Source organism: Manis pentadactyla, chromosome 14 (genome assembly GCF_030020395.1).
Source record: "Manis pentadactyla isolate mManPen7 chromosome 14, mManPen7.hap1, whole genome shotgun sequence".
Classification (NCBI taxonomy): Eukaryota; Metazoa; Chordata; class Mammalia; order Pholidota; family Manidae; genus Manis; species Manis pentadactyla.
Window position 1 is genome coordinate 38,146,508 of NC_080032.1, and position 142,578 is coordinate 38,289,085.

A 142,578-nucleotide genomic window follows, 5' to 3' on the forward strand; every position below is an offset into this window, starting at 1 on the left:
ATGTCCTTCCCCAGGGAAGGTTTGAAGAGTAACTGAACTAGTTATTTGGTTGCTACTGATTCAGACTCTAAGCTGAGAAGTTGTCCAAATCTACTGAGGAGAGGGTAGGAGCAGAGCTTGGGCAGAGGAAAAGGGGGAAGGGGGACACATGCGGAGGCTCTAGGAGTGACAGCCGTGTGGGTCTCTGGAGCAGGATCCCCTGCCTATTGCTCCCAGGCAGGAACCTGAGGATACAGTGGTTTTTAAGGGAGTAGCCCAGGGTCCCCCAGGAAGCTAATCTAGACCTCTGGCCACAATGACCTCTCAGGAATGATACCAAGTCACCAGCAAGGCAAGGAACTAGGGGTGAGACAGACCCCAACAAACCCAGCACATGGGATGAAGGGCATCTCAGGGGGCATCAGGCTTCACTGAGAACGGAGAACCAGAACTCTCTTCTACCCCTTGTTCTCACTGCATGAACCCTGGAACAACAAATGGTAAAACCTCAGGAGTTAGTTCCTGTTTTATGGACAAGACTGTACATACTGTAAAGTACTGGTGCTCCTTTTACAGCATCATTCTCCTGTCACTCCTCCCACTGCCAGGTGGAGGATCATGTCCCCTGGTTTGAATCTGAGTGACTTGGAACTGCTTGGTTCAGTAGCATTGGAAGAGGGCAGGAGAGGCAAGGCCACCCTGCCCAGGTTGTAGGGAGGCTGGGGCACTACACCCACGTGGGCAGATGGGGTGAGGAGGGGGCAGAAGTCAAACTCTCATCAGGAATTTCTGCAAAAACCAGGCATTTTCAGCTCCAGGCTCTTTCACACCCACAGGTATCACTGATTAGGACATCCCAGTGTCATTCAATTTATTTGTACATGTCTGTCTCCTTAGCTGGATCGTGGATTTCTAAAGGCCAAGATGAGCCCTTACTTCCTCCTTCAACAAAAATTACTGAATAACCGTTGTGTGCTCCACTTTGTGCTGGATGCTGGGATAAGATGCCCAGTAACACAGAGGTCTTGCTTTCAAGGCATGAGCAGAGCTGGAGTACTACGCCACTCTGCATTCCACTTGTGTCTGTTGGATAAAGGAAATAAGTTTGGAGATAAACTTGGAGGAGAAGACAGTTTGTATTGATAGGCACCTGGGTTCAAACTGTGTAACGAAAATTATTTCCATTTCTGTAACTGCAAAGTGGAGAAAATAATACCTCCCCCTCCCCATTGTGGGTTTGCTAGGATGATGAACATATATATATGAAATGACATAAAATGACACTAATTAATCTGGATCTAATGTTCCAGCAGAGTTTCAGTGTACATATGCACATCAAAAAAAGTAATGACTTATATGTTGCATTAATAGCATTTAATGTTTCCTATGTGTTTTTACTTTTTCTCTCATTTTTCTCCAGTTTTCTAATGTAGAACAGGGAAGAGATCTCAGATTGGGCAAAAGAGCAAGAGATGAAAGTCATGGAATGGCAGAAGGTGGAGCTGGACCAGAACCCCACTTCCTGTGGCCCAGAGCCCTGGAGCCCTGTATTTACTCCATGGCCATGCTGGGCCCCTCGCAGATAAGGGGCGGGCTGCCTGCAGTTATAGATTAACATGGCTCATTCTCACAGAGTCCATTTTACCCAAAGAAGTGGGGAACAGTGCATCTTTAAAAATTACAACACAGCTTCATTTTCGAGTAGAATGCAGACAATAAGAACAACAAAGACTTATGTGCCCCAGTCTCTGTTCTAAAACCACTTTTACAACAATAACTTTATGTTTACAGCAATTCTTACTACTCTCCTGGGCAGGTTTTATCATTAACTCCATCTTACATATTAAGTAGCCAACAGAATGGTTAAGAGGCTTGTACAAAGTCTCACAGCTAGTCCTGGCAGAGTTGGGATTTGAACCCAGCGGGGCTGGCTCTAGAGGTCCCAATTTTAACAATTTTGTTAAGTATGTTTTGACAAAGCATGAAATTCTGAAGGCATTTTATATTTTTTTGATGACCCTATGGCATCAGGACTATAGTTATTCTGCCGTTTTGGAAGACCCGTGGAGGCACAGGCTGCAAGCAGAAGTAATTTTAAGGATCAAGTGTTTGTGTGTGTGTGTGTGTGTGTGTGTGTGTAGCAAATATTTCACAGTGTGTGCAATTTTAGTTTAATTAGAATAGGAAGACTATTAACAAGTTATTTTTAAATGCACCAAAGATCAAGAGGTGTATTAGAATGAAATTACACTGTATGAGTCTGATTGGCAGGTCATGTAATGTGGGAAAGTTCACAAATCTTGCTTTTATCAGCACAGTTTGCAAAATAAACCTGCAAGCCATGGCCCCAAACCCATAGTCTGCAGCTATAATTATTCAAGGGGAAAAAAAACTAATTGGAAATGTGATAAGCAGTGATTAGGCAGCCCATGTCAAGAGGAAAATGAACAAAAATGAGCTGATGCCAAATGCAGTGACTTTTGTGAAAAAGGATGGACACACTTGTTTCCATGAAAGGTTTCCTGTCTGCCACCTAGGGAAGGCAGCTCTCTCAGGACGGCCCCATTGGTTTGTCATTTGCATACAGAGCTTAATACAAAACCCACCACCACAGAACAGAAACTCTTGGGTACAAAGAGCAGCTGCGTTCAAAAGCTGCTGACTGGGGCAGGGGACTGCATTCCGGCTGAGGAAACTTGCAGACGTATTGCCAACTAGGAATGCTCCTGAGCTTGCAGTAAGAAAACTGAGATAACCCTGGCAAAACGGGGCCTGCAAGAGGAGTCAGCAGCTCTTGGCGCCTGTTCTGGCTGCAGCTCTTGGCCTGGAGCCCAGAGTACGTGTGCCTTTGAGGAATGACTCTCTCCCTGGGCTCCCTGGTGGCCGCCCCCTCCCCACTAGTGCGAACTGCATCTTCCTCTTGTGTGTTTAGGGTAACGAATCAGACCCTCTGGCTTTTCAGTCTCCACCTTTGCTAACTCCAGCTTGGCTTGTGCTCAAGGTTGGGGTGTGGGCTCTGGAGTCTGACTGCTTCAGGTCAAATCCTGGCCCAAAGGTTGCTCATCGTGGGGCTCTGAGCAACACCCCGCCCTCTGCGTCAGCTCCTTCATCTCTAATATGGAATTAAGATGACCTCGTAGGTTTGTGGTGAAGATAAAGAAGATAAAACCCCAATAATAGCATTTGCTGCTTACTGAGTCCTCAATAAATGTGAGCGATTAGTAGGGATTAATATTTGTGGAAGCCCAGGCTTAATGCGTTAGTTTTTCCCAATGTGTGTTAAAGACAGACCACTTAGCTCGTGTGGGTGAAGTTGGCACAACTGGAAATCATTGAGGCCTCATTGCACATATCAGGCCATGATGTGCACACACATTCATCTACCTTTAGGTTGTTTTCTTGCAAGAATTTAGACAATGCTTTTCATGTGGGCAGGAGAAGAAAAAGCATTTTCCTGGACCCCATGGAGTCAACAGACCCCAGGGGGAGATGAGAACAGATCACACTGCATGGGTGGAGGAGGGCATTCACTGGGTTCAGCTCCCCCCAGCTGGGCAAGCCAGTTCCCTTCCTTCGAGATGATGGGAGTAGAGAAGGGAAGCAAGTATGATTCCCAGTCATTCCAAATTCCACTTCCAGGATGACTTGGTGTGGCACCCGGACCACCTCTGTGAGACCCTAGGTTTCTTCCTTGCATTCTCTGAGTGTGGTTTCTCGTCTGTAAGATGCATATCTACCTCACATGGGCCTGGGGGAGGCTTAAATCTGATGACCCAGCCACTACTCAGTGAATCGGAGCTCTCCTCAGAGGGCTGATACTCACGCGGGAGGGGGCCTTCCCTGCTCTGGGCCCATAGTGTGTCCAGTTCTCCTCTGGGTTGTTAATGCTTCCAAGGATTTACCTCAAAAATCTGCCTTGGCAAAGGCAGCCCTTGGCACAGCAAACCAGCTTAATATTGACCAAGGTGTATTGCACGCTTTCCACATTCAAGAATAATTGGGGGAAAAAAAAGCCATGCATGTATTCCTTAGCACAATGTACCTGCATAGGATGAAGCCTGTGCAGCCCCATTTTACACACGTAAACTGAGGCATGGAGAGATTAAGTAACTTGCCCAGGTCACAAAGCTGGTAAGTGGAGGAGCGGGTAACCACTAAAACTGTCAAGCTACTAGTTAAAATAGAACTGTAGGTAGTGCCCACAGAGGTAATGGACCACATCATCTAGCTAAGTGATTCTTAGCTGGAAGCAATTTTGTCCATTGGGAAATTTGGCAATGTTTGGTGACATTTTCAGTTGTCTCATCTGTGTGGTGCCAGGGAGGCTGTTACACAGCCTACAACCTTCAGGATCGGCCCATTCCTCAAAGAATTATCCAACACTAAACATCAGTAGCACTGAGGTTTAGAAACCCTGATGTAGGCATTACTACGTTAAATATTTGGAACCTTAACTATTTAGAACCCAGCTGGTAACTCAGAAGAAGCCATAGATTCTCTCAGATTCCAAAACAGGTGGCCCAGACATTTGGACAGCGAATCAGAGACTTTGTCACCAGAACCCTTCAAGCAATGACATGGAGGTAACAGTGTAGGGCACATTCTTCCAGTGATGCACAAAAGCGCTTTCAAAGCCCACCGGTGCTGCTGTGCTGAGTGGAAGGAAGAGGAAGCTGACAGGTGACAGAAATGAAAAAGACCGTCATCAGCCTGCTTGTGAGAACAGGAGCATGTGCTCTGAGCAGCAGCCTCGTCTGTCCCGAGGCCTGGGAGAAGCAGTCACATGGCTGAAGGTGGCTGGAGGGACCTTGGGGACAGGCTAAGATGGTGGCCAGGAGATGCACAGGGACACCTTGCCAGGGACATCATGCCAGGGCCCTGGGACAAGGGGTAGGCCACCGACAGCATCTGCTGCATCTCAAATGCATGAACTTCTGTGATTGCTTTTTAAAACAAAGAGCATGAGACTGTCAGTTGAAGAAGACCATGAGTATGGGAAGGCTGGAGAGGATTTGTCTTGTGACTTCTGCATAAATTGCAAACTGTCCATGGGAAGGTAACAGGATCATTTAGGATGAGCAGGAACAGGAGGCAGGAAGCTGACCTGAGTATTTTTGCTTTATTCAATCTAATAAACATTTTATTTATATAAAAGACAAAAAATGCATAGGATGAAAATAAGTGCTTGAGACCTTTGATACAAAAAAGAGTATATAGCATTCACATTCCTATTTTAATACATGAGTACGGCTGATGTGTTCCATAAAAGAATACAAACTTTCCCTTTATGTATAGTAGTGAAAAAAAGGTCAGTATTTTTAGGAACTACAGAATGTTATTCCTTGGTCTTTTTCTTGAATAAGAAAAAAAAAAACTTAAAACAAGCCACAGTTATCATCTGACACTACATTCCAGTTTCTGCTGATGATGACCCAGAAGTGATAAAGCTTTTGAATCTTGGAAAATCCCATTAATGGGCCAGTATTCTAGAAATTCACCACTAGAGGTCAATAAGCAACAGCTATTGGGACAGCGTCAGGAAGCCCTTAAGGTGCAAGGCATTTCTGGGCACTCGCGTGGTATTTATTGTAGTCAAGCTGTCCTTCACTGTCTCAGCCTACTGCCACTGGGTAGGGGACCTAGAAGTTTCACCTAGTCCCAAACTCCAGCATAGCTGCTAAACCCCCACTGAGATGAGACATTCCAAGATCCAGCTTGAGCTGATCTGCTCACTGCCCGTCCCTCCGTAACAGTCCTATTTGGCTGAAGGTAGGTAGCTTCGAAAACATTAAAAAAAAAAAAGAGATTGATATTTGCAGCATTAACACTTGTTTGCGGATTAACAAGTTTCCTATGGAGTATTAAAGCTCACTCTTTATTCTTGTCCACGTGGATACAGATGTCCTAATTGCAGATGGGACTCTGTGTCCCCGTTCAAGTCCTTGTTGGCAAATTCTGCAAAGGCTGGGAAGGCTGGTATGATGGAGAGACCAGAATCCACAGCAAATGCTTCTAGTGATAGAGAGCTTCCCTTGCTAATGCAGAGGGGAATGCTCTAGACCTACAGGCCAAAGAGACTTGGGTTAACCGGACCACCAAGAGGAGACCCCTTTAGTCCAAAAACAGGTCAACTTCAAATCTTAACACTAGATGGGGTGGAGGGAGGGAATCGAAATCACATTACACAGCCAGAGAATGACTGATTTAATGCACATTTCTTACAGGGGTCCTAGGTTAGGAGCGGGTTTAATTTTCAGACTGGGGTAGGGTGGGCAGTGGGAAATGCAAATGCTTGCAGTGACAAGTGAAGCAGTTTATAAGTGCATCCACACCTTCATTCTGTGAATAATGTGGCTGGGAGAGGACTGCAAAGCATCTACTATCTATCCTCACTTGGGCACCCAGACTCTTTTTTGCAAAATCTCCAAATATTTAAAAAGTGGCTCCATTTCGTTAAACACTGTGCTGGCCGGGCAAAATCCACATGTTCAGAGTGCCGAGTGAAACTGTCCTGATTGGCAGAAATCAGGCAGCTCTAATCATTTCCACGAGGTCAACGTGTCTGAGCATGCAGGAGCCCAGAAAGATGGCACCCACTGGTGTGTGCAGAGAAAGCTAAAGACTCACGCCAGTGTGATGAGAAATTAAATGCAACAGACCCCAGAGGGACGGTTTCTTCCCTTATAGGGAAGGGAAGAGGGTGGAGGGTAGAGACTGGTAACAGGTATGGGGAGGGATGAAAACAATTACAAGTGCTCATTAGTAGATGGTAAAGCAAGAAGGTGGGGAATTTTGTCCTGATTTTTCCACCAGTGAAGCCTGTGCAGGACAAACGTGGGGCTCAACACATTTAAGCTATTAGCTGGGACAGAGTCTCTGAGCTAGTTGTGGAAGGTGGCTTACAAACCAGATGAGCGCTTGAAGCTCAAGCAAAAAGTCCTGGAGAAGCAATGGCACATGAGAGCCCCAGGATCTGGTCCCCAAAGTATGTGACAGTACTTAGCAACCCGGCCAGAAAAGGACCCATGCACAGGGGATTATCCTGCAAAAGCAAGTGCCATGTGGCCAGAGCAGGCCCTGGGACGTGGGGCCTCTCTCCTGATGCCGAGTCCCCTTCCTGCCGCCAGAGACCCAGCGCAGGAGCGACTGTCAAGTGCTAATGCTGTCACGGGTCCCCCTTCAGCGCTAGGCTCTGGAGCTCTCCAATCAGACCAATTTCCTGGGATGGCTGATCTTTTTCTTCATCTCTTTCCAGAGTATGGCTGCATATATAGATATAGACATATATATAGATATATATAAAAGATAGCTATTCCATATTTATATACAGGCATTAATAAAGTGCAAATGTTATTGGCTATTGTAAAAATCAATCTCATTTCCTGAGGAAGAGCTAACACAGCTTATCCCATGACAATGTCAAAGGCCTAGAATGCTTCACGTCCCACGCCCTCCTGCCGACCTCCTGCCTGTGGCCACAGCACACAGGGAGGGGAATGACCCCTGGTTTCCAGGAAGCGTGGGTTCAGGGGCAGCTTCCTGCTGCCTCGGTTCTTTGGCGACAGGGGCGGCCTCCTTAGACTCAGCCCAACCCGCCCTGGAAGAGCTACTTGGTAGTGTTTAGTGAGCCGTCTTCGGGAATCTTCTCCTCGGAGCCGCTCCTCCCCGACAGTCTGTCCAGGTGCTCCAGCTCACCGAAGCGCTCGGCCACGCACTGGGCCGTGAGCCGGGCCTCGGGGTCATGGTCCCAGCACTCGGTCAGGGTCTCGCACACCATCTGGATGCCCTGCAGCAGGAGAGAAGCCCACAGGCTCCCTGAGTTGCTGGGTTGGTGGGCTCCCTGGAGGGCAAGGTGGCCCGCCAACCTTGCTCCTGCCCATGCCCTCAGCCCGTTCTCCCTGAGCACCCTCCGCATAAGGTTACCAGCTGTGTGTAGCACAGAGGGGCTGTCACTGCTTTGGAAACCTGCTGTCCCTGTTTGCTCTTTTGCCACTGGATCATGACAGGTGGTGACATGGAGAGCCAGCATGAGGACTCTCTAGTAGGCTTCTGGGGTGTGGTGGCACCTCTGATACCTGAAAATCCCCATGAAGTGGCCCCTAATACCATTTCATGCCTTTTTGTTTTTTTAGAGCAGTTTCAGGCTTTACTGGTTAGGGCAGTTTTAGGTTCATAGCAAAACTGGGGTGAAAGTACAGAGGGTTTCCACAGACCATGTGCACTACCTCCCCCACAGCCACTGTCTTGCATCTGTTGTAATTAATGAGCCGACATTGACTCGGCACTGACCAGGGCACAGCTCTGGGTTTGACAAATCTATCCCAACAGTATCCTCCATCACAGTATTATGCGGAATACCTTTCCCACCCCAGATCTTCTGTGCTCCACCCTGTCACCCCTCCACCCCTGCCCCGAGGCCCTGGCACCCACTAACTTTGTGCTGCCTCTGTTTTTGCCTCTTCTGTGGTGTCTTGTAGTTGGACTCACATACACCTTTCTAACAGGGCCACACGCCACAGTCCGAGTGGAGTCCAGGCATGAGGCTGGTTCTGTTTTGGAAAGGCCACACATTTGGTGGAGTGGTTCAGTAGCTTCCAGGCCCTGCCAGGATGCCCTCTGTTGTGCCTCACCCTCTGCAAGGCCAAGGGCTGGACCCTCTGCAACAGCTGCCTGTGTCGGTCAGACCTGCTTGACTCTAGGCTGATTCAGAGGAGCCACTTAGCCCCATAAAGGCCCCATTCAGAAGGCCCATTCAGGAAAGGCTGCCAGGATGGTGGCAAACATCTTCCTTCTCAGCCTTAATTTTTAATTTGCACTGCGAATATTTTTATCATTACAAGGCCTTTTTGGAAACAAAGCAGGGGTGAAACAGACAGCCCAACAGGCAGAAACAAGAGTATGCTCCTGCCTGCAGAGGCTGTACACTGTCCCTACTGCTCCCTCACACAAGAGGCCCAGGTGGGACAGATATATCCCAACACTGTCCTGAGAACCAGCACGTCCCTCATTTGCTCTCTCCTGTCAGTCACCTCCCCGACACCTAAGAGCCTCCCGCTCCCTTCTGGCCCTGGGAGTGAGTTCATGATGTTGAATTAATTGTATAATTCACCTAATTGACGGTATTGATTGATGGCCCTGTTAAGAGTGGAGTGTTATTGTTGGTATACAAGTAACATTTATTTTATTCTGGCACTGTAATTACAGGCAGTAAATTAAATTAAATATTAAGCATTAACTTGAAATCAATAGGGCAACAAATCTCATTAAGAGAAAAAATGTATTATGCAGATTCTTTGCAGAATTTTATCATCATGAATAATGGCTTCATTACAAAAGCTGTACAGCAGGAAGGCAAAAGAGTTAGACAGGAACCACACTAGTGACTTCTGATTTCAGAGTTAACACCAAGCAGTCTTGCATTTTCTAGTCAAAGAGGCTTTGCCTGCAGCCGGGGAAGAAGCCCTGGGCTACTGCAGCCTGGGGCACGCTCTCCCCCGGCTTTATCAGCGTCTGTCCCCTGAGATGGCTCTGGGCCAGGACTGGCACAGACCGGGCTTCCTGCTCCATCTGTCTTCCCAGTTGTGCCTGACTTGTTTCTGTTTCTTATCTGAGTTTTCCCTGCCCTTAGGAAAACCTGTGACTTAGCCCCAGCCTTCACTGGATAAGGGAATTCTGCTAAAGGAGGCAACACCAAGTTTTCCTCAGTAGAAAGACCAGTTTTGTCAGGGAGCTACGAGGGCATGGATCCCTCTCCATCCTCATTCCAGGCTCTCTCTGGTGTGCCCGACGGCCTCGGGGTCTTCCAGCCTAGCTTTCTTCTTTTTCTCCGACCACTGCCCTCACCAAAATGCCCTGGAAGACTCTGGATAGGTCTCCCAGTAAGTCTAGAACCACTGTCCTTCCACACATGGTCTTCTCTCCCATTTCTTGGGGAGAAAAAATAACCCATTAGGGTGCTCCCAACAGACAGACTTCCCGTTTGTTCACTTGCATTTTCCTATTCCTCTCTGCTTTCTTTTATTCCAGAGTGGGAAGCTGGCCTCCTCTCTCCCAGTTCTGTATGCACAGCTACTACACGGCCGGGAGCACACAGCCGTTGCCTCTCGGTCCAGCTGGCTGACGCTCTGCTTATTCTCACTCGGCTAAGTATTTCCTTCCAGAGCTGAAGATTCCCAGAAGAAAACATTTGGACCCCAGAAGGGAACAAAACATACACTCCCTGTGCAAAGGCCATCAAGAAAATATTTTAACCCAGAGCCCGGGGGGCTTGGACAATGTGACAGATGCCCTTGCAGAGAGTCTGAGCCTTCTTTGAATGGTGTATCTACCTGCTGGTTAGAACTTAGGATAATGGGGTTATCCCACTTCATTAAAGTTTTTTTATAAACAAAGTTTTTTTAATAAACAGGAGCCCAGAACACAAAGGTACCCACACTCATATTGAAGACCAATAATCTGGATTCTCCCTTCTCTAAACAGTTACTTTGATGAATCTCATTCTCCCCTCAAAACAGCACCCCCTTACCTGGTGGTTGAGCCAGGAGCTGGGGATCTCCGGTCGCCCACGATCTCTCAACACATTATCCTTCATGCTTTCGACACAGGGGTGCTCCCGGACCTTGGAACCAAATGGCGGCTCATAATCTTTCACTTCTGTTGAAGAGAGCAGGCAAAGACAGGACTGCTGAGAAGGGTGCATGGCAGGAATGGGCGTGCTGAGGGGTCTGGTCGGAGAGCCAGAGGCACTCAGTGTCAAGGTAGACCCGTGGTCACTTTAAGAGCCATTTTTAATAATAGTGCACTGAAATAAGAAGAAGTGGTGGAGGAAGCTGGAGCAGTATTCAACAAATGATTTCTGAGTGCCTACTATGTGCCATGTACTGTGCCAGCAGCTGGGAGGGAGCAGAAACCAAGACCAACATGGCCACAGAGCTTACATTTAATGCAGGCATTCAGCAGGGCGACGCTGCCCCAAGGGGGCAAGATATTACATGTCCCAAAGGTCTGTAGCCCCACAAAGGTCCACAGTACATAAACTGATTTCCTATGTGGTGTTACATTTCACGGGGATCTTCAGCCTAAAAAGGAATGGAATTCCAACACATGCTACAGCATGGATGAACCCTGAGAACTCATGCTAGGTGAAGTAAGCCAGGCATAGCACAAGCACTGGATGATCCACTTACAGCAGGTACCTACAATAGGCTAATTTACAGAGACAGAAAGAAGAATAGCGGTTGCGTGTGTGTTGGGAGAGGGATGCAGGGCTACGATTAATGGGGACAGAGTTTCAGTTGGGGAAGATGAAAAGTTCTGAAAATGGATCATGGTGATGCTTATACAACACTGTGAATGTGCTTAATACTCTGAACTGTACACTTAGAAATGATTAAAAAGGTGGATTACATAGTAGGTATATTTTTCCACAGAGAAAAAACACACAGGTAGTAGTGATTAAGGAACAAAATGTCCACAAAGTCTCCTTAAGATAGCTTTCTCCTAATTCTCCTAATGATGAAAAAGAGGTTGAGAAATGCTGTTTCATGGGATTAACATCAACAAACAAAATATGAAAGGGTAATTTTCCTTCAGTGGTACATGCTATAAAGATGCAACCCTTCACTGGAGCTTCAGGTTTTAAATAAGGTCAAATTCTTTACAGAAACTTCCTTGAGTATGGCCTAAGCCACTGTTGGTTAGCTGCTCTGGCAGAGCTCTATCCTGGGATGTATTGTATTTAATAGAATGACCTGTTTATTTGTCTCACCTGAGGAGTCCGTGAGAATCTGAGGGCAGGTTCAGAGTCCCTCTTTCATTCTTGTATTCCTAGCACCATGACAGGGCACCCCCCCACACACACATCTGCAGGCTCTCAATAAATGCTCTGTTGAGCAATGAACAAATGAAGGAATCTTAGATTCTACCCAAAGGGGCAATGCATGAACTCCGGGGGAATGTTAAAGCCACCCGCTGATTTAAGTGTGGACCAAAATACAGCTGACTCTTGAACAGCATGGGTTTCAATGCACAGGTCCACTTACATGTGGATTTTTTTCAACAAATGTATTGGAAAAATTTTTGGAGATTTGGGACAACTCAAAAAATGTTTTCTTTTCTCTAGCTGACTTTATTGTAAGAATACAGGATAGAAGACATCTAACATACCAACTGTGTGAGTCAACAGTCCATGACACAGTAATGCTTTCAGCCAACAGTAGGTGATTAGTTTTTGGGACGTCACAAGGGATATTCAGACTTTTTTTGACCCACATTGTTCAAGGGTCAACTGTACATGTTGGTGTGGTACAGGCCAATTTAAAAGGTCGAAAACACTCCAGTACTAAAACATGTGTGAGCTGGAAGGGGAAAGAGGGCTGGATTCAACCTTTTTCTCCAAAGTAAGTAGGACCTTTGGCCTTTAGCTTTAAAATAACCTTATGCAATGAACACAACATTCAGTAATTTGCCCTTCTAGGCTAAGAATTGAGGAAGCATTGAAGAGCAAATGGCATTTTGAAAAGGAAAGGCTTGTTCTTATTTGCGTATTTATTTATTTTTTTCCCTTTCCCAGAACTGAATTGCATATTTATCTTCTTTAGCCTCACCGAAATAGGAAAGCTGCCAGGATATTATCTTCTATCATCATTTGAAATATGGGGAAATTTGGTACAAGGACCTCCCACCATGCTGAGACAAGCACAAACGATCTTTCTGGGTGTCTGCAGCACTTCACCCACACTGCTCTTGGGGTGAGACCTGAATTTTGGTTTGAATGTTCTTTCTTCCTTCCATTCCTTTATCATGGGCAAACTGCAAATTCCTAAGGCCCAAGGCAGAAGCTGAGTTTTGTATCTTTCAGTTCCCTGCTCAGTGCCTCACATTGTGTCTTATAGTACAGCAGGCGTTTGATAAGTATAAGCTGGGTTGAATTCCAGCAAAGGCAGAGGTATGAGAACCTCTGAGAGCAGTTTCCCAGGAAGGGTTTACTCTGGCCTAATTCTCTCCTATAAAATGGAAGGGCCGAACTAAGTGACCTCCATGAATGATCTCCAGATTTACCTTATAATCTAGTCTGAGCAAATAATATGATACCTTGTTAATGTCATCCCTTGAGGTATGTATACTCTAACGTAATAGGATAGTGCAGGCTCTGTACATGATATGAATTGCTCCTTAGATAATGTATCAGTCCACTGACTCTCCATTTCCAACTGTGTTGGCCGCCATGGCCGGTGGCTGGCACCCTGCCCAGATCCTTTTACCGAGCCCAGAGCCCCAGGCCCCAGCTGCCGCAGACCAGGGGGCTCACACCTTCACCCTCCTCTGAAGGACGGCCCTTGGCTGATGGTTGCTGCCTGGCCTGGAGGCTTCTGGAACTTGAAAGCTTCACCCTAGGGGCAGCCTGTAGCCCATGACAAGTTAATGTGGGGGTTTTAACAGTCTAACTAACCCTCTTGTTTCTTGGAAGGGGATACCTGTAGGGCTGCTCACACTCCACAGCTCCCCACGAGATCAGGCTGATGGTAGACCTCTCCAGAAACTACAGGTTTGCCTCACTCCTTCCCTTTCCTGCTTCTTTTCCTTCCTTCTCCTGAGTCTTGAGCCTCAATAAATCACTGCACAAAAATCTTTGTGTCAGACTCTACTTCTGAAGCTGGCCTGGGACAGCGCCAAAGCGGTGCTGTCATCTCGGTTGGGGCCTCGGCTGAACTGCACCGTGTGACTGTGGTTGCAAAGCCGCCCTGAGCAAGCCTCCCTGCGGCCTCTCCTCAGGAAACAGAAAGCACTAACCGGACAACGATTCCCACAGCACAACGCTCAGACGGGGGGGGATGACCGCAATCGGGAGGAAAATGTCACGATCAGAATCAATCCCCGGTGTCCAGTCTTGGCTGAGATTCCTTGAGAACAGGGAGAAGGTCTCCGTAGTAGAGACTATATCCCAGAGCCAATTCATTTCAAGTCCTCATCTTCAAAGTCCCACTAACCACTGTGTGTGCTTTAACTATCAGTTCTGGGTGGACCAAAACTGGTTTCCATGGGGAACGGGGGTGAGCTGGGAGAGACTGGCACTGGGCATTAGGAATGGGAATGTTTTCTGCTTGAAATAAAAGTACTGGATGCTCCCTTGGGAAAGAAGGCAAAGGCCAACAGTGATTTCCCAGAGCAAAGAGGATGGTAACTGGATCAGTTCCTACTTTTCCTAAAAGCTTGGGAAGCTGTAAGATTCCCTACTACCCTCAAGGGGTATGAGGCCCGTTTCCCATCTTTGACTTGTGGAAGACTGCATAGTACAGGAAGTCACACGAGTCTGAAAGGGCCCAGCAGAGGGACTAAGTCCCTGAGCCCCACCAGGAGGGTACAAACCTATGAGTCCCCTACCCCCTTCTAAGTTTAAAATAGGCAAGTCGGGTGATCAGTGTTTGACCCACACTGGCATACTCCAATCCCAAATACTGAAGCAGTCTTTCAGGTCAGGCATGGGGATGGGGATTTAGGGTGGTGCATGTTTTATGCTGATCTTTCTTTGACTTTTGGGAAAAGTACTATTTATGTCATATACATTTTCCAAAATAGCTCAGTTTGCTTTTTGTCTTACAGATTTTTGCAGTTCCTTTCTCATTGCCCTTCTCCCTCATTCTGAATATCCTACTTTGCCCTTTTGTTTTTAATCCATCCCTATAATATGTATGAAGATAACCTAATGCTTGGCACCGTGTATCCATCTGCCTCTTCATTTACCAGCTTTAATATTCGATTGTGGGAGTCATGAAAACCATCCTCAGGTAGTGTTGCCTTTTAAAGTTGGTGACTGGCAAAAGCTGGTTTTCAGCTCCAACTTTCTTCCCATGGTTTTAGGCATTTAGAAGCTGAGATGCTTAATCCACGTTGCCAGTATTGCTGGGTCCAAATAACATATCTTTTGCCCCTACTTACTTTTCACGTTGGTGCTTAAAATATTTTTATCTTAGAAAATGCATGTGATTAAAACTATGTAATTACTAAACAGATGGATATAGACAATAGCAAATCTTTGTCCCCCTCCTAGCCCCTAATTTTGGAAAAGTAGCTTAGTTAAATGGTGGGATTAAAAGTGATTTATATTTTTTCCTTATTGTTTATAGATCAGTAAAAGAGCAGGTGTTTTGCCCCCAATCCCCTGGGGACTGAGGTTTTGGTAAAACACCATCGAAATGAATTATAAGAAAAATGAACCGCAGTTGTGTCTCGTAGCAACACCAAATTGCTACTGAAGTTATTAAACCCCTACTGCCTGTTTCTGTCTTTATCACATTGCAAATCTGAAACCACCAGTTTGAGGACCTGAGCCTTTCACAGACCACATTTGGGGGGGTGTTGCTTTCAATGTTTTGCAAGGAATATGAGTTGCATCTTGACAGAGAAAACAAATGCAAGTTATTCAATATATTTTAAGGGTTTCAAATGAGTCAGATGGAAAATGTCAAAAAGGAGTCTTCAGAGATGTGATTCAACACCTCATTTTATAGGTGAGAAAGCTGAGGCCAAAGGGTGCTCTGGATTCCGGGAAGAGCTCTCAGAACTGTGACTGTATTGCTATCCCTCTGATGAAATCGTTTTGCCTTTTTAAGGAAATGTCATGCTTTCTCCTCTCCACCAAGCATTTTCGGGGGGTTCTTTCTACCCCATCCAGAACAAGCACAGTAGGGGTGGCCCCAGGTGGGAACAGGCCTGGCAAAAATGTGTCACTCCCTGCTTTGGCCAGGCCCTCCCTACCCTCTGACCCTGAGGAGGGTCACTGAGACCTATTGGATGGTTACAGTTTGTGATTTCCAAATGAGCTATGCAAAAACTCACTGATTATGAAGACCAGCCCTCTCCTTAGCTGTTATTATGTATCTACATTAAACCCAAACACTTGTCCATCCTGAGTTCAGGGAACAGGTAGCACTAGTGGTGGTGGAGGTGGGAAAAAACGAGACTGTCTCAGTTCACACCACAGGCATCAGGTCAGGACATGGCTGGCAACAGAGGGGAAGCAGTATTTTCTAGAGCTCCTCATTGTGCATTTGGTCAAAAAAGCCCAGGCATAGGCCTCCCTTCTGGGGTTAGTTCAGAGATTGCTCTATGTGGCTAACCTATAATAATATATTTACATATATATATATATATAATAAAATACAATTTTTTAAACATTTGGGAATGTTTCTAGGGAAAAAAAGAGCAAAAATCTTAGAGAGTAAGACTTAAAAATAATGCATCCTAAGTAGGGGCACCTTTCAATGCCTTTCTGGTTCCATCATGAACTAGGTATGAGGATGTGAAAAAGAGAGGTCATCGCTTTGTGCCTCGTTCCCATATCCACAGAATAAGAGAAATCACCTGTGTCCTCCATTATGACCTGGTAACTCCTACATAATCTCTGGCCTGGCTCCAGCTGGGACAGGCTAGGTGCACAGGGAGCAGCCCTCACCCAAAGGTGGTGGGCGGGGTGAGACAGACACCCAGCTTCCTTGGGAGCTGTTGGGGTGATGGTTGACTCTGCACACAGGGTCCCCAGCAGGACTGTGCCACAACTGTCCACAGTGGTGACGTGCCTGGTAACACACTGCTTCCTGGCTTCCTTCCCTCCCTGAGTCACTTCCCGGTTCGCTTACTGGCATTTCCTGAGATCTCTTCCCAAATAAACTACTTATACTCACATTCTTGTTACAGGGTCTGGGGCACACAACCCTAGGCAGATGACCACACAGCAGAATTATTTACTCAAACCAGATCTGTGGCTCGGCCTCAGACTGCTTCCCAGGGGAAGCGCTGTGAGGCTGGACACCTCAGGATCTCCTTGATTGCCTCAAACATCTTTTCTCAGAAACGTCTTTATTTCCTGGCTTAAGCACAACTTGCTCTTCTTTCCAGCTTCCCTTCACTGCCTTTCCCCACAATCTCTGCACCGAGGGAAGCTGCCCCCTCCCCAGCCAGTAGCCACTCTTCATTCCTCTCAGAAGCCTCACTTGACTCTCTTTCCAGCTCTGCGCCACTCAGAGGGCAAGCCTCTGGGACGCAATCTCTTCCTCTGGAAGGAGGCATCTGGCACACAGCTGCTGCTCTGATCGCCTTTCCAGGTTCCCAGAGACGCTGACAGTTTGCCCTGAGGCGGCACCCCCAAGTTTTTGTATCTGCCTTCCAAATCAGACTGCCCCCCAGCCCAGGGACATCAGTGCCCAGCCCTAGGTCTCCCCCATCCTGCTCTCCTACCTTCTAATTCTCCCTCCTTTCCCTTTCTGTCCAGTTTATTTGCACTTTCTGCCTGTCTCCCAAGTGTGCAGCAGCTGACAACATTCTCAGGAGCCACTCTGGGGGCTGTGTCTCTTCTTGTTAAATACTTGCTCAGCTGGCTGCTGTGTGTCAGTTTCTGTTCCAAAGCCTCAATGGTGAGGGAACTGGAAGTCGGTTTGCCTGTGGGCTGGTTGTGGCTGGGATGACGTGAACACCGAGCCTGCTGCACGCCAGAGGAAGCCTGAAAGGGGCCAGCCTTCATCGGCCTCCCACACACACGCACGCACACACACACACGCACACGCATGCATACACACACACACACTGCACGAACACCAAACACACCAAAACCACGGACAGATTTCTTTGTAACAGAGAGCCAGACTCCGGTGTGTCCTCGCTGAAGGGCAGTTTCGTGACTTTTCTCCTTCTTTACAGAAGAGTAACACATTAATCACCTCCTTCCTTCTTGTTCCCTCTTCAGACAACTCTGAAAAGACCAGTTTTCTTGGTTTTCTTTTGTATTTCTTTGTATTTTCAGATGACCCAAGTGTCTGAAACATATACTTAGTCACGATCTGCCCCTAACTTGACTTTAGTTTGCTTCCTAAAATATTCATATCCACCCCTCTTGCCCATGCTGAACCTTGCTACAGAATGTAACCCCTTGGGGACCCATCAGCAGAGATCCACCCTGAGGAGGCAGGAGAGTCACTCCCTGATACTCTCAGAAGTGAGGCCATTACTGAATAATCCTCAAGTGTGGGATCACTGCCCAGGTGCTTTCAGAGCAGCTTTGAGTCAGAGGCTGGGAGGAAGGAACCAGCCCTGACTACCCATCCCTAATAATAATAATAACAACAATAATAATAATATTAATAACGCAGTTGGAGCTGTCTTTTACTAAACATGTTCTCCGCTGGTCAGGCCAGCACTTTCCTAGGAAGGGCTGGGCCTGGGGGCCAGAGTCAGACAGCAGGGCTGATTCCTGGCTGCAAACTTCCCCACTTCCTGAAGCCTCAGTTTTCTGATCTGTAATATGGACCTGATACTAGTACGTATTGGAAGAGTCCAGGGTAGACTGAATGAGCTGCTTCATGAAGCACATGCTAAAGTCATGGGAGCTGTTATTCCTTTGTGTCTTTCTTCATGACCAAACCTACTTCAACCAAAAAGCTTTTCCCTTCTGACCACTCTCTTCAATCATTTGAACCCCTCCAGAGTGCCTCAGGGAGAGTCTGCACTACCGAGCTGCCCAGGAGGCTTCAGAAGGGTGCTGCTAGCCCGTGTGCTCTCTCGCCGACAGGGGAGGCTTCTCCTGTGCGGTGTGTACCTTTCTCCAGCTTCTCCTGTGAGCTCTGCACAGGGGAGGGTAACTCAAGAGGGCACTGAGAGTCTTACCCTTCCTTCCAGAGCAGACCTCACCCTGCCTGGCTGGCCCCAGTCACGCCCCCTTAGCCGATGTGGGCATCCAGCTCCCTGTGCCCGCTGCCTCCCCCTCCTGCAGCACTAACCCCAGCTAATCATGGCTTGCCTGTGTGAAGTCTATTTCAGTGTTCCAGTGCCAGTAAATGGCATGGGACAAGGCCCAGAGCGGGGACCTACCAGATGTTCAGGATGACGAATGTGGCTGTGCTGTGTGATGAGGCGAGAGAGTCAAGCGAGGCGGGGCTGAGCGTCCATGAGGAGCTGGGGCTCCACCGTGAGGGCGCATGCAGGCATCCTGAAGCCGGAAAGCTGGCCTTTCACACTTCCCTGCAAGATGTCCCGATGCTTGGTATCCTACTCTACCCAGTGAGACATTCTGCTACTCAAAATGGGTTGGATGGAATGTTAGTTGACCTATGTTGCAAAATAAAATATTAACCTAAATCATCATATTCCACATTTCCTTTTGTGAAAGGACACCATCAATGAGAAATAGTAACTGCATATGTTGTATTTACCATGACAGAAAAGGAGCTTAAGGAAAGCTCTTTGACATCCTGCCCTCTTTCCTAGACCGTGTAAAGTAACACCTACCATCAACTCGAGGGAATAGTATTGATTTCATTTGTAGGGTAAGAAATGTGTCTGCACATGCACATTTTTAAAAAGTGAAGGAGACATCTCTACAGTCTATTTTGGAGAGATTGCTATAGATGGAAGTGTTCCTAAGGTTGAATAGCTGTCACCAGAGGTAATAAAACCACAGTAAAGAAAGTAGAACAGCTAATTACGAAGCAAATGCAAAATTAAATTAACTATCCCCACAGTCAAAGTCAAAAAGTGAAGGAGAAAAAAATAAAAGTCTGTTTCAACAGGAGACTGCAAACTTCTTGAGGGCAAGACTTGTCTTTGCATCTGTGTTTCTAGCGGGGAACACATCTATTTTCAGGCTTTGTGTACCTTCCAAGGGACTCTTTACATATACAAGAAAAGACTCTGAAATGAAGAGTAGGCCAAGACACCGTCTCTGAGGTTTTAAGATATACCCAAAAAGCCAAAACCAAAAAAAAAAAAAATGCTTTTAAAAGAAGGCAAACAGAAGGGCTTAATAGGCAAGCTCACATACTAAATCAAGTGAAGGGCTTTCTGTTGGACAAAAGTGAGGACAGATAAATAATGCTGAGTTTTGCAGCCTGAGAGGAGATGGGAGAAACAGGACTGTGGGCTTAAGATCAAACAAAATGAGAACCAGGATGGCCTCTTTCCGGTTCCCTAAAAGCCTTCTGTTCTTATCCTAAAGGTTATGAAAAGTTTTTCTGAGACTAGTTGAGCAAATGAGATCCTGTTCCTTCCTTGGGAAAACTTGTTTATACTGTATCTGTTTTTAGACCTTGTAAAACTTGGTGAACTCAGTTCTTCCCCATTAGCTCAGGATTCTTCCATACTCAGCAAATATCAACAGGAAAGAGCTTCAGTCATCGATAACAATGAAAGCCAGGAGCTCACATGGGGCCTTAACAAGCTGGCTGCACTGACAGAGGGAAAGATAGAGATGATCTTCCCCGCATGTTTATAGAATAATGGGTTTGAACGGATAGGAGAGATACCGAAATCTAGGTAAATGTAGTCTGACAGTGACAACAGATTGTCTCTTACACAACTCATACCAGTTTAAGGATTCATTTTGGAACTGTCAAAGCTTTCAAGCAGAAAATTATTCTTAGCGGCTGAAACCTGGTTAAACAAATTTCACTGTGCAAGGAAAAACTTTTGGAAGTGCTGTGGGGAAGAAATCTCAGGCGAGAAACTAGAAAATAAGTGTCAGCTGGGTAGCGAGGACCATCCCCATGCAGGGAACCAGACAAATAGGTTCCAAGTAGGAAGGGGATGACCTGGACCCATCCTGGAGAGTCAGCTAAGGAAGCTCTAGATGGGATGAAGAACCACAGCCAGCAGTGGGGCTAACAAATCCACCTTGAGCAAAATGTTAGATAGTTTGGTCTAGTGACTAGAGACATGTCAATCTGAACAACAAAACAAATACCGATAATGCTGGAAAGCCATAGAATAAAAAAATATGCACACTCCATACTGCTATAAGTGAATAATTAAAAGACTAATAACAGGGAGTGGTAGGAGAAAGGGAAACTCTTCCTTCCTGCAGAATAACTACTCATAAATGTAGAAAGGGTAAGAAAAACAGAAAATCATGATCAGACAAACACTACAGGAATAATTGTCACTGTAACAACTATTGACAGATCCTAAAATTTGCAGGTAAAATTATGATAAGAAACAAGTCTATCAGCTGGAAGATGTGAGATGTGAGAAACATCTTTACTAAATGGGTGGTTAGTATCTTTAGAAACAGGTCAGACTACCTTCCCGCAAGGTATGCATTAATTACAAATGGAAAAAAAATTGTATCTTTACAGGGGAGAGACCAGGCAGGCACCTCCTTGACCAAGAGGAACTGCATCACCCCTGTGGCATCTTGTCCAGAATGCATAACCTCAGTCTAATCATGAGAAACCACTATAGAAACTCCAAATGAGAGACTATCCATAAAATAACTCTTCTGAATTCTTCACAGGTTTCATCAAAGACAGACTGCAGGGTTGTGACAGGTTGAAGGAGATGAAGTAGGGGGAGGCACAGGCATTAAATGTAATATGAGGTCCTGGCCTGGATTATGTTCTAGAAAGGGCATCACCAGGGACTTGGAAATTGGAATAAGTCTACCACTGCACCATAATACTGTTCCATACATACCTCCCACCGCGTTACAGCGAGACGTCATTTCCCAGAGCACCAGAGCCATGGAGTAGACATCCGTCTGCTTAAAGGACTCCACGTTCTCCAAATTCATCCTGGACTCTAGGACTTCTGGGGCCATGTACCTTGCAGTTCCCACCTAAAGCAAAACCAGACATTGAGGCCCATCATTTAATTCCAGCTGCATTTTTATTTTCAAAATATAGCTGGTGTTTGTCCCCTACCTGTGCAGATGATCTTTTAAAAAGTACACTGCTCTTTTAAAGGAGACCAGAACTGAAAGGTACAGCTTGTGTAATTAATTTTAAAAATAGGTGTTCTCTCTCTGAAAGTCCTTTAAAGAGTATAAACTAAGCATGCCAAAATAAGGAAATGCCAAACTCCAGAGCTGCCTTATCTAGCTCGTGACATATATCACCATGTTATACAGTAACATCCTTGCAGGTAACCTGGGAGACAGCATCTGTGATTTCTTTAGATGTTTATTTTTGCCTTCCCAAATTAAATATTTTTTCATTCCTGAAACTCCAAGATTTAGGCTGAAAACTATAGTTGCCTTTAGTTTCGGTCCCTTCAAGGCTGTCTCAATCTTCTTTGTTTACTCCGTGGTAAACAAAGTGTGCCGGGGATGTAATATAATTTCATAAAATCTCTGCTGAATGAAATTTTTTGTAAGTATCTCCAAAGTACAAGATCATTTTATAATTTTGACGGGCATGCTGTGTAGTTTTATTTTGATGATGACTGATGACTTAATACATCTGGATACATGGAAACCAAGGAGAAAGGTGCTTATAGGGAAGGCCTCACTTAAGTGTTTGAGTGGCAGCATATATCCTTTGACTAAGCAACAATGAAGACCTACCTTCTCAAGGACCCAAAGAAGGTCAACAGATATTATGACCCTAGGGGATGTTTTTATTGGCATGTATAAGAAGAAATGCTCCTTTTTAACAGGTCTGCATGATTCATTATCCTGGCACATTAATCTATCCATGTTTCAACATGCTTACTTCAACCCTGCTGTGCATCCAGGGGACCAGGAGGCGGGCTGAGCAGGAAACCCAAAGCTTCAGAAGCACATCCCTGCACCTGGGTAGAGGGAACAGCTGTGTGCTCCCGGGAGTCCACTCTAATCTGCAGTCGAGCTTCTCTGTGTGGAACCATGGGGACCTATTGCTCATAAAAGATGGCCTGATAACTTTCAGTTGCTTTCCAATGGCTCCTTAGCCAGAAGATTTCTATTTTAATCAGTGAAATGCTTCAAAGTGGAAGTGTTTGTTCACTTAGTCTGTCACCCATTCAACAAATACTTCTTGGTCCCTTTCACTGTTCAAGGCATTGTGACCAAAGGGATTTGGATTTCAAAGAGACTGCCTTTAGAACGATAAAAAGAAACCAATATTACTTCCAACAGTACAGAGCAGAAAGGGCCAAGCACAAGCCAAGTGGAGGTAAATCTAAAGATAAAGCACTACCAGTGTTTGAAACAAAGAAAACTACTTTGCAAATGGAAGATAAATGAGTGTCGACTCAAGGAGAAAACTGCCTGCCCTGGATTGGAAAGGGCCTTAAGAACGTGGAGGAGCAAAGCTGCTCACAGCAAAGGCACACGGGCAGGAGAGAGGGAGCACGTTGAGGCTCAGCTCCCGACTGTGGCTGGACTCCCGAGACAGGCACCCAGCGTGTAGGGCTGCTGGAGACAAGGGGCATGAGCTGCAGGTCAGTAGCAAGAGGCGGGTCCGGGTCTAACTCACCTGCCCGCTGTTGGCCAGGTCGTCCACGGACAGAGTGGGGTCCAGACGCAGGGAGAGCCCGAAGTCACAGAGGCAGCAGGTCAGGTCGTTCTTCACGAGGATGTTGGAGCTCTTGAGGTCCCTGTGCACGATGGGCATCTTGGGCCTCCCGCACAGGGTGTGGTCGCTGTGCAGGTGAGCGATGCCGCGAGCCAGGGAGCCGCCCAGCCTGCGCATGTCCTCCCAGCTGATGACATGGCGCGTCAGGTACTCCTGCAGGTTGCCCTTGGTGTGGAAGGCGGTGATCAGCCAGTATTGCTTCCCCAGCTCCGTCTTCCGCTCCTCGGCCGTCAGAAATTGCAAAATGTTCTCGTGCTTCAGGTTGATGTCTGAGAAAATGTCCTTCTCCGTCTTCCAGGAGGCGTACTCCTCGTATGGGAAGATCTTGACGGCCACGGTCTCGAACTGCTCAGAGGTGTTCTGCTTCAGCTTGGCCTTGTAGACCTCGGCAAAGCGCCCTTTCCCCACCAGTGTGTCCAGCTCTATGGGCAGCAGCTCCGTGTTGTGGTTGATGTTGTTGGCACATGTGGAGCTGATGTCAGAGCGGTCATCTTCCAGAATGATGGCAAGGTGCTCGCTGAACTCCATGAGCTTCCGTGGCTTGCTGTTCTCCCAGGCTGGGCTCAGCTTCTGCTGCCGGTGGACGCGGTAGCAGTAGAAGGTGATGATGACAGCTATGGCGATGCCCAGCGGGGGCAGCAGGCTGATGCCTGTCACTTGGAATACGACTAACAGCAAGTCGGGGCTGTTGGTGGCGTATTCTGTGCGGAAACAAGACAAGGGAGAGGAGTTGGTCTGGTAGGTAGGCACCGCAAGGAAGTGGGCATCCAGAGCTTTTAACACACATACAGTTTGTGGGTGATACTTTGTGGATTTTTATTCCAGGGATGGGTATTGGGGTGCACCTGCCCAGTTCTCCTTCCCTCTGGCCATCTATTCAGGGTCTCCTATTCTTCCCCAAAATGTTAGCTGGCAATTTAGCATGATTTGGACTCAGTCACTGTGACTCCGCTCACCAGTGTCCTATCTGTCTATCCTACTTTCCTGCCCCTGGCATACTGAGCACTCCAGGTTGTGCTGGCAGAAACCAGGTCTTTCTCCTTCGTCACTGTGAATAGCACCTAGCACACCACTTCCACAGTAAGTGTTGAATGAGTAGACGAAGCATCTGCTGAGTGTTGACTAAGGCCAAAAGGCCAGACTTTTCCTCTGTTTTGGCAATACAGAAGGAATGGAAGTCCTGCCTCCCAGAAGCTTGCACACACACATTATCTGGTAGAGACAGAGAGACTGCCACGGTTCTGCCAGTCTTTGCTGTTATCTTAACTCCAATGTGTCTTGTCTGACCAACATTCAGATTAACCTTAAACATCAGCCCTGGGGCTGTCCTTGGGGAGAAGGGTCTGTGGAAAGGAGCCAGTTACCTTGAAGCCATCCTATACTTCTCTTTTCAGTGTGTATGCCATTTGTAGTTTCATGGGACAGGAGTACTTACTAGCAACATTAGGAACATTACTATTCAGGTGAGAGAAGTTAAAGAAGGAAATGCAGCCTGTGTCCTAGTTCGGCCTCTGAAGCAGGCCCTGTGGGTTGATGGGGTGAGTCCTTATCAGCAGCTATCCCACTATAATGTCTGGCATGTCAGACTGATTCATGTGCTGGCCTGGGTTGGCTCTGGCAAAACTGTTTTCTCTTGCGAAGAAGGACATGGATGGAAATGTTTAGTGAACAGGAGACAGTGAAAGGTTGCTATGGTTCAATGGGAGCTTTGTGCTGGCCTATTTGTAGTGGATAAGAATGCCAGGATTCTGTTGCTCTATAGGTCAATTCACTTTCCCTCAAAGGCACCCATGGAGGGGCAGTTCTCATGATCAGATGCTAGATTCATTCAGTAAACATAGCACAACAGAATGCCCACTATGGGCATCCACTGCCCTCAGAGAGCTTATGAGTCAGCAGGAGTTAGAGTGGGCCTATGAATCCCTAGCAACATATAGGAATCTGGGATGGGAGGGAAACTGTGCTAGAGTCCTTGTATTGGTGGAGTGTGGGAAAGCGTAGGGAAGCAGGAAGGCTCAGAGGCTAGGACTGCCTTTGAGGTGGTCAGTGAAGGATGGGGAAAGGTCAGTGATGGGAAGAAGGATGGTTATGTTAAGAAATAAGAATATATGATGTACCTGAGGAAGAGCTAGTCCCCCAAACTGACGACTCTACCCAGGGAGTAATAAGGAAAAAGGCTGGATAGTGGCTTGGAGCCATGCGTCATGGCAGAGGAGGGAGCTATAATTATTCAGTGGTCTGAGAAGAAAAATGTGATGAGAATACAGTCCAGGTGGAATGGGGATAATAATCTCTTGCAGGGAACCCACTGCCTAAATTGTATTTGCTACCATCACTTAATGAAGCACTGGGGGAATAGGCTAGTCCTGTGTCACTGGAGTGTTTAGGCTGAATATGATTGACTACTTGTACTTTAGTGCTAAGTGGAAGGTCCAACTTCCACTGACCACACATTGTACATGAAAACCTTTGGTCTTAAGTCTGTCTGACACAACTAACAACTGGAAAAGTATCCCTACAACATCAGAATTGCAGCAACCTAGAAGACAAAAATTGTTATTTTGAAGGTATGTACATCAATGCATTGAAAATAGTAAGAAAAGGGATACAATTTGGTGATTGACTCTTGAAAACCCAAATTCTCAGTCACATTGGGAGACCCGGATGAGACAGAGGACAGGTGGGACTAGGGGTGGAAGTGGCGATGGGACAAAGCAATTACAGAAAAGGGCTGGACCTACACAAGAAAAGAAAAAAACTCTCGTGGAGAAGTGTGCATCACCCATTCCTGTTTTTCAGCAAAATGTGAGCCTGGAGAGCAAAGGCAGATGAAATCATTGTTCAGGTGCAAGAGCAGAAAACAGCGTTCTCTGCCTGTAACTCCACTTCTATTATTCGAAGCATCCTGTCAGTGTGTCTGCTTCCAGGACCAGTTGTTGGAAGCACGTGAGATGCCTTGTAATCATAGGTCAGACCATTCTTGGAATCCCTGCATCTCACATGAGACCCTAAGCTCTACAGGAGCAGGTCAGTTTTGATCACCACACCACACCCAGCATCTGGCTCAGGATGGGCCACCTTAGGGTGCTCAGTAATGTTTGTCGTAGAACCTGAGAGAACGATTACTTAGTGGGACAACATCCCTCACATTTTTTATGTTGTAAAGCAAGGGAAGGGCCAATGGCTTACTTTTGTACAGCTCTGTGAGCTAAGAAAATTTTTTTCACTTCTAAGGTGTTATTAAAAAAAAAAAAAAAGAAAGAAACTAAGAAGTTCGTGCAACAGGGATCATACTAGCCCAGAAAGCCTGAAATATTGATGATCTGGCCCATTACAGAAAAGGTCTGCTGGCCCCTCTTCTACAGTTGTTAATGTAATAACCTGTAATACACTGGCAAAATTTAGAAAGACTTCATTTTGGTCCAGTGTGAATGGTATCTTTCACATATGACACTATCTAACAACAGAACTAGAAAAATTTAAATATTAACGGCATAATTACTTTGCTGTGTCACCACTTCAAAGAGGGCAAAATGTCCAAATGAACTACTCATTTATCACTGATTATTTCATTTTATGATTCCTGGCCACATATGAGAAGGGTCTTCTTTCCTAATTTATCTTCTTTTTCAGGCTAAGAGAGGCACAGAAACAGAAATCCCCTGGAATTTATGTATGGCATTGATTGAAGATGACAAGAAATCCCCTGCTCCATGTTAAAAACCAGTTTTACTTTCCCCGCCAAGATTCCTGTGCTTCCGTTTTGAAGAGTACAAGTAAAAATTTGGTGGGGAGGGAATTATTGAATAACATATACCAATCTTGAAACTTCAAAGAGGTGGTAAAAAACCCTAACAATAGCAAAGCAGCTGAAAGGAAGCTTTGGGATTTGACTTTATCTAAGCAGCCACCCACACCCTGCGGCAGACTTAACCCCTGAGCTGCTACTAAAAAAAGTAACAGCTTAGGTGTGCATACAAGCTGGCCGCTCCTTCACTCAGAGCCACAGAAAGCATTTCTTTCCGCTCACCCCATTACACAGAAACTCTTCAGTTAAATACACGGTCTGAACTTGCCTGTGCCCTTAGAGTTTTATAAAATGTTTATATTTAATGGACAGAAAAACCTTATGAGGTAGATCCTGCTACTATGATAACTCCATTTTACAGATAAGGAAGCTAAGGGTCAGATGACTTAAGTAATTTCCCAAGATCATAAACTTAGGCGATAGCAAAGCTACTATTTGAAATCAACGCTGTCTGACTGGAGTGGCCTCCCATTCTTAATCCCAAGCCAAACTGTCTATAAACTTCACATTGGTGAGAGAAAGTGAAGAACGACTATAAAATCCCTCAGCTTGATACAGTTCTTCATTGGGGGCTGGACTACGTGATCTTTTACAGTCATCCATTCAGCAGTACTGCGTCTTTAGATAATGCATTTTCCAGCATTGCAGAGGCGTGTTCCAGAGTTGATTAGTGTTCCTGCAAATATGTGTCTTCCCTGCCTGGAAAGAGGAAGCCTTAAGAACTTAACCCTTAAGGAAGAAGAACCCTAAAATCTTTCTTTTTCTCTTCTCAGAGCCTGTCGCAGGGCCTAGGACATAGAGGTTCAAGATAGACTTGAACCGTTGGAACCTTCCATGAATGGTTCTTGGATGCACGGGTAAAATGTGCTCAAGACTGGACATTCACATTGCACTTGTATGCAACATCAAGCTAGGTTAGGTGTGCCCACTTTCCACAGTAGTACCTATTTGTGTTTACTTCAACAAATCTGAAGACAATTTTTGCTTTTACAAAAAAAAGGTGAAAATAGTGTATGGTGTTTGTTTTGCAGTCTTTATAGAGGCAGTGCACACCGGAGCTGTGAGAGGGGCCCTGCCATGCTCCTTCCCCCCGAACCCCCGTAGCATCTCAGCATGAAGCTCCCGTACTTTGAAGTGTGTCTGTGAGAATCTGTGCTTTATTGCCTTTTAGTTTCTGCAACCATTAGCAAGATAAGTCCTGAGGTATCAGAAAAGCCCAAGAGAGGTAACTTTTGGGATTTGGGCACACTCACAATTCTTCCACATAAATGAGTGCCAGTTCCTCATTTTATGCCATTTTGGATATAAAAGCTTTCAGAGGAACCATTTCATACACTTTAGGAGAGCGAGGAAAACCTGTATGGTTCTGGGGGACATTATAAATACTCAGTGAGTCTATGAATTTTAAATGGGCAAAAATTTCATCTTTTTCTTTTCTCTTTTACCTAAAATTAAACATTTCCTCATATTAACCATACCTATGACACTGTCACCAACAGAAACTACAGATGGCTTCATGCCATAGGACACTCCTTGCAGAAGTCTCGGCATATTGTTTGTACTCCTCTCTTCCATGTTTCAGTTTTTGAGATCTGATGCTAAATCTTGTTATTTAAAGGATTACTACAGATGCACTTAATACTATATCACAAATTCATTTTTAAAAATATTTCAAAGTTGCATTCCCATTTCATTAATTTTCTTTCAAATCCTGTGTATTATATTTTATACATTTGAAAACATCACTCTGAGAAGGGGTCTGGAGGCATCGCCAGACTTCCCAGAGGCCCTTGGCGCGCACGCGCACACAGAGAACAAAGAGCCCTTGGCAGAGCGGAGGGCCTCGAGCTCTAGTCTCTCTGCCAGGATTTCCTAGAGCAGAGACTTTGAGATTCGTCTGCTTCTCGGGGAAGGGTGGAAGCTGGGCCAATGACAGATCCCCTGGCACCATGTGTTGAGTTCCCCATGGGCACCTCTGAATTCTGTCATGTGTGGAGGGAGCTCTGCAGTGGAAAATGACAGGAAGCCCTCCTTTGAACTTGCTGGACAACCATTAAGATAACTGACATACAATGTGCTCTACTGAGCTAGGCACTGAGTGATTCACTGTAAGCAGTATCTCCTTTTATTTCTGCTACAACCAAGTCAGGTTCTGTTAATAGACCTGTTTTATAGAGGAGGATACTGAGCCTAGGTTGCTTCTACAACATTCTTGTTACTTAAGTTTACTTAGGTAACAAAGTGAAAGTCGTCCCTAGTATCAATTCTCCTGCCAAGCTTCCCTAAGGCAACCAAACCAGAATTAAAGTTAAAGGGGAATGTTTTTGCTCACCGTCCTATGGCACAGTTTAGCACATAAAAAGGGAGACAATTCATGTTTGTTGAATGAATGAATGAATGGATGGATGGATGTGATGAATCTGATGGAATAATTCTGCAGAGCGGACCCTCTCTCTCCCAAGGGCCAGATCCCATGAATGAGTCGGGCTCCCCTTGCTTCTGTGGCACATGCTTTATTTTACAGCAGCCTCCCTGTCCTCTGTGTGTAGCATGTGGGGGCCACAACCCTGAGTACTTGAATGTTGTGAGAAAGAGGGAGCACGAGATTAGACACCAGGACACCAAGATTCTGCAGCCCTATCTGTCATTAATCACTCATGAGATCTCGGACAAGCCATTTAACCTCACAGGACTCAGTTTCCTGTAAAAGTTTATGCTTCGTGGGTTCTCACAGGGGAAAAAAAAAAGTCTCATCAATAGAATCCTTCCAATAGAAGAAACCAGGGCTTTTTGGCAAAATAGCTAATTCCAGGTCTAGGGCTGGAAATACTGAATTTGGAACATTTTGTCATACTACATAACAAGGAAGGGACCAGAGACAACTAAATTTATGACAAAAAGAACCCAAGAGCCATCTTGAAAAGACTCCTTTGGGAAAAGAAAAGGGGAAAGGGCACTAACACTTTTCTGGAGCACCTACTATGTACCAAGGATTTCAAATATGCAATCTCATTTGGTAGTCAGAATACCCCTTCAAGTATTCACCCCCATTTTAAAGATTAAGACATTACAAGTTAGCTGTATGCATATACCACAATGTATGCATCCATTCTACCACTGTTGGTCCTTTGGAGCTATGACTGATGCTGCAAGAAACTCTGGAAAGGACAAAGGGAGCAAAGGAGGGAGGAAGGACGAAGAGAGAGAGGAAAGATGGATGGGATAGAGGAGGGACGAGAAGAGAAAGAAAGAAAGAAAAGTTGAGACTTACAGTGATTCACCCAAAGAAAAGCAGGGATCCTGCTCTTCCCAAGTCCAAGTGGCTCCAAAGTCTTTGTTCTTTCCATGCCACGGAGATGTTTTCCTAACAGTGAACCCAGACGCCTATTTAACAGTTCTAAAAATTTCCAACCCAATGTGTCCCATACAGAGAGGCCAGACTTAGTTGCAAATAAGGAGCCATTTGCAAATGTCAGTGTCTTGATAAATAAAAGATTTTTTAAAGACAAATGTCAGTATGTCATAAAAACAATACAAACTGGCAGAAAACTTCAATGGGAAATTCCACAGTATATGTTCCTTTGGAGTGCTTTAAAAATAAACAAGTTGCCTAGTAATACACACGAGTTGCATGTACACACACACACATCATGCACACAGGTGACTAAACATTACCAAGGTACTAATGTATTCAAGCAACAGAAAGGGACGTGGGTGATGGCTGTACGTTACATGTTGGTGTACTAATTAACATTGCATGACAACTACAGAGATTCTCGAAGCCGCCAGTGATGCCCTCACCACAAAGATTTTCATACCAACACATTCATCTACAGCCACAGGATATATATGCAACTGGCTGAGTTCCAAAGAAGGAAACTGTGCTAACTAGAGATATGCAGAGGGGTGGGAGGGCACTTCCTGTCTCAAGTCATCCTGTTAATTATAATGGTAAAAGGCACACCACTCCCTTATGCACCTACTGAACACCAAACACTGTTTTTATGTGGATTACTTTGAAGCCTTGCAGCCACACCGCTGGGTATGTACTATTATTTCCATTTCATAGAAATGGAAACCAGAAAACTATACGTGCAGTGAGCTGGGGTCAAAGCAGAGGAGCCACGCATGGTAGTTAGCAGAACAGTGGGAGGCAGGGTTTTTCATAGAGGGATGCTATGGCCGCTAGGGGCATCTTAAGTCAACATGCCGTCCACATAAAAATTTAGAGAAAGGACAAAGTTATGCAGTCAAAGAAAACAGAAGGAAAAAGAGAGTAAAGAAAAAAGCTGAAATCACTGAAACAGAAAAAGAAGACACAGGAGGGAGAATTAATACCACCCCAGATTGGCAGTGTACAGTGATGGGTACAGCCCATAAACTCTGGGACTGATGGGCAGCAAGGAGCCAGGTGCAGAGGGGACATAATTACAGGCACAGCAAAGATTCAGAGGGTAAGAAAATCCCATGTAAAACTGTGTGCTGATAAATTTGAAAACTCTGAACACCAAAGTTCTAAAAAAATATATGTGTAACTTACCAAAACTGATCCCCCCAAAACCACAAAACTTGTAATCTTACAAATATTAAAGAAAATGAATGAGTAATGAAAAATCATCCTACAGTACTACCCTCTTAATTTTTTATTATTTTTTTAGCCTTTTACTGTCAAATTAGTTTTGATATTACTATGCCTGGATAAACATGTCAGAATTTGATTTCTGAAGAATTACCAACTCCCTCCCAAATCTTCCCAATAGAAATACCAGTAGAATCCCTAGTAAAATGTTTAATCTGAATCTGTAAATCTGTACTTTGGTGTGTTGGTGTGCTAATGAACATCGCATGACAACTACAGAGATTCTTGTAGAACACATTCATCTACAGCCACAGGATATATATGCCAGTTGCAAAAACAAAATCACTACCTTAAAGAGATATCTGTACTCATGTTCATTGCAACATTTACAATAGCCAAGACACAGAAACAACCTGTCCACTGATAGGTGAATGGATAAAAATGTGATACACAAACGTGCATGCATGCACACACACACACAAACACACACTTGAATACTATTCAGCCATAAAGAAATAAGGAAATCCTACCATCTGGGATATCAAGTATGGACCTTGAGGGCATTATGAGAAGTGAAATCAGCCAGAGAAAGACTTAACACCTTATAATCTCACAAGTGGAATCTAAACAAAAAACCGAAAATCCAGAACTCATAAATACAGAGAACAGATTGGTAGTTGCCAGAGGTGGTGGGCAAAAAGGGTGAAGGGGGTCAAAAGATACAAACGTGCAGTTATCAAATAAACCCAGGGGATGTAATGTACGGTATAGTTACTAATACTATGTCGTATATTTGAAAGTTGCTAAAAGAGTAAATCTTCAAGTTTCTCATCACAACAAAAAATACTTGTAACTATGTGTGGTGATGGATGTTAACTAGACTTACAGTGGTGACTAGTTTGCAATACATGCAATATACATATATCAAACCATTATGTTGTACACTTGAAACTAATGTGTTATACGTCAATTATATCTCAATAAAAAACAGTCTAATCAAGGAGGAACCATCAGACAAATCCAGAATATGCCTTTATAAAATAAATGGCCTGTTCCAAGTCAACATCACAAAAAATAAGAAGCACACTGAAGAGGCAAAATAACCAAATGCAACGTATAATCCTTGACTGGATCCTGCATTTAAATGACAGGAGCAACCCAAGAGCTTTGGAGAAATTTGGCTATGGACTGTAAGACACACATGCAGATGCAAAAGGATGCAAAATGAAGATAAGATAGTACAATCTGGTGACCAGAAAATTATGTTTTAGTCCTAAAAAGAAACACAAGAAAACAACTATGGCCATTGACCACATCAAAAATTTAAAGGAGAAAAACTGTATGATCAATTCAACACACACAGAGAAAAGCATATGATAAAGCTAAACACCCAAAAAGGAAAATATACCTACAGTCTTCAGCAACCCTTGTTCTAATGGGGGAAATGTTAAATGCATTCCTTCTAAAAACAGGAAAAGGACTTCGATGCCAACCAGAACTCTTTCTACTTCACTGGAGATCTGAGCAGCCCAATAAATCAGAATGGTGGGATCTGCCTTACAGATGAAGAATTTTTATACTTCTGCAGCCTCATCTAGCTTGGTCCTTCACACCTGATCTCAGCAATTCTTGGTCTCCAGATGTCGGTATGCTAGCTCAGCTATTACATAAACTGGTATACTGACACGTGACTTCTTTTCTGATGCTCTACGTATCAGGAAGAGCAAGAAGTTCACAGTATTGAAAGCACTGTTACATTCGGTAAAACAAACAAAACAAAACAAAAAACCTATTGTTTCCAAACAGACTAACAGAAAGTACATTTAGTTAAAATAGCATATTTGAGGACTTTTATCCCATGTCTCCTATATATCCCGGAATCGTCTTTCTTTGCCATGCTGTGTTTGCTGCCAAGGATTTAAGGCCACCTTATTTCCCTTAAACAATTTAGCAGGATATTCTGCATCGGCAATCACTTTTTAAATTCTCAAGTCTCCACTGCTCTTGGAAGGAGACTTGCCGAGAATGTTGCAGGACTACAATCCAAGTGATGTACTAGCATTTTTCACATTACTTTACCTCCAAACCAAATATTTCTAGACACCACGTTGAGCTGAGATCCAACTTCATGATGTTCTAAATGCACACCGATAACTTGCCTTTTTTAATAAGTGAAGGGAAAAAAACACTAGCTCTGGACCCAAACTAGTAATAGTTCCTCAGGCAATAGAAAGCTCTAAGAATAATCAAACTATATTCTGAGAATAAAGAAATTAAAGATACCAATCTTGTTTACATATCATATTTAGAGGCAGTGTAACTTGGTTTTAAGAACTTAGGCTAGGCTTTGCTGTTTCCTGACTGTGATTTGGGGTCTTAGCTTCCTTATCTGCATAATGAAGAGAACCCAGAACCAGGCCCAGTGGGTTCCAAGAGAAAGATTTATATAATATCTGTCAAGCTTTTAGATATTACACCTTTAATTTAGAAAGTGTTCAAGAAGTATACTTGTATTATTTTACTGTAGACCTTACCAAAAATGATTTTCATTAATAATATGTTTCACAGATTTTGAACCAGAAGAAAAAAAATCTCAGTCTTGTAAAGAAGCATTAAAATATCACAGGTATGTGGCCTGACTGCAGTTTTCTTTGCCTCTTTTTGTCACATGTCATATGATAATGATGTTTTTAGAGAAACCATTTTCCCCCTTTTCCTCTTGACTGAGTGACAGGATTCTCTTTCTTGAAAAAGTGAAAGTAATATAACCTTGTCAGAAATAAATTTAAGGTAGCAGCATCTACTGAATAATTTGAAGTGAGGATGTGAAAATAAGGTTGAAGGCAATGGAGGAAGTCAGTCTGGCTGTACTCAGAAAATGGAGCATACTCTTTGGTTGTTTGGTTTGAATGGTATTGTCTTCCAAGAGATGTGACTCAATTGAACCCTTTGTCTAGTAAAGGTGGACCCAGTTACAATAAAGGAAATGATGAAAGTGAACAAAAGGTGCTGTTATCCCCTAAATATTAACTGGATATGTTTTGAGTACATTCATTCAAAATGCAAAGGAATGAGTCACAGTGCTCACCAGGCACAGGTGAGTTGGGATCTCCGCACAGAAAGATACAGGATTTCATAAGGAGCAAAACAAATTGCCTCTTTATTCTGTTATGTTCCATATCCTTACCAGCTTCCCTCTGTTCTTGCCCCATCACACACACACACTGTCCACCAAGCAAGACATGATGATATTATACATATATTTTCTCTAACTTGGGAGTTCTGATACCTTACCACTATGTTCTGCATCTTTAAACATGTTGGTGGCATCATACAGAAAGAATCTCTTGCAACCTGCTATTCGAAGTACATTCCCCACACCGGCAGCATCGGCAGGCATGACCTGGGAACCTACTGGAAATGCAGAAGCTTGGTCCTAAATTCCTGCATTTTACAAAGTTCCTGGGTGATTCACTTACACCTTAAAGTTTGAGAAGCAGAGCTTTAGCAAACACAGAATAAGGTCTTTGGTTCTCTGCCACAGAGATGTTTCCTTCTTACAAAGAAAATTCATAGTGGTCTTGTTTGCACAGCCCTCATACAATTGTATTCAGTGCCAGCCAATGAGCAAATGGACCATGAAAATTTTCTACTCAAATTAATTGCTGGAAGAGTGTACTATGAGATATGATTCCCCATCCATCATCTCAATAAAAAGCAAACAATTAAATTCAGGCAAACAATAAAAAAAAATCATTATAATTAAACAACAGAAAGACAGCTCACTGGGCATGCAGGATTTAATTTAACTTCCAGCATATTGACAGTCCTGTTTGACATTCTGGACAGACTTTGAGAATTTTTTTTCCCCTAAAGTCATGAAAGATGCCTTCCCTCCAGTCCATGTGATTGTTCTATGCCAATTTCACATATTTCAAGTGTAAGCTATTCCCCACTTCTTGCATCTCATTTCACAGTCTCCCTTATTTATTTATTTCCCTCCTCTCTCCTCAACAAAAGGGCCTTACATATAGTACAATCTGGTACAACTACCTCTTCTGGAATATTCCTGATAGGTAGAGATAAAACCTGTGGTTGAGATGTTACAATAGAGAGACCCCATTCCTCTGTAAATCATCCCATTATCTAATCCCAATGGATCTGCCTACAGATCCATTAAGATAAACACTGAGATATTAAAATGTATCCTCTATATTAAGACAAATGCAGCCTGACAGGCGTGTTTATTGGCTCTCATGCTGCTCTCTATAGCAAAAGAACAAAACGGTTCCCTCTTCTGTGGGATGAGGGCTCTCAAACTCCTAGTGGGCATTTAACCCATTTCTTTAAATCATTTCTTTTTCACGGTGAACACCCGTTTTCTTCAATCACCTTTCAAATGACACACATGTGAGACTCTAATGTCTGATGTATTTGTCAGACCCTAAAACTTGCCCTCTCAGCATAGGGCAGGTACCCCATAATGCCATGGTCCTTTTTCTAAGTACAAAGCCACCTGTCCTCTGAAATCATTCTTGCTATTCAAGATTCTTCATGATGTTATTCATCAGACCCAACAATATTTGGAATGTAATCCATGGAGCAAAGATTACAGAGGGCCTCCCAGCACACCTTCCAGTTAGTGCAGTTTGGGAGTACTGCTGTCTGGTTTTGATCCCCTCAGCCAGATCATCCCGATTTCAGAGTAACCTGACCTCACCTGTCAAATCCCTTTACTACATACACAGATGCCATGCTAGGTTTTTTGATAAGAGGTCCCTCTGCAATCAATCGTTTAAACCTATATGCCTGACTGTACCTAACTTTATCTGTTTAGTTTCATATTAATGGTCATCCTGGGCAATTAAAACTCTGATAATGTCTCTGCCCTGTCTATTCCTTCTGCTGTGTTTACTGTCCTGCATGCTCCTCCTTGGTATGTAGATCATTGCTACTTCTGCTGCTGTGGCTTTACAAGGGCAATGAACACTCATACAGAGCCTGAGATGCCAGGTTTTGCCCTGATATCATGACATGTCTTAGGAATGTCTGTCCTTCCACGGACAGAGCCTCAGCCTGATGTGCGTTCTTTGGAGAGGGACTTTTCTTCTTCTGTTACAGTCCTATGACCACTGGGCTTGGGTTTTGCTGGGCTCCCCTACCTGTCCTGATTTTTCAATTCTTTTTCTGACTGCCTGGTCTGGATGAAATCTGTCTAGGGGCCCTTCATGTTCTCAGGAAACCTGAAAACAGAAATACAGTTCTGAAGTTATTTCAGTCTCTTCTCCAACTGGGGGAGATTAGACCACTTTAGAAAAATAGTTTTAAAAGCTTTTCAGGTGTTTCCAGTGTGTAGCCAACATAGAGAACAACTACTTCACCCCCACAGGAGAAATAGGTATTCTGAAGAGGATGGGACATGGAAAATAGGTGGAATGGAAGGAATGTTAATGACTAAATTTAGGACCAATCGTTCTTGACACTATAACCAGCTAATCCTAATAAGGCAATACAAGGTGTGTGTGTGTATGTGTGTATATATATATGTAAAATATATATTTTAAATATATATATTTAAAATAGTAAAGCAAATATGAATTGTTTCTTTTAAAGCTAATATTAGTTTTCCTTTAAAATATAGGCAAAATTATTGCTAGTAAATTTGATATTTGACATAATTAGCAACTTGCAGGTGTGATTTGAGGATCAGAAAAGGTTTTCCAGGAGCAAGTCAGCCAGATGTCTGACTGGCAGTAAACACAGCCTCTGGAGTTTAGTATGGGTGGAAATGAAAGTCCACTTCACATTGGTTAGCCAGCTCCCTGGTGTTTTTCCACTGAGGAGACACCAGGATACTTGGAAAGTAGCAAAAAGAGTCTCTGCCGACCCTTTTTGCCATCACCATCTGTGTGTTGTCCACGGAACACCAGGAGGCAGCTGCGGAGAGCTGAGAGATGCAGCACGTCACCCAGCCCAGCCTTGCAGCAAAGCCAACCGCGGTGGTACAACTGCTGTACTGGTCATGCCCATCCACGGATGGGATCTGAGACAGACTGTGTCCTTACTGGATTCCTCTCTGCTATGATTCAAAATGAGGTTCCAGGGCAGAAATATTCACAACGGGCAACCACACCAGGTCTCAGAGCATCTTTGTTTACTTTGCAGTTAAGCAAACATCTACAAAGCAAGCTGTTTTGCCTGAAGACACTACAAATACATTCTAAGCACTTGACTGAGTCACAGCGTCCTCTGGCATGTACAATCTGTATTACCTCCCTGCCAGACGTGGGGCCTTATTCAGGGGTCCACAGGATGCTTCGGAACCTAACTCATGCACCACCAAAGGCTCCTTTGGCACTGAGTCATCCCCTCAAATAACTGATTTCTCTGTCCATGAATGAGACTAGTGACTTTAATCCATAATCTTCTTCCTCTTCTAACAACTTTTCTCAACCACATTTCTATGCTTATTTTGTCTTCTGCATTTAGATCAGAAAGTAAATCTGGTTTGTTTATTTTGAAACAGAAACACCCGGCTAGTGAGCCAGCTCTTCTGAGTAGGGAGTGCTCTGTTCAAAGGCAGCAGACCCAGAACCCCCCAGGCTGCCAAAGCACCGTTTATCCTTCTCATTTCTTATACGCAGGCACTACGAGTTCCCCCAAGCAGCCAGCTAGCTCCCTGGTGCTGGAACAGAACAACCCCAAAAACTCTCAAGAAAGGGTACAGTGCTTCCAAGTTTTCCCTGACACAGACACCTATGGGCATCATTAAGTTTTGCAAGGCATGTAATCAATACAGAATGGGTTCACTGGGTGGCATGAGGCAACCTTATTAAGGTCACATGGGCCCAGGGGGAACCAGCTGGCTGAGATGTTCTGCTGGCAAGTTAAACATAGACAGGAAACCGTGTGTCTGATACTGTAAAAAAATCATTTGTCTTCCTGCCAGTTAGGCTTGCAAACCAGAGGCTGTTTTCATTTTAAAAGAAATTCTACGAGGGAGGAAGGAGTGGGACTGTGGCTCCTGGGAGCCCTCACCTACCTGCCCTCAACTCCTCTGGTTAGAAAGTATGCTAACAGCCTGCACACAGCTGGCCGGTCAGCAAGGAGCATGCACTGGAAGACGGCCTATAGCTCATGTTCTGCTTCTCTATTTAACCACATGGGATGAACACTGAATCAGAAGTGCTTTCTAGAGTCCTGGTTTCTAAGTTAACGCGATGTAATTGATATATTTACTGACAGTTTCACCTTTTGAAAAACAACCTCATGCTGTCTATAGATAGACACAGTTGTCAAGGAAGACAAAAGAAAAATAAAATGGGGAGCTGGAATCCAGATAAATGTGGGAATATCAGTGTACAAAGTACATGCTGACATCCTAGCTAGATCATGACTTGGATTTGGCTCTAAGCTTTTCTGGTGGTTAGTATTGAAGGGGGACACACAAAAACCCTGGTCAGCTACAGTGGGGGTTGGCTTGAGGTCTGTTTTGGTAAATGAAGTTTTATTGGAGCACAGCTACATCCAACTGTTTACATACTGTCTACGGCTGCTGCAGCGGCAGAGCTGAGCAGCTGCAACAGAAACTCCAAAGCCTGTTAAGCCAACAATATTATCAACTGGTTCTTTGGCAAAGAATTCTGCTGATGCCTGCTCTATATGCTTCAAAGTGTCCTTAAGATCAGAAGCAAACAGGTCCTCAGGAGGGGAATCATCTTTGTAAGGAAGAGAGCTGAAGACATTCCTAATGAGGCTTAGGGTGCAATGCAGTGAGCGCACAGTGGCAGCTTTTACGGTGAAGATACCGTTCTGAGTCGCAGGACTGCTGCTCCTAATGGATGCACCTAAACCAATAAAGTTGAAGCGATTTTCAGGAAGGAACAGAAAACATGACCTTGGTACAAAGCTCCTCACTCATCTGGCTAAATTCAGAGATAAGACATTTTAATCTCAGGGGAACACTAGTAACTATTTATAGCCTAAGTGTATTGACTACTTGCTCTGTACCAGGTACTGGTCTAAGTTCTCTTTAAAAATAAATCATTTATCACAACAATCCTATTCAAAGCAAGCACCATTTCTACCCCTGTTTTTCAGAGGGGAAATCTGAGGTGAAGTAGTTTATCTAAGGACAAAGAGTTCATAAGTAGCTTAGTTGGGATCTGAACCCAGGGTGTCTCACTGGGGAGACCATGAGCTTCTCAAAAGACAAGCACCCTGTCCGCCATCACTGGCAAACACTGCTTCTCCTAAACCTGTGAACAGTGTAGGCCTCAGGTTGTACTTCTTGCCAGGGTCTTGTGAATGATGAGCCTGTGCCTACAGAACAGGCAGCCAATCTTATGGAAGGTGTGTGTAAGGTGTGCAACCTTCCATGGGTGCAAAACTGACACAGAGCACTGCCCCCACCCCCTATCCTGAATGTGGGGATGCATTCCCTGAAAAAGAGACAAGCTTCTTCAATTCTCCTGTGGACAGAAAGTGGAGAACCAACGGTGAGATCTTGGGAAACTCACACCACTCTCTGAAGTCCCATTTCTTTGTCAGTACAATGAAAGTTCGGATGAGCTAATTTTATGGGTTTCATTTCAACAAAAAAAAGTTAGGACTCCAAAAAGAGACAAGTGCTAACAACTATTGACAAGGAAGTACAGAAAAGGGAACCCTTTTGCACTGTTGGTGGGAATGAAGTTGGCTCAGCCACTATGGAAAATATATGGAGGTTCCGCAAAAAATTAAAAATAGAAATACCATATGATCCAGCACCCCGAATTCTGAGTATGTAGCCAAAGGAAATGACAATAGGATTTTGAAGAGATATCTGCACTCCCAAGTTCATCCTGGCATTATTCACAATAGCCAAGACAGAAACAACCTAAGTGTCCATCAGTGGCTGAATGGATAAAGATGATGTGGTACACACATACATATGCACAATGGAATATTATTCAGCCATGAGAAAGAAGGGACTCCTGTCATTCACAACGGCATGGATGAATGAGGAGGGAATTATGCTAAGTGAAGTAAGTCAGAGAAATGCAAATACTACACAGTATCACTTACACGTGGACTCTAAAATGAGCGCAAATTCATAGAAATAGAGAGTAGAATAAAGTGGTTTCCAGGGGCTGGGGAGTGGGGGAAATAGGGAGGAGTTGGTAAAAGGGTATAAACTTGCAGCTATAAGATGAATAACTCTGAGGATTTAATGTAAGACACAGTGACTATAGTTGACAACACTGTATTATATAATTGAAATTCACTAATGGGTAGAACATAAATGTTCTCACACACACAAAAAATGATAAAATAAGTGAGGTAATGGATATGTAATTCACTAGATGGGAGGAGTTCTTTCACATTGTACGTGTATATCAAATCATCCCACGTAAACTTTTTTTTTTTTTTTTTTTTTGTGAGGGCATCTCTTATATTTATTGATCAAATGGTTGTTAACAACAATAAAATTCTGTATAGGGGGGTCAATGCTCAATGCACAATCATTAATCCACCCCAAGCCTAATTTTCATCAGTCTCCAATCTTCTGAAGCATAACGAACAAGTTCTTACATGGAAAACAAATTCTTACATAGTGAATAAGTTACATGGTGAACATTACAAGGGCAGTCATCACAGAAGCTTTCGGTTTTGCTCATGCATTATGAACTATAAACAGTTCAAATATGAATACTCATTTGATTTTTATACTTGATTTATATGTGGATACCACATTTCTCTATTATTATTATTTTTAATAAAATGCTGAAGTGGTAGGTAGACACAAGATAAAGGTAGAAAACATAGTTTAGTGTTGTAAGAGAGCAAATGTAGATGATCAGGTGTGTGCCTGTAGACTATGTGTTAATCCAAGCTAGACAAGGGCCATAAAACATGCACGTATGCAGAAGATTTCTCTCAGAACAGCGGGGGGGAGGTTCTAAGCCTCACCTCTGTTGATCCCCCTTTTTCTCACCTGATGGCCCCCCTGCGACTGTGCCTGTCTTAGGTTGTTCCTCCCTTGAGGAATCTTACCCGTCTCTGGCTAACCAGTCATCTTCCGGGGCCATACGGCATCCCACGTAAACTTTAAATGAAGGAACGAAGGCATTCTTCATGAGGTTTAGGATGCAATGAAGGAATGAAGACATTCCTCAAGAGGTCTAGGGTGCAATCTTATTTGTCTATTATACCTCAATGAAGCTCAAAAAAATGCTAAAACATGATATCAAGAAAAGTTATGACATGAGGAAACAGAATAACAAACCTCAAAGTGGTTAACCTCGGTGAACCAATTCATAGCAGGCTTGCTATGAACCCAGGGCAGTGAGCCTCACTACTGTCATTGTACGAATTCCTGCCGCCTGGGGCTTGGGCACGGTGCCAGCTTGCCTGTACTTCAAATGAGGAAGGGGGTGGGTCTCTGGCCTTGAAACCAAACTTTTCAAAGTCCAGGACTTGAATTTATGCTCATTCCCTTTCCTGCATGGCCCCGGTGCCTCTCAGTTTCTAGAATCAGCAGTTCAGCTCTAAGTTAGAAGAAAAGGTAGGATGGCCAGGGATGCGGTCATCTGGGAGCTGGAAGTGGCCCAGAAGCATGTCTCCATTAGTCGCCCACAGGTCACCTTCCTGCTTTCCATGTACCCAACCCCAACAGGTGGTCATATCCAACAAGTGAGGAACAAATTGAATCAAGCGAACTCTTGTAATGCCATTTATTACTCCCTCCCTGAGGCTACCAAACATCTCCCTTGTAGATTCAATTCAGAACATGTAAAATGCATCTTGAAAGCATTTCTCAATGCCTTCTTGCTTTGGGCAATATTAGGGGAAAATCCCACAGACAAATTAATACAAACATCATCATGGAAACCAAAGACATGTTACTGAATAGGTTCCTGATCTTCTCAACATCCAGGTCTGTGCTGGCACAAAGTTTGTGGAGTCTATAAGAAATGTACTACATAAAAAATGAACTGCATTACCGCTGTTGAAAAACACCCACATTTCAATGGGATGTTCTGTTACATGAATGGGCAGAGTGAAGTATGTGGAGATAATTTCCGAATGACTGGGTTTAAGACCAAATTTATCCCTCCTGGGCGGATTAGCTCAGCTAGTTACTAGCATGAAACTGACAAGATCCATCTCTGGTTCCATCCCTAGATGGGTGAGTTCCCACCAGGGCCTTTCACACCTCAGGGTGCAAGCAGATTCCCGAGGTCACTGTTACAACGCCGATGCTGCTGTAAAAGGTCCAGGAGGGCCTCAAGATCCTGCACTTCCAACAACCCCCCTGGGAACTCTGCTGCTGGTCTGTGGACTCTGAGTAGCAAGAGTTTTTACCATGCAGAAAAGGTATGCTCCTTGGCAGAGTGTTCTGCCTACCCAGGGGAAGAAGGAGCAAGAGGGGAGGCACCCACTGTGTGCCAGCTACTGTGCTGGGCACCCCTGCCGCAGGCCATAGGCACCAGGGTCCACACCAGTTGGTACACAGGGGCTCTGCCATTCAATGATGAGGCCACGTGGCCCAAAGCAAGCTTTCCGCTGAGAAAAAGAAGGGGGAATGAATCCTTTGCCAAGCACAGAACGCCGATTATCCTACTCACTCATCTGAAAGGCACTTGTGAGTCGTTCCAGTTTTATTTAGCTGCCTCCTGCTGTGATTCTGAGTCAAAACAGGAACAACGTGCCTAATTTGTAATATTATCCAACGATGTCAGGGATGTGGTTAGCTTTGATTAGAAATCCTAGGCTCAACACGCTCTGCTTGCTTCAGTGAAGGTGCGTGGAGAAAAAGAGAAGCTGGATGAGGCATGAATTCAAACAAACAAGGCACTCCCAAAGTAGCCCTGTGGCAGTTAGAGGGGCCCGAATGCTCCGCCGGCACGCGGGGGCCACTACGGTCAGACAGAGAAGGACAAACACCATACCATTTCACTTATACGTGGAATCTTAAAAAAACAAGTGAACAAATAAAACAGAAACAGACTCATGAACAGAGAACAGACTGGTGTTTGCCACAGGGGAGGAGGAGGGGGAATGGGCGAAATAGGCAGAGGGGATAAAGACGGACAAACTTCCATTTGTAAAATAATAAGTTACTAGGATGGATGTACGGCAGAGGGAACAGTCATTCACATTGTGACGTCTTTGTATGGCGACAGATGGCAACTACACCTACTGTGGTGAGCCCTTAGTAATGTATTTAATCGTTGAAACACTATGTTGTACACCTGAAACCGCTATAATATTGTATATCGACTGTATTTCAATTAAAAAAATGAAAATGTAAAAAACATTTAAAAAAATTTAAAAACTAGTAACTGGTATAAGGTGGCAAAGCTAGTAAGCAGTAGAATAGGGCTCTAAATTCAGGGACTTCACCTCAGGCCCCCACTCTTAAACAGTTACACTAGACTGCCTCTCTCTCAACTAAAACAGCAGATACAGTAATCGTCCCCTTGCCCAGGGCTCTGCGAATTAAATGTCTTTACTGCATTTGGAAATCACTTATGACATGAATAAAACTGAGTGGTTGTGTTTGTTTCTTAAAGGTTCACTGAGAGATCAATAGCCACATAATGTCTCTGCAAAGCGGTGATGTCATCTGCAAGTAAACGGGATGGCTGTTAGCTCAGGAGTCCCTCCTCCCCATCGTGCACTCGTTGTAGTCCTGGAGTCTGACTGGCCTAGCCTGACAGCTGTCACCAGGCCACCAATAAGGACCAATACAAACATCTTTTCTCCAAACTGGAAACTTAGGTGTTGGTGAGTTCAGGGATAGACAGTGACTTCCTCAGAATCCTGCACATCTTTTGACAGGAGAGACTCTTCAGACACAGCACACGGAGGTAGCTGAAGATTGCACCCTGGCCTCATCTAGCTGGTCCCCTGCACCTGCCCTTGGCTGCTCTAGGGGAGCAAAGGAGTGACTGGGCACAGAACAGGGCCCAGCTGGGGAATTTTAGGGGTAAGGGTAGGTACCTGGTTCAAAGAGAAGGAGAGCAAGGTCTCTTTAACTCCTTCGTTCTAGAACAATGGATTCAAGTTCATGAAAGCTGACAACACCTTTCTGCAACCCACAGTTTCTACTTCAGTTCAGTATACACAGCAGGGAAAGAAGAGCTGACTCAATCCCTTTTCCTTGGGTCCTCAGAGCAGCCCTGACATCCCCTGGGAATGCAGATTTCAAATCCTGTCCTGGGGAAATACGACCTTGCCGAGAGGCTGGAGATGGAAGCTGTAGCCTCAACTCAGTCATTAACTGGCTGAATGATTACAGGCAAGTCACTTAACTTCTGGGTTTCCATTTCCCCTCCCTCCCCTCATCACCTAGAGATAGTAATTCCATTACCTGGCTGGGCCTCCTATTCTATCAAAGTTATCTTCCATGCAGTTTCTGTTCATTTCTCATGTACATAAAGAAAAGGAAGGTGCTTCGACAAGGTGCAAAGGACAATGGGTGTGCAATCCATTACTACCCACTGACCTCCAGGAGTCTGAAATGGGGGGAGATGGAAAGACTGCAGGTTACAGGGAAGCCCTTCCTCCTCTCAAACTGTCTGCTGTGCTCTGAGATCACTCACGGCACAGCACACGGACACCGGGCATGTCGTGGGAGAGTCTGAGCTCCATGATGCAGGGCTCGCGTCCGTTCCCTTTTTTGTATACTAGGCTTGGGTGCCTGTAGAGGCATCTTTTCATCCAGGGCTGTGGGCACCCCACATGTCCATTTCTCAGGGGACTGAGGCCACGGCAATGCTAATTACTAATACGAAAATCACAAAATAGAGGGAGAAAGCAACCACATTTTAAAAATGAGAATAAAAATCCCAGTAATGATTGCAAAAGGGCCTAAGGGGACTTAATGGGGAGCCACAAAAAGATACTGTATCCTGACTATGGTCAGTTACATAGCTATATACATTTGTCCCATTTCTGTAAACTATAAATTTTAAAAGGGTGAATTTTATTTTATGTAAATGATATAACAAAGAATCTGACTTTCAAAAAAATGTCAATCATATGCTTTACCAAATTCAGGATTTCATGCAGAATTTCATGCAGAAAATTCTCTCTGGAAGACTAGATCAAAGGCTAACAATGGCCAGGGAAACTGGGGGACAAACCAAAGGAAGACTTTCTTCTCACTGTATCCCTTTTGTACATTAGAATTGTTTAAATATGTGTATATATATTTTTGTTTAGATAGAGATAGAGTGAGAGAAAGAAGACAACAGAGAGGAAGGAAGGAAAACCCTCACAGACTTTTTAGCATATACCTAGCTCATTATAAATCCTAGCTGAGCCACTTACTAGTCATGTGATCCTAGACAAAGTGTTAAGGTTCTCTAAGAGCCTCGTTTTCTCACCCATAATATGAGGACACTAGCAGTGTCTTCCTCATGGGGTGGCTGCAAGAATAAATGATGCCATGTCATGGGAAGGCCTGAGGACCATACATAGCAAAGGCACATTCTCTCTGAATGTCAGCTATCATTCAACACAGCACCAGAAATAAAGATCTACATTTAAAAAGAAAGTCTTCCAGCTCAATTGTTTTTCCCTTACATATATAAGAAAAATGGAAGATGTGAGTAATTACCATCCATTGTGTTGACAGATCAGAAATCTGGCTATAAGCACAGAGCACTGGACTAATAAAAATAAAGCATAAAACACTCCAGGGCTTTTGTATTCACGAGATTTTTTGACGGGGAGTAGGGAATAAAAAATTGCTTCAAAATTTTTCATTCCTTAGTATAAAGAAGAGATGATGGCAATAAGAGGAGAAATGGATCCCAAGGTGTTGCTCCTAGTATCTGATGTTCCCCAGGTGGGGGAAATAGCCCACTGCAGAAAAGAGAGATGCTTAAAAAGCAAACATCCTCTGGAACATTTTAGAAGACTCTGAAATCACCCAGACATCTGAGTCATCAGCTATGCTGAGTTGTACAATGAGAAATTGCCTTTATAGTGATTACCTTACCTCGTAAGAAAATATATAGTCTGACAGTGAATAAGAAGGAAAATATGAATGTGGGTCCATGATTATCACCTGAGCTGAAAATACACTGAAAACTAAAATCATTAGTATCCTAAGAGCTTATAATGTATATATATTATATTATAGTGTTATAATATATACACATACATACACACATCATATCTCTCTATATATGCATTTTCTCACCACAGTAAGTGTAGTTACCATCTGTCAACATACAAAGATGTTACAATATTACTGACTATATTTCCTGTGCTCTACTTTCATTCCTGTGACTAATTTATTTATAATTGAATGTTTGTGCCTCTTTATCCTCTTCACCTATTTTACTCATAAGCTATATTGTTAAATAGTAAGTTAATATGATAAATTAATGTTAATAATTTTAATATAATATTTTAAGCACTTATAGTTTTATATATATACATACACATATATTTTATGTTTTATATATGTATATATATATCCAACTTGCCTGCCATTTATCAACTTTTGTCTTTTTTGGATGAAATAAATTATTTCATTGTGGGTAAGCCAGTGCACAGAAGGAAAGAAAAGTTTCATAGGTAGTAGTAAAAATGCCTCAGATATTCTTTTAGACTTTAATTCCTTTGGCTTAGCCTGCGCTTTCTTTTAAAAGCGGAACTACTAGGAGAAAATTAACATGTTAAGCCAGGATATCATGGATCACCATGCTTTATTGTGATTTAATCTAGTTGTACCTTCCCTCCTAAATCAAATTACATAAGGAAAATGAGAAAAACGGAGTGCTCATAGGATGAGAAAATAGGAAGGAGGAGGTTTTGGAAAGCATTGTGCTGACAAGATATACATGCCTGCCTTCATACCCTGAGAAGCTGGCATAGGTGAGAAGTTGAACAGGAAGAGGGCAAGTGGCAGTAGGTGACAGACACAATGAGAGAAAAGGTGGGTCTGCAGGGCTGGTGAGCACCATACACAAAGCACGAGATGTAGTTTTCCATAGCTGGAACACACACAGTAGCAGCAATGGGGACAGTGTGTGGACCCAGAATTCTAAAATGATTTTTTATTAAACCCTTACCTGTTTTATCTCCAACAACCTTTCCCCACTCTGAATTCACATTCTTAAAACCAAAAGAATATTATTTTCATTATCAGACTAGCAAAATTAAAAGGCTTATAATCTCTAGTGTTGGAGAAGGTACATGGAAATCTATATGCTCAGGTATCTTTTTGGGCAGGAAAACAATTTAATAATGGTTATCCAAATTTAAAATGTGCATAACTTCTGATCCAGAAATTTCATTTCTAGAAATCTATCTTGTAGAAATATTAGCAAATGTACAAGATACTTTTACAAAGATTTTCAATGTAGCATTATGTAGAAAACTAAGGACACCTAAATAATCTACCAACAGGGGAATGGTTAAATAAGTCATAAAAGATAATCTATATAATGGGATTCTAGACAAAAATTAAAAGGCACACAGTATATCTATGTGTTGCTTTGTTTAGGAGGAGGAATAAAAGCAGTTGTGTGAAAAAAATGTAAAATAATATTTATAGGATGATCAACTGTTTGCACTGAAAAATGGATGGATGGACAGATACATGGATGAAGGGAGGGACAGAAGAAGGGAGAGAGACAGTGAGTAGGAAAAGAAAGGATAGATGGAGGAAAAATATGAGTGAATGAGAGACTGTTTGCACCCAAAAAGCTGTCAGTATTGATTATCTGTTGGTTTGGGAGAAAGGGGTTGGCATTAATGACATGATTTCATTTAAACACCTTTACATTCTGTTGAATTGTTTGAACTTTTGATACAGACTACTTTTGTAATTAAAAATCCATGAACAGTTTTTTAAATTGAAGAACAGTGTGTCCCTCCCTTCAAGCAGAGCGAATGCTGAACTTCAAAGATACAGCCAGCACCTGATCTGATCTAATCCCTCCCCCGGCCCACATGAGCCATGCAGAGACCTCGGCTCATGACTTCCCATCTGTGTTTCATTTATTCTCTCAAATGGGACCAATGAGAAGTCCCTGTTAAGCAAATCTTAGGAATGTGAACATAAAACCACTTGACTTCATTCAAAGCAAGTCCTCATCCTGTACCAAACAGCCTCCTCCAACCTCTAGGCCAATAACCCTCAAAATGTAGCTTCATCAGAATCATCACCTGGAGGGCTCATTCAAACACAGGTGGCCCTGCATCCAGTTTCTGACTCACTAGTCTGGGGTGGAGCCCAAACCTGCATTTGTGCAGTTCTCAGCTGCTTCTATTGCAGCTCCAGGACCTGCACTTTGAGAATCATGGCTCCAGGTGCCCAAGAAACCGTTTGCCCAAGCCAAATAATCACGTGGGCCCTCTGGGCCAGATTTGATAAGGGTCAGAACTGATCCTGGCACTTGGTCGGTGCTTCTCTCCTCCAGATGAGGGGCTGCCTATCCACAGAGTGCACACTGACTCTCCAGCATCAGCCGCAGAAGGAAGGAGTCTGACACGGGACCAGGGACATGAAACACCATCACAGAGCAAGCCAGGCTGGGTACCAGACCCTCAGAGCAGAAAACTCACCTTCCGAGAAGATGATGTGGTCATTGCACTCATCAGAGCTACAGGAGCACATAAAGAAAGTCTCACCAGACACTTTTTTTTCCTTCATAATACACTTTGGAGAAGCAGCATCTTCAAGAAAAAATCCATGGTAGGTGAGCTTGGGGTCATGGCAAACAGTCTCTAATGTTATGTTCTCATCATTCTTCCTCCTAGGGTGCAGGGGTTCAGGGCATGGGGAGAGAAAGAGAATGAATGAACATGGCCTCTGGACAGCAAAGAGGTCTGGACAGTACTTCCTCCATGAAGCTCTTTCTAAGAATGGCAGCTGGTTCCTGTTCTCCAACATGGATGGGTTACCCTACAGTCTCCTGCTTTTTCTGCTCATTTCCCTTTTTCCTGTGCCTCAGAATCTACTTATGATTATAAACATGAGGACTTTCCTTAGGGGCTATCCTCTCAGGGAATTCTGTACATGAAGTCTTAATTAAATCATTAAAAGGGAGGGTGTGGGAAAACAAGCTTGCTGGGTCTCCCGGACGAAGTTAAACTGTCCATCCTGAATGTGTAGCAAGGCTCACGCTGCATCCTGGTCTGTGTAACAGAATCACGGTCATGTCCAGCTAAACCATTCTCAAAGGACATTCCTGGGAAAGTAGTTGTGATATCGCACCTTTTGTCTGCTGGGCCTCAGGGCCCTGTGTGTGAGGCCATATTCACATGTTGGCAGCTGGCTGTGCGGAGACAACAGAGGAAACTTCCTAAATAAAGAATCGCAGTTTCCCAAAGTACAGAAAGGAACAGAAGAAGAAAAAAGTGACCACACAGGGGAAGAATTGCAGGTGTTTTCATTATAGTTCAGTGCAATATGCGTCATGAAGGAATTACTTCTGCATTCAGTGTCACATCACATCATGTATTTGGGCTCAGCTAAGGGCTCACATCACCTAGGGGCTCAGAGCATCTGTCCCATGGCATTTCACTTCAGTCCTAGGACATGCTCTATTGGCCCTCCCTGTACATTACATTTAAAAATGGCATGATTAATATCCACTATTATAATTGCAAAAAGCCAAAGTAAAAGTGTGCATCCTTGGAAGAGTGCATTACTTTCTGCTTGATTCAATCTGAACCCCTCATAAATGTGCTTTCTTGGATGACTACCCACCACTAAGGTTGTCTGACCTCCTTCCTCCCATTGCTGCCCTTTTCAGATGTAAAACACCTGTTGTGTCAATGAATTTCTCTATATCTGGAGGAGGAAGAGTATAGGGAAGGGCTAATTCGGTCTTAAGTGACAGGATAGGTCCAATGTCACCTTCCCTCAGAAGGGTTCTGAGTGCATGTGCACGGGTGCACGTGTGTGCCGGCACATGCTCACCATGCTCACGCACACTTGCCAACCTCCCCCACTCCCCCCACACACGAGCTCACTGCTCACAGCAAGGACAATGGGAGGCAGGCAGGAAGGAAGAAGCAGCTATGGTACAGCTGTCACCTGGAGAAGAAGGGGGGGAAACAGCACCTCTGGCCCAGTGCCACCATCAGTGCTTAATTCAAGGACACCGAAGGACAGTATGTCAACAAGGGATGAGAAGAGCAGGCGTGAGGGTGGGTATGGACCAGCTCAACCAGGAGTGGAGTCAGGGCGGATGGATCCGTGCAACCCAGAGGCAACTGCAGCACAGGTGCACCTGCCCCTGGAAGAGCTTGAGGGCTCTGGGGCTGCCCCCGCAGCAGCCCTGACTGACTAGGTCCCTACTGGTGGAGGAAGAGCGACAAGGGGAGTCCTCACTCTAGGGGAGCTGGTAGGGAACTACATGGAACTTAGCTTGGCCCCATCACACAACAAATGACCTATTTTTTAAAAATCTACCCATCCTTAACCCCAGAGCTACTGGGAAGCATTAGAGAAAACAGTGACCATGAAACAAGAGCATCCCCACTCTTTGCCCCCACAACTGTTTGCGGGTGTACATGTGGTTGTTTTTTGTTGACAAGATGGAAACCTGCTGAGTCCTCTGTGTTCCCAGGGAAAAGCATGGCATCTTTTCCTTGTGATGCTTCTAGAGGCCACAGAAAGGGACATAAAAGGAGTGTGAGCCAGGAAGTAAAGTTGCTCTATAATTACCAGGCAGCTCTTCCAGAGCCTCTGGCCTTCCACCTCTTTGCTACTTAGAGAACTAAAATCCCAGAGGAAACTTAATTATAATACTTGAGGCCAGGTAAAGTCCTTGACTGCCTTCTCCACCCACTCTTGCAACAGTACCTCCTGCAGGCAGAGTTAACTCTGCAAAATATCTTTGGAAGCAGTTGAACATAGGAAGGGAAAAAACAGAGATAAGTACAGAGTTCTTTGTCCTGCAGCATCTGCTCTGAGCCTTTGAAGAAGTTGTCAATGTCCAAAGAGAAAAGAACCACAATAATGAAGCTAATTTTGGTACCCAAATCTTTCTATCCTTGGAAAGAACTTAAGTATTTTACCTGGTATGGGTGTACAACTGACATTTTACTTGAAGGAATGAATGAATGAAGGAGTGAATGAATGAATAAGCCCCTAAAGCTGGTAAAGGCATTGGCATGCACTACTAGGGTAGAGCTTTTCAGTTTGCACATCCAGCTATTTCTAAAATAGCCACCTGTCTTAGTTTGGGATCCCTGGAAACACCCCCAGAGGCTGAGAGATTTCTGAGCAGGTCTTTGGAGAGGCACCTGTGAGGGACAGAAGGAGGCAGTACAACATGGAACAGGCAGGTGAGCCACAATGCAGGGTCAACAGAGGACTCAGCTGACCCTCGGGAGGTGGGATAGCCAGTTGGACTGTCCCAAACTGAGGCAAAATGGCCAGGCATTTGGACCCTTGCATCAACCAGTCATGGGATGCTGGCTGCACATGGAGAGGGGCCAAACTTGAATGAAGCAGCTCTTGTCAGTGGAGGGGGATTCCCTGGAGGGGTGTGGGGTGATCCCTGGGCAGCCCTGAGCACCTGAGCAGGTGAGAGCCTCAGCACTGAAGGGGGATCAGGGAGGTGCACCACAGCGCCCCCTACACCCATTCTCCTTACGACCTCAACTCCACACGTAGAAGTAATGATCACTGTATTTGCTCACTATAGCTGGGACACAGGAGACAGGGAGGGTTCCTCCGCCTCCTATTCCCTGAGACAAACAAAGTCTCTCTTCCGGAGAGAATGGACTGATGTTCAATCGTGTGGACTTGTATCTTGCGTCAAGGAAATCTATCTTACTTAAGAAGCCTGGGTTTGGTAGCAGAAGCAAGGTCTCACAGAACGGTTTCAATCTCAGAGCAACGATGATTGGCAGAGAACAGAAGTAAAGAAGGAAGCTTTGGGGCCATCGGTCTGGTGTCTCAATCTCTCAATCTCTCCTGCCCTGGACTTGACAGATGGTCACCCAGCTGCTTCTGAACTCTGTTTGACTCTCCAGAGAAGGAAGCCTGTTCCGTTGTTAGGAAACCACGATTGTGAAAATGTTTAGACTTCTGATCACAAGTCTGCCCCTTGTACGGTTTATGGATCCTCCTTCCACTCTTCGGGGTTACGTGATACAAGCTTATGTATTTTCTTCTTGAGAGTCCTTCAAAGATCTCTCAAGAAAACCTACATCCTCTCTCCCCTGGACTAACCAGGTCTAGTTCCTCAGTCACTCCTCAAACTGCGTACTTTCTAAGTCTCTCATCATGCTGGTCCCTTTCCCCCAAACATGCTCTTTGTCAAAAGCTCTTTTCCAAAAGCATTACTCACAGCTCCACACGAGTGAAGTTGGCAGGTACAGCAAGCTATCACAACTGCCCTTAAGGGAATGCTGTTAACATTCCTTTAGTTCTCAGGAAACGAGTTCATCCCCTGGTATGTAGGGAAATTTGCAAGGTTTTCAGGTCTATCATCAAGGCAAACTATTGTGGTCTGGAGAAAGTCTCTAAAGACTCATTCCCAAAAAATGGGGGGGAAGAGTTTTGGGTTTTTATTCTCATTTACCAACTGACCAGGAGACAGGTAGGTTACTTAAAAAAAAAAAAAAGCCGATGAATTCAAAACATCAGAATAAGTCTGCAAAACGATATATTTCATGAATGAATTTATACATTTTTATAAAATGGGGACTCTTTTAATCTCTTTTCCTTTTATCTCTTGCTCACAGTCCTAATGTAATCCATAACTATGAATTAATCAAATGATTCAGGAGTACCGTGTGTGTGTGTGTGTGTGTGTGTGTGTGTGTGTGTGTATTGAAGAGGGGGATGAGGGAGATAGAGAGACAGAAAAAGACAGACAGTCAGAAAATGGAGGGAATCTGATCAAAGAAATATGTAGTTCCATCCAAGAGAAAGATGCAGTGTGTAGCCTGGTGGTGGTGGAATGATGTGGCCAGGGCTTCTGATCAGCTAAGGATTGGTTTGTTTTTCTGGTCCCTGAAGAGCTTCTCTTTTTCTGACAAGCCCTTTCCTGCTCCGACAGCCCACCTTTCATCTCCTCTCCTTCCACAACCCGGACTGAGATTGCCACAAAGAACAAGTGCCCTGGTGTCATTCTGGGGTATCGAGGGGCTGTCAATGAAATGACAAGTAGCCAGTCTCTTTCCTTCATACAAGGCAAGGTCTTCAGACTTATTACAAATATTAAAGGTCATCTCATAGAATGCTCTTACACAGATGTGTGTGTGCATATTTGGAAATGTATAACATAGCACTGGGAACTACATTTGATAACTGCAGGAGAGATGGTCTGAAAGAAAGGGGCACGGGACAGGCACTTGTGCTTCAGGTGTGTGGATACTTCGCTTGGGGTCATGAGCAAGCACCGCTTACTGAAGGAAAAAGGGAAAGGCCTTTCTGAGGGCCGCCCTACCAGATGGCCACGCAGACCTCATGTGGCGTCTCGCAGATGGCTGTGATGCTGCAGTTGCTCAGGCAGGACTTCTGGTTGTCACAGGTGGACGACCTCACATCGCAGAACTTACACAAGGGCGGGAACTTGATGGCGCCATTGCTGTCAGCAGCCATCAAGTCATTATTAACTAGAGAGGGAATAGAAAGACACGGATTAACTGCCAGGTAGCCTGCCAATGAGTTTCTGATGATGTTCAATTTCTAAGGAACCTGATACCATGAGAATGAACACAGAGAAAGGCAAAAAAAATGCTTTATGTGTGTCACGTGTAATGAAAGCCGGTGCAGGGTGGGGATAACTGGGGATGAGGACCAAGTAACTTCTTGTGTTTGTCAGTGATTACCATAAGGCCTCGTGCTACAAAACCTTACCATTCAATCCAGAAACACAGATTGCACCGGCACTTGCACAGTACTGGGCATGGGACACAATGGAAAGCGCCCTAAAGGAAATTACAGCTCAGCTGGGTTGATGGGTGAGGAGATAGATGAAGGCAGGGTGACCCCAACTAGAAGGAATCACAGAGGATTTGGGGGCCAGAGAAGAGTCACCACCCAGATGGGCAGAGAGGTCAGCATGGAGCAAAGCTCTGAAGAGCAAAAGGGTGTTGGCCAGTCAGGACACACCGCAGGTCGGGCAGGACGTTGCCATCATTTCCCTGACCTAGGAAAGAGCTGTAAGGCCCTTCTCTGCAAGGACCTGGCTCCTACTTGTCTTGGAGGGGGACCAGTTGCTTACCCAGTGCTGACTGAGTGCCCCTAGACACAATTCCAACACAGGTGATGTGTGAGGCCCTGGGGTCTTGTAGGTGAGGGGGAGCAGAGCTCCACCCCAAGGTCTGCAGCCTGCCACCTATGCTTCTTCCCTCACCGGCCACCACCAGCCTTGACTTCTTACCCAGTACCTTGTAGGGCACATGGGTCTTTATGGAAGAAGCCAACCTCCTCCCTACCACATGCCTTTCACTGGCTATACCCTGTGCCTGAGTTTTATCTGGTTGCTGGTTAAACGTCACCTCTTCATCCTCAAGTGGCCCACAGGTGACAACCACAGGATCCTGCTTTAGCTTCTGCACAACTGTCTCTATCATTTAACACACTTATCATCTACCCACCAGAACGCAAACTCCGGGAGACTTTCTGCCTTCTTATGTACTGTGTCTCCAGTGCCAAGACGAGGGCCCATCACACCATCACAGAGAAGGTATCAGAAAATACATGTTGAATGAATACGTGAATAGATGAATACATAGAGGGATGAGTACAAGTTCACGTTTGGCCCTTTATACCAAGGGGCAAAGGACACAGAACTTTGTCACTAAGAATTCAGGAGGCTGTGATGATAAATGTAGCATGCAATCACACTTATGAATGAAATCCTGCAGACACACTGCTCTTTGACACATCCATGCTGCACACTGAAAGGCACTGAAAAAGCATAACAACTTCCCCATCTTTTTCCTCCATGAGATCCATTCTGTTGGTAGTGGTGGTAATAAAGGCATAAATTTGGAGAGTCCAGTGGGGTGAGACAAGGAAAGTAGGCATTTGGTCAACAGACAGGAACTTACAGACACTTACATGCTAGACTAAGAAAGATCAAGTGTCTAGACCACATGTCTAGCCGCCATTAGGCCATAAATGGGGAGGTGGGCCTCTCCCAGGTGTCATCCTTGGTAGGGCCTGAGAAAGGCCTCTTCATCTTCCCCCTGAGCTAAGTATGCTGTGGCTGAAGCCAGAAGAACTGTCAACTCCCTTCCACAGTCGCTCCCTCCCTGTCCTGTGAATTTTAGATTTCTGTCATCGGCACTTAGCCATGCAGCCCTCTGTAGCTTGGCATAGCACCTGTTTCCTGGGTCTCTAAAAATATAAATATATATAAATTGAAGATTTGCTTTCTTGTGGTAACATTAAATATAGGAGAAAAAAATAAATAAACCCATTCATCCCTCTCAGGCCTCAAGTTCATTTCAGGAAGTGTATTTTTAGGTAACAAACTATTTTGAAATTCTCAATGTCTCCCAGACCAGAGCTCTATGCTTAGCTAAAAATACAGGCCCGATTGCTCCCTGAACCGTGTGTTCAATTTGGCACTAAGGCACCAAGGAGGATATATTTTTTCTACAACAGTTAGATCTGATTCCATTTGTGAAACTAATTTAACCCTTGACGTTTCCCTACAGGACATGGGGAAAACAACATAAAAAAAGGCCATATTTTGTTCATTTGGTTTTCTTTTTGTCTTTCTTTCTTTAAAATATGTTTCAGACAAACAACTATATGCTGGTTGGTAAGCTCTGTTGTTTTCAAATGTAAAATCAAAACTCTGATAGGGTTTAGAAAATCAAGCCTCCATGCATTGGAATTCAGTTTTCTGGCATTTTAGGATTTTAGCCTATTTTAGTATGATTCTCAACTTTGGAATAAATCACCAAGGGAGCTTTAAAAAATAAAGAAGCCGAGTCCTGCCTCAAGATTTGCTGATTTAATTATTCGGGTGGGTGGTGAGCATCGGGACTTGCAGCTGCCCAGAGGATTCTACTGTGCAGCCACATTAATTCTAATGTAACCCTGACTTAGAATTGGCTGAAAACAACACGGCTAGGAGAAAACAAAACAGCGAATGCCCACAGGCACTTTTCGGTGACAGTGAAGAGACAGCCAAGCTGGATGTCCTTGGGAAAAACACATACCTACAGCTATGTGATTAGCTCATTTTATACTTCCTACGGAGAGAAGTCCCTCTCTGGGCCAGCCAATCCTCTTCTAACAAAAGCTCAGGAGTGCAAGAGAAGTGACAGGAGTTAGGAGTGACGGGAGAGAAGTAAAACAGATGAGACTGAGCTAGGAGCAGTAAGGGGAGCCCCAGATGTGTTGACAAGGGTAAGTGGTGTAGATCTGATGCCTGCAGAACACAATCAACGGTGGCCCAAAAAAGGCCTTCCAATGGACTGGATGAGGCCCAGTCAGCCTCTGCAAGGTTATCTCCTTCACTTCAAGTCAACTAATGGTAGCTGCTAAAAGGGCCATCAAACAAGAAAGTGAGGAATAAAGAGGGGCCAGTGAGTTGCACAGCTCTGGGGGTGCTGCTCAGACCCCACCTAGAGGCGTGTCTATCTGTGTACACCTGCCCAGTATGAAGTGCCCCAGAAAGAGAAAGCCCCCCCCCATCAAATTCTGGGGAAAAGGCTAGCAGCCAAACTGACCCTGTCCTTGGAGGCATAGGCATAATGGGGTTAATGGGGTATGGTGGGAACTTCCGTATATTAAGCACCTACTGTGCACTAGTTTAGGCGTGTGAGTCGTATCACCTTGTAAGTACCTAGCGAGGAGGCCTCATTTTTCTCTTTATTACAGTAAAAGCTACCCCTGCTACTATGTGCAGACTTTTTAGCTTGATCAGCTTTTTCTTTTTTTTTTAAATTTGAAAATGAAAAAAATTTTTACTCAGGGTGTGCTCAGTACAATTTCCCTGTCCCCAGCCAATCAACATGCAGCCTGCACTTTAAGCCAGTATTCTCCTTTGTAAATGTGTACTGACAGGACAGTTACATGCAGAAGGCAAAGCTGCTCCTGACCTTTGTTGTGGAGTCACCTAATTTTGCTAGAAGCTTTATGAACTCACTCTGGGGAGATGGGACAGAGACACGCACACACACACTTTTGATGATCATTTCAGAAGGTTGGTTCACAGATCCCTGGAGGCCCTCAGCCCCATCTGAAGAATCCCAGGCCTGCCCCAAGTCCCTGAGTGTCATTGATGACATGCTAAGCCATGTGCTGCTGATCAGGGCGGAGGGCTGGCAGGGCAGGAAGGTTGCTGGTAGTGGCTCAGTGTTTGTGCAATTGCATTCCAGTCCCCAGGAAAAGAAGTTCTGTTGCGAACTCACTCATCAAACATCTTACATTTAATACATGAAGCCAAAGGAATGAAAAGTAAATGCATACATGTATGTGACTATCCAGGGACAAAGATGTGGCTCTAAACAACACCACAACAAAAGCCACCTAATGTACACTCTAGCAAACCGTCACCACCTTCAGAATCACTTCCGATTCAGATTAAGTCACTCCCCTAAGTGTCTTTAATAGCTAATATTTTCTCATAATAAGGCAGGGAATTTTAATGCCTACAGACCCTCACCATAACTGGCAAATCAGTTACTCATAATGCTCCCCACAAAGAGGTCCCAATAAGACTGACTCTTGCCTAGAAAGTCATTCAGTAAAGGAGGTGAACACAGGCAGCTCTTTCAGCATATGATGGTATCACATGGCCCCAGATATTTCACTTCTCTTCAAATGGACCCATGAGTAATATCAAGACCTTCAGTCTAGGTCATATTACCTTCCTCATTCTAGCACATATTTTCCCCAAACTCACTGCCTAGAGGCAGAGGCTCCATGTCTTGGAAATATGAATTAAGTAAATGCTTAGCTGTGTATATTCCTGGAACAGTACTGCTGTCTTTAAAGGTCACAGATGAGCAGGCTAATAAGGTTTAGAACTATTCTGGATAAATATTATGAATTTTTTGTATAGATTCTCAGTCCCTATATTTGGGATAGCATCTCCCATTAACCGAACCATTAGGTAAAAATCTCAAGATTCCATAAATGATCCTAAATGCTTTGCCAGAAATGCATTCAAGTATCTTTGAATTCATGCACCTTTCCATGGTTGCTTTGTGGCATGTTTTGGGGACTCAAGAATTACTTTGTCCCACAGACACCTGCAGATGGGCTGAGTGCTATCTATTCCCTAACAGGATCACTAAAACTGATACAGCATCTCAACTCAACAACATGGCAACTGGTGAACAGAGTGCACTAGACTGAGAGCAGTGCTTCTCAGGCATCGGCAAGCACAGATCCCTTGGGAATGCGCCTAACCCACGGGTGTGGGGGAGCACACTGGCATATGCAATTGAGGGTTCTGCAAATCTGAAATGTACGGGGCAGGCCAGCCGGCTGGAAACTCAGGCAGGTATCCATGCTGCCGTTTTGAGGCAGGATCTCTTCTCTAGGAAACCTCAGTTTTTGCTTCGGAGGCCTTCCAACTGACTGGATGAGGCCCAGTCACCCTCTGCAAGGTTATCTCCTTGACTTCAAGTCAACTAATGGTAGCTGCTAATCACATCCACAAAGTACCTTCACGGCAACACCCAGATTAATGTTTGGTTGAAGAACTGTGTTCGCAAGCCCAGTCAAGTACTCAGAACTTGTCCATCCCAGGTGAGCCTGCTCCCAGGTGAGGCCCATGCGACTAGTTCACACTTTCGAGTTGGGAGGCAGCGGAGAACTCACTTTTTGACTAGCCATTAGCTCCCTTTCTCCACCCATTTTGGATCGAGGCTCCTTTTTACAGCATGTCTCATCTTCCAGTCCTTTCCATCTGCTTCTCTCTTGAGTCTGGCCTCTTAAACAATCACAGGCCCAGAGGCTCTGATCACCATATGGGCCTGGAATGGAAAGGCTTGTTCTCTGAAAGAAGGCTTTTAATTGCAGTCGGCATTTCAGAGTCAGACACACAGGCGACCATCTGGCAGGCAGCCTCGGTGGTCTGTGAAGCTGGCAACACCCCATGGGCCCTTGAGACCAGATGGGATAAGCCTGCTGGCCCTTCACGCGTGTCCTCCCAAAACAAGTCAAGTCTGGCAACCTCATAGAGGCCCCTTCAGGGCTCTTCACGAAAGACAGACATTCCCAGATGAAGCAAATACTTTGGCCAGTAACTATAATCAAACAAACAACAAACAAAAACTCTTGATTAAGTCAAAGGTATTTGAGGAATATTTCCTTTCTCTGAATATCTACTGCATAACTGGAACTTCTAACATAATGTAACACCCCCTTTTTTAGTTTTCAAATTGTATTCGAACCCACATTCCCTAAGTAATTAGAGTATCTTGAGACCAGGAGACATGGGGCTTTCCTTTGAGTGACAGTCCAGTGGTCTCTGGGACACCAGGACCGGTCCTGCAGAAACCATATCTCAGTTACCTGGGAGATCAGAGCACGGGCAGGAAAGAAACAAACAAGGGGTCAGAGGCCGCCAATTCCTCTTTATTCTTCTTTTCTTGCAAATGTGTTTGGAATCAGACTACTTTTTAAAAACCTTCCAAAGATGACCTGACCGGTACTCCCAAAATCTCTTTGAAATGACAGGGAAATGATTCCAGTCAAACCCTAGTACAAAAAGATATATTTTTCCACATTGAAATCGTCTACCATGTGGTCAACAATTTAGTATTTGTCAAGTGTCTGTGATATTCTCCACACAGTAAGAGATTTAAAACAAATCTCAGGTGGGTCTCTGCCCTCCTGTGGCTTACATGCTAGTTTGGGAGGCCAAATTACCAATGCAACCTGCCGGCCTTGAAATGCAAGTACGAGGTCAGAAAAGGAGAGAGAGCTGATACAGGAAAACCCAGTTTCATAAGGAGTCTGTCCTTGAAGGGTAGGTGGCTTGGGGAAGCAGAGGAAAGACTGAAAGGCACTCCGGGCAGAAAACACAGCCCAGACCAGGAGAAGCTGCAGGGAATGGGGCACCTGGGCAATGAAGAGGTCAGGTCTCTGAAGACAGAATTATTCAATAAAAATGCATTCTCCATTTTACAGATGGAAAGGCTGAGAGGCACGTGCATGTGCTACTTATATCTGCTAGTGATAGGACTGGGTGGGCCAAAACTGGACTTGGAGCAAGGCTAGGAGCACTGGGGAGGCACAGAAAGTCCCAGCAGAATCCCAGCAGCCAAGAGCGGAATCCCAGCCAGTGTCCACCTAATCTCCTAAGAGAAATAATGCTATTTCTAAAAATGAACTGAGTAAAACTCAATGTCTGGTTTTAAAACTTTTAAAGTCAAAGGCTGGCAAAGAAACCACTGGATTGGACAGGAGTAGACCACAGTAATGAAATGAAAAACTCCAGCCTAAATTCATTAGTAAGCAGGTAATTGTGAAAAAACTAGACAGGCGTGTGTGGGTGTGTGCGTGTGTGTACGTGAGTCTCCCACCTCTCTGACTTATTCACTAAAGAAATTTATCTTTGAGAGTTTGGGTTTCTTTTCTTTTTTTCTTTTTCGCTTTTCTGGCTCATGAGTTTAATAGTTTGCAATGGATTGCTTTAAGCAAAGTGCATTAACGTACATTTGTATCCACCAAACAAGTAAATCAAGGGATTAAGGGATGTTTCAAAGGAATTAACCCAACAGGTACTTTAAATCAAACACCTGACTGAGCCTTAAAAATAAGATTCTTAAAATTGGATTGACAAGGAAACTTTAAATAATAAAAGTTCTTTTAAAAAATATAGAAAACAAATAAACAAAACAAGCTGTAGCTGAATGGAAAAGTAATTGTTTTTTTCTAGTGACAAACATATAATGACTGAGCCGGAGTTTCAACTGCATCCTTCCCTATATAACATGCCCCAGTCCAAATAGCTCCAAATGACTCTCACATAGGCACACTCTGGTTTCTTGTTTATCTCTGAATTTCTTGATTCTTAATTTCAGGAATTAAGTCAGTTTGAGTTCTCCCAACACTTGCTGAATTTGCCCTTTTTTCCATTTTTTTTTTCTTTTCGGCTTTATGTCCTAGCATCAGGTCACATATATCAGAGGACAAAACCCAAACACTGAAATGACTCTTGCAGATGGAAATATCTACATGGCTGCCAAAGGCAGTATTTTTTAGAAGCCTAGCACTTTTGCTGTATTCAAAGAGCTGAAAAACATTTAGCTCCTTCAATCACCTCCCTTCATCTTTAACAGGGATTTAGTAGATACAGCACCCTTCTAAGAGCTGAGCAGAGGTGAGCAGTTTGCAACGGATGCCGCCATCCACACTGGGCAATTTTCGTTTACCACAGAGAAAGCTGATTTTAACAGTGTGTTTATCTGGCAAATCCTAACTGTAGAGGCTTTGAAATGAGCCAAAAACAGGGGCATGCAAGGGCTGGGATTCAGAAAAAGAAGAAACCAACTGAAAAAATTAAGCCACATCAATGCAAATGGGATACTGCATCCAGTGAGGGAGTAGCACGGAGAACTCTTTCATGACTATTTCTTCTGCTGCTGGGAAGTGCTTTAAAGTTGGTACTTTATGTAAAGTAATAGTAACTGAGAAAACAGTTCTCCCTCAACTGATAGGACTTGGATGGTGTACTGTAGCAACAGGAAAAATAACCCTGAGATTATCGAAAATAAAAGATGATTAACTTTCTTGGTGACAGTCAAAACAACAGTGGAAAATAGTATGATAGAAGCAAGATAATAAGCATATGATTTATGGAGTGTTTCACATTCCAATTCAGCTAAACTAACTTGTTATTAACCAGAAAAATTAGCCAGTGTAGACAAACATGCATTATTATATGCTGTGTGAGCACTCTCATATCATCTGGGAAGGCTGATCAGTGTAAGATAGGGTCCTTTCCCCAAGATGCTCATGTTCTTGAAAAGAATGAAGAAACATGTACAAAAAATGGTTTTTATCAAGAGAACTTTGGAAATGAGAGAGATCCATGTGAAGATGTGCTTCTTCATGAAGTTACTCATTTAGGATTTAAATAATCCTTTACCACAAAGTGCTGAGAGCTTTACATTCATTCCAGTGAAAAGCAAAGTTATTGCGTGTGGCCACTGGGACATAAGGGACATACAGAAGGCAGGAGAGCGGTAAGTTTCTTAGAAAAGAGCTTGGGTTCTTTGTAATTACTTCACTTATTTTAGGAGACATAAACAAAGGACAGCTTGGTGACATCCAGGAGTTCTAAGGTCCAAGATGAATATGAGTTCAGCTTCTGACAGTAACAGCTGCAGGACCAAAGGCGAGCCACTCACTTCTCGGAACCTCCATTTCTTGATCTATGGAGCGGTAGTTTCCAGAGTCAAAATGAAGAGAATGCAGGCTTGAAGTACATCTGAAAAGCATCTAAACAGAACAGCATCGCCAAAGCACTATCTGGTTAGAAAAGTAACACTGCCCGCCATGTTCCCGCTCACAAAAGGAAATTACAGGAAAAGCATGACAAGATAATTAGGAGTCTGGCAAATCTATTCCTACTCATCAATAGAATGCAGCAGTTTGATGACTTCTAAAACAATCTGTCAGGAAATCTGAGTGAATAGACAAATTGAAATGTAATGACTTTTTTGTTATCACTATGCTCAAAAGCTTTTAAGGCAATATTATGGAATCAATTGTTGTTACAATAAAGTTCCCAAGAGAGTGCTTAGACCCAACAAACCTTCTAGAACCAAAATACTGTTTGTAAGTTTAGGTCTGGCAAATAGGCAATAATTTGAGGATCAAGTTCCTTTTTCAAATTCTCATGCTGACTCTTGCACAACATCTGACAGGCAAGTGCTGATCTGCTTTGGCTCTGAGACACTTTGTATGTAACTGGCAACATGCTAATGAAATTAATGAGCTTGACATGCAGAGAGGGGCAGACCATGAGGCGAGGCACCTTAAGATCATGGAATTCTGAAATGTGAGATGAAGTTATATTTAGCTTTCTTTCTCAGGAAAATTAAACCCATAGACTTTGAGGTAAAACTAAAGAGAAGACTGGAGAAGACTAAGAGCAACAACATTACCACATTTTTAAGTACTTAGTTAATAAGTGTTCTATGCCATTCAGATACACGGAAAACCATATTCCTGAACCTCTTCTCCTTCAGGCAATTTACTCATGTAAAAATTAACTAAGTGATATTGCTGTACGATTTTCACTGGGGGAGAATTCATCGTGCTGGCAGTGGAGACAGGCTGCAGTAGAGAAGGCTCTGGACTGACCCTGAGCTGGCTTGCGTTCCTGGATAATTACTCAACCACTCTCTGCCCATCCTTTGACTCGTCAAATAGGTGGGCTGAACAGGATGATCTGTAAGGTCCCTTTCATTTTGGAAAATACTCACAACTCAACCCCCAACAGTCAAGAAATAATTCAAACAGGTCCCAACATTGACCTAGCAGAGCTGGTTAAAGAGAATGAGATACTATGAGTCAGCTTACAAGAAAAATGGCTTTGGGGCTATCAAGCAGTGTGATTTACATTTTGTTTTGTTCTCTCTGCTAATTGAGAAAATCTTTGTGACTTCTCAGTCTGCTTTTTAAGTACTACATCCCCCTGAACACTCATACACAGACTTAACCCTGATCTCTGCAGCCCATCGGTCTTGGAAGAATGAAACTGCACAATGTCATTTGAGCATCAGGAGGTTGGAAGTAAGGAAAATTATGTCAGGTGACAAAGGGTCACTGTGCCTTCAGCCCTGGTAGGCATTTCCTCTAATTTTATAGAGGATGGGGAGGAAATTCTGATTTAGAGCACAGCCATTTGCTGTAACAGCTGAAAACAATGTGCAGCATAGGAAACATTTAAGTTAGCTCTGAATCCAGTCCTCTGGGCTTAGCTGCAATGATAAGTAATAATAAGAGGTATGATGTATAAAAACATCCTATTGCTTGATCAATGCCTTAAGCCTGCCACATGGTCATAAAAGATCAGTATTACTGTTCGCATTTTACAGAAAGGGGAAATGTTTAGCAATTTGCTGGGGATGGCAGACAGCAGGCTACAAGTTTCATGAAGGCAGGGACCGTCATCTCTTCACTCCCCCATGGACAGCCTCAGCCCAGCATCTGCCACATCAGAGGGGCTCAATAAATGTCGGTTGAGTTAAAAATCAAAATTCAAAATCAGGCTCCTTCCACTGTGTCATCTATTCAAGGCTTATTTTCCCCAAAATGCAAATAAAGGAAAAGAAATATAGTCCATTCTTAGGAAATGAAAGTAGAAACCACTTCTAGTGTAGTTTCTGCATGGTATCAAAGCAGTGGTCTACTTCTAAATGAACTTGGAGGGGCTGTTAATTGACTGCCAGCAGCCATGCTACCCTTGACTGGTTGGCACAAGAAGACTAAACGAAAAGTTTAGATTCGCTCGGATTTCAAAGATGACACCAAACGTTTTTAAACCTCCACCTTCACGATTTTCAAGCAGAGGAAATGAAAAAGAGAGGAAACAAGTTTCAAGTGTTGTTAAGGCTTCAAGAAAGGACAACAAAGGGTAGGAAATTTGCAGGGAAATCTGAGAATCTGCCCTTAACCTGGGCAACCTGGCTTGTTTCTCACAGTGCAGTTGGATGAGAGTGTGAGGTGGATCTTTGCCTTTGCTGGGCATTACTCATCTGCTGTCATGACCTTGATGTTATTTGCAGTGAACAGGAAAAGGGCTCTCTGGAGGTATGAGCTGTGATTTGTATGAGGTTGTCCTCCAAAGAGTAAAAAGTCAACTGCTCCCCAAGCCCTAAACTTCCAATAAAGCAAGTGAGAGCAGAGAATGGCATTCACATGCTAATGCTGTTTGATTATTAACAGGCTGCAGTGGAGTCAGGATAGATTCCAGCAGTTATTTTAGTGTAGAAAGTGAGAAACACACTCCAAGTCCTTGAAAACTGAACAAGGTGGGCTCCTTGCATCTATAAGGAGCAGCCGTATTTGCATACCGGATATAACATTTACCACTACAGCTAAGGGTAGAATAAGTAGTTTCAATTTTGAAATGTTCTGAATTACCTTTGACTAGGAAGTCAAATTACAATGCCTTTTAGTTCTTAAAAAAGATTTTTCAGGCAAGCTCTCAAATGCAACTAACTCTTGCACCTTTGATTTGCCTCCCACTCAGATAAATATTATTCATTAAACTGCACAGAGTGCTAAAGCAAGAGCCAAAATGCAAAATGTCTGGTCCCAAAAGTGACCAAGAAAGCACACTCTGACTACAATTCAGTGTCTTACCCAACTTAGTCTGATCTTTTTACCCACACCACTGGGTTGCACACTGGCTCCGTTTCTTGTGGAGTCCAGTGTAAAATTGTTTGTCTGTAAATGTAAAAAACGGAGAAGCAAAGATGATAGCCCATTGGGGGAGTGGTGAGAAGGGGAAGAAATAACAAGCACCTGGGTGATGGGGCATTTGAACTTGCAGTTCCCTCCATCTAGAATGTTCTTACCCTGGGTAGCTGCCTTCTTCATATAGGAATAGGACAACCCTGTCCAAAATTACAAACATTTGGAGAAATGACAGCCTCTTTAAACACTGGTGTTGGCAAAACTGGACAGCTACATGTAAGAGAATGAAACTGGATTACTGTCTAACTCCATACACAAAAGTAAACTCAAAATGGATCAAAGACCTGAATGTAAGTCATGAAACCATAAAATTCTTAGAAGCAAACATAGGCAAAAATCTCTTGAATGCAAACATGAGCAATTTTTTCCTGATCACATCTCCTTGGGCAAGAAAAACAAAATAAAAAATGAACAAATGGGACTACCTCATACTACAAAGCTTCTGTACAGCAAAGGACACTGTAAGTAGAACAAAAAGGCATCCTACAGTATGGGAGAATATATTTGTAAATGACTTATCAATAAGGGGTTAACATCCAAAATATATATAAAGAGCTCACATGCCTCAACACCCAAAAAGCAAATAACCAGATTAAAAAATGGGCGGAGGATATGAACAGACACTTCTCCAAAGAAGAAATTCAGATGTCAAAGAGGAACATGAAAAGATGCTCCACATCCCTAATTATCAGGGAAATGCAAATTAAAACCACAAAGAGATATCACCTCACACCACTTAGGATGGCTAATATCGAAAAGACTAAGAACAACAAATGCTGGTGAGGATGTTGAGAAAGGGGAACCCTCTTACACTGTTGGTGGGAATGTAAATTAGTTCAACCATTGTGGAAAGCAATATAGAGGTTCCTCAAAAAACTAAAAATAGAAATACCATGTGACCCAGGAATTCCACTCCTAGGAATTTACCCAAAGAATATAATTTCTCAGATTCAAAAAGACATATGCACCCCTATGTTTATTACAGCACTATTTACAATAGCTAAGATATGGAAGCAACCTAAGTGTCCATCAGTAGATGAATGGGTAAAGAAGAGGTGGCACATATACACAGTGGAATACTATTCAGCCATAAGAAAGAAACAAATGCTACCATTTGCAACAGCAAGGATGGAGCTAGAGGGTATTAGGTTCAGTGAAATAAGCCAGGTGGAGAAAGACAAGTACCAGATGATTTCACTCACTTGTGGAGGATAATAACAAAGCAAAACTGAAGGAACAAAACAGCAGCTGACTCACAGACTCTAAGAAGGTAGTAGTGGTTACCAAAGGGAAGGGGTGGGGGAGGGAGGGAAAAGGGGATTAAGGGGCATTATGATTAGCACACATAATGCAGGGGGATCACAGGGAAGGCAGTATAGCACAGAGAAGACAAGTAGTGACCCTATAGCATCTTACTATGCTGATGGACAACGACTGCAATGGGGTATGTGGGGGGAACTTGATAATATGGGTGAATGTAGTAACCACAGTGTTGCTCATGTGAAACTTTCATAAGATTGTGTATCAATGATACCTTAATAAAATAAATTAACAAACATTTGCCATCTTTCTCCTCCCCTTACTCTGCCCTTAGCACATCCCTAACATATTAGTAGAATCGTGTTTGCTAACTTGCACACACAGACTTTAACTGACTGCTGTTCTCCAGAATCTTGAACATTGCCTGGCATGTGGTAGTTGGCACTAAATAAATACTTGTTGTTTCCAGTTTTCCATTTCCCCAATGCTCCAAAGCCAAGTTTCATATCCTTTCCTTACGTTCCAAGAGAAACCTCTACCCTTCCAATAAATTCTTATTTGTAAAAAAATTAATGCACTTTTGCAGTTGCCAGACAAGGAATAAAGATAGGCTCACACAGGAAGTAGGACAATAGGAAAAGAAAAACATGTTGAACCCCAGCATGAAGGGTATGAATAGTCAGTGCACAGTTTTACAAAATTAAAAGCTCAAAGTTTAGTGAATCAAAATTAGTAGTATAAAGAAATCACTTTGGAAGTCAAAGAGTTTCTTTCGCCAAAAAAACTGGTTCACGAAGGTGGAGGAGTAGCTGATACGGTGTTTCTCTCGAGACACGTTGTTCTGGAGGCCAGGGCACAATCTGGAGCTGTACTGTGACAGACGGTGGTCATCAGCACACATGGCTTTTTAAATTTAAATTAACTAATAAAGTTAAGTAGAATCTCATATTCAGTTTCAAGTCACCCTAGCCATTTTCAACTGCTTGGTTGCCAGGATAGATTTAGAACATCTTCATCACAGCAGAAAATTCTACCGGACAACGCACTGATCTAAAGAAATCCAAGAAGACCTGGGTTCCTCAGCTTCCAGGGAGCTCAGAAATCAAAGGCTATACGGGACACAGAAGGGGAAGCAGGGCAGAGCCAGTCCCCACTGGGAAGAGACTTCCCTACTGGCTTGGAAGTCTGTTGTAATTAGAGTTCCCCTCCCAACTGAGGTAGGACAGAAGACAACTGGGGACAAGGGCTCGAGTTCCAGAGTAAACACACAAGCCGTGAGTGACAGCAGCGGAAGGTCCCAGAAGTGGGAAATATGGACCAAACTAGGTTTTGCAATAAGCCGAGACCTGTGAGTCCTCCAGTCAGCTGGCACAGCCTCTCAAATGCAAATCCTTGTTCCTGAGATAAAAGAGTGTTTAAAAAAATAATAAAGCTCATCTGGCTCCTAAGGTATCAAGTAATTCTCATTAAGCCCCGTTTCAATGACTGAAACGTAAGGCAGAGCTGAGACACACAGATTAAGTTTCCAGTCAAAGCCCACATAAGCCTAAAGCAAGGAAATTAACATATTAGGGAAAAAAAAACCACTGGCCTTTTTTTTCCCCAAGGTTTTTTGAAGAGTTTAAGTCACAGCATGCCAAATAAGGGTGCATTTCTAGGCAAACATAGCAAAGGTGACCAATGGGGGGAAAATTTATTCACAGGGGGAAATCCCAGAGCTCTCAGGGAAGCCACTTGCTGGACTCTTGCGATGGAAGCTACACCCAATTAAAAGCATTCCTCCAGGGCAAGTTTTCCCCTTGAAGACATCTACCTGCCCCTTTAACTTCTCTCTATTCAGTATTTCCAGGAGGAGTTTGCATGGTTTATAATTCCTCCCACTCTGTGGGTACACACTTAAGCACATTTTTCTCCAAAAAGACAACACTATTTTTACAGTCCTTTTAAGATTAAACAAAAAACGCAGATGATAAAAGAGGCCTGGATGGATCCTCCTTCAACAGAGTACCATAATTGGAGTATATTATTAAAGAGTATTTCCATAAACTGTGGAATGTCATGCATCCAACACAGAAAGCATCTATAATTCTATAGTGCAGGAATGGAAGGGCACACATTATTTTGTCTGTCCCCTAGGGTTACAGGGGCTGAGAAATGACCTAATTGTGCCCCTTGGGAGAACTTGAGGAGAATAGGTCTTTAAGGACACTCTATCATTGCTCTGTCCATGATGGTGGCCAATAGGCATATACGGGCATTTATGTTTAAGTTAACTGAAATGAAGTAATATTTAAAATTTGTTTCCTTAGTTTCACCTGCTACATTTCAAGCCACATGTGGCTAATGGTTACCACATTGGAAGGCACAGATAGAAGATATTGTCACCATTGCGTGAAGTCCTACTGACCGGGGCTGCTCTCTAAGAGGGCTCTACAATTTGTCCCTAGGTTGTCCTGGTACTGCGCAGTAAAAAGCTCCCTAAATACCGCATGTCTGGGATACTGGCATTCTTCTCCATTCTAGTCAATTCCTTGCAATGGCTAGATTATGTTGTCCAATCAACCCCCACCTCCCTAATTCCAAGCCCATTAAAATGGCCTTAGATATAATAAAAGTATTCTGTTGCAGGTCCACCCAATACAAACTCTAAATTCTTCAGATTCCTAAAAGTCTGCAGTGTATATTTGAGATACTAGAGGTGTGAGCATGTTGGGAAAACATCTACGAGGGCGGCCCGGCAAAAGAAAGCACTCTCTTGGAATTAATAAATGTGCTTTCATTTGCCTTTTTCACACCTTGTTTCAGAGGAGTCAGCCAACTTCTTTGCGCGGAGTGAGGTCTAGGCAGCACCTCAGGAAAAAGGGGACACTAAACATTCTGGGACTCTGGAGAGCATCCCCATAGGTCATCTGAGGTATGAGAAAGCAACTATCATTTTTAAAAATCAGGAGGTGCTGAGCATGCTGCTGATGGAAGTGAAGCCCCAACATAGATCGGAACCAAGAAAGGCCCAGGAGCTGCCCTGACTCACAGAGAGGTTGTGACGGTTGAATGGTTTTCTTCTGTCATGCCCCTACTTAGAATTTGTTGGTGTCTCAGACAATTAAGCCTGAACTACCTGGCCTGGCATTGAAAGTCCCCATAATCTGACTACCTTTCTGGGGAACAAGCCCCTTATCGATAATCTTCTGATATGTGAACTCCTTCTGCCTTCCTGACCCCCAGCATTCCACCTTCCCACAGGAAAGGCCAAGGGGCCATCCCCAAGGTGGCCTGGCCAGGCCGTAGCTGCGAGGTGCACTGCAGCTGGGAGAGGGGACCCAGAACGGCCTTCCCTGCACACCTAGTGTCCAACCCTGTCCAAGGAGGTCCCGGCTGTTGGCGTGCTGACAGCCCCTTCGGCTGTGGCTTGGGAGAGGTGGAGGCCAGACAGGCCTCTGCATGGTCAGCTGGCAGTTATCCTAGGTGGGCATCTTCCCCCTCCCCTCAGGCTCCTGGGAGCAAGTACAGAAGTCTAACTGCTGACGGGGGCCACGGCACCCCTGCGTCAGACCCAGCCTTTCTGTCTTCTCCTTTGGAAAGTCATCCTTACCACCTATCTCCACCTAATCCACAGTGCTCTGACCCTTTGGCCTTGATTTTTAACGACCTTTACTGAGAGGTAGGCTTTCAGAGGGACCTGAATTTACCCCACTCTGCAGATGACTTTCCAGAAGTAAAGGGATTTTGATTCTCCCATAGCTCTACCACAAAATCTTGCTCCTATTTGTTACATTGGATTTCAAGTCACAGATGGGAGACTTTGAACCCAATAAATGGTACCTCTTTGCTGGGAGACATCAAATAAGTGCCTTGACCTCTCTGGTCATTTGTAACCTATCTGGGTTAGGCTATATCAGTGTTTCTCAACCTGGATTCCACATCAGAATTACCAGGGGATCTAAAACAGTATTGAATATGAATCATAACTTTTAGGGGTTTGGCTCAGGCATTAGGATTGTTTTCAAAGCCCTCTGAATGATACTGATGTGCAGCCAGAATTGAAAAAATAAATATGGTTCAGAAAAGACTTTATTCTATATGAAGAACTCAATAGGAATAAACTTGTGGGTTAGAGAAAAGGGACATGGCAGTACTTGACAGAGGTAGACAGGCCCACAAGTCATATTTCTCAACTCTAGGAAAGGCACAAACTGTCTTCCAACAGAACCTTACTATAAATGTATACAGGTAGGGTCAGGTCTAACCCAAACAATTTGCTTATGTGACTCAAACTCTAATAATGTTTTGGGACAAGGCAGGATCATAAACATAATGGCCCCAAGGCATTTGGTTTCTATTGTACAAATTCTTCCTGGAAGACCATTTTTAGATTACTGTGTAAGAACAGACTTTACAAATACCTATCTTTTTAAAGGGTGGAAATCCTTTGCCAATCACCCACGAGACAATGAGCTTAAAGGAAGATTTGTTTGAAAGATCTGAGCGGCAGGTTTCCTGAGAAAGCTGATTTCTAAAGTGTTTTGACCTCATAAGGCAAAAATGAATAGTGAGTTCAAGGAGACCAACGTGAGAAAGTGTATCTCCCTTTAGACAAAACTGGGAAAGAAGTTAATAAGATAAATAGTCCCTTAGATCAGAATTAACAGCGTGGACAAGCTTTTCCTCCAGAAAAATCACAAAGCTAAGTCGATACAAAACAAAAGGATCACTTTTAAGTCAATATATTCCTGCAATTTACTTTTCCTTCCTAGGCCCTGAGATATTTTTCTTTTTTATTCCATTAACACAAATATATAATGAGACCATGCGCATACCAGACCTGAAGAAGCTCCATTTCTGAAATGCTCAAAATTGGAGTGTTTTTCTTTCTACAATTATATTCGCTTTAACAGGAATAAGTATGTAAAGATTCCATTTTTTAAAGGATTATATACAAGGCATTATTACAGATTTATTACGGAATCCCTTTTAAAAAGGACGTGTCTAAAAAGGTAACACAGAAATCCATTATAATTTGAAGAAAATCTCTCCAATTACAATATAAATTGATGAACCCAGTCTTGTTTTAAGAAGCTCATCTTTTCTAGGATTTTTTCACTGGGAGAAAGGATCAGAACGATCTTCAGTCTCAAGTCCACTGGAAAAATCACCTTGATGAGTACTGGTGGGAAAAAAGGGGAAGAAGTGCACAGTATAGTGTGGGGGATGATTTAATGTGCTTCTTTAACCAAAATTCAGTAAAATGACATCGTGACTCAAATTCTCTTTTTACATTGTGGGGAAAAAACACTTATATAGAGCAAGTTGTCGAAAAGCAGTGGTTTAAAAAAAAAACAACTGAATGCAGGGTCTGCTAATCGGGGTTATTCTGTACCATACCCTTTGAAAAGGTCATTGTCTATAAGTAGGCGTGTAACTATTTCACATACAAGTAATTGGACTAAATATTAAATGTCTGTGGTACTTGTGTTCTGCAAGTCAAAATGATTTTGTTTTTCTTGATATCTTTATTCACACTTTCATCATTAAGTAGTTCTGGCAGAGGAAGCCCAAAACAATACTTGACCTCTTGGTCTATATAATGAAGAAGTGCCCTTCCTTTGTAAAGGTGCCCATATTCCTGCCTATACTAAGCACTTCCAAACTCTTGGTAGAGCAAAGCTACAGGAATGCGCTGTTTGTTGACTGACAGTGGTGACATAACCCTGGAGAAGACAGACCACATGGTATTTAAAAGAGAAACTGTCCCTGCAAGAAAAGGGGAAAAAGAAAAGGAACTCATTATACAGCTTGACCTCCAGGAAGACTGGTGGACAAAACCACCACTCTGTTAACATAAGGGGTTATTGAAAAGTTATTATAAGCAGGCATGGTCAATATGTCTTCTTCAAAGTTATTAGACTCGACTTTTTTCCCATCAGTGATCTTTCTCCCTCTTAAGTCTCAATGATAGTGATGTTACTCAAATCACTTCTCTTTTCTGTTTTTCTGGACAGAAAACTGTTTTTAATCCACCTGGACAAGTAGGCAAATGAGTCTTTTTAAGATGTTTGATGTGCTCTTAATATTTACTTAACAGCTATTTTAACAACAAGAGACATTTTTTATGTTCCTGAGAGATATGCCCCAGAGAGGGTAGTGGGCAGAAATGTTCACTAAAATCAGAGCCTTGCACTTCAGCTCTGTTCACTGCTGATAAAGTGGCTGCTTTCAATGAGCACACTCATCAATTATCTACTCTGATCCCTTCATTTTCTTGTAACTTCAAGACACTTCAATTTGGCGAGCACAAGAGCCAAGTCAGCCTCCATCCATAGTCACCTTGTGTAACATGGGAAGACTTAGATTAAGAGAAATGATGCTGGATCAATCAGGCTTTCTCAGGAATTTCAGGGGTCATTCCAGAGACTCTCTTTAAAATAAATTGTACTAAAGTACTGATCATAATCAAAACAGCACATTGTATCAGAGGTCAAGTATTGTTTGGGGCTTCCTTTCCCAGAACTTAAAGATGAATGTCTGAATAAAGATATGAAGAGAAGAACTGTTTGGACCACAGAACATGAATATCAGAGGCATCTAACATTTCATCCACTGCTTTTCTATAAAAGAAGCCATACCTTGATGGGTAGCAAAGCTTGGAGCAGAGTTCATCGTAGCTCCAACAGTTATTCAATAAGTAAACACAGACCTGTTCCAAAACCAGATTCCTTTCTGTGCTCTAAAGACACCAAAAGCATCTCATTAATGATCTGGTAACAGGAAACACTCTGAGTTTGACAAAATGCTTTGCATGGTGCTGAATAGATGTAAGTGGTTATACAATGGCTACAAACATCCTCACCAACATGATCATCAAACTCTGGGAAGATAAATGTTTTCAGCAGTTTTGAAAGCTAAACAATGGTACAGCAAATTAAAAGTATGCCATTTCAACTATTTCCAATAAGTGCCATAGAATATTAAGACATGGAATTCTTACTTTATCTCCCTGTTCCCCTAGACAGAGCAGGTCAGGCATTGGTAGTCCATGTCAAAGTAATGCTATGAAGTCAGCAGGAGCTCTAAAAGTTCCCTAGAGAAAGGGCTGCCTGGGTGACCATCCAGCTGGAAGGAAGGCGGAAGAATGTCTGGAAGCTGTGCGGACACAGGAGGCAGGCTGCCCGACACTGGTGCCCAGGTTGTAGGCTTACACAGGGTGGCTCTGCAGGAAGCTGATGGAGATTCTGGTAGAGCAGGGGGCTCACCATCTTCAAGATCTTCCTTAGAGACTTGTTCCTGTTAAGCACCTACAGAAGAAAGCCTTCACATATGAACCTCCTGATGTTTTAATAGGGCTTTCCAAAGGAGTCACCCAGCGCCCAGGAGTCACCTCTGCAATCTGGGATGCTTTCCCCCATGGCAGGTCTCCCCTGCACCAAGGCCCCATCCCCAACCATCCCAACAATGGAAGATAACCTATGATTGATTCATAAAAACGAAAGATACGAGTGGCAAAAATTTGCCCACAGTCAGATGGTATGATTTACTGTATGACTTTTTCTGGCCTCTCCCGTCATAACACATTGGGCCCCTGACAAAGAGATATGCACAGGAAGATAAATGAATCAAAGGCGGCCTGTGATGGATGGAAAAACAGCTCCTGACACCCACAGACTGTAGCTCCCCCAGATTCACAGAAACTAAAGGCTGAAGGTACAGGAAACCTCCACTGTACAGAGCAACAAAGAGCAATCAGATGGTTTGAAATTTCCCAAAAGCCCACAGTTCTCTAAAACGATACTGCAGGTGACTATAAATAACGCAGCCATTGACAACACAGCTGGTAGTGAAAAGGTAAGCAGTCTAGGAAGGAAAAAAAAGACACATGTACATACAGCTTGTCACCCCTGTCTTGGATGTATAAGCAGTTGCCCTGGCCTTTAAAAGTAATAAATCCCAAATGTGACAATCTTTTAGCGAGGACACATGCCAGTGCCAAGTGCCAGGGGAGAATCAGACAGAAGGTTCTCCCTCAGAGACTTCTCATTCCAGTAAGGGAGTTAAAACACACATACACAGCCCCACGTAGCTTGGTGACCAAGGCCACCTGAGAGGAAGCTAGGCCTGTGAGAGAGGAAAAGCAGGGAAATCTGACTGGGATGACAAAGACCCGGGAGGCAAGGCATTCTTTCAGAAGGGTGCAGGTCTTGGGGAGGGCTTGGGGAGGGAAAGGGGCAACGTGGGAGCAGAACAGTCACAGTTTAGAAAATCGGAAAGCGGGAGGATGTGTAAGGAAGCCTTTTGAAGTGGAACCAAGGCCTGAGGCATAAGCAAGGGTAGAGTGGGAGGTCGAGGAGACAGCTGACTTCGTACATGTATGTGGTCATCAAATCAGTCTCATCTGTGTGCCTAGGGGCCAGGGATACCGACTCGGTCCCTGACCTCGAAGGGGATGCAAGAGCCATGAGACTCCTTTGGGTCCATGAAAAAGATCTATGGGAGGCTTTCCACCTATTCAAAATGATGCATGGGGAGATTGAACTGATGGCCATGTATGCGTATTGAAGAGGTAAGGGGCGAGAGGTGTCCAAAGGCAGAATAATGAGGTTTTTATGGTCGACAGAAAGTAAGAGTCCAGGCTTGCATAGTGGTAGCATAATTTAAGAGCAAAACTGAAACCAAATGATTATGCATTTCGTGTTAAGTAGGTTCCTGTTGTAAACAAATGTCTGACTGAGACATTAAAATTATTCTGATAAATAAGTTGAGATTTAATACAACAGGAAGCAATATAAGTGGTTGAAATGGAAATATTACTCTCTTTTTTTTTTCATTTACAGTTGTCAAAAAATAAAATTATCTGTAAAAACTAGAAAGTAGTTGTGAGAACTGGTTGCTGTAACTGACAGGGATGCATAATTCTTGAAGACAAAGTAATTGAGGTGCAAAAAATTGCCCTATAGTGAGTCAAATACAGAAGCCAATCAATGGAAAAGCCAATAGGGGCCTCTCAGAGCACTCTAAAATAAAAGTTAAAAGAGTCAAGAAAAATTTAGTGAGTCCTCACTGAGGGTCAACCAAGTAAGTTTCTCAAGACGTAAGAAGGTTTTTTTAAAAATGTTGAAGAATAGAACCACTTCCTGAGAAACCTGACATTATCTCACTAATTTGTGGGGTACATATTTTATATACAGTGGAGTGTTACATGTTTTAAGAAATGCTAAGAGGTAATACAGCTCTTGACTAAGGCCTACAAATGTTAAGGTGGTCCGTGATTAAATCCCTAATGAATAACCATGATGAATGCTGTGAGTTCAGCACAGAAATGGATCCCCAGGATCTACAGTTGGGGGTCAGGAGACATTGACTGAAGAGAAAAGCCACAAGGGATGCTTTGGGGTGGGGGAAAATGGTTAAAACTGATTCAATACTTGACTTGCCATCAGTGCATGCTCTCTTCTGCTAGCCTTAGTGCAAGAGTTACATACAGTTAAAATGAGCCTTGGAGCTTAAGAAGAGGCAAAACATCCTCAGAATACTAAGAGCTGTTCTTCTGTGAATCCTGCTCTTCCTCCGTGACAGAAACAAGTCTAATCTGATCCACTGAAGTCACAGCAGAGCACGTGACTGCTCTGTGGCCATGGTTTCAGGCCATTAGAGCAGTGCTTCTCAAACTTCAGTGCCCTGGTGAATCACCTGGGGATCTTGGAGGAATGCAGATTCCCACGTTGCTGGGTCTGGGCAGGCACCCAGAATTCTGCATTTCCAATCAATTCTCAGCCCTGCTCCGGCTGGGTGTCGTGGGACCACCCTGAGTGTGGCGAAGTGTTGCAGTGTCTATAGTTGCTTCTATGTGGGGATGATGTAATAGCATTTTGCGGGGGTCAGAATGCTTTAGCTCAACACCTGGGCCCCGATGTATAACTCATGAAAGGAGTGGTCAGAAAAGGACCGAAGCTCCTGAGGGGCGGGAGAGTGAGACAGGCCGGCTGGACGTGACGGAAAACAGAAGCCAGTGACCAAGGAGAAGACCGGCTGGCCCACAGCTCCCTAGAATAAATAAATGGGTGATGAGAGGCAATAAAACGTATACGATTAATTATAATACAAAGTACAAGAATAAAAGTAAGAGTTCCTCGAGTGGATCGAGATTGTTAAAAATTATTTCATAACAATGTAATCTGAGAGATTCCAGAAAGGGAAATGTGAAATGTTACCATGGATTTTTTTTTTTCCTTTTTCCTTTTTACATATTTGAGGACAAATTTTGTCTTTTTTTTTTTTTTTATTTGACCAATACTATGGATTTTAGAGGATAAAACATAAGCATGATATGTAGTAACAGGGTAGTCAGTTAAAGCAATAGTTAGAAGATTCCTCCTTGGTGCTAACTGGTGTCTGCAGACAATAGAGCAATGCAATTACAGAGTCACAGCTACTCCTCAGCCCAAAAAAGCACTCTGAAAACTGCCAATCTGTAGCAAATTCTGTCTTTTTGGAGACTATTTTAAGAAAAGTGGTGGAAAAATCTTCGAAAGGCAACAGAAGACATTAATTATATTCAGACAAGTTTCCTTTTTTTTCCCCAAAACACACGAGCTCCTTTAGGGCTTTCTTTTCTTAGACCCAGCAAAGCATTTCCTAGTTCTCTACCTTAGGAAAAACCTTCACAAACACTTTTCCCAGTTCAGAAGGAGGAGAGAATGAGAACACTGTAATTAACCAAAGAGAAACGGTATTAGCACCAAAACCGAGTAAGCCTTTTCTTCAGTAAGAAGGAGTAAGTGCAAGCTGAAGTAAGCACGCTAATTCGTCAGGATATATGCCCAGGCACCTGTACTGGGAAATTTGCAAAATCACTATGGTTTCTTTTTCTTTTTTTAATGGTAGTCCTCTCCAACACACTCCAAGTGTGTTGTTTGTGGTATTTGTCAGTTCTGACCTGTTATGACTTCTGAGTTTTCCCTTTTGATTAGTCAGGGATTATGTTTTCTAAGTCAATTTCAAGTATTTCCTCTATGAACCTACAGAATACAACATGTAAGAACAGATCAAGCTGAAAATTGCATTGACTCCACTTCTTGTTACTGAACACGGATGAAAAACCAGGTCCAGAGGGACCAAACGACTCAGCCAGGTCATCTCCGATGCTCTGACCACCAGCATTGCATGGTTTAAGTCTTCACCAGCTCTCTCCTAGGCGGAGTCTTTATCTCAAACTAAGGGTCAGATTGGGGTTGCCTCTCATGCAAGATCAAAGTTTTGTGATAATTACATATTTGCAACTTCTTTCCTCCTTGGCATGAGGCCTCTAAATTAGGAAAATGATGGTTAGTTAAACCTAGGAAAAAAAAATTGATCAGGTAACAATGCAGACTTCAGTCTCTGTGTGGGAGTGGGGAGGGGTGAAAGGGGTAGGGGATGCATTTGTTATTTATTTTCTAAGTTAACAAGTAAATCCTACCATTAGGCATAAAGCTGGGTTTTATGGAGGCTGAAGCTTAAAAACTTCAGAAAATTTCTCAAAAAAAAAGTACAAAAATCAAAAATAGAAATTTAGGTATGAAAGTGAATATTTAGAATTTGAAGTGGCATGTTGAAATTACAAATTCACAAGCTGCAAATACTACAAATATGAAATTTAGGAGAACACACAAATTTTTATTGATAAACTGCCTGATATATTCCTGAAATATTTTTGCTGTTGTTTTGGTTGCATACTCTGATCACCTCTTCCAACGAAATTTTGCAATATTCCCTATAGAGGGAATAGGAAAATAACTCCATCTTTCCTATAGAACTGTTGATCAAGACTTGTAATTTATTTTTAAATAACTTGGAAAAGTTTCTTTCTTTCAAAAGCTTCACAACTCTTAAGTAATGTCATATAAATGTTTTGGATTGCTTCTAAGTTTGGGGAAACCTCTATCAAGCTTCTTTTCTGTGCGAGCTATGATATTTAGGGCGTTGCAAAATGTCTTAAATATTTTTTAACTTGATGACACTAACCACATTGCCAGGAGATTGGTCTAGATGAGGGAGAAACCTTGAAGGTTAAATTCCACTCACTTCATGGCAAATTCACCTTGGCATGCCATATATGTTCCCTACATATTTCAACCTTGCATTCCCAGAATCATTCCAAATAAAGTGCCTGTTTTACTCAGAATACCTAAATTTCTTGCTGGCATAAATATTTCGTGATTCAGCCAAGACTACATCACCTGATTTATTTACTTCATTTTCCCACTGAGATCAGAAGACAGGCATGATATTTGACTACCTGGTGTATAGAGTAAACATTATTTAGCTAAAGAAATTAAATGGGATCATATGTGAAAAATGCTAAAACATTAAAAAAATGTTGGATATTATCATTTCTCTTAACCCCTGGAGCCTTCCACCACTCAGGCTACAATGAAGAAGTGTTTTTGCCAACGGAGACAGTTGAGTTTCAGGAAAGTATAACAATTGGGGTTTAGATCCCCAAACCAGACCATCTTGCTTCCAACCTCAGCATAATCATGTGCTAATCAGGTGACCTTCATTAAATTTCCTCATCTCCAAAGGACTTATAATGAGCATTATAAAATCTACCTCATAGAGTTGAAGGTTAAATAACACAGATGATGTGCTCAGCATAACCCAGACTGTAGCAAGATCCCAATATATGATATTATTTCCCAATAATATAGATTACTGGGAAATCTGTCCGTGAAAGCTTGTGAATAAAGCTTCCTCAAGACAGGACCACCACGCACAGGGAGTGTGAGGCCTGTTCCAGTTCCCTATGTAGAAAAATTCTGCAGGGCTCTTGGATGACCAGTAGTCATCCACAAAATGGCAGAGTGTGTTTCCTCCAAATTCAGTCAATTCTCTGTGATGACTTAAAACTTTAGCAGATACAGAGCTGCTTTGGTACATGCTGAGAATAGGCATCTGACCCCACATTTTTCTTCAAAGACATTCATGTTTGTTCTGCCAAACCCCTGGTACTTCTAAAATGCATTAGTTTGACAATTCTATACCTTTTATAGTGTCAGAAGGCTTTTTACTTCTTTGCATTGTTCTAATATTCTTGTTTCCTTAATGAGGCTTGCAAAGGCCACGGATCACTCAAATGAAATATTTACAATAGTAGAAGAAAACATCCAGATAAGCTTTGCCATGCCCTAGTGTTCCCACCACACAGAGGAAATGGAACTAAGGCACTGGGGAGAAAAAGAAAGAAAAGATGTATGTGAAATAAGTGGATAGACAGTCAAATGAATATAGAGAACATTTTCTACAGGAAAATGCAGACTATGAAAAACTGAATTCCCCAAATGAAATGCAACACAAAGACTACCTAGAAACCCTTGTTTTTTTTCATTAATGAGCAATCTCTCTACTCTAGGGAAAATATACTATAACCAACAAAAATGAATTTTGGGCCCAATACCCCTGCAAAGGAATGCTTCCGATGCCAAGTCCAGCCCTGGCTCTGGAGGCCCAGGAGAGCAGGACAGGTGCAGGCCCACCTTCCGTACACCAGAATATTCAGTTATCAATCTAGCCAACGAACTGTTCAGTGCAAGAGGTTTTCTGCTTCTACCCTGACTGACAAATACATCTTCATAATGTCTTGGAAGACTAAGTACAAACTTTAAGACTCTTGAATTACTCAAACTGTCTTCCTGGAACTGGGTGTACTGGGGAAACATCATCTCGGGCCCAGACAGTGATCTGCCTTCCTCCAGCCACTGCCTGCTCCATGCTCCTTCAGGAGGGACCTGTGAGAGGTGTATGGATGCCTCAGTTTTAACATACACACCCCCACACACATACACAGATGCCCCTTAGCAGCCCTCGGTGGCTGTGAAGACCCTGGGGAAAATGGACCCAAGGGTCCACGCCAACTGTAAAAGATGGTCCAAGGCCACCTGGACAGTGAATTTTGGGTGCCTGGCTCTCTGAAACATGGTCTAAAAAGAGGGAGGAGTTTGGACTCAGAGGCCCAGGGTCTCCTTACCCTATGGACAGGGGCCTGGTCAGAGAAGATTAAAGCAGTGCCCTCTGAAACCCAGGGCAGAGGCCCCTTTTGCTGATATATGAGTTGAGCAGAAAAAAATCAGGGGGACATATCTTATCAGAAAAGAGAGATAGAAAAAAAGAAAGAGCCCCATGTCTTGACAGCAGATAGCCTCTCCCAGATAGAATCTCACCAGTCACAGGCACTGGCTCCATACTAAAGCCATCCTAATGATCTTTAGCTTCAGCCCAGTAGACAAAACGCAGATCCTAGGGAACCCTTAAGAGCCTACGCAGGAGATCTTAAGTTGACTATATCCAAAGAGGCAGTTGCTCCATGTTGGGGCCAAGAGCTAAAAAGCTGATCATGGCAAGTAAAAGCCAGATCCTTCTGTGGGGAGAAGAATCTTAATCACCTACAAGTCTTCAAGTTGATTGGACCTCAGAACTCAAATCACCACTTTTGTTACGTGGGGTAAACTGTTCTTTCCGCCCTCACCAGCAGTTGTTTGAGGTCTGTACACAGATGCTGGTCCTTTGTGCTTGGAATCTGGGTGCCATTATTTAATTTAATCCTCTCAGAACTCCAAACAATACACATTTTTGAAAACAGTGTATGTCCAACCACTATCAATGGTCAAACCATGGGCCACCTGCAATGGGTCCCAGGGACACTGATCAGACTAGGACAGTAGAGTTTGCTACCTTGATTTTCTGTAGTGCAAAGATCATCAGATCATGCAGCCAAGCAAATCATGAAATCAGGAGTGCTGAACTGATGAAAGTAGATGTTGTTTCCCCTTTCCCAAATATAGTGTCCCTTTCCCTCCTCCTAAACTTGCATCTCAACACACACATACTATGAAAAATATGCACCCAGCAGAACGCCAGCAGGGCAACCTTAGGACGTGTGTGTGCATGCACACACACACACACACACACACACACACTCACACACAGAGGCAAACCTCAAGTGACCTTGACAGACTCCATCTTTCCTATTTATAAAGATAATACAATTTATCTTGCAGGTTTCTTCTGAAGATTAAATTAGACTAAGTAATATCAAGTGGCTGGCTGAGAGCAGATTTTCAAATATTAGTGCTCCCCCTCCCCACTTCCCCCAGAGATGGGCCAGTTCATCTGCTCAGCATTCTAGAGCCTTCTGACATGCTACACGAAGAGGTCGAGTCTTCATTACCTTGCCTCATTCAGAATGAACAAGTCCTTGGGGAGCAAAATATTACAAGGGGAAGAGGGAGTACAAAAGAGCCATGGGCATTCTCATTCTTAATGCCTGGCTGCTAGGTCATTTCTACTGAAAGTCAGGAGGGAAACCTGCTGAGCTGTCCTTGAGGACCCAGAGGGCAGAAGCTAACGAGGCAATGGAGTTATGCTTTTGTGTGGAAACTGGCTAAATAATGCCGTTCTACCGCCAAGGACTAGGTTTTCTCTGTACCCTATTTTGAACCGATTTGGTGGTTTGCATGAGACCTAAATAATACCCACACTGCTCTGCAGCAGACAACAGCGGCTACAGGACCACACTTCCCTTAGATCAACTCTGTTTCGCTGCTTACAAACCAAAACATAAAACCCTGATGAAAAAAGAAACCTAAAGGCTAAATTCAGATCTCAGCACTTCGTTTTTAATGAAAGTCTCCTTTCAACAACCTTCTAGAAAAAAATAACCAGAATTTCATATTCACTGGAACATTTCTTTGGTGACACTTTTGAGTTTTGCAATGGCTTTGAATGCCCTACACCAGTTCAAAATGTGTAGCTAAAGGAGAACTTCTAGCAGCTTTCCATCAAGTTTGACAGAAGTGAAGTATCTTTTTTCCATATCTCAACAGCATTAAGAAAAAAACCATTACACAGTATAAAAGCTGCCAAACTGCCTATTTAGATCAGAGCCCAAGCTATTCTCACTAAGAGTAAGGTTTGTACCTTTGAGCCCAAACTCCCTATCAACAGTGACTACCTGGTTGTTACGGTGAAGCAGTGGGGGCTCAGCTCAGCATTTCCTGGGGGGCCTAAATGATGTGCCAAGCCCTGTGGGAGACCCTGGAGATGAAGAAGTGAGTAAGCCACAACCCTGGCCTTTGTCAGGATCAACAGGCAAGAAAGTCACAGAAAGATCTGATTTTGGTTTACTGTCATTAGGAGCCCAGAGAGGCCTGTCTCTAGGAGGGAACTTTTAGCTCAACTTGGGGCATTCAAAACAGGTCCCCTTAAGATGACACCTGAGTTAAGTCTTAAAAGATGAGTGAAAAATATCCAGATAGCAGAAGTTCCAGACAGGGAACAGCTTGAACAAAGGCCTAGTTGCCTGAAGTGCTCAAATACGTGCGTGCAAGGATGGTAGGCATGGACTGGGAAAGTGTGAGCCTTGGCAGGTGTGAAGCTATGGAATCACATGGGAACCAGGTCACCAAGGGCTCGTTAGGCCTGAGTAAGGAGTTGATACTAACAATGGAAGTTGTTTATTGAGCACTTACTGTATTGCAGGCCCTATGGGAAGCACTTCAAAGCATTATTTAATTCAATCCTCCCAGAATTCCAGAAGCCCCTTTTACAAAGGAGAACACGAAGAGGTAGAGCAGTAGCTGCCACAGGCTGCACAGCCAGGAAAGGGAGGTGGGACCATGACCTAGGATGGCCTGACCCCAAGCTTGTACCCTACCCCTGCTACCTTTAAGCCTGTCCTCACAGCAAAGACCAGATGGGTTCATTGTGCTGGCTAGAGAATGGAGAACTGAGGTGGCCCAATGGGGGAGAGGTGGCGGGGGAGGTAGCTATAACAGGCAGGTATAAGAAAGAATAGATCAATGAAAAAACATGTTTGCAGGGATGAGAAGAAAATACCAGACGCAACTCCTCCTAGTGCACTCAACCACAAAAGGGGCTTTTGAAAAAGGGGTCTAGAAAATAGACCACCAGTATTTGATAATGCTTCCAAGGTACCTAAGGTTACCGGGTATCCTCTTTGCTTTAACACAGGCTAAACTTAATGAGGGCAGAGACCATGGCTGTCTTATTCATACAGGATGGTGTCTCCAGGTCTGAGCCTCCTGCCTGGTACAAGGAGACACTATATGCTGAGAAGTAAGAAGGGATAATGGCCACTTTTTACAGTGGCACCGATGAGGTGTCAATCTTGATCAGAAAAACAGAGTTAAGAAATAAACACAATCGCTGATGATAAAGGTGTGTTGATACCTGAGGACTGGTAAACTGAAATGGAGAGTGTGGAGCTGCTACACCGGCTACACTAACGATACTAAGGCCTCATCACCACAGGGTACTTGCTACCTTGAAAACTAGACAATGAACCCAAAATGCAATGGGCATTTTGTATAAACCATTGGTAAAAAATAAGATGTTACTAAAGGAGGTGAGCTAGAGGTGAAAATGAGCTTTTTGGGAACAAAAGCAAATGGACCAAAGATCAAATTCTGGGCCTAGTATTTCTAGTCTCTGACCTTGACAAAATTAGCACACCATTTATGTGATTTTTAGGAAAGAAGTTTATCCGTATGACATTTTTGCTGATGTTGAGTCCTCAACAAGAAATTGTTAGGTATTTGAAAAGTAAAAGTCATGTTTTTCAGATCGGAAGGGTTTTCAAACATTTAAAGTTTTCCCCAAGAGTAATTACTTAATTTGGGGTATTTAGTAGGAGTGAATCTTTTAAATCAAAAACAGTAATTTAAAAAAACTAAATTGTATTTCTTATTGAAGTTTGTTCTTACACTGAAATCCATTGCTCACTTGTTGATCTACTAAACAGAAGCTGGATTTTTTTTTTTTTAGGTGAACTAGTAAGGAGACTGTAAGCAATCTCATTTCCTCTTACTTCATCATGCATTAAGGTATTTTGAAAAATACTACTTTATATTTTGTTAGCTTACTAATTTTGTTGGAAAATCCTGAAACCAGTTATCTACATGGAAAATTAAAATGCAAGTGGAATTATATTTCTCATCTTCCTAATAGCTACTTCCAACCTCCAAATATCTCTGAAAATTTAATTTCAAATGAATACAAATTCAAAATTATTGCTTAGTTCAACCTTTGAAACCTTAATTCCATAAAATTATGAAATCTGTGGGCTTTGTAAAACTGTTTAAAAGCCCAAATAAAAAGCCACTAAGCTTTCAAGCTAATTGTTTAAAAGTATGTATATAGATGAAATGAACCTGACTCATGAACTATTGAGTCTGGAATTTGCAAATCATAAATCTTATCCTTGTAAACAAAACCTAACAAACTCAAGGCACACTAATTTCCTTCTTTCGTAATCTAAAACAAAACTTTTAATGATTTTTAATATACACAGAAAGTTAAAGGTGCTGTTTAAAATATTTATTAGCAAAACAGAACTCGTTTTAAAGGGTCTGGGGTATAATCAGAGACAGTTGAACATTCTGAGACTGCAATGCAGGAAAACATCCAGGAATGAAACACTGGGATTTTATTAAACTGTAGAACTCAGATTTGTGTTAGGATTTTTTGTTTATAATAATGCTTCTTCCTCATTTCCTTATGAACTCCTACCTGCATGCCACCTTCAATATAAAACATAACTTTAAGATTCCCAATGCACTCCAAATACTCTGAAATGTACTATTTAGAACCTGGTGCATATTTGTTCTTGCCAAAATGTAGAGGGTAAGTCTGCCTAGGGACCCTGGTAAATAAAACCTGTGCCTCAGGGCAATGTGGCCTGACAAATCCTTTACATTTCATCCCAAATACACACAGGTCACCAAATCGGGAGAGGGGCATAGGTGTTAAAGAGGAAGGGACTGTAAGATGATCCAAGTCTAACCATGACATTTTACAGATTAGGACACTGAGGCCCAGAAAGGACCAAATACTCCGTTACCCAGACCACAGCTGCAGATAGGAGTTACGTGGATCAGAGCTGCAAACATACTAACTTTGAGCTCTCAGGGTTTGGGACTTTCCATAATAAATCCTTAAGAATGCAATTCCTGCATTTCCCCCCTTCAAAAACCTCTAGAGTTAGAGGCCAGGTGGGCATCTGGAGCTGCAGCTGCTTTAACCCTTCCGTTTCCACCAAACAAGAGCTGCGGAGCCCCTTCAGCTCCCAGAAGGCGGTCGCCCTGTGGGGCATCCCGTTCAGCCCCTAGCACCAGTAGGCACTCGCCCTCAGTCCCCGCCTTCCACCTGACAAGCCCCGCCGCCTGCCCCGTCCACGCCAAGCCATCTGTGGGGCAGGATTAACTTGGCTTTGGGAATCGCTTCTTCCCCTGAAACTTGTACACAGCACCTCCGGGCCCAGGCACGACCGGAGGCGCCTGGCCCTCCCCGGGGCTGAGCTCCGAGTGGCTGGCGTCTTGGGGTGGCTGGGCGAGACCTGGCCAGACCCGCAGCGCCGCCGGGCCCCAGGTGTGGCGGCCGCGGCCCCAGGCCGCTGAGCCCCTACTTCTCCAGATAACCCGGCCAACTTCTCAAACTTCCCTTTCCGGGGGTGGGGGCTCGGCCGGGACGCAGCCGCCACGCCGCCCGCCTGCCCGCACAAAGGGGGCCAGGCGTGCCCGCGCCCCGTCTCCGCCAACTCTCCTGCCCCGAGAAAGGAGACTCGCCCCCCCTGCCACCGCGGGGGGCACGGCGCGCGGGTGCCGCCAGAGGCGCCTTCCGCGGCTCCGCCCGCGCGCGGGGTCCCGGGGCGCCTGTCAAGCGCGACGACGGCGCGGGGAGCCCGGGCTGGGGCCACTCACCCGACTTCGGAACATGCGGCGGGATCGTGCCGGCGATGCGCGTCCACAGGACGATGTGCAGCAGCCACAGGCCCCTGAGCAGCCCCCGACCCATGGCAGCCCCCTGCCGCTCGTCATAGACCGAGCCCCGCGCGGGGACGGCGTCTCCCGGCCTGCCTGTTGCGCCCGCGCCCTCGGGCCCCGCGCCGGCGGCCGGGCAGATGCGCGGCCCAGATGTGCGCCGGCGGCCCGCGCGGAGGGGCTGCAGGCCGGCGAGCGCGGGGAGGCCCCCGGCGGCCGAGGGGAACTCGCGGGAGGCCGGCCCCTGCCCGGCGGGTGCGCGCGCGGGGTGTCGTCGGTCCGGGCGCGCGAGTGACTCACTCAACTTCACCCGGCGCTGCGGGGGAAACAGGAAACTCCTCGCCAACAGCTGGGCAGGACCTCTCGCCGCCCCAGAGCTTCTCCCTCTGCTCGGCTTCCACCCTCGCTCCCTCGGAGCTGCCAATCATGTCCCCGAGACCGGCCCCCGCGAGGGCTTTGGCAAACTCTCAGCTGCCCCCACCGCCCTCCGGAGTGACGAAGTGCACGCGGCTCTGAAAGTACTGGCGGTGCACAGGGTCCACACTTCCCAAGCACCCCCACGAAGCATCTTCCCCTTACACTGCCTGCCTTGGATTGTTCCTAGGAGCTTTGGAGTTTGTGTTTTCAAACGGCAAGTGGCCGCCCACGAGTCCATGCTGAAATCTAATGCGTTGTGAGCGTTTTTTTTTTTTTTCAAATAAATTAGTGTTGCCTCATCACACTTTGGTTTCAGTTAGGTATGCATACACCGTCACATTATAAAATGGTTTTCATACTGTAGGTCTCAGTCCAGAAGTTTTCCTCACACTTTCATGTGCATACAGACTGAGAATCTTGCTAAAATCCAGGTTCTGACTGGGGGCATCTAGGATGCAGCCTTTGGGATGAGCTCTTGGGTGGGGCCAACCTCTTTTGAACGGCCTCTGCCTGGGGGCGATTCAGAGAGTAAGTGCAAATGGCAGGCCATCTCAGAGAGACAGTGTGGAAAATATCTTCAGGATGTATCAAGTGTGGAAGAAAATGTGAAACTAAAAGTGGCCTGGGAGTCAGCTAAGTGCTGGGGGGCCAGTGCGGCCTGTGAAGAGACTACTTAGCCTCGCCTGCAAAAGGGGAAATGGAGGCAGGACAGGATAAACTTTCAACTCCCTTCTTGCTAGGGTGGCCAGGTTTGCCCAAAGAACCCTGGTGCACCTCTGTTTCCAAGCTTAATTATTAGTAGTTTTCTTTCCAGGGTGTCTTGATTGGATAATGAATTATAGGCTTACCCTACTTCCAGCTCTTGAGGACTTAGATCCCGTCTAGGCCTCTGCTCAGATCCTCCGGCAGGTTACACAATGAACTCCTTTATCCCAGAGAAAGATTCTTTGCAGAGGCTGGTGGCTGGGCTGCCTGGGAGTTAAGGCAAATAGCTCTGACCAGAAACCCAATCTCAGAACCTTCCAGGTCAATCTCAAGAGTTTCCTTGCTTGATCCTGGAACCGTAAGTCTCGTCACCATTATTCCACCCAGCCCTGAAGCTGCCTCGGAATGTTTCAGGACCAGCCCACTCCCCAGCTCTTGTGTTTGGGTGGGGGGAAGTGCTGTGATGTCAGGAGCACCAGGCATCTTCTCCCCCACCAACAGCCTTGCCAAAACTGGACCCACTCTCGCAATGGAGGAAAGTCAAGCTCAACATCTACTTCTCCCCACTTCTACCACTGGCCACCCTGCCATCCTCTGAGCATGAGCCTCCCAACCATGCACCCGGAGTCTGGACCATTCTGGGTACTTTAACTTAATTTTTCAAACCAGAGGTAAAGTCAGTTTTTCAAAATGCAAACCTGATTATACCAATCCTCTGATTCAAATCATTCAATGGCTTCCCATTGAGATAGAGGATAGAGGCAGATGCTCTAAAGTGCCTCCAAGCCTGCTCCTCTCTTGTTAAACTTTCACTGGGCTGCTCCTCCTCTCCTGCTGAGAGCTTCCTCCAAATTCCTGGACTGGACCTCTGTAGTCCTCCTGGGCAGAGCCTTCCCCAGCACTCATGTCCCTCCCTCTGTCCTTCCCTTCCTCATCACCCAGCCAACAACCTGGTCTCCTTTGGGTGAATTATAACTTCCTTGATGGGCAAGCTTTCCTTGGCGTCCCTGAATAAATCTCATATTACAGGTTTTCTTTGCACCATATGCCTCTCTGTTTTTAGCACCTACTACAGCTGTAGCTTTATGATTATTTGTATCAGTTTCATTTCTATTCCTCTCCTCGACTCAAATCCAAATTTCGAGGACAGTGATTTTATCTCTCCCTCCACTCACTCTCATATCCCCAGCACCTAGGACATATAGGTGTTTAATAAATAGTTGCTGGGTGAATGAATAAATGAGGTAATAAAGATTCAGTAGAAAAATGTACTTAATCATCCTAATTATTTTTTAACTCTAGAGAAGGCATTCTGTTACCTAATAAACTGAGATGTAAGCAGGCTAGATTTTAGCTGAGGGTGATGTCATTACCACTTCCTTTTCTTAAAAATGGAGAAGCAAATGTTTTTTTTCTCTCTTTCTAAATTTGCCAAGTTCCTCTGGGCAGCATGCATATACTTCCTTACTCCCCAAAACAAAAGTGAGGCAAACGAATGTCCAACTGATCCCAAATTGATTCCAAAGCCTTTTCTGTATTTACTGCAAAAACATTTTGCATAGTTAGAGGCCAGGTTTGAGGTATTTGATTCCATGGTGGAATATTTATCTGGTGTTCCTTGTCATCTTATATCACTAATGTTGATTTTAACTGTTTGCCTTTAATATTTCTGATGTAAACTTCAATCTCCTGTGAAATTTAGAGTCTGAAGTCAGCACTGCCAAGTGCAAACTCATCTTTTAGAAAGCATCACAATGAAATCAGAGACATGTAAACTCAAACATATTGCAATTTGATGCTCTCAAAAATTTCTCAATGTAAACTTCCTTTGGGGATTCTCACTGAAAGAGAAGTTTGATGCCCTTGATTAAGGCCATGTCTTCACCCATGGTTGTATATTTGACTTCATATAATTTTCTGTGTGTTCACATAGACAGCTAGCACAGATAAGCAAAAAACTAGGCCATTTACAGATGGAGATGAAAGAGCTCAACTCAGGACTTCAAAAACAAGGAGGGTAATTTTGTAAGCCCTTACCAAGTTGAAAAACAATAAAAACCAATCTGAACCAAAGCTCAACAGCTTGAATATCTTCATTTTTCCAGTTTTACAAACTCTGAACACACACAAAACAATTAGCCTGAATCAAAATGTGGCCGGTTTAAACCCTGCATTTCCCAGCTGTGGTGAGGCAAGAACTTTCTGCTCCCCTGAACTTTTTCACACACTGCAGCTGTTGAGGTGACTAGTGACTAAAGCAGTTGACAGGGGAGATTGGTCTCCATGTATGTCAATAATTTGCATTCTCAGCTCTTCTCTCTTGACCAACTTTTCTTCTACTGTGAAGCAGGCACATAAGCTCTAAGACAATTGAATTTGTGAGGGACCCTCCCTTGCAGGATCATCCATGATGCCAGCTTCTCTAGGAGATGTTTTGTGATTCCTCCAGCCTAATACGATTCTCTTCTCCCAGGGAGAGAAGATGCATTGGGTTTATTTAATCTGTTATCTCTATGTTGGTCCCATTCTGACCTGGAGTGTATTATAGTTACTCTTTAATTTTTGGAATTCTACTGTACCAATTGCAAAGTCCTTGAAAGCTTAGATGATTCCTTTTTCAACTTTGTACTCAATTTTGTGCCCTACAGTGTTCAGTAGATGTCTCTTGTCTTCAATAGAGGGAAAAATGAAAGTATCTACTTCCCATTTCTCTTTCCCTTTCACTTACTTTTAGATAGCAAAACATCTGAAATATACATACACCAAAGGCAGAAAATACACCAGATCCTCAACCTAATCATGCAAAGATAATCACTTGTTAACACTGTGGAGTACCTCCTTACAGTATTATTATGTTCTTCATTGTACAGTAAAGAAACTGAGGATTAAAGAGACAAAGTTGTTTGGCAAAAATCACATAACTAGACCAGGTTTGAAATGAGGTCTGTCTAGTTCCAGAGTTTACATTCTAGAATAAGTTAATCAGGTGGTTGATCTTAAGCACCTGACCAGCCCGTTCACAATAGTATTTTGGCTGTGGAATGGTCAGAGCCACCCTCTGCTGTTACTACTCCTCATCTCTTACTCATTAACCAAAACCCATGGTGATTGCTTCTCTCTTGAAAAGTTCTTTCACTTAGCTCACACCTTGTCTTCAACTGGCACAACTGGCACATTTCAGTCATTAGTTTACCTGACTTCTTTCTCTATTGCCCCAGATATGACATGTTCACCTCTCCTCTTTGGTGTTCTCTCTCCTTTGGCTTGCATGTTGCTGTTGTATCCCCATATTATAGACTGAATTGTATCCCCCAAAATTCATATGTTGGAGCACTAACCTAACAAATACCCAAATTTGAGGATAGGAAATTTAAAGAGGTAGTTAAGGCTAAATGATGTCATAAGAGCTGGGCCCTGCCCAATGTGACTAATGACTTTGTACAACGAGGAAGAGGCAGGAGGACTGTGCATGTGAACACAGGGAAGGGCGTGTAAACGAACACACAGCGAGCAGGCAGCCACAGGCAGGCCAGGAAGAGAAGCCTCAGGAGAAGCCCAGCCTGCCACTTCTTTGATCTTGGAAATGTGAGAAATAAATTTCTGTGGTTTAAGCTGCCCTATCTCTGGCATTTCATTATGGCAGCCTTAGCCAACTAGTATTCCCCGTTTCCTGATGGCACGTTCAGCTGTTCCTTCTCAATGTCTTTATAGGCTTGTTTTCTTCCACTCGTCAGTCATATACTAGTGCTTACCTAGTTTGTCCTCTGTCCCATCTCACTCCTCCTGGGGAACACCTCTGTTTCAATGGTTTTGTTATCACGTGATTTCCCAATCTTAATTAACAGGCTCTAATTTCTCAACTAAGCTACAATTATTTCAACTGTCTACTCGACTCCTCATGGATGTTCTGCTGGCGTCACACAGTCCTTATTCTAAAATTGGACTCCATACTGTGTGTCCCCTGGGTTCATTTCCCATATCAAGAAAATGCTTTGTCTCCCATGGGTAATTCATGCCAGAGACATAAAATTCCACTAAGAGTTTGTCTCTATTTTACCCTCCAGAACTAACTAGGCATTGGGGTCTATTTATTTACTTTCTAAATATGTCCTGAATCTGTCCTGTCTTCACCCTACCACTGACATTATTTTAGTTCTATTTCTGATTATTTCACATAGAATTATCTCAGTTTCTTCATGATCTTGCCTGTCTAGACTCACTCCATTTCACTGCATCCTCCACTGCTACCAGAAGGTTCCCTTCCAAAAATGCAAAAATGTTAACCACATTTCAAATTATCCAGTGGCTTCTAGGGCTTTCAGGATGGAATTTCAACTACCATCCATTCATTTATTCATTCATCCATTCATTTTGCAGCATGTGCTGAAGACATGAAGCCTCAGAAAATGTAATCACAGCCTTAATTGAAGGGCTCCTTATGATGTAATGTGAAACAATATTAATCGATCTGGTGATGGGGTTGCGACAGTGGTGGCAAGCTCAAGGTACCATAGGAGCAGACATTAGAGGCCACAGCTCCAGCCTGAGTGAAAGAGGAGGCCAGAGGAAGAAATGCCTTCTGAGCTGATTCCAGAAGCATGGTCGGGGAAAGATATGAGGAAGGGTGTTTCAGATGCACAGGATCAGCAGTGAAAAGACAAAAAGATGTGCAACTTTGGAGAGATAAGGAAATGCAAAGATTTCAGAAGGCCTAGAGTATAGACTTGAAGGGATTTTGGATTGAGTTTTCTGGCCCCAATTCTGCACTCCTCCCTGAATTCATACCCTTTGCTTTGTGTCTGTGAAGTTCCTCCCACTAGAGGCAAAGGTTTTCTTACAGGCAAAAACAATCCTGGGGGTCGTTATAGGGCCTGTAGACATGGGGGTCAGTAGGACTTTAGCTTAGATTTTTGGGTTACCTACAAATTTGGCTATATATGCAGTTACAGAAGAGGGCCAGCATATTGGTTGCTTACACAAAATCCGTTCTTTCCCTTCCACTTTGGTGTCAGATGTCCAATTTTGTGTAGGATATGGATTTAACTACATCTTAGGAAAAGGGCCCAACCTTGTTTAAGGGTAGAAGTGTGATGCAATTCTGGAAAGAGATATAAGAAGAAATCTGATGGGGTCTTGTGAGAATGATGTTTTTTAACCTGGTTGGAAAAAAGTGTCCAAGGAGAGCTGCTCTGCCCCTCACCACTACTGTTTCCTGCCTTTGGAGGGGATTGGGGGACAGGGAATATAAACAAGTGAGACAATTACCTTGCAACAATGAGGGGATGGTCAGAAATATTGCAGAGTAGAGCCACTGAACCAATGCCAGCAACCATCTCAACGTGGACATCTTTTGAGTTTAGTGGACAGTCTTCAAATATGGCTGTGGTCCCTGCCTTCCTTTATTGTACTCTCATACTCTCATGTTGCTTCTCACATCGAGGCTTGGGATAGAGTCTACTTTCCTCTCCTTGAATCTAACTTTGTAATTTGCTTTCACCAACAGAATATGGTAGAAGAGACAGAGTGCCCATTCTAGGACTAACCTCAAGAGAGATTTCCTCTTTCAGAAACCAGTTGCAAGGTAAGAAGGCTGAATACCCTGAGCATTCAGACTAAGGAAGTGAGGAATCCCATGCTAGCCACGTGAGAGAACACATGGAGAAAGAGATATCTAGCCTGCCACCAGCTATTCCAGCCCTTCTAGCTGAGGTGCCAAACATGTGGATGAAGAAGCCATCTTGGACTTTCCAGCCCTAGCAAATGCCAGAGGGAACAGAATCAGCAAGACATCATAAACGGATACTGTATGAATTGTTGGGGCCTCAAAATCATTTCTAACTAATACAAAGACAGCCACTGATGAAACGGACACAGGAAGATGTTCCTGCTACCATGTGGCTGTCGATCTGTGTACCAAGTACAGAACCACGTCAACTAGAATTGAGACCAATCTGGTTTCTCCAAGTAGCTTGTAAATTACACAACTATATTTTTATGTTTTTTTACTCATAAATTAATACATGTTCATATGTATTTGCATTTTGTATGTTTGATTAAACATTGCAAACATGTCAGTGTACCAAAATTATGTAATTTTATTTTAGTAGTTATCCATTTTTACATATTAATAAGGAATCTCAGTACCCAAGAGTGGCCCAGAATAACCTGAGCTCTGAGAGGCCCTGTTTATGAAGTCAGACCGAAGAGTTTGTATTTCACACTCAAGATGATGAAAGATATTGAAGGAGATTTTGATCAGGAGAGGGAGATGATCAGAGGTAATCATGTAAGATTTGCAAATTAGTGATTAAAAAGTCTGAAAAATGCATCAGAGAGTATAACACTATGTCAGGTAAATAAGTGAGAAATAACAAATCTGAAGCAAAGTCCTGATCATGGGAATGGAGGGAAATCAATTGATAAGAAAATAATAAAGGGCTCAGTTCGGCAGGAATTGGTGCCTGAGTTGACATGTGATGAAGCAGAGGGATGCGTTTGCAGAAGGTAGCTGCCGGAGCACCCGCACCTTTACAAATGATCATTGTGGCCAACATATGCTGTCCAGCGCGCTTCTTACTATGTGCCACACACTGTTCTGAAATTTTTATATGAATAAATGGCTTTGGTTCTCACAACAGCTCTATGAAGGAGGTAGTATTACCACGCCTATTTTCTAGGTGAGGATATTGAACCACAGAGAGGGTAAGAAATGACAAAGCCAGAATTCCAGGCTAGCAAGATTGGCTGCAGATCCCAGGCTCTGAGCTGCTTTGTCATCTGCTGCCATACACTGGCCACCTCTAAATCTTATCCCTAGACTGTGACATCCTTAAGGCAGGGACTGTGTTTTTCACACCCTTAGTTTACTGTTTCTGATCTCTATTTGTTGCTCAGTAAATATCTATGAATGAGAGAACGATTCAATGAATGAGCGCTATAATATGTAATATTCATATGTAATACATAATATGTAATATGCAGACTGTGAATTTGAGAAATAAAATCTATGATATCCTCAGTGCCTAACCACCAAATGAGGCTAGAAATACTTGTCATGGAGTTTAAACACCAACATAAAATTCCTCTTAAAATGCTGAAAAATGCTGCCAAAAAGTGAAAATGTTACAAATAAATGAGGATAGATTTTATCTCCTAGGAGAGGATTTATGTCTTTAAGGGTTATATGAATCAATTTCATCCTGGTAAAATACTCATCTCTAATGTCTTAAGTTTTTAAAACAAGGAAATTAGAACAAAACAGCTTTATTATTTTTTTAACTCAATAATTGCTTCCTTAGAAATGCTGGACAACTTTGCTATCATTTTGACATTATTTTTCAAGCTCCAAAATCATTCAGTTGAATAAGTAGTTATTAACCAAGTTATATTTCAAGACTTGGAAGTTAGAAACTTCATCAAACATAAATGATTGCTTTCATTACAACAAAATGAACGTTTTAATTGTTCATTTCACAAAAGTAAGAAAATTACTTAACAGTATGGTTTCATTGACTTAATTTATCTTAAGGTGGATATTTTTTAGTTGGTGTCAGGCAAGTGGTGATAGTAATCATCTCAATAGCTACATTTAATTTGTACTTTGATTTTATGGTATTGCCCATTTTAGAGCATATAATACACATATGTGCTAATTAGATTCAATGGTAATTTGAGATATTCACATAAAAATGTTGTACCCTAATAAAAGGTATTATTTCCCGGGTAATGGAAGCATTTAGAAAGCTCTTAGCAAAAGATTGCACCCTAGGCAGCTTCTGCCATCTCTATCTTAAATCAACTCCAGAAAGTTTGTTAATTGACATAATAGAGGTCAAAAATGAATTTTCCTTGGTGCAAAGACTGGTGCTTAAGATAGTAGGTTGGCTTAAAGGAGGGAGGCCTAGGCCTAACGCAGTGTCCTGTGGTTAGCCACTTTTAGAAGATTCTGACCCTTGATTTCAGATTAACTGAATTCTACTGCTAGAAAATTGTCATATTTTCCTAGAGTGACAATTTCCTGCAAAATACTTGCAGAGTATGTGAAAGGACCAAGAGCAGAGTCTTCACCTTTCTACCGAGAAGGTCAATGCTGGTTTAATAATAAATATTTGTAGACACAGCAGGATTCAATCTGAGATTTATTTTCCTTGTTAAATGTTACCTAGTAGCAAGGACAGAGTGGGGGCTTGGGGGAGACCTTAAGCTGTCACTCATTTACAACTTCTCCCATTTACGAAACGTAAGCAAATATTTGTCAATGACAAAATGACTTTAGTCAGTTTACAGCAGCTCTATAAACACAGGAGCTTTAGATTAACTGCTAAGAATGGTTGCAAAGAATATTTGGTAACAAAGCACTTACACACTTTAGTGTATCAGGGGTGAGGAACTCACAGTGTGATATGTACTCTTGCATAATCATTTGCGCAAGTCTTAAGGGCTTATTAATTATTAACCGAGGGAATCATTGGAAAAAAGCGTCATTTGAGCCCTCAGGCTTTTCAAAGGGTTGCCTCCTTTCGGAAGCTGACAATAGACTCACCAGGTCTTGTTTAGAATTGCCACGGTAAATGCTTATCTCCAATTTATAATGACATTAAACCATATGCTTTCTGCAGTTATTCCTCACCTAAAGGCTATCAGAATCCAGAGGAAGTACTTCAAAGAGGCTGCCTTTGAAATTTATCGTTATCATTTCACTGCCATACACAAAGCAAACTCCTAAAAGACAATTAAAACATCGGGTTATTTTTGCACCACTTGATGTTGTATTTGACTGATTTTATAGACACCTTTTATTATGCTCGACTTTTTTTCATCTCAGCCATCTGCTCCAGTGAAACATGTTTGCCTCTTTTATGGGCAACGCCCATGCTCTCTGGGACATTTTTTCCTCTAAGTAGAGAAAACTAGACCGTAGTTTTACCAAAGAACTTTTACAGGTTTTCAGATCAGGTCTTTTACAGAAAAATAACAATTCTGTACAGAAAATTCAACTTCCAGGTGAAGTATACAATCTCTAGTCAGGCATAAAAACAATGGTGTAACATTTTCCAGTTCAGAGACTCCACTTACACGATCTTATTTGTTGCTCATGAAAACTGCATGATGTAATCAAGGTAGGAATTATTAACTTCATTTTGTAGATGATGAAATTGTGATTCCAAAACGTTAGTGACCTGCCCAAGTCTGTGCAACTAGCATAAGACAACACAAATTTCTTTTCTGACTTCCCTGTCTTCTGTTCTCTTAACTTCTTTTGTCTGCTGGTTTGCATGTGTCTGAGTTGGGTTCTTGCCTCTGCCCTCAGCTCAGGGTATACTGATATACTTCAGTCCATCCCTAAAATCCAAGCACTGTCCCTTGTTTCCTATCTGAAGGGGTCAGAGGTGCTCTGGGGCAGCGTGTCCTGGGCGCATTGCCACAGTGACTGATAATTAGAAGGCAGTATCTTCATGCACAAAGGAGCCCAGTGGAGCTATCTGTCCAGGAGAGTCATCCCTGAAGGAGACGGAAGGAGAGTGAAGTCCTGGTGAGAGGGGAAGCATCTTCTAGTTAGAACACTGCTGTTGGCATACCCACAAAGCTTTGGTGCTTGTCCTTTCCTCCTTTCATGGCCTCAGAGCCTCTTCATCTAGAGATCAATGCTTGAGCCAGCAAACAACCTTTTAGAATGTGATTCTTTTCTGCTGTTTCATAAATGTGGCCTCTTTATTCCCTACATGCAAGCTTATAGTTTCCCTCAGATTCCCAAAGAGGTCTGGGACCAAGAAAAAGAAACTTACTAATAACATTGACAGTGAGTGATAAACCTAGAAACTAAATTCAGTCCAGCTCACCCTAGAGACCTTATTCTTAACCTTTTCCTTATCTCCTACCTTCTACCTGGGCAACCCAGAGCAGTTTATCCAAACTTTCTGAGCTTGATTTATTTTAAGTTTAAAGTCAAGATGATAATCATGTTGGACTTCCACTTCCAAGAAGAGGGCATAGATCTACTCTTCCCTATTCCTCTTGATAAGTACAACTAGAAGCCTCAGACACTTTATATAAGTTTGGCAGTTTCTTAAACAACAAAATATGCATTGACCATATCACCAAGCAACTCCACTCCTGGGCATTTATACCAGAAAAATGAAGGTATTTGTTAATACAGAAAAATGGACAAGAATGTTTATATTAGCTTTATTCATAATAGTCCCAAGCTCAAAGTAATATAGATGTCTTTCAACAGGTGAATGGGCAATTGAAAATCTATCCTTTGGAATAGTACTCTGCAATAAAAAAGAATGAACTATTTTTATACAATCAACCATCAGGATGACTATCTAGAGAATAATGCCAAATGAATAAAACTCATTTCAAAAAATTATATATCATATGCTTCCATTTATATGTCACTCCTGAAATAACAGAAATATAAAATGGAGAACAGATTAGTGTCTGACAGTGGTTAAGGAGGGTTTAAGGCAGTAAAGTGGCTGTGACTGATCAAAAGGCAACATGAAGGAAACTGTGGTGATAGAAATATTGTATTCTTTTGACTGCATTGGTATCAATAGTGTGGTTGAAATATCGTACTCTTAATTTTGCAGTGTATCATTGATGGAGCACAGGGTTTACAGTATATTAAATTTCTCTGCATTATTTCTTATATCTATATGTGAATCTATATTTATCTTAAAAGGATCATTAAAAATGTCTGTTTATATTTCCTTGAGAATCAAAGGTGACAAAGTCTATGAAAACTCTTATAAAGCACTAACAGATGTTAAGTTCAAAAATACATACATTTTTATCGAAATGCTACCAACATTCCTCAAGGGAGGAACAACCTAAGACAGGCACAGTTGCAGGGGGGCCATCAGGTGAGAAATTGGGGATCAACAGAGGTGAGGCTTAGAACCTCACCCCCCCTGTTTTGAGAGAAATCTTCTGCATCCGTGGATGTTTTGTTGCCCTTGTCTAGCTTGGATTAATACTCAGTCTATAGGCACAGACATGATCATCTACATTTGCCCTCTTATAGCACTAAATTATGTTTTCTACCTTTATCTTGCATCTACCTACCACTTCAGCATTTTATTTAAAATAATAATAATAATAATAAGGGAGAAATGTGGGATTCACATATAAATCAAGTATAAGAAGCAAACGAATAATCATATCTGACTTGATTGTTTATAGTTCATGATGCGTGATCAAAACTGAAAGTTTCTGTGATAGGACTGCCCTTGCACTGTTCACCATGTAAGAACTTATTCACTATGCAAGAACTAGTTCACCATGTAAGAACTTGTTCGTTATGCTTCAGAAGATTGGACACTGTTGAGAATTAGGCTTGGGGTTGATTAATGATTGTGCATTGAGTCCCCTATACAGAATTTTATTGTTGTTAACAACCATTTGATCAATAAATATGAGAGATGCCCTCTCAAAAAAAAAAAAATGCTACCAACATTAAGCTTTTCTTTGCAGATATTTGAATCTGGTATTTCATCACTTAACCCATTTTCAAGCATTTAACTTTCACGTTCTGGAATGTACATGGGATAAGGAATGGTTAATGAGTGTGCAAGTCGGATTCTAATGATAAGAGGGAGAAACCCTCACTCCTGGGTTTACATACACATAGCTGTGAGGTCAGTTCGGTGGTATTTTCATTGCTTTCCCAAATCCATCTGACCCTTGTCCATCTCTAGTCCCAACCCCCAGTATGTTTTCCTTCCTGGATGTCCTGATTGTGTTCAAATGTTTTCTCCCTGTTTATCCACACATTCGGGGAAAAAAGTCCTTTCCTTGCATATGTCAAGAGGGTGACTCTTGATTAGTCTGGGCCAGTCATATTATTCTACTAGCTTTACCAGATGGAGGTTAAGACATGGGCATGTGATGCAGTTCCAATCAACAGAAGTTAGCTAGGGGTGGGGTGCATCAATGGGAAAGGAATGGCTTTGGACAGAGAGTAGTGTGGCTCTTCAGCCATGACTTTCCTTTCTCTTACTTTGGCCAGTGCTAGACGAGGAAACAGTTTGAGCCCCTATAGTTACCCAGCAAACATGAAGGGGTGATACTGAAGGGAAATACCAACACAGGGAAGGAAGCTGGATCCTGAATGATGTCATCAAGTAACTGAATTAATCAACTTGAGTCTTCTGTAGTGTGAAGTCATTGTTCTTATTGTTAAACAATTTCAGTTTGGTTTTGTGTTACTTGCAGCCAATCCTGGCATGAGTGGTAAAATGTTATTATCCCCATTTTGTTGTTGAGGAGTGTGTTTAAGGCCTCCACAGCTACTGTGAAGCCAAGCTCGGATCTGGGCCCCATGGGTTTCCAGAGTTTCTGGTGTTCACTGAGCTTACCACACAGTCGTGCATTTATTAGTCTCTTAACTATCTCCTCTCATAGATGGCTATTTCCTTATGAGTATCGGGGGGAGGGGGGAATCTGCCTCTGGAAAAATTTAGGGATTTGTTGGAGATGCAACTTAAATATTCTGGTTCAAAAACTGAAATCCACATGCTATCAATGAAGCTTACAGACCAGGAATTGAGATTTAACAGTGAAAAAATCCCTCTTTGACCTTCACGTTGAGAGTAAGTTCAAGAGCCGTGAGACCATGGTTGAACTTAGCCGCATGATGCATGAAACCACTGGGCTCTTCTATTTGTCTTTATGGAAACTTGGCTCTCAAGAGTTTTATAGCCTTTCACAATACAAGTTTAACCAGAGGGCAGTATCACATCTATTTGGTTTTGCTCACAAGTGGTAGCCAAGGGACTTTAATGCCACCTACCTATTTTTATCTGCTTTTTATCTTTCTCATTCTTCCACTTGACTTTGTTCTTTTGATAAAGAATTAATGTTTGAGCAAGGCTTCAAAAGGAACTGTGGAGCGAATGAAACAGGGAGTGGCAGGTTAATAAGCCCAGAGAGGTAGCCCCACCGCTACAACCTGCAGTTTTGTTTTAACTTCAAGGTTGCTCAGGGTTTCTTCTGTGCAACTTGCGCAAAAGAGAGCCACTCGATGGTAGGCTCTGACCCCTCCCTTGGTGCAGGGAGGTTACTTCTAGAGGAGGCTTCCCTCTCACCAAATTTTCTTTTATTCTTCTGTGGCCTGCTTTACCTTCCCTTTGCTATTTGTTCCCCACCACTACTCCTGGGCATTCTTTCCTCTCTCATAGGCCAGGGCTCCCTAAAATTATTGATTGCATACCTTTATCAGTTAAAACAAGAAAAAGTGAAAAGAAATGATTTTTCTCTCATACAGAATAAGCCCAAAGACTGACCTTCCAGGGTTAGTGTGGTGGCTCCACACTGTCATAAACTCCTATTTCTCTGCTCCCCTATCTTTCCTGTGGCTTCTATCCTCAAAGGGACAAGAGGGCTCCTGGGGCTGTAGCCATCACATCTGGGACCAAGAAGGAATTAAAAGGAAGGCCAAGATCAGAAGGCTTATAGTCTAGCTCTCAGGAAGGAGCAGAAGAAGAAACAAGTAATTGTGTTGTGGTGCTTGTTTGTCTCCCGGCTGCCTGCAGGATGGTTATCTGGGGGAGCCAAAGGCCTCACATTTGTTATTATCTGCCTCAGGCATCTTAATAAGTGCTTGGGAGGCCCATACCATACAATCAAAACTCAAAGCACTTTTCTCTCTCTGGAAATAAAAAATGTGAACTAAAATTCCTGTGCACTGTTCAGATGATGGCTGTGGAGTTTTGCTCTTGTTTTCTTTTTTTTGCTCTTGTTTTTAACCTACTTTCTCTCTGAGAGTTAAGTCCCTCAACAAAATAAGAATAAGTAAAAGCAACCTGGTGCCACCTGGTGAAGGAGGGAGGGGGATTAGAACCCCCTGATAAAGACCTGGGTGGATGGTTCAATAGGAGAAAGGTTAAGAGACCTTAAATTAAAGCTTGTTTGAATTTAAAAAGTCTCTCTTGGAACCCCAGTAGGTCTTTCCACTTGTACAGGTAACTTTGCTCCACATATACTCTCATAGTAAGAATAAGAAAAAGAAAAGTGAAGATAGAGAAAACAAGACAGCAGAGGGGTGATGTGTTAAATAGTGCACATTTCATCAACTAACATTTTTGATGGGAAAAGAATTTACTCCCTCAATCTTATTAGCTAAAAAGCCCAAGGTTCAGAGACCCCTCTGGGGTGATTCTGACACGACAGGTAACTGGGGTCAACAGTGTGTGGAGATTTCTCAAGTCTGTACTCTTATTCCTAAAGAATTGTCCATATTCATTTTTATATTGTTCATACTTATTTTTATTCAATGCAGTTGCTGTGACTTATGACTGTTTTACAAGAAATTGGGTCACTTTGGTTCTGTGAGGCTATATTTAGAATAAGCGTGGTCAACACACTTTTTAGAGAGAGTATAAAATGATTTAAAGTGTGAAAGGTGAAACATCAAAATCATTTTAGCAGCTGTGACTGAGCACCTAAATAATTTATGAAAGGTTCCAATTAGATGATTTGCATATGTTATTCATTTAATCTTCACCATTAAGGTCAGTTTCCTTATCTCCACATTTATACGAAGAATTGGCTTTTAGGCAGGTCAGGTTACCTTGGAAATGGCAAAGCTCCTGTGTGAACACCCATCCATCTCATCTCAAATTCTAGTCCGTTTCACTGTGTCAGTATTTTCCATGGTATATGCAAGGTGATTTTAGATAGTTTTGGAAGGACTTGGTGTATTTCCATGTCTTTGTGTTCATTAGAAAAATAATGTAACAAGCACATAAGACTCAAATAATCATGGATATTGTTTCTTACAAGGGGTTTAAGATAGGCTCTTAAAAAATGAGTAAAGAAAATATTTTTTAAATAATAATATAAAATAGGCAAAAATATGAAGTGATATGCCATGAAGCCAAAGTTTGGGATACTGCCGTATTCTGGCCTGCGGTATCATTTATTGGCCTTTCACTACTTAACGACTGCCAAATAATTTGGAATTTATTCAGATTTCCTCTCTGATATTTAACAGGAATGAGGTGTGCTTTTAAAATGATATCAGTGATATTAGGATTAGAGTGTGCTCTTAAAGAAAAAGTATTGTTCTTTTCAAATGTATCTGTTTAACTCAGTAGGAATGGAAATGTTATGTATGTACTCACAAAGGGTTGGTCTTAGACGACAGCACCATCCATCCATTTATCTATTTGATTAAGTTTATTAGGTACCTAAAATGTAGCAGAAATACTACAATTAATGCACATTCCCTATGTTATAGAAGCTCATGTCTACTGGAGGAGATGGTCATGTGCACACTTATTCATGACATATTTATTAGTGGGCTAAGCATTATGGGATCATTTGAGGAGTAAATTACTCTCTAACTCTCCAGGAGTGGAGCCTCTGGGAAAATTTCACAGTGCAGAGAATTCTACTGTAGGTAACAAACTGGCACTAAATTCAGCCCAAATGCAGGCCAGGTGAAAACTTGCTACCTACATCTGATAAATCATGGGAATCTAGTCCAGGGCAAAGCTGGAGCACAGTACGTCACACTGAAAGATCTAGCATGCTTGCCTTCTAGAGTTTACCCTATTTTAACTCTACCCTTCTTTATGAGATCAAATTATTTTCATTAATAATCTTGAAGTAAAAGGCCTCACAATAATAATGACCACAATGGAAACACAGAGAACTAGATTAATATATTTTTAATTACACGGATGTATCCTTTGAGCAAAGGGAAAACTGTATACCACAATATTATTCACTTATGGTAATGAGTGGCAACATTATAGTTTATTTTATTTATTTATTTTTCTTCATGAAAATTTTGTCCTATCTTTTCTTCTAAGATTTTTATTGTTTTAGGTCTTACAATTAGGTCCTTGATCCATTTTGAGTTAGTTTTTGTTTTTTTTTTAAATAATTATTTTTTATTGAAGGGTAGTTGATGCACAGTATTACATTACATTAGTTTCAAGTGTACAACACAGTGGTAGAACATTTATATACATAATTCTAGGTTCCAGCTATCACCCTACCAAGCTGTTACAATATCTTGACTATATTCCTTTTGCTATACATTACATCCCGGTTACTTATTTATTTTACCATTGGAAGTCTGTCCTTTTTTTTTTTTTTTCTGAGGCATCTCTCATATTTATTGATCAAATGGTTGTTAACAACAATAAAATTCTGTATAGGGGAGTCAATGCTCAATGCACAATCATTAATCCACCCCAAGCCTAATTTTCATCAGTCTCCAATCTTCTGAGGCATAACAAACAAGTTCTTACATGTAGAACAAATTCTTACATAATGAATAAGTTACATAGTGAACAGTACAAGGGCAGTCATCACAGAAACTTTCGGTTTTGCTCATGCATTATGAACTATAAACAGTCAGTTCAAATATGAATACTCATTTGGTTTTTATACTTGATTTATATGTGGATACCACATTTCTCTCTTTATTATTATTATTTTTAATAAAATGCTGAAGTGGTAGGTAGATACAAGATAAAGGTAGAAAACATAGTTTAGTGTTGTAAGAGAGCAAATGTAGATGATCAGGTGTGTGCCTGTAGACTATGTGTTAATCCAAGCTAGACAAGGGCAATAAAACATCCACGTATGCAGAAGATTTCTCTCAGAACAGGGGGGGTGAGGTTCTAAGCCTCACCTCTGTTGATCCCCAATTTCTCACCTGATGGCCCCCCTGCGACTGTGCCTGTCTTAGGTTGTTCCTCCCTTGAGGAATCTTACCCATCTCTGGCTAACCAGTCATCTTCCGGGGCCATACAGGGAAATGTGAAGTTGGTAAGTGAGAGGGAAGCCTTATTGTTTGAAAAGGTTAGCTTTTTACTTCTTTGCATATTTATGCCCTGTGGCTTCTATGCCCAGCATTTGTCTTGAGGTATCTTTACCACTTGGAGGAGTTATGATACTCGGTAAATTTGATATGAGGCACGAATTCTATTTAAGGGTTGTAATTAGGAAGGAAGAAGAAAAGCTATAGAAGTAGCAGACGGAAGAAAACATGGGAAGATTGATTATTTCTTTGACATAACTTCTTGTAGAGTTACTTCAGCATATATAGGTTTTAAGCTACTACTTAAATTGCACACACACATTAACATAATAGGAGTATAGTTACATAACCAAAGCATATCTGTAATTACCAGCCATCTCCAGTGAAACCAAGAAAACCATTAAGGCACCTTAGGCATTTGTGAAAACTTATCTATGATATGGTGGATATTGTCCAACTGAACTTGAACAGTCTGAGAGAAATCAGACAAATTAAAACAACCCATTCCTGGGGACTGTTCACATGCCATATGTTCTTTTAACAGTAAATAGTCTGTAGTTGTAAGAGTTTGGAGCGCTACAATTTGCACTTCTCCAAATTCTTGGTTGAGTTCCAACAGTATAGATCCAGTCAAATTTGTTGTTTTACTGTATGCACAGGCCAGCTTAGATATCTCCTTCCTCATTCCCATGGCAAGTCCAGGAGCTGGTGGGATGAGTGCATCTACAGCTGTAGCAGTGCGTGGATCTTTGTTGGGGTTTTTTGATGATCATCTTCTGGCATGAGTCTTCCAGAGGGTGCAGATGTTGGAAGTTCTTTTTCATATCGTATCTTAGTTCATTTTCAGGGTAGCCCAATTAGGCTTTGATCCTCTGTATAAACACAAACAGACCCTTTGCCTACACTTTTTTTTTTTTTTTTTTTTTTTTTTTTTTTTTTTTTTTGTGAGGGCATCTCTCATATTTATTGATCAAATGGTTGTTAATGACAATAAAATTCTGTATAGGGGAGTCAATGCTCAATGCACAATCATTATTCCACCCCAAGCCTAATTTTTGTCAGTCTCCAATCTTCTGAGGCATAACAAACAAGTTTTTACATGTAGAACAAATTCTTACATAATGAATAAGTTACATAGTGAACAGTACAAGGGCAGTCATCACAGAAACTTTCGGTTTTGCTCATGCATTATGAACTATAAACAGTCAGTTCAAATATGAATACTCATTTGGTTTTTATACTTGATTTATATGTGGATACCACATTTCTCTCTTTATTATTATTATTTTTAATAAAATGCTGAAGTGGTAGGTAGATACAAGATAAAGGTAGAAAACATAGTTTAGTGTTGTAAGAGAGCACATGTAGATGATCAGGTGTGTGCCTGTAGACTATGTGTTAATCCAAGCTAGACCAGGGCAATAAAACATCCACGTATGCAGAAGATTTCTCTCAGAACGGGGGGGTGAGGTTCTAAGCCTCACCTCTGTTGATCCCCAATTTCTCACCTGATGGCCCCCCTGCGACTGTGCCTGTCTTAGGTTGTTCCTCCCTTGAGGAATCTTACCCGTCTCTGGCTAACCAGTCATCTTCCGGGGCCATACAGGGAAATGTGAAGTTGGTAAGTGAGAGAGAAGCCTTATTGTTTGAAAAAGTTAACTTTTTACTTCTTTGCATATTTATGCCCTGTGGCTTCTATGCCCAGCATTTGTCTTGAGGTATCTTTACCACTTGGAAGAATTATGATACTCGGTAAATTTGATATGAGGCACGAATTCTATTTAAGGGTTGTAATTAGGAAGGAAGAAGAAAAGCTATAGAAGTAGCAGGCGGAAGAAAAAATGGGAAGATTGATTATTTCTTTGATATATCTTCTTGTAGAGTAACTTCAGCATGTATAGGTTTTAAGCTACTACTTAAATTGCACACACACATTAACATAATAGGAGTATAGTTACATAACCAAAGCATATCTGTAATTACCAGCCATCTGCAGTGAAACCAAGAAAACCAGTTAGGCACCTTAGGCATTTGTGAAAACTTATCTATGACATGGTGGATATTGTCCAACTGAACTTGAACAGTCTGAGAGAAATCAGACAAATTAAAACAACCCATTCCTGGGGACTGTTCACATGCCATATGTTCTTTTAACAGTAAATAGTCTGTAGTTGTAAGAGTTTGGAGCGCTACAATTTGCACTTCTCCAAATTCTTGGTTGAGTTCCAACAGTATAGATCCAGTCCAATTTTGTTGTTTTACTGTATGCACAGGCCAGCTTAGATATCTCCTTCCTCATTCCCATGGCAGGTCCAGGAACTGGTGGGATGAGTGCATCTACAGCTGTAGCAGTGCGTGGATCTTTGTTGGGGTTTTTTGATGATCATCTTCTGGCATGAGTCTTCCAGAGGGTGCAGATGTTGGAAGTTCTTTTTCATATCATATCTTAGTTCATTTTCGGGGTAGCCCAATTAGGCTTTGATCCTCTGTATAAACACAAACAGACCCTTTGCCTACACTTTTATATGCCCTTTATACCCTTGTGTAGAACTCGTTGGAGGTTACCACACAGGAACTGCCCTTTTTTTTTTTTTTTTTTTTTTTTGCTATCACTAATCTACACTTACATGACGAATATTATGTTTACTAGGCTCTCCCCTATACCAGGTCTCCCCTATAAACCCCTTTACAGTCACTGTCCATCAGCATAGCAAAATGTTGTAGAATCACTACTTGCCTTCTCTGTGTTGTACAGCCCTCCCTTTTCTCCTACCCCCCCATGCATGTTAATCTTAATACCCCCCTACTTCTCCCCCCCTTATCCCTCCCTACCCACCCATCCTCCCCAGTCCCTTTCCCTTTGGTACCTGTTAGTCCATTCTTGAGTTCTGTGATTCTGCTGCTGTTTTGTTCCTTCAGTTTTTCCTTTGTTCTTATATTCCACAGATAAGTGAAATCATTTGGTATTTCTCTTTCTCCGCTTGGCTTGTTTCACTGAGCATAATACCCTCCAGCTCCATCCATGTTGCTGCAAATGATTGGATTTGCCCTTTTCTTATAGCTGAGTAGTATTCCATTGTGTATATGTACCACATCTTCTTTATCCATTCATCTATTGATGGACATTTAGGTTGCTTCCAATTCTTGGCTATTGTAAATAGTGCTGCAATAAACATAGGGGTGCATCTGTCTTTCTCAAACTTGATTGCTGCATTCTTAGGGTAAATTCCTAGGAGTGCAATTCCTGGGTCAAATGGTAAGTCTGTTTTGAGCATTTTGATGTACCTCCATACTGCTTTCCACAATGGTTGAACTAACTTACATTCCCACCAGCAGTGTAGGAGGGTTCCCCTTTCTCCACAGCCTCGCCAACATTTGTTGTTGTTTGTCTTTTGGATGGCAGCCATCCTTACTGGTGTGAGGTGATACCTCATTGTAGTTTTAATTTGCATTTCTCTGATAATTAGCGATGTGGAGCATCTTTTCATGTGTCTGTTGGCCATCTGTATTTCTTTTTTGGAGAACTGTCTGTTCAGTTCCTCTGCCCATTTTTTAATTGGGTTATTTGTTTTTTGTTTGTTGAGGCGTGAGAGCTCCTTATATATTCTGGACGTCAAGCCTTTATCGGATGTGTCATTTTCAAATATATTCTCCCATACTGTAGGGATCCTTCTTGTTCTATTGATGGTGTCTTTTGCTGTACAGAAGCTTTTCAGCTTAATATAGTCCCACTTACTCATTTTTGCTGTTGTTTTCCTTGCCCGGGGAGATATGTTCAAGAAGAGGTCACTCATGTTTATGTCTAAGAGGTTTTCGCCTATGTTTTCTTCCAAGAGTTTAATGGTTTCATGGCTTACATTCAGGTCTTTGATCCATTTTGAGTTTACTTTTGTATATGGGGTTAGACAATGGTCCAGTTTCATTCTCCTACATGTAGCTGTCCAGTTTTGCCAGCACCACCTGTTGAAGAGACTGTCATTTCGCCATTGTATGTCCATGGCTCCTTTATCAAATATTAATTGACCATATATGTCTGGGTTAATGTCTGGATTCTCTAGTCTGTTCCATTGGTCTGTGGCTCTGCTCTTGTGCCAGTACCAAATTGTCTTGATTACTATGGCTTTATAGTAGAGCTTGAAGTTGGGGAGTGAGATCCCCCCTACTTTATTCTTCTTTCTCAGGATTGCTTTGGCTATTCGGGGTCTTTGGTGTTTCCATATGAATTTTTGAATTATTTGTTCCAGTTCATTGAAGAATGTTGCTGGTAGTTTCATAGGGATTGCATCAAATCTGTATATTGCTTTGGGCAGGATGGCCATTTTAACGATATTAATTCTTCCTAGCCACGAGCATGGGATGAGTTTCCATCTGTTAGTGTCCCCTTTAATTTCTCTTAAGAGTGACTTGTAGTTTTCAGAGTATAAGTCTTTCACTTCTTTGGTTAGGTTTATTCCTAGGTATTTTATTTTTTTTGATGCAATTGTGAATGGAGTTGTTTTCCTGATTTCTCTCTCTGTTGGTTCATTGTTAGTATATAGGAAAGCCACAGATTTCTGTGTGTTGATTTTGTATCCTGCAACTTTGCTGTATTCCGATATCAGTTCTAGTAGTTTTGGGGTGGAGTCTTTAGGGTTTTTTATGTACAGTATCATGTCATCTGCAAATAGTGACAGTTTAACTTCTTCTTTACCAATCTGGATTCCTTGTATTTCTTTATTTTGTCTGATTGCCGTGGCTAGGACCTCCAGTACTATGTTAAATAACAGTGGAGAGAGTGGGCATCCCTGTCTAGTTCCCGATCTCAGAGGAAATGCTTTCAGCTTCTCGCTGTTCAATATAATGTTGGCTGTGGGTTTATCATAGATGGCCTTTATTATGTTGAGGTACTTGCCCTCTATTCCCATTTTGCTGAGAGTTTTTAACATGAATGGATGTTGAACTTTGTCAAATGCTTTTTCAGCATCTATGGAGATGATCATGTGGTTTTTGTCTTTCTTTTTGTTGATGTGGTGGATGATGTTGATGGACTTTCGAATGTTGTACCATCCTTGCATCCCTGGAATGAATCCCACTTGGTCATGGTGTATGATCCTTTTGATGTATTTTTGAATTCGGTTTGCTAATATTTTGTTGAGTATTTTTGCATCTACGTTCATCAGGGATATTGGTCTGTAGTTTTCTTTTTTGGTGGGGTCTTTGCCTGGTTTTGGTATTAGGGTGATGTTAGCTTCATAGAATGAGTTTGGGAGTATCCCCTCCTCCTCTATTTTTTGGAAAACTTTAAGGAGAATGGGTATTATGTCTTCCCTGTATGTCTGATAAAATTCCGAGGTAAATCCATCTGGCCCGGGGGTTTTGTTCTTTGGTAGTTTTTTGATTACCTCTTCAATTTCGTTGCTGGTAATTGGTCTGTTTAGATTTTCTGTTTCTTCCTGGGTCAATCTTGGAAGGTTATATTTTTCTAGGAAGTTGTCCATTTCTCCTAGGTTTCCCAGCTTGTTAGCATATAGGTTTTCATAGTATTCTCCAATAATTCTTTGCATTTCCGTGGGGTCCGTCGTGATTTTTCCTTTCTCGTTTCTGATACTGTTGATTTGTGTTGACTCTCTTTTCTTCTTAATAAGTCTGGCTAGAGGCTTATCTATTTTGTTTATTTTCTCGAAGAACCAGCTCTTGGTTTCATTGATTTTTGCTATTGTTTTATTCTTCTCAATTTTATTTATTTCTTCTCTGATCTTTATTATGTCCCTCCTTCTGCTGACCTTAGGCCTCATCTGTTCTTCTTTTTCCAATTTCGATAATTGTGACATTAGACCATTCATTTGGGATTGCTCTTCCTTTTTTAAATATGCTTGGATTGCTATATACTTTCCTCTTAAGACTGCTTTTGCTGCGTCCCACAGAAGTTGGGGCTTAGTGTTGTTGTTGTCATTTGTTTCCATATATTGCTGGATCTCCATTTTGATTTGGTCATTGATCCATTGATTATTTAGGAGCGTGTTGTTAAGCCTCCATGTGTTCGTGAGCCTCTTTGCTTTCTTTGTACAGTTTATTTCTAGTTTTATGCCTTTGTGGTCTGAAAAGTTGGTTTGTAGGATTTCAATCTTTTGGAATTTTCTGAGGCTCTTTTTGTGGCCTAGTATGTGGTCTATTCTGGAGAATGTTCCATGTGCACTTGAGAAGAATGTATATCCCGCTGCTTTTGGATGTAGAGTTCTATAGATGTCTATTAGGTCCATCTGCTCTACTGTGTTGTTCAGTGCTTCCGTGTCCTTACTTATTTTCTGCCCAGTGGATCTATCCTTTGGGGTGAGTGGTGTGTTGAAGTCTCCTAGAATGAATGCATTGCGGTCTATATCCCCCTTTAGTTCTGTTAGTATTTGTTTCACATATGCTGGTGCTCCTGTGTTGGGTGCATATATATTTAGAATGGTTATATCCTCTTGTTTGACTGAGCCCTTTATCATTATGTAGTGTCCTTCTTTATCTCTTGTTACTTTCTTTGTTTTGAAGTCTATTTTGTCTGATATTAGTACTGCAACCCCTGCTTTCTTCTCACTGTTGTTTGCTTGAAATATGTTTTTCCATCCCTTGACTTTTAGTCTGTACATGTCTTTGGGTTTGAGGTGAGTTTCTTGTAAGCAGCATATAGATGGGTCTTGCTTTTTTATCCATTCTGTTACTCTGTGTCTTTTGATTGGTGCATTCAACCCATTAACATTTAGGGTGACTATTGAAAGATATGTACTTATTGCCATTGCAGGCTTTAAATTCGTGGTTACCAAAGGTTCAAGGTTAGCCTCTTTAGTATCTTACTGCCTAACTTAGCTCGCTTATTGAGCTGTTATATACACTGTCTGGAGATTCTTTTCTTCTCTCCCTTCTTGTTCCTCCTCCTCGATTCTTCATATGTTGGGTGTTTTGTGCTGTGCTCTTTCTAGGAGTGCTCCCATCTAGAGCAGTCCCTGTAAGATGTTCTGTAGGGGTGGTTTGTGGAAAGCAAATTCCCTCAGCTTTTGTTTGTCTGGGAATTGTTTAATCCCACCGTCATATTTGAATGATAGTCGTGCTGGATACAGTATCCTTGGTTCAAGGCCCTTCTGTTTCATTGTATTAAATATATCATGCCATTCTCTTCTGGCCTGTAGGGTTTCTGTTGAGAAATCTGACGTTAGCCTGATGGGTTTCCCTTTATAGGTGACCTTTTTCTCTCTAGCTGCCTTTAACACTCTTTCCTTGTCCTTGATCTTTGCCATTTTAATTATTATGTGTCTTGGTGTTGCCCTTCTTGGATCCTTTCTGTTGGGGGTTCTGTGTATTTCCGTGGTCTGTTTGATTACTTCCTCCCCCAGTGTGGGGAAGTTTTCAGCAATTATTTCTTCTAAGATACTTTCCATCTCTTTGCCTCTCTCTTCTTCTTCTGGGACCCCTATAATACGGATATTGCTCCTTTTAGATTGGTCACACAGTTCTCTTAATATTGTTTCATTCCTGGAGATCCTTTTGTCTCTCTCTATGTCAGCTTCTATGCGTTCCTGTTCTCTGATTTCAATTCCATCAATGGCCTCTTGCATTCTATCCATTCTGCTTATAAACCCTTCCAGAGTTTGTTTCATTTCTGCGATCTCCTTTCTGGCATCTGTGATCTCCCTCCGGACTTCATCCCATTTTTCTTGCGTATTTCTCTGCATCTCTGTCAGCATGTTTATGATTCTTATTTTGAATTCTTTGTCAGGAAGACTGGTTAGGTCTGTCTCCTTCTCTGGTGTTGTCTCTGTGATCTTTGTCTGCCTGTAGCTTTGCCTTTTCATGGTGATAGGAATAGTCTGCAGAACTGGGACGAGTGACGGCTGGAAGGACTTCCTTTCTTGTTGGTTTGTGGCCCTCCTCTCCTGGGAGAACAGCGGCCTCTAGTGGCTTGTGCTGCGCAGCTGCGCGCAGACAGGGCTTCTGCTTCCTGCCCGGCTGCTATGGAGTTAATCTCCGCTGTGGCTGTGGGCGTGGCCTGGCTCGGGCAGCTACTCCAAAATGGTGGAGTCGCGTTGGAGCAGGAGCTGCTGGGAGGCTATTTATCTCCGTAAGGGGCCTCCCTGCTCCCTGCAGCCCAGGGGTTAGGGTGCCCAGAGATCCCGGATTCCCTACCTCTGGATTAAGTGGCCCGCCCTGCCCCTTTAAGACTTCCAAAAAGCACCCGCCAAAACAAAACAACGACCACAAAAAAAACAAGAAAAAAAATTTTTTTTTAATTTTTTAATTAAAAAAAAAAAAGGTGGTCGTTCGTTTTTCTTTATTCTCCGGTGCCAGCCTCAGGCCTCTGCTCACCGGTCTTTCTTCCCTGTTTCCCTAATATTGGGGTCCCTGTCCCTTTAAGACTTCCAAAAAGCGCTCGCCAAAACAAAGCAGCAAAAAAGCAAAAAAAAAAAAAAAATGGTCGTGCACTTTTCTTATGTCCTCTGTCGCCCAGCCTCCAGTGCCTGCTCACTGTTCTTGCTGCCCTGTTTTCCCAGTATCGAGGACCCTGCACTCTGGCCCGGATGGCTGGGGCTGGGTGTTCGGCAGTCCTGGGCTCCGTCTCCCTCCCGCTCTGCCTGCTCTTCTCCCGCCGGGAGCTGGGGGGAGGGGCGCTCGGCTCCCGCGGGGCCGGGGCTTGTATCTTACCCCCTTCGCGAGGCGCTGGGTTCTCTCAGGTGTGGATGTGGTCTGGATATTGTCCTGTGTCCTCTGGTCTTTATTCTAGGAAGGGTTGTCTTTGTTATATTTTCATAGATATATGCTGTTTTGGGAGGAGATTTCCGCTGCTCTACTCACGCCGCCATCTTCCGCCCCCTCCTGCCTACACTTTTATATGCGCTTTATACCCTTGTGTAGAACACGTTGGAGGTTACCACACAGGAACTGCCCTTTTTTTTTTTTTTTTTGCTTTGTTTTTGGTATCACTAATCTACACTTACATGACGAATATTATGTTTACTAGGCTCTCCCCTATACCAGGTCTCCCCTATAAACCCCTTTACAGTCACTGTCCATCAGCATAGCAAAATGTTGTAGAATCACTACTTGCCTTCTCTGTGTTGTACAGCCCTCCCTTTTCTCCTACCCCCCCATGTATGTTAATCTTAATGCCCCCCTACTTCTCCCCCCCTTATCCCTCCCTACCCACCCATCCTCCCCAGTCCCTTTCCCTTTGGTACCTGTTAGTCCATTCTTGAGTTCTGTGATTCTGCTGCTGTTTTGTTCCTTCAGTTTTTCCTTTGTTCTTATATTCCACAGATAAGTGAAATCATTTGGTATTTCTCTTTCTCCGCTTGGCTTGTTTCACTGAGCATAATACCCTCTAGCTCCATCCATGTTGTTGCAAATGGTAGGATTTGCCCTTTTCTTATGGCTGAGTAGTATTCCATTGTGTATATGTACCACATCTTCTTTATCCATTCATCTATTGATGGACATTTAGGTTGCTTCCAATTCTTGGCTATTGTAAATAGTGCTGCAATAAACATAGGGGTGCATCTGTCTTTCTCAAACTTGATTGCTGCGTTCGTAGGGTAAATTCCTAGGAGTGCAATTCCTGGGTCAAATGGTAAGTCTGTTTTGAGCATTTTGATGTACCTCCATACTGCTTTCCACAATGGTTGAACTAACTTACATTCCCACCAGCAGTGTAGGAGGGTTCCCCTTTCTCCACAGCCTCGCCAACATTTGTTGTTGTTTGTCTTTTGGATGGCAGCCATCCTTACTGGTGTGAGGTGATACCTCATTGTAGTTTTAATTTGCATTTCTCTGATAATTAGCGATGTGGAGCATCTTTTCATGTGTCTGTTGGCCATCTGTATTTCTTTTTTGGAGAACTGTGTGTTCAGTTCCTCTGCCCATTTTTTAATTGGGTTATTTGTTTTTTGTTTGTTGAGGCGTGTGAGCTCCTTATATATTCTGGACGTCAAGCCTTTATCGGATGTGTCATTTTCAAATATATTCTCCCATACTGTAGGGATCCTTCTTGTTCTATTGATGGTGTCTTTTGCTGTACAGAAGCTTTTCAGCTTAATATAGTTCCACTTACTCATTTTTGCTGTTGTTTTCCTTGCCCGGGGAGACATGTTCAAGAAGAGGTCACTCATGTTTATGTCTAAGAGGTTTTCGCCTATGGTTTCTTCCAAGAGTTTAATGGTTTCATGGCTTACATTCAGGTCTTTGATCCATTTTGAGTTTACTTTTGTATATGGGGTTAGACAATGGTCCAGTTTCATTCTCCTACATGTAGCTGTCCAGTTTTGCCAGCACCACCTGTTGAAGAGACTGTCATTTCGCCATTGTATGTCCATGGCTCCTTTATCAAATATTAATTGACCATATATGTCTGGGTTAATGTCTGGATTCTCTAGTCTGTTCCATTGGTCTGTGGCTCTGCTCTTGTGCCAGTACCAAATTGTCTTGATTACTATGGCTTTATAGTAGAGCTTGAAGTTGGGGAGTGAGATCCCCCCTACTTTATTATTCTTTCTCAGGATTGCTTTGGCTATTCGGGGTCTTTGGTGTTTCCATATGAATTTTTGAATTATTTGTTCCAGTTCATTGAAGAATGTTGCTGGTAGTTTCATAGGGATTGCATCAAATCTGTATATTGCTTTGGGCAGGATGGCCATTTTGACGATATTAATTCTTCCTAGCCACGAGCATGGGATGAGTTTCCATCTGTTAGTGTCCCCTTTAATTTCTCTTAAGAGTGACTTGTAGTTTTCAGAGTATAAGTCTTTCACTTCTTTGGTTAAGTTTATTCCTAGGTATTTTATTTTTTTTGATGCAATTGTGAATGGAGTTGTTTTCTTGATTTCTCTTTCTGTTGGTTCACTGTTAGTATATAGGAAAGCCACAGATTTCTGTGTGTTGATTTTGTATCCTGCAACTTTGCTGTATTCCGATATCAGTTCTAGTAGTTTTGGGGTGGAGTCTTTAGGGTTTTTTATGTACAGTATCATGTCATCTGCAAATAGTGACAGTTTAACTTCTTCTTTACCAATCTGGATTCCTTGTATTTCTTTATTTTGTCTGATTGCCATGGCTAGGACCTCCAGTACTATGTTAAATAACAGTGGAGAGAGTGGGCATCCCTGTCTAGTTCCCGATCTCTGAGGAAATGCTTTCAGCTTCTCGCTGTTCAATATAATGTTGGCTGTGGGTTTATCATAGATGGCCTTTATTATGTTGAGGTACTTGCCCTCTATTCCCATTTTACTGAGAGTTTTTAACATGAATGGATGTTGAACTTTGTCAAATGCTTTTTCAGCATCTATGGAGATGATCATGTGGTTTTTGTCTTTCTTTTTGTTGATGTGGTGGATGATGTTGATGGACTTTCGAATGTTGTACCATCCTTGCATCCCTGGGATGAATCCCACTTGGTCATGGTGTATGATCCTTTTGATGTATTTTTGAATTCGGTTTGCTAGTATTTTGTTGAGTATTTTTGCATCTACGTTCATCAGGGATATTGGTCTGTAGTTTTCTTTTTTGGTGGGGTCTTTGCCTGGTTTTGGTATTAGGGTGATGTTAGCTTCATAGAATGAGTTTGGGAGTATCCCCTCCTCCTCTATTTTTTGGAAAACTTTAAGGAGAATGCTTATTATGTCTTCCCTGTATGTCTGATAAAATTCCGAGGTAAATCCATCTGGCCCGGGGGTTTTGTTCTTTGGTAGTTTTTTGATTACCGCTTCAATTTCGTTGCTGGTAATTGGTCTGTTTAGATTTTCTGTTTCTTCCTGGGTCAATCTTGGAAGGTTATATTTTTCTAGGAAGTTGTCCATTTCTCCTAGGTTTCCCAGCTTGTTAGCATATAGGTTTTCATAGAATTCTCCAATAATTCTTTGCATTTCCGTGGGGTCCGTCGTGATTTTTCCTTTCTCGTTTCTGATACTGTTGATTTGTGTTGACTCTCTTTTCTTCTTAATAAGTCTGGCTAGAGGCTTATCTATTTTGTTTATTTTCTCAAAGAACCAGCTCTTGGTTTCATTGATTTTTGCTATTGTTTTATTCTTCTCAATTTTATTTATTTCTTCTCTGATCTTTATTATGTCCCTCCTTCTGCTGACCTTAGGCCTCATCTGTTCTTCTTTTTCCAATTTCGATAATTGTGACATTAGACCATTCATTTGGGATTGCTCTTCCTTTTTTAAATATGCTTGGATTGCTATATACTTTCCTCTTAAGACTGCTTTTGCTGTGTCCCACAGAAGTTGGGGCTTAGTGTTGTTGTTGTCATTTGTTTCCATATATTGCTGGATCTCCATTTTGATTTGGTCATTGATCCATTGATTATTTAGGAGCGTGTTGTTAAGCCTCCATGTGTTTGTGAGCCTCTTTGCTTTCTTTGTACAGTTTATTTCTAGTTTTATGCCTTTGTGGTCTGAAAAGTTGGTTGGTAGGATTTCAATCTTTTGGAATTTTCTGAGGCTCTTTTTGTGGCCTAGTATGTGGTCTATTCTGGAGAATGTTCCATGTGCACTTGAGAAGAATGTATATCCCGCTGCTTTTGGATGTAGAGTTCTATAGATGTCTATTAGGTCCATCTGCTCTACTGTGTTGTTCAGTGCTTCCGTGTCCTTACTTATTTTCTGCCCAGTGGATCTATCCTTTGGGGTGAGTGGTGTGTTGAAGTCTCCTAGAATGAATGCATTGCAGTCTATATCCCCCTTTAGTTCTGTTAGTATTTGTTTCACATATGCTGGTGCTCCTGTGTTGGGTGCATATATATTTAGAATGGTTATATCCTCTTGTTTGACTGAGCCCTTTATCATTATGTAGTGTCCTTCTTTATCTCTTGTTACTTTCTTTGTTTTGAAGTCTATTTTGTCTGATATTAGTACTGCAACCCCTGCTTTCTTCTCACTGTTGTTTGCTTGAAATATGTTTTTCCATCCCTTGACTTTTAGTCTGTACATGTCTTTGGGTTTGAGGTGAGTTTCTTGTAAGCAGCATATAGATGGGTCTTGCTTTTTTATCCATTCTGTTACTCTGTGTCTTTTGATTGGTGCATTCAACCCATTATCATTTAGGGTGACTATTAAAAGATATGTACTTATTGCCATTGCAGGGTTTAAATTCGTGGTTACCAAAGGTTCAAGGTTAGCCTCTTTAGTATCTTACTGCCTAACTTAGCTCGCTTATTGAGCTGTTATATACACTATCTGGAGATTCTTTTCTTCTCTCCCTTCTTGTTCCTCCTCCTCGATTCTTCATATGTTGGGTGTTTTGTGCTGTGCTCTTTCTAGGAGTGCCCCCATCTAGAGCAGTCCCTGTAAGATGTTCTGTAGAGGTGGTTTGTGGAAAGCAAATTCCCTCAGCTTTTGTTTGTCTGGGAATTGTTTAATCCCACCGTCATATCTGAATGATAGTCGTGCTGGATACAGTATCCTTGGTTCAAGGCCCTTCTGTTTCATTGTATTAAATATATCATGCCATTCTCTTCTGGCCTGTAGGGTTTCTGTTGAGAAATCTGACGTTAGCCTGATGGGTTTCCCTTTATAGGTGACCTTTTTCTCTCTAGCTGCCTTTAACACTCTTTCCTTGTCCTTGATCTTTGCCATTTTAATTATTATGTGTCTTGGTGTTGTCCTCCTTGGATCCTTTCTGTTGGGGGTTCTGTGTATTTCCGTGGTCTGTTCGATTACTTCCTCCCCCAGTGTGGGGAAGTTTTCAGCAATTATTTCTTCTAAGATACTTTCCATCTCTTTTCCTCTCTCTTCTTCTTCTTCTGGGACCCCTATAATATGGATATTTTTCCTTTTGGATTGGTCACACAGTTCTCTCAATATTGTTTCATTCCTGGAGATCCTTTTGTCTCTCTCTATGTCAGCTTCTATGCGTTCCTGTTCTCTGATTTCAATTCCATCAATGGCCTCTTGCATTCTATCCATTCTGCTTATAAACCCTTCCAGAGTTTGTTTCATTTCTGCGATCTCCTTTCTGGCATCTGTGATCTCCTTCCGGACTTCATCCCATTTCTCTTGCGTATTTCTCTGCATCTCTGTCAGCATGTTTATGATTCTTATTTTGAATTCTTTTTCAGGGAGACTGGTTAGGTCTGTCTCCTTCTCTGGTGTTGTCTCTGTGATCTTTGTCTGCCTGTAGCTTTGCCTTTTCATGGTGATAGGAATAGTCTGCAGAACTGGGACGAGTGACGGCTGGAAGGACTTCCTTTCTTGTTGGTTTGTGGCCCTCCTCTCCTGGGAGAACAGCGGCCTCTAGTGGCTTGTGCTGCGCAGCTGCGCGCAGACAGGGTTTCTGCTTCCTGCCCGGCTGCTATGGAGTTAATCTCCGCTGTTGCTGTGGGCGTGGCCTGGCTCTGGCAGCTACTCCAAAATGGTGGAGTCGCGTTGGAGCAGGAGCGGCTGGGAGGCTATTTATCTCCGTAAGGGGCCTCCCTGCTCCCTGCAGCCCAGGGGTTAGGGTGCCCAGAGATCCCGGATTCCCTACCTCTGGATTAAGTGACCCGCCCTGTCCCTTTAAGACTTCCAAAAAGCACCCGCCAAAACAAAACAACGCCCACCAAAAAAAAAAGAAAAAAAAATTTTTTTAATTAAAAAAAAAAAAAGTTTTTAATTAAAAAAAAAAAAAAAAAACAGGTGGTTGTTCGTTTTTCTTTATTCTGCGGTGCCAGCCTCAGGCCTCTGCTCACCGGTCTTTCTGCCCTGTTTCCCTAGTATTGGGGTCCCTATCCCTTTAAGACTTCCAAAAAGCGCTCGCCAAAACAAAACAGCAAAAAAGCAAAAAAAAAATGGTCGTGCGCTTTTCTTATGTCCTCTGTCGCCCAGCCTCCAGTGCCTGCTCACTGTTCTTGCTGCCCTGTTTTCCTAGTATCGAGCGCCCTGCACTCTGGCCCGGATGGCGGGGGCTGGGTGCTCGGCAGCCCTGTGCTCCGTCTCCCTCCCGCTCTGCCTGCTCTTCTCCCTCCGGGAGCTGGGGGGGAGGGGCGCTCGGCTCCCGTGGGGCCGGGGCTTGTATCTTACCGCCTTCGCGATGCGCTGGGTTCTCTCAGGTGTGGATGTGGTCTGGATATTGTCCTGTGTCCTCTGGTCTTTATTCTAGGAAGGGTTGTCTTTGTTATATTTTCATAGATATATGTTGTTTTGGGAGGAGATTTCTGCTGCTCTACTCACGCCGCCATCTTCTGCCCCTTCTATAGTTTATTTTTGAGGCTAAATTTCTGTCAATTTGTTGATGGTTTCATCAAAATTAATCTTCATGCATTAATGAAAGACTATAACTAGGTTTATCAATCTGTTTCCCTCACAGCTTATCAAAGAACACACCTTATTAGTTTTAATTTCAAAAAGTTTTCTTTCACATGAAGCTTCGTCTATGGAGACAGTTATAGAAGTCTTAAACATAAGGGTAAATTTGACAGAGATTATAAAAATCCCATTGCATAGTAAATCTCCCCAAATCAATCTACCCATATATCAGTATCTTCAAGATAGCATGAGTGGTTCTAGGAATGTCTCTGCTGTTGAAGAATTGTACACACCAATTAAAACACCATAAAATGACAGAGTGAGTTACTCAAGTTCTGTTTCTTGCCTTTGCAATCACAATGCCATCATCATTTATTTCCAAGCTACTGTTTAAACACAGGAACCTGTGAAATAGCAGGGTTTAGGAAAGTGAAGTTAGCCTGAAGCTAGCTCAAAGGATTTCAAACTTAACAAACTTACTCTCAAAGCAAATTCGTGGAGCTGGGTTTAGGTATTCTGGGTCAGGTTGTCTAAATGAAGATTCTCTGAGTTTCACAGAGAAATAAAAATAATACGCTGATTTTCTGCTTACATGTATATTTTAAAAATTCATTATAATCACAGCCATTGTTTAGAACTTAAACAACAACATCATTTTTGAGAGAGGACTACCTCTATTTAAGTGGCATTATTCATATTTGCTAGTACATGTATTAATAAAAAGTAGGCTGACTTTTAATCAACTTGATTATTATTTTAGCATAGTCTACAGGAACTCCATCTGTCTCATTGACCACAGCAGGGGTCAACCACCCCCAGGTCCACCTTTGGTATGCCAACGCTCTGCAGCAAACTTTGGGAGATGGTGGAGATAACACACATCTCATCAGGCGCTGGGAATCGGGCCTGGCCTTTCCAGGAAGGTTAATAACAGTGTCAGTTACAATAATGACAAACCTGTAATCCCAGGTGTGAGACTCTAAGCTTACCAGGAGAAAGCAGAAGTATGTCCAGGTCAGGAATTCTGTCCATACATCCTGCCTCTGGGATTCTCACTCACCCCTATGTCTGGAAGGACACCACATCTCTTTCTCAGCAGGGGGGAGTCTGGTCAGCTGTGTCCTGCTTATCTTTACCTACTGAAGGATAAACTGGCTTCAACTGTGAACCTGTAACTTCAGCCAAGGCCTTCAATTCTTAGAACTGTGTTTTCTCATCTGAAAAACGTGCAGGTGCTGGACTAGATCAGGAGACACACTCAGATGATGATAGAGTCCAAGCAGGCAAATGACCGTGAGTGCAGAGAGCAGAGCGTGAGTGAAAGGAGGAACTGGAATCCCATCTGTCCAGAGGGGGTAGTGCTTATGTTATTCTTGCCAGGGACTGCCCATGTGCAGGCTCAGTGTTGCCAGTTATTTAAGTTCTTTTTCCAAAAAGATCATTTATCTATTTTAAATCTTACCTTTTTAAAGGTAGGCAGTGAATTAAAAGTAATTAAAACCTGTGTAAACGAAACAACACCTATCCGCTGCCAGCTGATGGTCTCCAACCTTTTTGAGCCTTCTGCTCCTTGGGTCTCTTTTGAGTCCAACTTGCTGGAAAAGAAGAGTCTTGGATGTCTTCCTGGGTAGGCATCCCACAAATAGTCTCTGATGCCAAGCTCACGGCTGGGGCTTGCATAAATCAATGACTGCTTGGTTGGTTTGGTCCAAATCTATTTGATCCATCCCAATCTCATCCACCAGGCTGGGAGGAAAGGAGATTACCACTTATCACCAGTCTCCATTCTACAGCATGCCTTTGAGGTCCATTTGGAATCAGGTTGACTTTTATTATTAAGATATAAATACTAATAGAAAAGGAAGTGAAGCAAATGGAAACTTCCAGAAACTGGACAGACAAAATGAAGGTACAGAATCTTTAATTGCTAATTAAGCCTCTTTATTTGTAGGGTGAAAGGTAAGGTCATACACTTTTGGAAAGGCTAAATTAAGTAGGTACTATCTTTACTGTTGGCTTTTTATGTATTTTTTTATTTTTGTATGTGCAGCTTAATTATTAGGGACACTTTTCTTCCACTTACAATTTACTGGAGTATATTGCCCATTTAGGTTCCTTTTCTCTTGTTGCCTTGGTTATTTCTCTAAAATACACAAAATTTTATTTTGAAGAAGCTCTACAAAGGACTTCTAAAGATTAACAAGAGATGAGAAATCTTCGAAATTAAGGAGGAGGAAAGGGAAGCAGGGTACCAGGAGAAGACAGAGGCAGGGGAAATAAAACTTGAGCAGAATTATTACTCTTAGTTGTCATTAATCAAAACTATTGCTCTTTATTATCGTGTTAGGTCCTGGTGGGCTTGCCTTTGCAACAGAAACCTGTGCTTTCATTCTTTTGTTCAATGTTTCCACTGTAATGGGAGAGGGCGCTTTTTCAATATGATACCAACTCCGGAGGAATTATAAAAACATTGAAAGTCAGTGTGTGAGAATTCTCTCATTGCCAATTTTCCATGTCATGAAGAATATTTTCATTTGCATTGTTTTTGTGAACAATTAAGTAGGAGAGAGCATACTCAATTATCAATGAAACCTTTTCAGAAAGGGATTAAAAATGATCTTATAAACAGGCTTTTTAGGGAGAACTGAAGCTTTAACTCTGAATTGAAAATCAATACCACATAGAAGCTGAAGCAAGAGCATTTCATTAATCTATAGTTTATCCTCTAGTATGGTGATAAACAAAAAGAAACCATAATTTTCTTAGGACCACACTGTTTAATGTTTAAGAACAACTTCATTAACTGAGAGGGTAATTATTAGTGCCCAGGAATGCTTATGGATTCTTTGCAATTGCAGGAACAATATTGAACATCACCATGCTTAAAATTTTAATTGGTCTCACACTGCTGTGATCTAATAAAAGAGTACCTGAATTTCAACATTTACAAAGTACTTCTTGCATTTGTCTGTGCTTGACTGTTTTTATTTAACTCCTGGAAAAAATAATAAAAAGGCTGCACCAGTCTTTTAAAACAATTATTCTAAAATATTGCCTCATTGATGAAAGGAACAAAGTATTCCAGGCTGGGCCTGAGAAGTGATTTATATATAACACTTTCAATGACTATTTCAGTTTTTACTTTGCCTACATAGACACAAGCCAAGAGACACCAGGAATGTAATTTCAGAATCTATGAGAATTTCAAGGCTGAATGTCAAACACAAGAATTTGGGGAAGAAGAAAAAAAAAATCATCAATAAAGACAACCAGCGATAGTCATCTTTGAAACTTAATCTTTGCTCACATCCCTAATTCTGGAAATAGGTGTCTTTTAGGGCAGTATTGGTTTTAGGGAATCCTGGTGGATTTCCAGTGTTAGATCCTGCTTAAAATACAGAAACTTGGGCCCTACCCCAAATCAGTGAATTGGCATATCTAACTTATGGGTCTGGAATAGAATCTAGGAAGCTGAACTTCAGACAAGCACGTCTAGGAGATTCGGATGCAGATCACATTTTGGGAAACCCTCCACTACAGCTGCAACAAATTATCCATGTTTATCAGATATTTTCCTAGCAGCTAAATGTTTTTTAAACTCGGTATAGAAAGAGAACAAATACAGAGCTGCTCTGACAAAGGCAGGTGGTCATTCTGAGGACCTGTGATCTTGACCTGCCCTTCAACCCCAGGAGTAAGCCAGGAAGCATCTCTGTGGACTGCTGTCAACTAACACACCCCTCGCCTCAATGCTTAATTAAACAAAAGCTCTTCTTTCTCCTTCCTGGGACAAACTACAAAGTTAACATGGACATCCTTATGAGAATTTTGCTAATGTTTTGTGGGACTTGTATCTCATCAATACTAATATGCAACAGGCAACCTTCACTTCAGTCTAACCAGGTGTGCAAGGCCACTCCTTTCTTCTGACTGGTAATTGCCCAGACCATCCCTGTTATTAAATATTTTATAGCACCTGTGTTTTTATTGAATTCTTGGAGCAGATAGAAATATTTGGCTGCTTAACAACCATTCCCAGTCCCATTTTTGCTTTCCTGCTTTCCACTCTAAAGGATGAAAATGTGTGGCCTGTCCCAGCTTCCCTTGCAGCCAAGAGTGGCCATGTCTCATAGCTCAAGAGACACTCTTCTGCAGTCCTGTTAAGAAGGATTTTTACTCTGTGATGGAGCAGAAGAGTATCTGAGGACCGCTTTGTTGCCATCCCAGCTGCCCCCTGCTTCTTGCTTTTGGAAGCAGTCATGTGGGAAGTGATGTGGGAAGGGACAGTAGCCACCCTCTTGCCCAGGGAAGAGCCCAAGAGAACCTCCGATGTGGTTCTCCACTGTCGCGGCAGAGCTGATGAACTAAGCCTGGGAGGGGTTACCTCCAGACTTCTTGTTAAATAAAAATTAGTGTCCTTGAATTTTAGGTCTCCCCATACGGTACCATTTTTGTTTCTTTCACCCAAGAGCGTTCTAATTGGTATTATCTACAAGGGACTTATGGGCCATCTTCTCTGGGCTATCTTCTCTTCAAGGAATATCTTCCCAGGAACTTTTTAAAGTAACATTCTAGAATTTCTAACTGGTTGACTTATGGTATAATATGTACATGCACACACAAACACACACACTTCAGATTCAAGATCAGAATACCCACAGTTAATTCTGCAACTTACACAAGGACTTAAAACTATCTTCTTACTCATTGTCTTATTAATTGATTGATATTGACCTTATGCTAAATGTGCCTTACTCTAAAATGCGTTTAGAAAAACTTAACATCATTCACAAAACACAGACACATTAAATAAAAAGAATTAAGACAGAATTTAAAAGGAAACAAGTGTTAGGATATTAAACAGAGCCTGGAGAAAGATAGAAAAAAGCATAACATGAGTCCTCTTTAGTGGGGACACATATTTGTTTTTAAACCAAGCAGTAGTTATTCAAAGCCAACCAATTGTTCAGAACAATTGTAACTGTTCCTGATCCTAATGTCAGGAAGGATATTTTTTCTGAAGATCCTTATAAATAGAGCATTGTGTAATATAATCTAGCTCTGTGGTACGGCACCCCTTAATATTGCTCGTGGGATCACACCAGAGTGCATTGGTCCTGCATGGAGCCTGTCAATACAGTGAAAAGCAAAGCAGAAGAGAACAAATACTCTGCCTGAATGAACTGCCTAAAAAGGATTTATGGAGCACACCAGGAAAAACCTTGCTTAGTTTGATTAAATGAAATCTAATTTTTTAAGGAGAGTGGTTGTGATTTTTAACGTAAGTGTTAAGAGCACAGACTCTGGAGCCAGTCTGCCTGCTTTGAATCCTAGTCTTTCTGCCTGTTAGCTGAGTGACCATGGACACATTACACAATCCTCCTGTACCTCAGCTTCCCCACAGGGATATAATGATAGTACTTAGTTCAAGAGTTTTGTGAGAAGTGCCTGCGTTATGGTGCGAGGCACATAATAAGTACTATGTAAATATTTACTACCCTATTTAGGGCTTTGAACCAAACCATGTATAATGTTCTACATCCAATTCCAGTGTGGGTGAAGGTGGGGGGTTTCCCAACTAAGCAGTTCTTGGATACTAGCTGAGTAGCCTACCATTCGACTCACTTTGACTCTATTTTATTTATTCTTATCATTTTTTATATCGAGGTTCACACAATAGAATGCACAAATCTTAGTGAACAGCTTGATGAACTTTGTTGTGTGAATATGCTCAGGTAACCATCACCAAGATCAAGATATCAAACATTCTCACTAGTTATTTTTCCTCTTCACCTGTTTCATTCATTTCCCCTGCCTCCTCTACCAGTCCTTTCTCTGTGTTTATAAGTCTATTTCTGTTTGGTTTGTTTGTTCATTTATTTTGTTTTTTAGATTCTGCATGTAAGTGAAATCATATGGCATTTGTCTTTCTCTGTCTATCCTATTTCACTTAGCGTAATACCTTCTAGATCCAACCATGTTGTCACAACTTTCAACTCAGTGCTGACATTACCCATAGATAGTGTCAGATCCCATGGGTAAGGGCTCCGTCCTACAAGACTTCCCTCCACTTCAGAGGCCAATTGTAAGTCCAGGTGTCACCTGTGCTTCCGACTGACTGGCTATAGATTGGAGGTTCCAATGACTCCCTCTTTGGGTTCAAATAATTTGCTAGAGCAGCTCACAGAACTCAGAGAAACATTTTACTTTCTCAATCCCTGGTTTACTGTCAAAGGATCTAACTCGAGAACAGCCAGATGGAAGAGATGCACTGGGCAGGGTATGGAGAAAGGTCTCAAAGCCTTCTCCAAGTGCACCACTCCCCCAGAATCTCCATGTGTTCCCCAACCTAGAAAGTTCCCTGAACCCTGTTCTTTTGGGGTTTTGCTGAGGCTTCATTACATAGGCATGACTCAGTATATCACGGGCTATTAGTAATTGTTTCAACCTCCAACTTTTTCTCCCCTCCCCGGAAATCAGGGGGTGGAGCTGAAAGTTCCAACCTATATTTATGGTTAATTCTTCGAGCAGCCAGCCCCCATCCTTAGGTGCTGTCCAAAAGCCACCTCATTAACATGCAAAGGAGTCTTTATGAATAACAAAACACCCATTTCATCTTTATGGCTCTGAAGGATTTTAGGAACTGATGGCCAGAAACCAAATATTGTAACAAAAGATTTTCCCATTGCTTTTAGCGTTCAAGAAATTCCATGGGTTTGGGGAGCTCTCAGACAGGAACCATGGATGATGACCAAATACGTATGAGAGATACATCTGGCCATCGGAATGATCAAATGTATATTTCTTATAAATTACTGTATTGCATCATTGTATATATCTTTCGGGGTTCTGATGGCTCCAAACTTAGCGGCTTTAAAAAGTAAGCATTTTATTATATTTCACAATTACTCAGGTCAGGGTTTGGGTAGGGCTCAAATGGACAATTCTTCTGATGCTGGAGGCATTGACTGGGGTCACTCAGTGGTATCCACCTGGTGGCTGGGCTGGGCTGACTGGGAGGGTCTAAGGTGGTGTTATTGACATGTTTGACACCTGGGGGGCCTAGGTGCTTCACTGGAAGCCTAGGACTGTCAAGCAGTGTGTCTACACATGGCCTATCCAAGTTGGCAACCTCTGTGTGCTGAGTCTGACATGGTGGCCCAAGTTTCCGGAGAGGGTATTGGAGGAGACCAGAGGGAAGCTGCAGGACATCTTAAGATCTCGCCCTGGAGGTTCCTGGATGTAACTTCTACTGCATCCTATTCTGCAAGCAAACAGAAAATCAGTGTAGATTCAAAGGGAAAGTGATTACATACCACATCCCAATAGGAAAAGAGGAAAGAATGCTCTGTTATCTTTACTCTTCACACAAAACATACACCCTTGTGGTCCAACCTGGGACACAGGCCACCACCTCACTACATGTGAACATAGTCCTTCAGTCTCACAGGTGCTACGGGATAAAAATGTAAGTTAAGCACTTTTAGGAAAATTTGTATTGGGAGACTTTTGACCATACTAACTATTGAGCTATTAATCACTTAATATTCTTTTAGTATCAATAATACCAATTTTGTGCTATAAAACACTTGCAGGAGTTCTTGATTTTTAAGATTGGCTATCTCTACTTTGTCTCATATAAACTGGGCCACAAGAGGATTTAAACCCTTAGAACATGGCAATGATGTGCTTAGAATCAGTTATCTATGTGAAGCTATTTAATGATGCCAGAGATCATATCTCAGTATTCAAACTGCAAGACTAATCAGTGTGCTGATTTTAAGGTTTTGTAGATCAACTGAAAAGTCAACCACCCTTATTAGACTGATAATAAAATATTAATGTTGAACCTTTTGCAAAAATGTCTAAGAATGGAAGACACCATGAGAAACACAGAAAATTGGATTTTGGCTAGGCAATAAAGCAAAACTGGTTGAGAGGTTGGAAGAACAAAACTGGTCTCATATGTGTCTTTACCTGGTAGAAATCTCATAGTGGAGAATCCCAGATTGAATTTGTCCCTGACCCTATCCAACAAGCATACCATTGTGTTTATTCTTGTTTTTATTGTGAATTTGAAATGTGTTTTGGTAGGGCATTCATGCTACTCATAGGCACAGTTTTCAGGACTCATTGTCATACACTGTTCTGCTTTATTTAACATATGTTACTTGTTTGTGATTGATAGTGGGGAGGTCTTAGTAGCTCAGTGGCCTTCTGTGGTCTTTAGTATCTTTTTGGTTTAGAGGCTAAGCTCTAACATGAGAGAAATGAATACATAAAGATTTGCCATCTACCTGTAGCTACTGAGGGTAGGTTCTAGAGCTGGAGCCAAGGGGAGTTGGGTGAACTGGAGCATGATGTTTGACTCACTGAAGCTTGGGAAGCTGGCATATACCAAAGGTATCATCCTCTCATGACTCACTGGCTGTCTCATAGTTGGGCCACTAAGATTTCAGTGCAATATTGGACAGATGGATCCTTATTTTTACACTGCTTATTCTGGTGTCTTCTATCATCCATCTTAACTATCATCAGGCCAAAGACTACTCCCCAGATTGCAAGAAGTGCCGTTTTAGAAGGCTATGCTCAGGAGGGTAAACTGATTTCCCTGTATCATTACTTGGGCTGGGTTGCTGTCCCCAGGGTCTGAGCAGCTTGTTGCTAATTGTATTAGCAATGATTGCAGCACACTCCTCAATATCATAGTTGTAGGGAGGGGAAATCTTACACAGGTCATTAGACTGTTATGAGCTTGCCTCTATTAGTCACCAATCAATCACATCAGATCAAACTTGCCCTCATTTTGATTGAGCAAATTCAAACAAAGTGCACTTAATAAATGATCCTATTTTATTATATACATCTGTACTTTCTGGAAGATGTGCTTTTCCCACCATGAATATGCACATTCTCTACATGTTTCTTCATATTCATTTCTCCTCATTATTGGCATTTTAAGAACTTTCATGTTGGACAATAAGAAGGAATGCTCCTCGGGTCCCACAGTAAGCAAGCAGCTGGATTTTGTTCAGGAAATTCTGGAATGGAACTGCAAATAATGGTTAGTCCTCTAGTTAAGAGGTCACCCTTTCTCTCAGCTCCTTGTCCAAACATGATGGAATTTGAGACCCTCTGGGCTTTTCCTTCCCTATTCTTGTTGCCTTCTGGTCCTGTGTCAAGGAATTATTCTCATTGGAACAATAACAACAAAAACCCTTTGTTCTTTCATTAGTCTCTGGGGTGGTTTTAGTGGCATTGAACTCAGACATATATTTGCTGTTTCTTGAAACCATGAATTCCACATCTCAATGGGGTCATTATGGCCCTACAACATGAGATAAATCAAATTGTATGGCTTTTGTTTGAGAGATTTCTAAAGAACAAAAGGAATGTGTGTGTTGGGAGGAAGAACTGGGGTGGATGGAATCTATTCATACCTCCGAAATCATGGAAAACTCCCTTAAAATAGCCTCCTTTGTGCAGGTACTGCTTGTTGCCTTTACCAAATCCATTTCTCTTCTTCCTTCCTAGCAGGATCCCTGATTTTGTTCAGGGCTGCAGTGTATATAGTTAAAAATATCCATCTCCCAGAGTTTCTTTATGTTATGGAGCTGTTCTGTATCTTGATTGTGACCCAAGTTATATGAATCTATACTGTTGATAAAATGTCATGGGACTATATACACAAACATATATATCTCAAAAACTGAGTTCATGAAGAAAAAGGGTGGAATCTTAATGGGGTCGGTAGTCTAGTCTAGGTAATTATAATCTGTTAATGTAAATTTCTTAATTTTGATAATGTACTCTAGTTATGGAATATGTTACCATTGAAGGAAGCGGTTTAAAGGATACATGAGACATCTTGGTATGATTTTTTTCAACTTCTTGTGATTCTGTAATGATTTCCAGATACAAACTTAAAAAATAAGATTGTCCCAGACTTTGCAAATAAGGATGATCCTGTGATCTAATTTTGACCAATGAGACATAAGAATTGCACAGTGCTGGTCCTGGGAGACTGTTTTATCATACTTAAAAGGGGGCAGACTTAGCATGTTTTTACCTTCTATTGTTTTACCCTTCTTCCTACACAGAACACAGACATGGGGTCAGATGATGCACCCGGTTTCCCACAAGTACAAAGTGGAAAGTTGCATAACTAGGTAAAGCAGAAAATTAGAAGGAACTTGGGTTCTTGACTGTACTACGCTCAGGATAGCCTACCTGGGGGTTTTGTATCTAATAAAGCCTTACAGCTTTGTTTATTTATTAGAAAAATAAACTTGATGTTAAGAGTGTGTAGTAGGGTTTATGTTCTTTGATATTACCTGTAAATCCTGATGTTACATGTAAATCCTAAAAACCTTCTTTGTTCCAAATATAATCTTGGTCAACAAAGGTCTGGGTAACAGTGGACTTTTAGTTCATCATCCTGAGGAGAACTATGGAGGGTTCCCTGGATGACTTTTTGGGACTCCTGAGTTCTTTTAACAGTTTATCCATTAGCTCCCAGAATGCCTCTGGATAAGAAGTTCCATTTTTCCTAAGGTGAGAGGGTTGATCTTAACACTGAATGCTCCTGTTTGTGTGTTTGAAGAAAAACCTTGAACCAGGGAATGGATAATGATAGAATCTAAGGACATGCTTAATCATTACCTCACTATCAAAGAGTATTGGTGGAGTAAAAGATGCAAGAAATAAATGGATATTGGAAGGAAGGAGGCAGATTGTCACTTTTCAAAATTATTTGCTACCCTATTCTTTGTAAGAGAATAATCACTCCTGCCTATTCCCATACGTCTTCCTGTGTGACCTGGGAGAAGAGTAAACATCTTGCCTCAATGGCTTTGGGCTTGGCCATTGACATGCATTGGCCGGGGGGATATGAGAGGATGTGATGCATCCCGTGTTCACGCAAGGAACTTTCCGAGGCATCGTGAATTTCTGTCAGTGCTCTTGTTCTTCTCCTGTGCTGTGAACACAGCCATGGCTCCTGGGTGCTTCTCTTCCCTTCTGGGTTGCTGGATGAGAAAACACATAGAGCAGACCTCCAGCCTGGCTGCAGTACACGGACAGTGGAAACATAACATGAGCAAGCAAGAAACGTTTGCAACCATTAGGATTTTAGAACTTTTGTTGCTGCAGCAAAACTGACTAGCCCTGAGAGGAACCTATAGACCGTTGACCAGAAGCAGTCCGTGGAGGTCACTGCAAAAATACACCACCGTAACATGAGGAGGAAGTTATGATTCAAAGCTGGCAGAGTCAGGCACTGAAGAATGGGAACTTGGGTTTGGTTTAGTACATTCCCTATATTCTGCCAAAGGTTTTCTTTTCTATTATATAACAGAACTGTTACAAGTAGGGGCTCTGAAATTAGATGTAGAGGTATAATCCCAGTTCCTCAATTTGCAAATTGTGTGTCTTTGGTCAAGTTATAGAACAGTTTCTCTAAAATGGGGTAAAAAACTGGATATAGCTCAAAAGTTGGTAAACAAAGAGGAGTCAGTGTGTTAATACATAGCACCTCGAATAGTGTTTTGTCTATATTACACACTCCCATTCACATTCACTATGTTAGCTAGTGTGAATGTGAGAGGACTTTTTCCCCATTATACCAGACTAGTCTCCTTTTCACAGAGGCAGTAAAAAAACTACCAGAACTGGGCACTTAAGTACTGAATAATGCTTGAAGCTCTAGAAGGAATTAGGGAAAGACAGATGAAAGGCAGAAAAATGAGTCCCATGAGAAGTACCTTATCTACCTATCCACCCATTGATCTATTGATCTATCTATTCTTCCTTTCTGTTCCCTTGTGGATTGGCTTCTAAAGAAATGAACTTACTAAAGGCAAAGGCAGGCTTTAAAACAGCTTTGCTTTTTAGCTGAATTGTTATTTTGTTTTATTAGAAAATTTGAAGCAGATACACAACTGGAGAGAAATATATAAGCTCCCCTCTGTATCCAGTACCTGAATATAATAATTTCCAACATATGATTGTTCTTAATTCATTTGGGCCCTGTCTGCTCCTGCCCACTAGATTATTATGAAGAAAATCAAAGATGTTACAGCAGTTGGTTGAATAACTTTGAAAAATTGTTTGCAATTAGTCTTTTTCTAATAAAAGATATCGTGTTTGAGCTCTGAGGGTATTCCCACCATGAATGACATCCCATCAGGAAATTAGAGTGTAATGATTGCCTGGTGGGTGGCATATCAGCTTGTTCAAACATAAAGTGTGGACTGAGATTGGAGCCTAGAGCCAAGGGACCACCACCCTGGCTCCCACATGGCTTTGAGTTTCTGCATTTGGGAGTGCAGTGGTAGAGAGATTTTCAAGAGTGACAATTTATGAAAACTTCAGAACAAATCAATGCAAAACATCAAATCACTTCATCTTAATTTATATTTAAGACCACCAAGAATTCAATAGCTTTAATATTTAGGAAAACAGGTGAGTTTCAGATGGTCTTTGTCTTTGTGGTTTAGTTAGGATTAGACACATGGATAGCTAACCTGAACCTAAAGCAGTCTGAAGACTGAGTATAGAATTCTAAACCAAAGGGCTGTATTGTCCCAGAGAGAGTGTAAGTCATTTTGTATTTGGGGATATGAGGCAAAGACAGACTGTTTCATAGAGGAAGCAAGTTTTAAATTTAGCTTTTAAAAAATGAGTAGCATTTTGACAGGTGGACTAGCGGGTAGGTGGGTGAAAGCTAAAAAAAAAAGAAAAGAAAGGAAATTGTAAAAAGGTGTGAAAATAGACACAGAAAAATAATCCAGAAATTAGTAACATTTTGGGTCCCAGTTCCAGAAACTTCTTTCCAGGCTTATGTAAGTACAGCCAGTGTTCTAAAAATTCATTGTTTTCATAGATGTCATTTGCTAGCAGAAAATATTTTTTGCATACTGATGAAATGTATTGTGCAAATCAAATAATGTAATATTTATATTTAAGTATTTCCATAAAACTGGAGTCAGTGAACTATAGTCATCAGGCCAAATTTGGCCCACTGCCTGTTTTTGTAAATCAAGTTTTGTTGGAACACAGCCACACCCATTCATTTAGACATCTGTCCTGGTATGGTGCTGCAATTGTAGAGTTGTGTAGTTAATTGTAAGAGACCATCTGGCCTGCAAAACCTAATAGATTTACTCAGGGTCAGAACTAAGTGAAGTGAGTAGTAGAAAAGGTGAGGTGAGCCCATAGAACGCAAAATTTTAGGAGGGATTCATTCACAGGGGCACCTGTGAGATTCCAGGGGTGAGAACTTCCTCAGATTTTGTGCCTTACATGCCTTGCTAGTCCTGGCCCTGTGCTTACTATCTGACTCTCTAGAGAAATAGGTGAGAGCCCTTGTTATAGAATATAAGGTTTTGTAGCAGATTATATTCTTAAATTATTTAGCAGTTTTCCTGGGACGAAATGAAGTCTATTCATTCTCCAAAGGACAAAAAAAGACTGGGAAGTCATGGATTTAACATTCATTAATTTATGGTAATATATCACAGCAGGGCACCAGAATATGCCCACAATATGCCACTTAGTCATAAGGAGTTTTTTGATCTAAAGCCAGTAGGCATAGAAAAAGATCTTTATCCTCCCAACTGCCTAAAAATAAAGTACAAATTTCCCCTTTTATAAATGAGAGATTTCTTTTTTAGAAATTTACATTTCTAAAAGAGGAAATTTCCATTTGTAGAGACATCTTTGTTCCAGGAAGACAGACACCTCTTATCACCTGAGAGATACTAATCTGGATAAAGAGGCAGCCTTTATTTATGGTACATTTCTTCCCCTTTCTTTCCCATAACTTGCCTCCTTGCCCAGAAGCCCACACCTCTTTTCCTTCCTTTAGCCTAGATGGTATATAAGCCTCAATCAGCTAACTGTCTTCTGGAGCCACTTTTTTCATTCCTTTGTAGGGTGTGGTGCGTACATATATAATTAAAACTTTTTTCTCTTGTTGGTCTTTCTTTCTTCATTTTTTTTTTGTTTGGTTTGCAGGTCCCAGCCATTGAACTTAGAAAAGTAGAGGGAAAGATTTTTTCTCCTGTACATCACCAAGTGGAAGCTCTACTTCTCAATTTTGCAAAGTATCTTTGGGATTAGGACAGTTGATTGTAGCATGGATGGGTCAGTCAAATAGGATTAATTTGCTGGTCTTTTCCTTTTCTTGTTTAACTCCTCTGATACAAATTTCTTTTCTGGATATTTCTCCAAGTTGCTCAAATTATTAAAAACTTCTGGTTCTATAGGCAGACTGGTTCTTATTTATGTATTTTTACTCTGTATGCACTGAGTTTAATAAAATTCCTTCCATAAAATGAAAATGATATGAATTTAAAAAAATAAATTAACAGAACCAGACAATAGGAGATTGGCCATGTTAGGGTCCAGGACTCCGGGGTTTCCTTAGAGAACAAACTACACGGACACGGAGATGTAAATCCAAGCAAAGCTGTTATTCAGCCAGCAAGCTGGGGCCGACAGCACCTCCCCTGACACGCAGGCTGAGTCCGAGCTGCCGACCCTTCAAGCAACTTTAGGTATAGATTATATAGGATTTCTACAGCCATTGCACCAAAGCCCACACATTACTACAACCAATGAATTTGAAACACATCCCATACTTTAACCAATAAAGTTGAAACGGGGACCCGCCACTTGCCTGACCTTTGCACGAGCATTCCTTAACGTTTTGTCACAAGTTTCGTCCCCCTTAGGGTATGGAAACTGGGTCGCTCTCGCTCTAGGGTGTTTCCTGCATTCCTTTACAGCCAGAGTAAGGGAAGGCTCAGAAAGATTGTGAATGGCTCTCAGCCCTTCGTCCTATGCTGATTTTTCATCCATGCCTGCAGACTACTCTGAAGAGCACCCTGCATAGGCCCCAGTTTCTAGTGCTTCTAATGGAGGATTTTCCCTTAGGAATTCTATTATTGCTTCAGTGAGGGCAGTTCTTTCAGAGAAAACTGCCTTGGAATAATGTTGCATGTGAGTTTTTAATCCATCTTCTTGTTGCTCGTCCCATGTAAAAGAGTACAAGTTCTACAGTTTGAGGGCATCCCATCACTAGTGCTACAAATAAGGGGCAGACAGAGACCCAGAGAGGAGAATACATTGTGAGGCTTTTGAATTTCTTTTTTATAAGACTATACAGCTCCTCAGTCAAGAAATTAGAATTGCTGGTGTATTTTGAAACCTCATGAAGAGATATAAAATGTTATGTGAGAAAAAAAATGTTGAGTCAACATTAGATTCTAACTAAATAGTGCAAGTGGGAGGTAATGCAAAGATGCATTTGGAATTTTCAAAGCATTCCAGAGTGAAAAGGCTTCTTTTTAACAGCTGTGTGAAAAAGTAAACACCAAGTAGAGATAAATAGAACAATGGTCTTACTTCTCCAGGTAAAGTTACAGATCATATATTTTTAACGGATCTAATCGACAGGAATGACTAGAAATTTTTGGCATCCCACCTACAAGAGTGGAAAATTGAATATATAGCATTTACCAAAGATTAAAATAAAAAGCTTAGAAAGGGTGTTGAGTGACCATGTAGAAAGCAAAGAAGGCAAGACACAGAGAAACCAAAGGGTGGATGAAAATAATGATGTGCTTGGTGATGTGTACATTGTCTCCATTCACAGCATACTTCTTGCAATTTAGAAATCCTGCTAAACAGAGGTCCCTAGAAATCCAAATGAGGGGCACAAATGGCTGGATATTGTTTACACATCCCATGTGCTTCAGGAAGACACCCACCCTTCCCATACTCTCCAGAGTGCCCCCACTCCACACTCCATCAAATAGTACACAATAGGGTGCTCCTGTGGTGCTTAGCCTTTCCTCAAAAGGACCTGGCATAAATCTCAGTTGGAGACAGGATATCAGAATAAATAGGTCATTGTTCAGTTCCATTAGGGCAATTCTGGTGTTCCTGTTGCTTGACAAAGACACAAGTGTGGGGAAGTAAGGTTGGTTGTTCCCTAGAGCTCACATCTTAGAGTCCAGTTGCTTCTTTGAGTAGCTCCTCTGCTACAAACCCATCTGGGAAAAAGGTCTTGATAATGATGCCATGAGGAGATAGCTTTTTCTTTTATTCTATTTCTCCTGTTCACCATCTGTTATTAATTACTTAGTAGTTGCATTTGCTAGGCCTTTAAAAGTAGGGAAGCTAGCAAGCAGCCTCAGGTCTGGCTTGAGGAGGTCTTGTGTTTAAAGGTGGAGTGAGAAAGCCTTGATATCAGCACCAGAGACACATCAGGGGTCGATGCTATTTCTTCCTTTCATAGAAATGAGGACACATCTTCACCACTCTTCTGTATGTGATTTTTATCTAGAAACCATCTGGATTTACAGATTTTGGAAAGGTGCCTATGTCAGTTTTCTCGGGCTGCCGTAACAAAGAACCATAGACTGGGCAGCTTCAATAGCAGAACTTAATTTCTTTACCATCCAGAGGCTACAAGTCCAAGATCCAGGTGTGGTTTCCCCCCTGGCTTGTAGATGGCCGTCTTCTTTCCATGTCTTCACATGGTCTCCCCTCTGTGTCTGTATTTTAATTCCCTCCATAAGGACACCGGCACTGCTGTATGAGGGCCTGCCTTCATGACCTAATTTAACCTTAATCACCTCATTAAAGTCTCTCTCCCCAAATACCATCACACTCTCAAGTGCTGGGATTAGGATTTCAAATACGATTTTTGAGGGGATGCAGCTCAGCTCGTAACAATGTTTTTTTCATTTCTTACTAGCAGAAGATTCCTTCTTGGCTCATGATTAAACAAACACATGTCTGGTTTTTAAATCTCATCTGTGCTACTGAGGGCGTACCTCATACCAGGGAAAAGCCTTTCAACTGCCCAAGTTAACTTGGAAGACAGCAGTTTCTTTCCCACTGAGCTGTAGGCTCTTAAGTGTAGTTTTTTCCAATTTTTCTCAGAATGGGGTGGAAGGGTGAAGGGTGGATCTGTGCGTCAAGCTCTGGTAAGAATAGACTATTTAAATTTAAAGAATGGAAAATGTCAGCAAATAGTATGCAGTCTTATGTGTACTTTACTTTTTTGACATAATTATTTTCTACTTTCTCCTGCCTATGTAACTTTTCCCCTTTGATCTTTGTTTTAGAGGCAATTGAAAAGATATGTAATTGTACTCGTGTATTTTGTTATGTCACCTCAATCTAACTAAGGCAGCACTTTTCTCAAAATGTGTTTCGTTGCTAATATTAAGTTTATCAAAATTTGCCTTCATTTTAATTATCACTCTTAGTATCCCTTGAATATGAGAAGGGATTTAGAATATCCCTTTCATAAGTACATATCAAATGTTTTTAATTGTCCATCAACCTTAAGAATTTTATTTAAAAATGTTAAGCCCATAAATTTTAAAAGAATTTATAATATAGACAACTGGAAGTGTAATATTACAGCAAACACATAACAAGGTGTCTGAGATACAGCTTCACTGGAGTTTAAGCCAGATCTATTGAAATTCTTATTCTTTTCTAAAAGCTTGCAGCTTGCTCTCTCCCAAGGCTGGACTTGGTGGCTGGAGAAGTCACTCTTCACTCTGAGATTGACATGGCTTTGTGTAAGATCTACCTGGATCAGAAACAGTGATACAGCTAAAATAAGTGAGTTAAGGAATGTGGGCCAATTCTTTCCAGTTACTTGTTGAAATAGGGAAATCTCTTAAAAATATAAATGTGATGACTGCATAAAAATCAATGCCATGGGAAGGAGAGACAGAAGATGGTGGCATGAGTAGAGCAGCGGAAATCTCCTGCCAAAACCACATATATCTATGAAAATATAACAAAGACAACTCTTCCTAGAATAAAGACCAGAGGACACAGGACAACATCCAGACCACATCCACACCTGCGAGAACCCAGCGCCTCGCGAAGGGGCAGCCCGAGCCAGGCCACGCCCACAGAAACAGCGGAGATAAACTCCATAGCAGCCGGGCAGGAAGCAGAAGCCCTGTCTGCACGCAGCTACCCAGCACAAGCCACTAGAGGTCGCTGTTCTCCCAGGAGAGGAGGGCCACAAACCAACAAGAAGGGAAGTTCTTCCAGCCGTCACTCGTCCCAGCTCTGCAAACTATTCCTATCACCATGAAAAGGCAAAACTACAGGCAGACAAAGATCACAGAGACAACACCAGAGAAGGAGACAGACCTAACCAGTCTTCCGGAAAAAGAATTCAAAATAAAAATCATAAACATGCTGACATAGATGCAGAGAAATACGCAAGAGAAATGGGATGAAGTCCGGAGGGAGATCACAGATGCCAGAAAGGTGATTACAGAAATGAAACAAACTCTGGAAGGATTTATAAGCAGAATGGATAAGATGGAAGAGGCCATTGATGGAATTGAAACTAGAGAACAGGAACGCATAGAAGCTGACATAGAGAGAGAAAAAAGGATCTCCAGGAATGAAACAATATTAAGAGAACTGTGTGACCAATCCAAAAGGAACAATATCCGTATTATAGGGGTACCAGCAGAAGAAGAGAGAGGAAAAGGGATGGAAAATGTCTTTGAAGAAATAATTGCTGAAAACTTCCCCAAACTGGGGGAGGAAATAATCGAACAGACCATGGAAATACACAGAACCCCCAACAGAAAGGATCCAAGGAGGACAACACCAAGACACATAATAATTAAAATGGCAAAGATCAAGGACAAGGAAAGAGTTTTAAAGGCAGCTAGAGAGAAAAAGGTCACCTATAAAGGAAAACCCATCAGGCTAACATCAGACTTCTCGACAGAAACCCTACAGACCAGAAGAGAATGGCATGATACATTTAATGCAATGAAACAGAAGGGCCTTGAACTAAGGATACTGCATCCAGCACGACTATCATTTAAATATGATGGCGGGATTAAACAATTCCCAGACAAGCAAAAGCTGAGGGAACTTGCTTCCCACAAACCACCTCTACAGGACATCTTACAGGGACTGCTCTAGATGGGAGCACTCCTACAAAGAGCACAGCACAAAACACCCAACATATGAAGAATCGAGGAGGAGGAATAAGCAGGGAGAGAAGAAAAGAATCTCCAGACAGTGTATATAACAGCTCAAGAAGCGAGCTAAGTTAGGCAGTAAGATACTAAAGAGGCTAACCTTGAACCTTTGGTAACCACGAATTTAAAGCCTGCAATGGCAATAAGTACATATCTTTCAATAGTCACCCTAAATGTAAATGGACTTAATGCACCAATCAAAAGACACAGAGTAATAGAATGGATAAAAAAGCAAGACCCATCTATATGCTGCTTACAAGAAACTCACCTCAAACCCAAAGACATGTACAGACTAAAAGTCAAGGGATGGAAAAACATATTTCAGGCAAACAACAGCGAGAAGAAAGCAGGGGTTGCAGTACTAATATCAGACAAAATAGACTTCAAAACAAAGAAAGTAACAAGAGATAAAGAAGGACACTACATAATGATAAAGGGCTCAGTCCAACAAGAGAATATAACCATTCTAAATATATATGCACCCAACACAGGAGCACCAGCATATGTGAAACAAATACTAACAGAACTAAAGGGGGAAATAGACTGCAATGCATTCATTCCAGGAGACTTCAACACACTACTCACCTCAAAGGATAGATCCACCAGTTAGAAAATAAGTAAGGACACGGAAGCACTGAACAACACAGTAGAGCAGATGGACCTAATAGACATCTATAGAACTCTACATCCAAAAGCAACAGGATATACATTCTTCTCAAGTGCACATGGAACATTCTCCACAATAGACTACATACTAGCCCACAAAAAGAGCCTCAGCAAAATCCAAAATATTGAAATTCTACCAACCAACTTTTCAGACCACAAAGGTATAAAACTAGAAATAAATTCTACAAAGAAAAGAAAAAGGCTCACAAACACATGGAGGCTTAACAACGTGCTCCTAAATAATCAATGGATCAATGAACAAATTAAAATAGAGATCAAGGAATATATAGAAACAAATGACAACAATAACACAAAGCCCCAACTTCTGTGGGATGCAGCGAAAGCAGCCTTAAGAGGAAAGTATATAGCGATCCAGGCACACTTGAAGAAGCAAGAACAATCCCAAATGAATAGTCTAAAATCACAATTATCGAAATTGGAAAAAGAAGAACAAATGAGGCCTAAAGTCAGCAGAAGGAGGGACATAATAAAGATCAGAGAAGGAATAAACAAAATTGAGAAGAATAAAACAATAGCAAAACTCAATGAAACCAAGAGCTGGTTCTTTGAGAAAATAAACAAAATAGATAAGCCTCTAGCCAAACTTATTAAGAGAAAAAGAGAATCAACACAAATCAATGGAATCACAAATGAGAACGGAAAATTCATGACAGACTCCACAGAAATACAAAGAATTATTAAAGACTACTATGAAAACCTATATGCCAACAAGCTGGAAAACCTAGAAGAAATGGACAACTTCCTAGAAAAATACAATCTTCCAAGACTGACCAAGGAAGAAACACAAAAGTTAAACAAACCAATTATGAGCAAAGAAATTGAAATGGTAATCAAAAAACTACCCAAGAACAAAACACCCAGGCCGCACAGATTTACCTCAGAATTTTATCAGACACACAGAGAAGACATAATACCCATTCTCCTTAAAGTTTTCCAAAAAATAGAAAAGGAGGGAATACTCCCAAACTCATTCTATGAAGCTAACATCACTCTAATACCAAAACCAGGCAAAGGCCCCGCCAAAAAAAAAATTACAGATCAATATCCCTGATGAATGTAGATGCAAAAATACTTAATCAAATATTAGCAAACCGAATACAGAAGTATATCAAAAGGATCATACACCATGACCAAGTGGGATTCATCCCAGGGATGCAAGGATGGTACAACATTCAAAAATCCATCAACATCATCTACCACATCAACAAAAAGAAAGACAAAAACCACATGATCATCTCCATAGATGCTGAAAAAGCGTTTGACAAAATTCAGCATCCATTCATGGTAAAAACTCTCAGCAAAATGGGAATAGAGGGCAAGTACCTCAACATAATAAAGGCCATATATCATAAACCCACAGCCAACATTATACAGAACAGCGAGAAGCTGAAAGCTTTTCCGCTGAGATCAGGAACTAGACAGGGATGCCCACTCTCCCCATTGCTATTTAACATAGTACTAGAGGTCCTAGCCACGGCAATCAGACAAAACAAAGAAATACAAGGAATCCAGATTGGTAAAGAAGAAGTTAAACTGTCACTATTTGCAGATGACATTATATTGTATTGTACATAAAAAACCCTAAAGACTCCACCCCAAAACTACTAGAACTGATATCGGAATACAGCAAAGTTGCAGGATCAAAATTCACACACAGAAATCTGTAGCTTTCCTATGCACTAACAATGAACCAATAGAAAGAGAAATCAGGAGAACAATTCCATTCACAATTGCATCAAAAAGAATAAAATGCGTAGGAATAAATCTAACCAAAGAAGTGAATGACCTGTACTCTGAAAACTACAAGTCACTGTTAAGAGAAATTAAAGGGGACACTAACAGATGGAAACTCATCCCATGCCCATGGCTAGGAAGAATTAATATTGTCAAAATGGCCATCCTGCCCAAAGCAATATACAGATTTGATGCAATCCCTATGAAACTACCAGCAACATTCTTCAATGAACTGGAACAAATAATTCAAAAATTCATATGGAAACACCAAAGACCCCGAATAGCCAAAGCAATCCTGAGAAAGAAGAATAAAGTAGGGAGGATCTCACTCCTCAACTTCAAGCTCTACTATAAAGCCATAGTAATCAAGACAATTTGGTACTGGCACAAGAGCAGAGCCACAGACCAATGGAACAGACTAGAGAATCCAGACATTAACCCAGACATATATGGTCAATTAATATTTGATAAAGGAGCCATGGACATACAATGGCGAAATGACAGTCTCTTCAACAGATGGTGCTGGCAAAACTGGACAGCTACATGTAGGAGAATGAAACTGGACCATTGTCTAACCCCATATACAAAAGTAAATTCAAAATGGATCAAAGACCTGAATGTAAGCCATGAAACCATTAAACTCGTGGAAAAAAACATAGGCAAAAACCTCTTAGACATAAACATGAGCGACCTCTTCTTGAACATGTCTCCCCGGGCAAGGAAAACAACAGCAAAAATGAACAAGTGGGACTATATTAAGCTGAAAAGCTTCTGTACAGCAAAAGACACCATCAATAGAACAAAAAGGAACCCTACAGTATGGGAGAATATATTTGTAAATGACATATCCGA

At 42.3% G+C, this 142,578-nt stretch overlaps 1 protein-coding gene across 3 annotated transcripts; it reads right to left on the minus strand.

Annotated features, from left to right (window-relative positions):
- Positions 1–5,079: 5,079 nt before the first annotated feature.
- Positions 5,080–87,797, minus strand: TGFBR2 (transforming growth factor beta receptor 2). Of its 3 annotated transcripts, XM_036886136.2 has the most exons (8): positions 87,071–87,424; positions 74,311–74,617; positions 54,100–54,268; positions 49,253–49,443; positions 23,196–23,995; positions 21,436–21,577; positions 10,505–10,632; positions 5,080–7,765 (listed from the first exon to the last, which is right to left on the minus strand). In XM_036886136.2, exons 3-8 carry the CDS (start codon positions 54,252–54,254, stop codon positions 7,586–7,588), a joined length of 1,596 nt encoding a protein of 531 aa, XP_036742031.1. In that variant the 5' UTR covers positions 54,255–54,268; positions 74,311–74,617; positions 87,071–87,424; the 3' UTR covers positions 5,080–7,585. The 3 variants fall into 3 exon arrangements, with proteins under 3 accessions (XP_036742031.1, XP_036742030.1, XP_036742028.1); XM_036886135.2 differs by lacking the exons at positions 74,311–74,617; positions 87,071–87,424 and adding an exon at positions 87,431–87,797; XM_036886133.2 differs by lacking the exon at positions 74,311–74,617.
- Positions 87,798–142,578: the final 54,781 nt, after the last annotated feature.

What these genes read in the sequence shown, in the direction of transcription:
- TGFBR2 (XM_036886133.2), bottom strand. Translation starts at nt 87,164, where the DNA reads ATGGGTCGGGGGCTGCTCAGGGGCCTGTGGCTGCTGCACATCGTCCTG. An exon ending in GCCGCATGTTCCGAAGTCGG is followed by an intron (nt 54,269 to 87,070) that starts GTGAGTGGCCCC and finishes TTCCCTCTCTAG; the next exon opens with TTAATAATGACTTGATGGCT. An exon ending in GAGGTCTGCGTGGCCATCTG is followed by an intron (nt 49,444 to 54,099) that starts GTAGGGCGGCCC and finishes CCTGCACCCTAG; the next exon opens with GAGGAAGAATGATGAGAACA.